Raw genomic sequence first — 144,179 nt, forward strand, 5'->3', positions numbered from 1 at the left:
GGGCAGCAGTGCGATGAATTGGGACATCAGAGTCTAGCGACGACGCGGGGGACGCTTTCATCTAACAGGAGACAGACAAACCGTGACCGCTGACGACGATAACGACGATGATCTGCAGACCGGCATCTGAGATGTGCTGGGATCTTCGCGTCTCGATTGGAAATCGAGATGTGCACAGAACCCAACAAAACACCTCGGGTTCCCCTTTTCCCACCGCTGCGCTCGATTCAGAATCGGAATATTGTATTTACACTCGAGGAATCCGATGAGCTATAAAGCTCTTTTTCGCAGCAGTCCAGTAGGGGCGGGTCAGAACGTTACAACAACAAACATTACGAAAACACGACAGGCGTGCAAAGCCATCGCGAGGGTGGGGAGGGATTCATCTCAGACCGACGACGCTGCGGTGTGAACACCTCCACCGGCATCAACTTGTCCAGTAAAACCCAACCCACCTATCAAGACGAGAGGAGATCGTGGGGTAGGTGGGTGGGTAGGGGGGAGATTCCTATGATGTAAAGAACCAAGAACCTCATCGCCGAGCCAACAGCAGAGGTCCTGGGCTGCTGCTACGACGTCACTCCGACAGCACTCGACCGACTCCACACGACGGGACACGATTGTGGGGGGGGGGGGGGGGGGGTGACGACACAGTGGCCACCTGCGTCACGGGTGTACGATGAGCGACGTGCGGCTGTGGGCCATGGGGACACCACCACGGAGGGCATCGCATCGACCTGCACTGAGATGTAGGTGCGAGACGCGCCTCATTTCTCCTCCGCTTAGCATCTCGAGAAAGCCACCGGGGTGAGCGGATTGCACGAAACGTAGACGTCCCGATGATGCCGGCTCTCTTCCCTCGGCAAACGACAGAAGATGAATAAATAAGCGAAAGCGGCCTGGCGTGCACCGGCCGACTCGTGAGTGCGGAGGTACAAATTCTGCGAGGTCGCGTTTAAGAGAAAAAACCTTGTTCGTGTTTTGCTTTCATTATCACAGAACACGTTTCTCCCATCACCCCCACCACTCCCCGACCCTCCACTGGGTGTCTAAACAACGCAATTTGTGGCCCGAAACAATTTGCCCGCTTGTTTATGGAAAGCAGACTCCGTGTGACTCTCGATGCGCAGGATTTGTCTGAGCACCCGGATTTTCTTGTTCATGTTGATGTTGTTGTTGCCGCACGACGAACGAACGCAATCATCGACTGCGCGCCAGGATGCGGGGAGGGGGGGGCGGAGCCGTTTCATCTCGGACGCTGCCCGCAAATAGAGAAGGAGCGAGATAAATATATACTATGCTGTATAGTATATATTTATGTTTTTATTCCAAGAGCAACGTCTCGCCTTGCATGACCGAGAATAAATTGGTTCCGCTGAACCAAACCGCGTCTCTGAATTAAACGCGCGCTCGCTCAGCGCACGTTGACAAACTCTTCGGCGTGAAGACAAAACCGCTCCCTTGGCTACTTTTTTTTAGCGATCCCAGATAACAAATAAATACGTGCACGGACGCGGAACGGACACGCGGTTCCCCGTTGCGTAACCAAATAAGCAACAGAAAGATAAAGACCCCCCCACCGCTCCCCTTGCATTGCCTTAACAGGCTGTTGGGGCAATGCCGTTAGCGAATAAGCAGCACCCATTACAGCCGGCACAGCAGTGTGGGTGGCCAGCACCACGCCCGATCGATGTTGTCTCCCCAGTGCTGATGTCCGCTACGCAGCGCGCCAGCTACTCATTTGCGGCTGTGTCGACCGAGGGGAGGTCCCACAGCATCGTCCTCACGGCCATTAGATCTACTCGCCCTTACACAATAGAGACGCCCTTCAAGGACCAATCTTAGGGTCCAATCTTACGGTCCAATCAAAGACAAAGATCCCCCGTATAGCATTAACAGACTGTTGGGGCAAGTGCTGCTAGCGAGCACCTATGAAGGCCGACACGCACACGATCGGGTAGGTGGCCAGCACCGCGCCCGCCCGCCTTTGTCTCCCCAGTGGCGATGTTTACACACCGCACCAGGTACTCATTTGAAGATGAGTTGGCCTAGGGGAGGCGCGGGACCGATTTCAGATAATCGTCACTGGTGGTGGTCGTGAGCGAGAATCGAACTCGGGTCGCCGGGATCCGTAGCGCAGCGTAGCGCTAACCGCCCCACACCCGGTCCCATCTCCACCGCCACCACGTGCGCCTGGTTTTTAATGTCTTCTAATCCTGTTGGCCGCTGGCCTCTTGGCCATGCCCGTCTGGGTGACCTCATCACTCACACATTTCGTGTGCACGGAGGCGATGGCGTGGCTTGGCAATAAGATTTGTTTGTCTTTCTAAAAAAAACAACAACGTACGACCCCGAACTGAATATCACATTCCTTGCCCGGAGTCATGGCTTGGCTTCGCGAACGAAGATCTAGGAAGGACATCCACGTCTTCTGCAGGCACGCTGGTGGCTGAAGAGGCCTATGCGGGACAAGCAGGTTCTGCCACAACAGCTGCAAGTATAGGTCTCATCTGGGATGGGTGCTGAGGGATCATGGTTCTTCCTCCTTCTCCTTTTGTCCTCCATACGGGCCCTGCGGGTATCTTCGAAGAAGGAGGTGGCCTGGTGGACTGTGTGCCGCCAGGAGTTGCGATCAGCTGCTTGTGTTGCCCACTGACGGTGATCGATGCAGCAAGCAGTGAGGGACTTCTTCAGGGAGTCTTTGTATCGCTTTCGTGGTGCCCCTATGTCGCGATGGCCAGAGGACAGTTCCCCATACAGCACGATCTTAGGCAAGCGGTGGTTCTCCATCCTGGCGATGTGCCCTGCCCAACGAAGCTGTGTCTTGAGGACCATGGCCTCGATGCTGATGACCTTCGCTGACTTGAGGACTTCAGTGTTGGCGACGAAGTCACTCCAGTGAATATTGAAGATTGTGCGGAGGCAGCGCTGATGGAAACGCTCGAGGAGACTCAGGTGACGACGGTACGTGACCCAGGACTCAGCGCCATACAGGAGAGTGGTCAGCACAACAGCTTTGTAGACGTTGACCTTTGTGGCTCTTTTAAGGTTTCTGTTGTTCCAGACACGTTTGTATAGTCTGCCAAATGCACTGTTTGCCTTGGCCAGCCTGTTGTCGACTTCGTTGTCGATCTTGGCGTCAGACGAGATGACGCACCCCAAGTAGCTGAACTGGTGGACAGCTTTCAGTTCTGTTTGTTCAATGAAGATGCTTGGTGGATGGTGCTCCTCATGGGGTGCGGACTGATGAAGAACTTCAGTCTTCCTCAGGCTGACTTCAAGGCCGAAGATCTGAGCTGTTTTCGCGAAACAGGACGTAATTCGCTGCATAGCTGTCTCTGTATGAGCAAGGAGGGCGGCATCGTCAGCAAAAAGCAGCTCCCTGATCAGTTGCTCCATGGTCTTTGTGTGGGCCTGCAAACGCCTCAGGTTGAACACGCTCCCGTCGAGACGAAAACGGATGTATACGCCATCAGCGTCGTCGAGGTCCTCTGTGACCTGCTGGAGCATCATGCTGAACAAAATGGTGAACAGCGTGGGAGCAAGAACACAGCCCTGTTTCACGCCGTTTGCAATAGGGAAGGGCTGCGAGAGATTGTTGCTATGTCTGACTTGTCCAAGCTGGTCTTCATGAAGCTGGACGATCATGGTGAGGAACTTCGGTGGGCAGCCTAGCTTGTCCAGGATTTTCCAAAGTCCCTGCCTGCTCACGGTGTCAAATGCTTTTGTCAGGTCCACAAAGGTGACGTACAGTGCTTTGTTTTGCTCCCGGCACTTTTCCTGAATCTGCCTCAGGACAAACACCATGTCTGTGGTTCCCCGGTTGGCTCTAAAGCCACACTGGGTCTCTGGGAGGTGATCTTCAGCTATTGCGGGTACCAGTCTATTCAGCAGTACTCTTGCGAGGATTTTGCCGGCGACGGACAGAAGTGTTATGCCACGATAATTGGAACAGTCTGATTTCTCCCCTTTGTTCTTGTACAGGGTGATGATGACTGCATCTTTGAGATCTTGAGGGAGTTTACCCTGCTCCCAGCAGCAGACGAAGAATTCATGGAGTTTGGTGTGCAGTGCTGGGCCTCCGTTCTTCCATACTTCAGGAGGGATGCCATCGACTCCTGCAGCTTTACCACTCTTCAGCTGTTTAATGGCTTCCTCAGTCTCTTGTAATGTTGGTGCCACATCCAGTTCGGTTTTCACTGGTTGTTGTGGGATGCGGTCAATCGCTGGTTCTTGGACTGAGCAGCTAGCATTGAAGAGCGTGTAGAAGTGCTCAGACCAGCGGTTCAGGATTGAGTCCTTTTCAGTGAGCAGTTTTTTCCCGTCTGCACTCCGCAGGGGGCTCAGGATTTGGTACGAGGGGCCATATACCGCTTTTAGGGCTTCGTAGAATCCCCTGTAGTCGCCAGTATCAGCGCAAACCTGAGTTTTTACTGCGAGGTTCGGTCCACCACTCGTTCTGAATCTCTCGAAGCTTGCGCTGGATGGTGCTGCATTCCAGGCGGAAGGCTGCTTTTTTGTGCGGGCAGGATGGTCGGGCCAGGTGGGCCTGGTGTGCTGATCTCTTCTTTGACAGCAGCTCCTGGACTTCTAAGTTGTTCTCATCGAACCAATCTCTGTTTTTCTTCGTGGAGAATCCGAGGGTATCTTCAGATGTTTGCAGAACAACAGTTTTGATGCGGTCCCACAGCACTTCAGGAATCGGAGGCGAGTCTCCTAGGCAGCTCGGTTCCTCTAGCCTAGATCGTAGGCTTTTCTGGAAAGCTGCTTTGACCGCGGCAGACTGAAGGCTGCAGACTTTGAGCTTCTTCCTCGGGGCGCCACCGTTTCTTGGTCTGGGTTTAAAGTGAAAGCTGAGTTTGCAGCGGACAAGACGGTGGTCTGTGTGACACTCGGCGCTGGGCATTACCCTGGTGTGAAAGACATCTTTTAGGTCACGCTGGCGCACAAGGATGTAGTCTATGAGATGCCAATGTTTTGACCGAGGGTGCATCCAGGTTGTTTTCAGACTGTCTTTCTGCTGGAAGATGGTGTTGGTAATGGAAAGCTGCTGTTCCGCACAGAGTTCAAGTAACAAGCGTCCATTGTCGTTGCAGCTGCCCACGCCGTGCCTTCCAAGTACGCCTTTCCAGGTTTCCGAGTCTCTGCCCACTCTGGCGTTGAAGTCGCCAAGGATGACAATCTTGTCGTCAGCTGGGATATCCTGCAGAAGGCTGCGTAGGTCGGAGTAAAACTTGTCTTTATCAGCGGGATCTGCCTGGAGAGTTGGAGCGTACACACTGAGCAGCGTTGCGTGTTGCTGGTCACGAAGTGGTAGACGCATTGAGATGATGCGGTCAGAGTGACCAGTTGGCAGGCTTGCAAGCTTGGTAGCGATAGAGTCCCTGATCATGAAGCCGACACCTGAACGGCGTCTCTCTGTCGCTGGTTTACCTGACCAGTAGAGAGTGTAACCTGCGCCATGCTCCCTCAGACTGCCTTCCTCTGAAAAGCGGATTTCGCTGAGGGCGGCGATGTCAACATCCAGCAGAGCGAGTTCGTGTGCAATTAGAGCAGATCGTCGCTCAGGTCGAGTGCTGTCAGCTGAGTCTAGCATGGTTCTGATGTTCCAGCATGCGAGTTTGAGTCCTTTCCCACCTTTTAAGGCGAGTGGGATGCGCCGTCGATTCTTTGATGTAATTCGACCGCATATGAAGATGCCCGTTGACCGCGGTAAGCCAACTGAGGGAGGAGGAGACGAGCTTTGTTTAGGCCACCTTTTCTAGGCCCCTCTCCGTGTGGAGCAAGCAGTGCTGTCCCTAGAAAAGGCTGCTTGGTCGCTCAGGGTGCTGCCGGGTGATGATGTCGTTTCCAGGTCATCATCAGACGACCACTTGCGCCTGAGCCGCCTGCATGCAGGATTGAGACTGCGGCTGCCAGTGTCATCTTACACCTGCCGAGTTCGCCCCTTTCCCATCGCTACAGGACTTAGTGAGACCGGGGGGGGGGTAGACGTGAAGATTTCCTTCTTGCCTGCGCAAAGGAGCTTTCAAGTGGAGTGCAGTGTGCGCAGAACTGACCCCACCCTTTAAACCCGGGGTTCGTCTGCCATGGCCTAGCAAGCTGGGACGGTGACAGCGAGGTCCTCGGGCCGTAGGTTTTACATCAGAGTTTCCTTCTCCTAGGTAGACAGCCTTCCAAAGCTGAAGAGATCCACCTTCCCTGCTATTTCAAACCATAGCTGGTAGGCCACAGCCGCAGTCCACAGTAACGAAGTAGCGCGCCTTAGTCCCGAACACTTGGCCGTTGGGTCCTAACGAGACCTTTCCGCCCTGGCCGGTGACTCCGTCGTGGGAGTTCATTCGCCCAGTGATGCAGTGTTGACATCACCCCCTCACGTCGTTTAGCCCGCCAGCTGAAGCGGTTTACCGGGGTGTGGCACTAGGAGCCAGACGTCAGAGATTTAGGAGATGGATGAGGACCAGTGTTTCCGTCCACTCAAAAATTGAGTGCAGCTACCAGAAAACAAAGGTACTACCTCTACCCAGAGCTCCCTACACCCCCCTTGCCCGGAGTAACGTTCACGTAAAGTAATAATTACAGATAGCCCCACAGTATCAGCTGCTGCGAAGTGCATTTGCAACGATAAACATCCAGCCTCGCGTGTTATAATCAGTTTGGTGTCCTCCTCCTGTCTATCATCATCATCGTAGCCTCTTTGTCAGTCTCTCTCCACTGCTGGAAGGATGCCTCCCCACGCCGCAACGATCCACAACAGTCGCATCTTGTTTACGCGAAACGCGAGCTCGTGCAGAGAGGGTGACGATGCTCCGCCAATTACAAGCCGAGGCAATTAGGCCAGTGGGCAATTTCACACTTGATGATGTCACTTCCAAACCACTCGTGTCTTCCAGGTAAACGCCACTCTCGCCTCCCACTCGTCCATTCACTCCCTCGGTCGTGACCGAGGTTGCTTACGTACAGAGCCAGGTCGAGTGCTGCTAGCGAGCACCTATTATCAAGGACGGAACAACGCACGCTCGCAGCAGCTTTTGTCTCCCTCGGTGCTGACGTTCGCACACCGCCACAGGTAACCACAGCTATCCCTGTCCTGGCACGGGTCCAGACCAAGTTGATAACCACGTGTCACTGATGTTATCCGTGGCTAGAAATCCAACCCGGGTCGCCGGGTTCACAGCGTCGTGTGCGAAATACCACGCAACGACACGATTGAGATCTTATCTATAGCCTGCACATAGACTGTTGAAATTGATGGTGGGGTTGTTTTTGTGTTTATTTTGTTGTCCTTCCCCCCGCACCCACGACTATAACGGTCGGCTGCGTACGGCGCGAAAGAAGTTCAACATACGTACATTTTTTTGCGGATACGACGAACGATGAGGTTTGTGTTCTAGCGCCATGCCGATCCAATTTTGTCTCCCCCACACTGATGTTTACACACCGCATCAACGGCCGTGCTCGTCTAGGGCCCAGTCGACCGATAGCTCGAGAGGCGGCGAGGCCGGTGCGGATATCACTCAGTTTCAGTTCACTTTTCAGTTGCATTTATTTGGTATAGCCCTGTGAGCCATTCGGTTTCTTGAATCGGGTGCAACCGCAATAAACAAAAAAAACATGAACAAGAAACCATCTTGAAGTGACTATGTGACTATGCGCAAACAGAAAAATGCAGGAAAAAACTGCAGTCTTCCAGAAAAAAAGCACCGTACACCAACTCGGCTCTGATGTTAGCCGTGACCAGGATTATGATTCTTCGTAGGCACACAGACACTGCACAAAGACAAAGATGCCGCCGCCTCCCCGTATATCCTGTGACATACTCCCAGGGCAAGTGCTGTTAGACAGAAGTACGGCACACGTGTGGGTGGGTAGCCACCACCACGCCCGGCCGCCTTTGTCTTCCGAGTGGCGATGTTTATGCATTGCACACGGTGCTCACTTGAGGCTGAGTCGACCTTAGTGGAGTCCCAGGACCCGAGTCAAATATTCGCCACCGCTGTTGGTCGTGAGCGGGAATCGAACTCGGGTCGTCGCGTCCGTAGCGCAGCGCCCCTGTCCGTCGCGCCGCCGTCTACCCCGTGAGACGCGCAGACGAATCAAAGACAAACACCGCGCGCGCGCGCTCGCCCATTATTATCTCGCGCGCGCAGATTCTCCTCCTCGCTACCCGCCCTCCCCCCCTCTCTCTCACATCGCCCGCGCGGCGGGGCCAATGCCACCTCCTCCTCCTCCTCTTCCCGTTATCAGCGGAATAGTTTACGACCGCCGCCGATGATGGCCATTGTTTCCCCTCATTGTTGTTCGCGTTGTTGTGTTGGTTTGTTTGTTTGCTTATTTATTTATTCATCCATTAATCACACGCCCATGTTTTGTGTGTCCGTGTTTCTGTCCGAGTCCGGAGTTTGTAAGAAACAAAAATATGAAGGCGCAGCCCCTGAAAATTCCTCAACACGCCGCTTGCACCCGTTCGAGTTCTGCAGAGGCACACACATACACACGCACTCACTGCCGCAAAGTCAAAGTGAGCTCGTGCGTGATGACGCACGCGTATCCGTACGCGCCGTGCGCTTCACCTGTAAGAAGAGAGAGTACCCACACACCTTTACTCCGCCATACGTGAGCTGCCGATCGACTGCACTGCCCGTGTAGCAATTCGTGCTGCTGTTGTGGACAGAGGCGGGAGGGTGGGGTGGGTGAATCGACGAGAGGGGGTGATGGGGACGGAGGGGGTGGCAGCTTTAAGAAACTCTCCCGCAGTTTCAGATGCCGCACCGGGAGATCGAACCGGTGACCTCTGGATTGCAAGTCCAGGCTGCTAACCCGTGACGCCACAGTATGGGGTTGTTGTCCTTCCCCCGCCCCCCCCACACACACTCCGATTAGCACGGTTGGCTGCGTACGGTGCGAAAAAAGTTCAACTTACATACGTACAAACCTCACAACACCACTGCTAGGATCGAGTCAATCATCCACAGGCCCGTGTTGTCGGCGAATGTTGCTGCTGTGTCCCGTTAGGGTTGGAAGCGTGCCCCACGTCTCCATCGCCAACATTACTGGGCCCCTGATGGACAGTCGCCTCTCTGTTTTACTGCTGCCCGATTGGACGGAACGAAATTTCCACTTGTGATGAAACAAGAAGAATAAGAAGAAGAGGCTTTAAGATGTTTCAAACGCTAAATGGGCACATTGCAAGGGGATCACGTCTGTATGAACCACAAATGCTCGTGGTAAAACATGAAAACAACACGTGCTTTGATAATAATGCATGCGTCGGCTTTGAAACTGATTTGCCTCCACCAGGGACAGCCTCCGTTGTGGCCTCGTCTCATCACCGGTGTTAGACCGGAGAACAACAACAACAACGCCAAAAGGCGAACAGCACAAAGGCGATGCAAATATCACTTCATTAATTAGCTCGGGTTGAGCAGCAATATCTGTATTATTTCAGGAATGGCTAAAGCCTATTGGTTTTTCATCCTTTTCATACCGGGGTCCCATAGAGATATTTACAATTGTCCTTTGAGATGGCGGTGAGAAAACATTTTCTAATTTTAATTCTCTCAAGAGCCTTGTGACCTCTCAATTCGTATGTGACGAAGAAGGACCATGACCCGGAATGTCGCTTATATTGTTTGTTTTTCTTTTAAAGGCAGTGTTATTGCGACAATACGTTGCGTTTTTTTTTTGGTATTTTGAGATGGTGGCCGAGACCAGTGGTTATTCTCAACCATTTTCTTGCTACTGTTACCCCCCCCCCCCCGCCCCGTTGTTGAATTTAGTTTAAACCGAGTACCTCGCGTGCCTGACCCAACATGATTCTGACAATTAAATGTATGAATAATGAACGTCAACATTTTGTCTTCTTGGTTCTTTCGGTAAAGTCACGTAGAAGGGAAATAATAAAATAATAAAAGACAGGACGCTGACTTTCCGATAGCCCTGTTCTTCACCTGAGGACGGCTGCTTGCGTTGTGGCCGAAACGTCGTGAGAATTTTATTATGTTTTATTTTTATTATTTTATTATTTCCCTTCTACGTAACTTTACCGAAATAACCAACAAGATGAATCCCTGCAGTCACGAAAGCTTTAAATCGAAATTCAATCAATATTTGTTATATAAGTTCCAATTGCGCAGCACACTATGATCACCATCAGCAGCAGCAGCAGCAACGACCAATCACAATGCTGGATGAACGATTCTCGTCGCGCCGCGACAAGTCGTGGCTGCTGCTCGCAAGCGCCACGAAGGGCGCGAAACGTCTGCCCGTCCTTGCGGGTCACGTGACCACCACGTTGCGTGTTCGATGCTCTGGGACCAGCCTCGAGCCGTGGTTCTAAAGCCGGGACCACGCGGACCCTTGGGGGGAAGGGGGGGGGTTGGGGGGTACATGTGGCAATGTCCCAGGGGGGTACGTGGGGTGATTTATAAATGCGCGAAATGATATCACACATGAGAGTCGGGAATGATCACGTATGAATCTGCCAATATAAAATCACTACCATCACATTTTAATCCATAGGGTAACCTAAAACGCTATAATAGACCTTTCTAAGCTGAAATGATCGTAAACAATGTTGGTTTCCAAGAGTAACCAGCGAGCACGAACTGATTACGTCACGCAATGCAGAGCTTCCGTTGATTTTTTTTATTCGCTTGCAGTTACTCGCGAGCTAGGATACCTCACGAAATAAACAATTGGTCAAAATGTTGATTTCGATTTAAAGCTTTCGTGACTGCAGGGATTCATCTTCTTGGTTTTTTTCGGTAAAGTCACGTAGAAGGGAAATAATAAAATAATAAAAATAAAATATAATAAAATACAATTCTCACGACGTTCCGGCCACAACGCAAGCAGCCGTCCTCAGGTGAAGAACAGGCCTGTCGGAAAGACAGCGTCTGAATGTGGCTTGCGTTGTGGCCGGAACGTCGTGAGAATTGTATTTTATAATATTTTATTTTTATTATTTTATTATTTCCCTTCTACGTGACTTTACCGAAAGAACCAAGAAGAGAAAACTATTGATTGATAATGATTTGCTTACCTTTCCTATACGTTGCACTCCTACCGTTGTTTTTGTTGCATTGTTAGTTGTTGTAACTTTCTGACCCGCCCCTACTGGACATGTGTGGCAAAAGCGCTTCATAGCTCATCGGATTTCTCCAGGATAAATGAAGATTCTGATTCGCGATGCATCAATGCTTCATATGACTCACTGCAGCCACTACATTTACCGCAATGTTATACGAAGGGAAGGAAGAAAAAAAAATCAATCAACCAATTCCTGAATAGAGGCGCGAGTCTGAAACCGCGACAATTCGTGGAATTGCAGCGTGGGTTGTGCATTGTTCCACGTGTACGTTTCCATCACAGCGCCCCTCCCCCCTCACCCTCGTCCCCCGCCCCACCAACCCCACTCGCCTCCATGCCCCTGACGTCCCTCGCAAAGTCACCGCAGTTAATGCGATCCGTTATTATTTCAGCATGAATATGGCCCCGGTGGTCGTGGAGATGCCCCGTGCCGATGGCGGTTGGCCGCGTGGGAGATGCGCGCGCGGCTCCGCTCAATAACGACCTCAAGGCAACAACTTAAACGAGTTAACAAGCAAACAAGAACAAACATATCAGTGATTCATCTTCTTGGTTCTTTCGGTAAAGTCACGTAGAAGGGAAAAAATAAAATAATAATAAAACATAATAAAATCCAATTCTCACGACGTTTCGGCCACAACGCAAGCAGCTGAAACGTCGTGAGAATTGTATTTTATAATGTTTTATTTTCATTATTTTATAATTTCCCTTCCTACGTGACTTTACCGATAAAACCAAGAAGATGAATCCCTGCAGACACGAAAGCTTTAAATCGAAATTTATATCAGTGATTGTGTAAAAAAGACAAACATCTCCCCCCCCACAGCCTTATCAGACAGCTGGGGAAAGTGCAGTTAGCGAGCACCTATTAAGGGCGCAACGGCACACCCGGGGGTGGGTGGCCAGCACCACGCACGGCCGCCTTTGTCTCCCCAGTGGTGATGTTTACAAACCGTACCAGGTACTCATTTGAGGATGAGTCGCCGCTGATGTTGACCGTGGCCGGGAAATGAACTCAGGTCTCGAGCCACTGCTCCGAATGAATGATCTAACCCATGTGCGTCGTGGCTTCGACTGGAGTTAATGTCTCGTGATTATCTGCGGGAGATTGACAACGACATCTACGTATGTATGTTGAAACTTATTTCCCACCGTACGTAGCCAGCCGTGCTAATCGGAAGTGCGGGGCAAAGACAATAAACTAAACACAAATAGCGATTCTCAAGACACGAGGTTTCAATCCGGATTCAAAAGTGCATAGCTCCTGCGGCTTAATAATATCGGACGGAAGAGCGTTCCAGACGGCCGCAGAGAGTGTTTGGTTGGGGTTAGAGGCTGCATACCAGGTGTTATAGGCTGCGGGGCTATAGGTGGCGGGAAGAAGGGGTCAGTGCAGCACCTTCAACGACCCGCACTGGTGAAGTATAGTCAAATAACACCCACCCCACCACCCCCATTCTCTCGCCACCTCCCCTACACACAACCCGCACGGCGTGCAGAGGAGTTCCAATGCCTCACCACGTGGGTCAGCGTGAGTGGGCGCAGGGGGAGGAAATCCCTAAACGTTTTTATCAATAAAACATTTTATCTGCGCGTGTAAAAAAAGACGAATGATGTTACCCGTGGCTGGGAATCGAACTGAGGTCGCCGGGTTCATAGCGCAGTGCCCGAGCCACTAGGCCACCGTTCCATCATCCCATTACGTGGACGTTAATGTCGATGTACGAGCGGGAGGTGGGGGGGGGAGAGGCAGTTGTGGGAGATGGGGGGGGGGGGCCTTGGGGGAGATGGAGGGGGAGGGTAGGGGCGCGAATCGCCAGCTGTTGCCGATTACGCGAATGAGACCGCTTAGCCCACGCTTACACAAACATTATCCACACAGAATGTGTAATACAGCTCGCGTGCGTGCGTGCGATGTATAATATGGGGAGCGGTAGGGTAGCAGTTAGCGCTACGCTGGCCTACAAACCCGCCGTCCCGAGTTCGAACCCCGCTTACGCCCAACGCGAGTGACGATTATCTGAACCGGTCCTGGGCCTCCCCTAGATCGACTCAGCCTCAAATGAGTAACCTGGTGCGGTGTGTAGAAACATCGGCACCGGGGAGACAAAGGCGTCCAGGCGTGGTGCTGGCCACCCACCCCCTCGTGAGCCGTGCCAGCCTTTATAGGTGCTCGCTAACAGCACTTGCCCCAGCAGTTTGCTAAGGCTACACGGGGGAGGTTTGTCTTTGTTCGTGTGTGAGGTCACTCGTTCTCCTCCGCTCCTCTACCTGCCAATAGTTTGGAGCTCCTCGTCCTCCCGTCATCCGTCCTGTCGGCTCCCTGTTCACCACCAAACTCAATACCTTAAATTAGTTTTGTTCCTCCTCTGCCTATGGCTGACTGCCTAAATCTCTCTCTCGCTAAATAAAAAAATAAACAGGTCACTGTTATCCGCATGGTTTCCTTGAGATAGATCGCATTTATTCGCGATGTAAACTTTATGTCCCATATGATGTTGTGCATTTACACACAGAGACCCATTAGACCCACATACAGACTAAAATACTCACGTAGTGACCCACTCACATAGAGACCCATAGACTCACACAGAGACCCACGTACTCACACAAAGCTCATAGACTCACAGAACGACTCACAGACTCGTACAGAGACCCAGAGACTCACACAGAGACCCATAGACTCACACCGAGATCCAGAGACTCACACAGAGACCCAGAGACTCACACAGAGACCCAGAGACTCACACAGAGACCCATAGACTCACACATTGACCCATAGGCTTACACAACGACCCACAGACTCACACAGAGACTCAGAGACTCACACAAAGACCCAGAGTCTCACGCAGAGACCCAGAGACTCACACAAAGACCAAGAGGCTCACACAGAGACCCAGAGACTCACACAGAGACAAAAAGACTCACACAGAGACCCATAGTCTCGCACAGAGACCCAGATACTCACACAGAGACCCATAGACTCACTCACACAGAGACCCACAGACTCACACAGAGACCCATAGTCTCACACAGAGACCCAGAGACTCACACAGAGACCCATATACTTCCTGCCCCCGTCCAAATTCAGGCTTCAGACCGTTTTCCCCTCTCTTCCTTTGCCTCACTTCGCCCCCCCCCTCCCCTCTCTCTCTATGTATAAAATAAATATTCCCACTTGTATCTATGCAGCAAAGTGAGATGCGGTCGCATTTATACGCGATATAAATCCACGTTGTGTAACACACGTGAACACACACGTGGGGAGGAGCGTGACGGTGATACTTGTATCAGGTATTCCTCTCCGTTCGTGGCCTCGCTTGGCACACCTAGCCACATAGTTAGGCACATGTATATCCACACATAGCCACATTAACCACAAAAATACCACACCTAGCCACAGATTTAGGCACATATATAGTCACGTATAGCCACATTAAACACGAAAATATCCACACCTAGCCACAGATTTAGGCACATATATCGTCACGTATAGCTAGGACCCGCAGTTTGACGCGCACAGGTGCAGGCGGAGGGGTAATTATTGGGGGTGCGTGGGGGGGGGGGGTCCTTCACCTTTGTCCACTGACCTTTATCCGCCACCTTTGTCTTCACGTGCACAAGGTCCTGGACGTGCGAACGCTGCGGAATTTGCTCCTCATACTCGCGCATCAGCACTCACCCTCCCTCCCCACTCTCATGCAGGTCCCACCACCACCTTGAACACCACCACCACCACCACGGCTACTCAAATTCTACCGTTCTACGACGCCACCATCACAACACAAAGATCCCCCGTGTAGCCTGTAACAGACTGTTCGGGCAAGTGCTGTTAGCGAGCACCGATGAAGGCCGTCACGGCACACGGGTGGGAGACCAGCACCACGCCCTGCCGCATTTGTCTCCCCAGTGGTGAAGTTTACACACGGCACTAGGTGCTCATTTGATGCTGAGTCGACCTAGGGAAGGCCCACGACCGGTTCAGATAATCGTCACTGGTGCTGGCCGTGAGCGGGTATCGAACCCGGGTCGCCAGGTTCGCAGCGCAGCGCGCTAACCGCTACACCACCGCTCCCCACCTTCAACACCACCATCGACAGTGCCGCAATACCACTCCAAAAACCAACCCCACCATCACTACTACCACCACCTTCAACGCCACCATTTGCACGATCATCACCGAAATTGTTATCACCACCGCTGGAGTAGCAACATAAAAAAAAAACATGCAGCGTCCGTCTCACCTCGAATCTCTCTAAATCAGCTCAAGCCTACCGTAAACCACGTGACTTCGGCTGGCCACCACCACCACTCTGAATCTCTCCCCTCACCCGCCGATTTTCCCCATTCTTCCTCCGTCTCCCTTCCCTCCGTCGTGTTCTACTTCCCAGGCATTGCATCCTTGACTCGATGCCCCTTCCCGCGGTGGCGTCATCTATTCTCGCGAATGGAAACTGCGACGTGGTTCCCCGAGCTCGATGTCAATGTCGAGGTCTTGCTGCTACTACTGGTCACGACGAAAGGGCTTCAGCAGACACACACACAGAGAGAGAGAGAGTTCGCGAAGTTTTGATATCGCTCTTCCTCCGCCGTAGGAGGAGCGCAAACGACAGAGGTTTCACTGTGTCCGTCCATAGTTGTTTTTGCATATCCACAATCGCACTACTGTACTGTGGCTTGCCTTTAATGTATCTTATATTATTTTCTTTCTATTATTACTTTTATTAATTTTAATTATATTTTTTACCTACGTGACTTTACGAAAAAACCTAAGAGTATAGTTTAATGTATCTCTATGTATTCATATGAGTCTGTACGTATCTCTGTGCATGGGCCTCTACGTACCGCCGATGTATCTCTATCTGTCTCTAAGGGTTTACGATGCGCTCCGTCGTTTGGGTTGCATGGCTACTAATCGCACCGCTGTGGCTGGTGGCTCTAATTTTCCATTCGTGAAGGAGGGGATGTGGTCCAGCGTTGTTGTGCTGCTGTTGATGTTCTGATGATGCGGTCGTTGCCCGGTTCCAATGGTCTCTTCGAGGAGGAGGGGGAGGAGGAGAGGGGGTGGAGTAGAAGGTGGGGGGGGGGGAATGTCAGCGCCAGGACGTGTGCGATATTTAGGTCTCGAATGAGGCGTTCATCCCGCACATCCCATTGGCACGGTTGGCCCTCACGTACGGTTGCGAAAGATGTTCAACCATACACACATACACACAGACACACAGACACACATACACACAGACACACGTACACACATACACACACGTACACACATACACACAGACACACGTACACACATACACACACGTACACACATACACACAGACACACGTACACACATACACACGTACACACAGACACACGTACACACATACACACGTACACACATACACATACACACGTACACACATACACACGCACGCACGTACACACATACACACGTACACACATACACACATACACACAGATACACATACACACACACATACACACGTACACACATTCACATGTACCCACATACACACAGACACACGTACACACATACACACGTGCACACGTACACACGTACACACATACACACATACACACAGACACACGTACACACAGACACACGTACAAACATACACACGTACACACATACGCACGCACGTACACACATACACACGTACACACATACACACATACACACATACACACAGATACACATACACACATACATACACACCTACACACGTACACACATACACACGTACCCACATACACACAGACACACGTACACACATACACACGTGCACACGTGCACACGTACACACAGACACACGTACACACAGACACACGTACAAACATACACACGTACACACATACACACAGACACACGTGCACACATACACACAGACACACGTACACACATACTCACAGACACACGTACACACAGACACACGTACACACATACACACAGACACACAGACACACATACACACGCACGCACGAACACACATACACACAGACACACGTACACACAGACACACGTACACACATATACAACAACAACCGCCATTCGCCACTAAGTGGCGGTGACGTCACCACGACGCTTGTGCCAGGCCAAGTGCACCTTGAGGCCACGTGAAGTGTCGAACGCCCGCTGGCAGGAGGTCACGGGGCAGACCCAGCAGGTGCCACGGGTCGACTGACCGAGATGACCGAGATGACTGGCTGATGCACCACCTGTGCCCCCTACCGTACCAACTTGCTGTGCTTTAGCCACCCGGCGCTCCGCTCGTTGTTGTGAGCGTCGCTCCTCCGCCCTCCGTTGTTGTTGGAGGGCGACTGCCTCCAACTGTCCAGTAGCGTCCTTCACGAGCCTCCTCCACTGAGGCCGATCTTGACACCGCTGGTACCAGTCATCGGCAAGTCCACTCAGCTCCACGTCCTCCCGTACCACATCACTCCATCTCTTCTCCAGCCCGTGCCGCGCCCGTTTAGCCCCCTCGATCCGGCCGAACAAAAGCTGTTTAGGCACGCGGTAGCTGGGCATGCGGGCTACATGACCCAGCCAATGCAGCCTTGCCTGCCGGAGGAGCTCACCGATGGGACTTTGCCCAGATCTTTCAAGGATTTGTGACCTCCTCACACAATCCAGCCTGGTTAAACCCAGGATGGATCTTAGGCAGGCCAGCCTAAATGTTTCCAGCCGGCGGACACATACACACACACGTACACACATACATACAGACACACAGACACACGTACACACAGACACACGTACACATATACACACGTACACACGTACATACATACACACATACACACGCACGCACTAGCCTGTGCGTGCCCCCCCCCTCCTCCCCCGGCTACAAAGAGTCGCTGGTGGACATCGGGGTGGACGTCTCCGTCGTCCCGTGCTGCCCCTTGTCGCAGATGCTGCTGCGGTTTGAGCGGCGCACCACCATTGACTTGACACTCCCTCGGCTCCGCACCATCACTACCACCACCACCGCCGCCGCGTTTAAAATAATCTCGGCGCTTCTGGGTGGGTGTGAGTGGGGGGGTGGTGTGAAAGGAAATTAAACAACAGCAAAAAAAACCCCACCTCTCCTCTAATCTCCCCAATACAAATTGTACCTCTCTCGCTTCAAAGCTCATCGCGGGCCCACGCAACGCGTGGGGTGGTGAGGAAGAATGACAGTGGGGGGCTGGGGGAGTAAAGGGGGGGGGGCAGGGGGGGGGGTAAGGGAGGTGTGGGTTGTACGCTTTTAACTCGCGGCGATTAAACCCGTCGAAGCTTATTAATTACATCGCGATCCTTAACGAGCTGATAAACGTAACGAGCCCCGCTTTAGCGGCGCTCGTTACGTTTCACACGCGACGTCTGCGCCGCGTGGCCGAACGACGCGCGCGCGCGTGCGCGCGAGGATAATGTGTGTGCGCGTGTGTGTCCACCTCGATCGATTCAAATGAGTAGTTGGTGCCGCGTGTAAAAAAACATCGCCGCGGGAGAGACAAAGGCGGCCGGGCGGGGTGTTGGCCACCCACCCCCTCGTGTGACGTGCCGAGCTTCATAGGTGCTGCTTAACGGGACTTGCCCCAACAGTATTTTGAGGCTATACGGGGGATCTTTGGTTGTGTCTGTGTGTGTGTATATCCGGTGCGGTGTGTAGTAAATATTGCCACTGGGGAGGCAAAGGCGGCCGAGCGTGGTGCTGGCCACCCACCCCTCGTGTGCCGTGCTGGCCTTCATAGGTCATCATTTGCCCCGAGATTTCGCTAATGGCTACACAGGAGATCCTCAGCCAAGATTAGTGACGAATGTTTGCAACGGCCCTGAGCCTTCCCGAGGTCGACTCACCCGTAAACGAATATCCTTTGGAAACATCAGCATTGGGGATACAAAGACGACCGGCCGTGGAGTTGGCCATCCATCCCCCTCGTGCCGGCTTTAATAGGTGCTAACAACACTTGCCCCAAGAGCCTATTAAGGCTCTATGGGTGATCGTTGTGTATGTGTATGAGTGCGCAACTTCTTGCGTGCATGTGTGAGGACGTGTATGTCTGTGCGTGCGTTCGCCAGCAGGCTTTTGAGATAGCGTGAGGGGGGCTGTTCGTAGATAAGGCAGACGCGCTGCGTGGCGGATGATAAATCACCTGCAGGTAGAAATAAAACTATAAATGAACACACACAAGAAATAGACAAACATCTCCCGGATAGCCTTCAGAGACTTTTAAGGACAAGTGCTTTTAGCGAGCACTTATGAAGTCCGGAGCGGTAGACGAGGGGGTGATGTGGCCACCACTGCGCCCGGCCGCCTTCGTCTCCCTAGTGGAGATGTCTATACACCGCACCAGGTACTCATTTGAGGCTGAGTCTACCTAGGGGATGCCCATTGCCAGTTCAGATAATCGTCAGTGGTGTTGGCCGTGAATCGGGATCGAATTCCGGTCACCGAGTTCGAAGCGCAACTCGCTAACCACTACATTACCGCTCCCCACACGTTTACACACACACACACACGTGTACACACATACACACGTGTACACACACACACAACAACAACCGCCATTCGCCACTAAGTGGCGGTGACGTCACCACGACGCTTGTGCCAGGCCAAGTGCACCTGGAGGCCACGTGAAGTGTCGAACGCCCGCTGGCAGGAGGTCACGGGGCAGACCCAGGTGCCACGGGTCAACTGATCGAGATGACCGAGATGACCGAGATGACTGGCTGATGCACCACCTGTGCCCCCTACTGTACCAACTTGCTGTGCTTTAGCCACCCGGCGCTCCGCTCGTTGTTATGAGCGTCGCTCCTCCGCCCTCCGTTGTTGTTGGAGGGCGACTGCCTCCAACTGCCCAGTAGCGTCCTTCACGAGCCTCCTCCACAGAGGCCGATCTTGACGCCGCTGGTACCAGTCATCGGGAAGTCTACTCAGCTCCACGTCCTCCTGTACCACATCACTCCATCTCTTCTCTAGCCCGTGCCGCGCCCGTTTAGCCCCCTCGATCCGGCCGAACAAAAGCTGTTTAGGCATGCGGTGGCTGGGCATGCGGGCTACATAACCCAGCCAACGCAGCCTTGCCTGCCGGAGGAGCTCACCGATGGGACTTTGCCCAGATCTTTCAAGGATTTGTGAGCTCCTCACACAATCCAGCCTGGTTAAACCCAGGATGGATCGTAGGCATGCCAGCCTAAATGTTTCCATGCCACACACACACACGTGTACACACACACACGTGCAAACACACACACACGTGTACACACACACACGTGTACACACACACACACGTGTACACACACACACGTGTACACACACACACGTTTACACACACACACACGTGTACACACACACACGTGTACACACACACACGTGTACACACACACGTATACACACACGTTTACACACACACACGTGTACACACACACACACGGGTACACACACACACGTGTACACACACTCACACGTGCACACAAACACACACGTGTACACACACACGTGTACACACACGTGTACACACACACACACACGGGTACACACACACACGTGTACACACACACACGCGTGTACACACACACACGTGTACACACACACATGTGCACACACACGTGTACATACACAAACTCACACAACAGACACGACCTGACCGAATCAGCAGACGAGCAAGCGAAAGAGAACATTGGTCAACGCAAATATAACAACAACAACAAACATCCCCCATCAGCATTCGGCAAAAGGGTCTCAAGATGATGGTGGTGGTGGTGGTGGTGTGTTCTCACCAAATGGAATTTCTCCCTCGCCCCCCCCTGCCCCCCATTAAATGCCAAGGAGAAGCCACGCGGAGCGCGTCTTGGAGTTTGTTCCATGCCGGTAGACGACAGACCAGACAGACGGGCGTCGTCACTCACGATCGTCCCAATCGTGTTCTAGAGAGATATTTGGGAACAAAAATTAGCGGATTTTTACGCTTGCAAATGGGAAAAAAAACCAAAAATGCATTGGTTTCTCACTCTTTTTGGGAACTCAACAGTTGCTTTTGCGCTACGACATCATCCGTCGCTGCTTTGACGCCCGTCATATCAACGTGGAATTCCCATCACCGAGAATGATGAGGATGGTGGTGATGGTGGTGATGATGATCTCAGTCGGACAACGAGTTTGGGTGCGTGTGAGGGGCACGGTCTGCACGCAGCGGTGTCAAAGTGCCCAAAGCCTCGCAAAAACCGCTTACGCTATCGCGTCGCGGCATATGTAGCAACGCTCCCCCAAATAAGGGGACCCTATTCAACGTCCCTAATCTGGCGGCGAGGAGCAAATTATTTATCCGCCCAAAAAAATAAGAAAAGCGAGATCTCGTGGTCCGGCTGCCGCTGGCTCGCCGCGGCGACGATAACGCGCGCGCCGCATTCTTCCATCCCGCGTCTGAATGATGAATGCGCGTGCGCGTGTCTGTGTATCCATCTCCCGTGCGCGTACGCGCGCGTGCGCGTGTGTGGGTATGTGTGTGTGTATGTGTGTGCGTGTGTGTATGTGTGTATGTGTGTGTGTATATGTGTGCGAACGTGGTGCATAGTGTAGCGGTTAGCGCGCTGCGCTATGAACCCGGCGACACGGGTTCGATTCCCGCTCATGGCCAACACCAGTAACGATTATTTAAACCGGTCGACTCAACCTCAAATGAGTACCTGGTGCGGTGTGTAAACATTGCCACTAGGGAGACAAAGGCGGTCGGGCGTGGTGCTGGCCACCCACCCCCTCGTGTACCGTTCCGGCCTTCATAGGTGCTTGCTAACAGCACTTGCCCCTACAGTCTGTTAAGGCTATACGGGGAATCTTTGTCTTTGAACGTGGTGCTGGTGGGGGAGCGGTAGTGTAGCTACGAACCCGGAGAATCGAGTTCGATTCGTGCTCATTGTCAACATCAGTGCCATTTATCTGAATCGATCCTGGGCCTCCCCTAGCCTGGTGAGATGTGTAAACTGGAGAGACAAAGGCGGTTTGGCCACCCACACCCCCGTCCTTCATATGTGCTCGCGAACAGGATTTTCCCCAACAGGCTGTTAAGGCGATACGGGGGATCTCTGTCTGTTGAGAGCGGTGGAGCAGTGGTGTTGGTCGTCAGCAGGAATGGAACTCGAGTCGCCGGGTTCGTAGCGCAGCGCCACCGCTCTGCACACAAAGACAAAGATCCCCCAGTAGAGCCTTCACAGACGGATCGGGTAATTGTTGTTAGCGAGCACCCACGAAGGCCGACACGGCGCACAAAGGGGTAGGTGGCCAGCACCACGCCCGGCCGCCTTTGTCTCCCTCGTGGCAATGTTTTTACACATCGCATTAGGTACTCAGTTGAGGCTGAGTCGACCTAGGAGAAGCCCACTACCGGTTCAGATAATTAATCGTCACTGCACTCACACAGACGCGAGTACACACACACACACGCATACGTACTCACGTACATGTACACGACGTGCATACCCACGCACACCAACGCACTCATGTACACACTCGTAATTAGCATAAGCTGCACGGCGTCTCTTCCATCCTGATTAAACGAAGCGACTCCCCTTTATTAAATCTCGCTATGAATGCATTGATATAGTTAATAATCATTTGAGGATAATTAAAAGCGTGCGGGTTTTGAACCAAAAGGAAATGCCGATGATTACCATCACCACCATCAGCAGCAGCATTATCATCATCAAGAATAGAAGCAGCAACATCATCTGCATCATCGTGCGCGCCGTGTCGTCAGTGTGGACGAGTCAGTGGGCTTGAGCAGGAGACGTTGCCAGACGGGACCATTGCCGATGCGTTGAGACTGGTGATGGAAGAGCAGCCCACGGAGTGAACGCGCCCCCAAAAGATCTCGATGGATCAGCTACCCAGCAGTGGGCAGACATTGACTGACGATGACGGCATGATTGGCTTTCATCAACAGATGGGTACACAATGGATGATGATGATGACGATGCCGTCGTGGGGAGGCCTTCATTCACCAGCAGATAGAAAATGACGACTGATGATAATATTAATTTCTCCGACGTCGATACCATTATCAAACTAGACTAAATGTTCGTACATTTTTCGAGCCCTCCTGTTAAACAAAGGACATTAAGAAATGAATGGGACGGCCGTCGGATAGGGCGCATCAAACGAAGGAGATGGAGCGATGAGATCCATTCACGCGCAGGCGCTCGGTGGATTGTTATTGCGTCGCAAGACCGTGGAGATGTGGCGGCGGCTGCTTGGGGAACGCCTTCATTCAGCAGTGGACTGACCATGGCTGATGGTTACAATGAAAGGACGCCAGCATAACAATTTCTGAAACCCACGCGAGATTCTCACAATGCTGCTGTCCCACCCCCCCATTCCTCTCCCTTCCCGTCTCCCCCCGCTTCCCCTCCGTGCCCCGCCCCCTGACCCCGCTCTCCCATTGTGTACAGCCCATCTCTCGCCGCCGCTTTACAAAGGGGGCTTTGTACGGCCTCGATCGGCGGCGCGTGTCGGCGCCAAGATGAATTCGGAGCAAAAAATTATTTGGTTCGATCAGTGTTTCCACTTTGCCTCCCTTCCATTTCACACGGCAGGGAGCAAACACTCAACAACCCCCACACCCCTCACCCACCCCCAGTCGCAGCCTCCATTCGCCTCTCAGCTATAAGCCAACAATACCTCCCTCACCTCAGCTACGACACTTCAACAACCCATCACCACCACCACCATTCCCTCCCACCCACGATATAAATATTCCACCACCACCACAACAACCTCCCTCCCGAGCTACAGCCCAAAAAATGCAACCCTCCATCACCATCCCCACCATCAACACCACGAACACCACCCATCGCACTCCTTCCTCGCTTCTACCTACAACATCCTCCCGTTGTCCCATCACCACCATTCCCAATACGATCACCAGCAGCAGTAAAATGTCCCCTCCCACACGCAACCTCTAATGTCCCCGAACACCGCCTGCTCCTTCATCCACCACCTCTACCACCTCCATCATCCACCACTTCCATCTCCTTCTTCATCCACCACCACCTCCACCTGCTTCTTCATAAACCATCTCCACCACCACCTCCACCACCTCCACTACCATCTCCACCTCATTCTTCATCTGTCACCTCCTTCTTCATAAACCATCTCCACCACCGCCACCACCTCCTTCATCCACTACTACCTTCACCACCACATCCACCTGCTTCTTTAACCACCACCAACACCAACCTCCACCACCTCCTCCTTCATCCACCACCACTTCTTCTATCCACTGCACTGGATTTGTCATCAAATGGGGGCGACAATGGAGATTCACCCGTGGTATAAATAATTAAGAATATTATAACGGGATTGTTATTGCTGCTAGCGCTTTAGAGTGAACAATATCAGGGCTTCGGTTGAGGTCGTAAGCATGGCTTGCTGTTAGAATTAGAGTTGAGCTTGGAGCTAAAGGATTATAGCCAGGGCTAGGGATTGTGGCTCGGGTTAGAATCCAGGGCAGTGTTCCGGAGCTCGGCTTATGGTCAAGGGTTATGAGTTCGCGGTTGGATTATGATTTGGGTTTCATAGGCAAAGGTTGTGGCTACGATTAAGCACAGTGGTAAGACCAGTGTTAGGGCCAGAGCTCGATTTTTTGGGGTGGGCCAGGCTGCGGGTTAAAGTTGGGGCACTGACCAGGGTCTATTATTTAATAGCTCCATTTCTACTGTCACCTTCCCTCCGCGTCGCTTCATTTATTTTCTCCGTCAAGGCGAGCCCTGGGGCCGATTTGCGGATAATGACTCCCGACTCTCCCCTCCACTCACCTCGCTCTCCGCTCTCTCTCCACTCTCCCTGCTCTCCTCTCTTCACCACCCCCTCGAGTCGCTCGACTGTCCCCTCTCGCAGCTCTCCGCACTCTAAATGCTCTCCATTGCCCATTCTGCCCACTCTCCCCGCACTCTCACTATACTCTCCTCTTTCACCAGGCACCGCGCGTTCTCTCCCACTTCTCCCTGCACTGCACAAGTGTGCGCGTATGCCGATGTTGTTTGCGAATGTCTGCGTGCGTACGTGGCCTCAAAGTGCACCTAGCATGGCACAAGCGCCGTGGTGATGTTACCGCCACTCGGTGGTGAATGGCGGATGTTGATGTTGTACGTGGGAGAGCGGTGGCGCGGCGGTTAGCACGCCGCGCTACCAAACCGGCGACACGAGTTCGATTCCCGCTCGCGGCCAACACGAGTGACGATTATCCGAGTCAGCCTTGGGCCTCCCCTAAGTCGACTCAGCCTCAAATGCGTACCTAGCGGTTTGGGGAGACAAATGCGGCCGGGCGTGGTGCTGAACACCCAACCGCTCGTGTGCCGTTACGGCCTTCATAGGTGCTTTCTAACAACACTTGCCTCTACAGTCGCTTTGGGCTACACGGGGGATCTTTGTCTGTGTGTCTGTGTGTATGTAGGCCAGGCCGTGTGTATGAAGTGAGATGTTGCACCATGGCTCTTCGTGTCTCATGACTCCCTGTCCTGTCACCGTGACGCCTTCCCTGTGACTGCCAACAGGGCTTGTCACCGGGACACGAATTCCTGTCACCTTGTCACCTGTCCTGCCACTAAGCCGGCCTTCATAGGCGATCGACTAAGAAGAGCAACTTGCCCTCGACAATATCGATGTCTATAAGAGGGGATGGTCTTTGCGTTATTTGTATTTGTGTGCGTGTGCTGTTGTGTATATGCGTGTGGAACAAAGCACGTGCGTCTGTAGGTATGCGTGTTTGTTTGTCTGTTAGTGTTTGTTGGTCTGTTGTGTGTGTGTGTTTTCCGGTTGTGTATGCACACATTTTACACACAGGACGTGGAGCCGAGTAGACTTGCCGATGACTGGCCTCTGTGGAGGAGGCCAGTGAAGGACGCTGCTACTGGGCAGTTGGAGGCAGTCGCCCTCCAGCAACAACGGAGGGCAGAGGAGCGACGCTCACAACAACGAGCGGAACGCCGAGTGGATAAAACTCAGCAAGTTGGCACAGTAGAGGGCACAGGTGGTGCATCAGCCAGTCATCTCAGCCAGTCGACCCGTGGCACCTGGGTCTGCCCCGTGACCTCCTGCCAGCGGGCGTTCGACACTTCACGTGGCCTCAACGTGCACATAGCCTGGCACAAGCCACGTGGTGATGTAACCGCCACTTAGGGGCAAATGGCGGTTGTTGCTGTTGTGTGATTTTACACTAAAGCGCTCGAATGGTTTGATGACGAAAATTATTTATCTCCACTGCCGAGTCAAGCAACGGGAACCAGTGGTCGTGATTGGGGGGGGGGGGGGGGTTAGGAGGGCAGTACAGCAACGAGGTTGAGAAGCACTGCGATCGAGGCAATAATTCGCCTGTCCATCCACCCCCTGCCCCCCTCCACTGCCTTCCCTCCCCCGCTGCCGATGCAGGCAAGTTGTTTAATAATGCATCGCGCGCGGCGCTTATCTTGCTTAAGAATCTGAATAATTAGATCGCGTTCTTGAGAGGGAACAAAAACACATATTCCCGTTATCTCTGTAAAGCGGGGCGAGGCGGTGTTGACATTTCCCAATTAACCCGCGATTCATTTCAGCTCAAAGGTCGACAAGGACCCCCCGCGATGTCGGGGGAGCGGGTGGGGGTGATGGAGGGGGGGGGGAGCAGTGCTGGTGAAGAGTTGACTCGTGGAGTTGTGTTGGAGTTCAGTTAATCAGTGCGTGTATTTAAAAATCAACAATCACGTTAGAGCCCTCTTGCGGGGGAGCTCCGTGTTAAACAGACGCACGGTGGGGAAAGAGATCACGAAATGTCGGGGGTGGGTCACCGCTTCCCTCTTTGTCGTCCATCTCTCGCCCCCTCTCTCTCTCTCCCCACAACATCTCAAACTCTTCCTGACGCCTCCATCTGCACATCGTCTCCCGCATCCGCGAGTTCCTTAACCCCCGCCTCCCCCCCCCCAGCCACGGCAGCTACTGCTGATGAGATCCTAGTGGGTGCATTCCCCCAAACATCCCTGAACTTGAACTTCGTTCGCACCGTACGTAGCAAACCGCGCGAATCCCCAGACTTTGGCTATCGCGGCGACTTGCGGGACGCGTGTCAGTCGGGTTGCGTTCGGGTGTCGATGTGGTTTTGTGTGGTACAGTGTGCCCTGTCCATGTGCTTTGGTTGTTGTTGCGGGACTGTGCGGTGAGGTGTGTGCTGTGATGCTGTTGTTTGTGTGTAGAGGTATTACGTACCGGGGTGTAGCAAGCCGTTACGTTGGGCTGTCTACATCAACGTCCGCATACAGCCCCGCCCCTCGGGGGGGGGGCAGTTGGGTATATAAGGCGGTGCGCGAGAGAGCTCGAGGCAGTCGTTGGAGCAGAAGAGCCAGTGAAGATTGAAGCCCAGCTAGCTAGCCCTGGGACTACCCTGTCTCGCTGCTCTTATAAGAGCCGAGCAGGGCAAGCCAGGGGCGACCTCAGAGCAGCGAGGTCTTCTGTGTCCTTGTGAGGCCCAGGCTCGTGTGGCTGAGGGTCGGACCTGAGCCGAAGCTGGGCCAGGTCAGTTAGCCTCCACTAGGATGGTCTGGGTTAGAGGGGTGTAGGAGCTAACGGGGAAACGTTAGCCGAGGGACACTGCCTCAGATAGAACCGGGTGAAGGGGCCGTTACCCCTTCAAGTGTTAGGGTGCGCTACGTACCTATCGTAGCAATTGTTAATAAACACGTGTTGCCTCCGTCGACGTCTAAAACTAGACAACTTTTATTTGGGTCTTTCGGTAAAGCCACGTGGATAGAAAAAATAACCAAAATAAGAACAATATATTGTTATTGTTTTCATTAATTAGAATATCATATTGTTATTATTTTGATTATTTTTCTATCTACGTGGCTTTACCGAAAGACCCGAAGAATATGAATTCCTGCAGTCACGAAAGCTTCAAGTCAAGATTTAAACAACTTTTGTTTATTTCACCAGGTAAGGCCCACTATGCAATACAGCTCTTTTTTCAGAAGCCAACTGGCCAAAGACGATAGCTCAACGAAGTGACTTGTCACGCGGAAATGTACAGCAGCCAAACACTCTGAACGCGTGATGCTGATTCTAAATGTCGGTGGGGAAAACCCGGAGGACCCGGAGAAAAGTCCATGCAAACACGGGCAGAGAGACACGCAAACTCGAAATATGCAGCAGGCGTCAGGGTTGGGGTCGAACTCACGACACCCTGTATACCAGGGGAGTTAGTTAACATATCGCCACCATGCCGCCCATATGTATGTATGTTGAACTTCTTTCGCACCGTACGTCGCTAACCGCGCTTAATCGGCGGTGAGTCACGGTGTGCTCCGGTGCAACCGGTTGGTGTTCCGTAGTTGCCCAACTGTTGTTGTTGTTGTGGTTGAGCTGACGTTAACCATGGTTGCTGTGGATGGTTGTGCGTGCGTGATGCCCCACCACCCACCACCTACCTACCCTTCGTGTGCCATGCCGGCACCTTCATAGGTTGCTGCTACTCGTTAAACGGCACTTGCCCCAAAAAGCCTGTCGGGCTACGCTCAGAGAGGAGGGCGGGGGGTGGAATCTTTGCATTGCTTCGCTGGCGGTGGATGACGCCCAGGTGATATTTGAGAGTAATTAGCAACTCAATTACGCGAAGAACCCCTCCCTGGGTCTCGCCCACCGCCTTACGCGAGCCGAGCCGAGCTTGCGCCAGCTCAGCTTGCCGCGGCGCGGGCTAAACGCTCAAGTCCCGAGCGATTACTTTTCGCTGCTCATTGCGGTGAATTCGTAACGACCATGACGTCATTGGGGTCTGCGGGGGGTGGGAGAGGGGAGGAGGTGGGGGTGGGGGGAAGGGTTCCACGCTGCGAACTTGCTCGTTAATATGACCAATTAACTCGGTGCGCGCGCGCCCGCGAAATTAGGCGAATTGATGAGGGCGCCGTGGGTTCGGCGCTTCTCGCGACCCTTGAGTTGATCTTGGAAGCAGTGCAGATGTGGAATTAGCGAGAAGGGAGGGAGAGAAGGAGGGAGAGAGAGATATACGTGCGGAGATGAGATGAGATGAGACGGAGGTGGAAGCACTACGAGTGGAGGGAGGTGGGGAGCCGTCGCGTACTTATCGAGAGTGCAGGCGGTGAAACTGCACCGGAGTTCCATCAGATGGAGGGGGCTCAGGCGCCGCGCTACGAGGTGGGGGGAGGGAATGTGGGGGGCGAGGGGGGAAATCGGGCAAGCCGCCCCCCCCTCTTAATTCATCCCTTGCACCAGGGTCACGTGCCCAGCACGAGGCGCCACTCTTGGGAATACGGTGGAGAAAAAATCTCGCCATAAATTCTAGATAATAAAGATAGCAGAGGGCTCGAGATACATAGATATGGATATGGAGGGAACGATGTCTAGACATTTTCAGAGAGAAGAATCGTAGGCTATAAGAATCCGATGAGCTATGAAACTTGTTTTTTACAGACATGTCCAGCAGAAGGGGGAGGAAGAGAGGAAAAGATTCGGACGTGAAGAGAGGTCGGACTCTAAGCTGGCCAAACATATCTCTCGCCTCCACGAGGTGGACATTTTGAGGTCAAAATCGATTCTGCTCCCTGGCCAAGCGCGAGGCTTGATGACGCGAGATTGTTAGTTGTAAACAAAGATTGTTATTTTTATTATTATATATTTTGCATTCATGTTATTATCGCCCCGGGTTGTCATTAGCGACACGTGCCCCTTGTAAAGGTCCCCGTTAATTAAAGGCCCCGCGGCGTCATCATCGGCTCCAACGCCGCGCGGCCGCGGCCACGTGAAAAGTTCCACGTGACGAAACTACCAACAGCTTCAATAGTGCCAGCCACGACCACCACCAACGTAACTACACACTCACACTACCACCACCGCCATGTCTACACACTGCCACCACCATCATCACTACACTCACAACACCGCCATTCGCCACTGAATGGCGGTGATGTCACAACGGCGCTTGTGCCAGGCTATGTGCACGTTAAGGCCACGTGAAGTGTCGAACGGCTGCTGGCAGGAGGTCACGGGACAGACCCAGGTGCCACGGGTCGACTGACTGAGATGGCTGGCCGAGACGACTGGCTGAGGCACCACCTGTGCCCCCTACTGTTGCAACTTGTTGTGCTTTAGCCACCCGGTGCTCCACTCGTTGTTGTGAGTGTCGCTCCTCTGCCCTCCGTTGTTGCTGGAGGGAGACTGCCTCCAACTGCCCAGTAGTGATCTTCACGAGCCTCCTCCACAGAGGCCGATCTTGACACCGCTGCTGCCACATCCTCTTGTACCACATCACTCCATCTCTTCTATGGCCCGTGCCACGCCCGTTTAGCCTCTATCCGGCCTAACAAAAGCTGTTTAGGTATGCGGTGGCTGGGCATACGGGCGACATGGCCCAGCCAACGCAGCCTTGCCTGCCAGAGGAGCTCACCGATGGGACTTTGTCCAGATCTTTCAATGATTTGTAAATTCATCACACAATCCAGCCTGGTTAAACCCATGATGGATCGTAGACATGCCGGCGAAGATGTTCCATTAGGGGGGGGGGGGTCCACGTTTCGCAAGCATAGAGAAGGGAGGGCATGACCGTGGCCGAGAAGACCCGAAGGTAACTTTCAAACTTTGTAACGCAGCCGATGAAACAATAATGCCGCTTGACTGATTCGGAGTCAGACCTCTGCTGTCAAACCGGGGCTGGTCATGAGCACACTGGCCAGGTATAAAAAACTCTCCACTCTCTCCACAACTGCCCCATCACCAATTGGGAGTTGGGGTGGAATTTTCTGATGGCACAACATACCCAGTCAGGTGGTTAGTTTCGGTGGGACTGATGGTAAGGCTCCAGATTCAGCAGCAGCTCCTCCAACTCCTCCTCTGAGTGAGCAGCAATCACCAGATCATTAGCATACGTAACATGGTTGACCAATACGGAGCCATCCCTTGACCGCACCTAGGAATCGATCAGCCTCCCATTGTATCTGTACCAGATGGCAATTCCTCCGGTACAGTCATCGAAGGCTTCACAAACTTCTTGGTCGACATAGATGTTAAATAATGTAGGAGCCAGAGAACAACCCTGCCACACCCCAAGGTGAACAGGGAATGGCTCAGACTCCCAGCCACATAGTTTTACCCAGGCCTGCCCACCATCATAAAAGTGCTTAATGATTGTGAGCAAAGAGTCAGGGACTCCGAAAGGACGAAGAACAACCCAGATCCCAGGCATACTGATGGTATCATAGGCCTTGACCAGGTCAATAAAGCAAAGATGTAGGTCCTGTTGAAATTCTATACACATCTGTTGTAGCAGACGAAAAGAAAATATGGCTTCTGTGCAGGACCGCCCTTTGCTAAAACCACATAGTGGTTCTGCAAGCCTCTGCTCAGCGTGCCTAGTCAGGCGATGTTGAATAATCCTTGCCAGAACCTTTCCCAGCACACTGAGGGAGCTTCCCCAGTAGTTGTTACAGTCTGTGTGGTCCCCATTCTTAAAGAGGGGGACCACCAGGACATCCTTAAAATCCTGCGGAACCCATTCGGTGATCTAGACTTATTATGATGTTATTTAGGGCATCACAAACGCCACCCTCCCTCGGCATTTCGCTTGGGAGATCATCTCTGCCCGGTGCTTTTCCTGGTATCAGACTCTGGATCGCCTTCTGTACTTCTCAACAGATGGTACTGCAGCCAGCCACTCACAGGGGGTGACTACTTCTGCCAATATTTGAGGCACAACAGCCTCAGCAGGGTCATCCCCACTTTGCCCCATGATGTTTTCCAGGCTGAGGGAATTCCCCTCCCCCAAGACCTCACAGAAATCATCAGCAAATCTGTAAACCTGTTCCTGGGGGTCGGAGATTAGATCATCTTTCTTTCGCATAATAATGGTGATAGGTGTGGCGCTGCAAGTTACTGTTTTGATAGTGTTAAAGAGTGATTTGTGATCGCGGGCTACTGAGGCAGACTCAATCTCCTCAGCAACCCGCGACCATCATCCATCCGTGCAGTGCTACACGGCTCTCCAAACCTCCAAGAGAAGGCTGCGATAAGCCTTCTCATTCTCTGAAGTGGGATGCTGTAGACGGTGAGAGTGGGCCTGTCGCTTTATTTCAGGCAGCCAGAACACCTCTGTTAACCAGGATCTCTGGTGAGGTTTTCAACATGCACCCCAAGCTGGCCTTGTAGCTGCATGAGCCACAGTCCTAAACTCGCACATTTCCCCTCGGCATAAGGAGGAGTGAGGGATGATGCCAACCCCAGCTGCAAGTGATGATGCAATTCTCGCTTGCAACTTTCATCAGCTAGCTGAGACCAGGCCACCGTGGGTTTGAATGGGGTCCTGGATATACATCCACCACTGGAGTGGAAGAATGGCAGGCGCATCTTACAGATGACAAGGCGATGATCAGTGGGCACATCAGCTCCGCGTTAGGACCTGCTGTTTAGGACATGGGCCCACATCCACTGTTCCGTCACTATATAGTCCAGAAGATGTTCTTGCTTGGACCAGGTGTGCATCCATGATGTTGTGTGAATGTGCCGATGCTGGAACAGCATATTGGTAATTACAAGCCCATGGGCTGCACAAAAGTCTAGCAGCCTCCTAGCTTTATTGTGCTGATCTGGCCCATGCCTTCCAATCAATCCAGACCAGGTGCCAGCATCATGGCCCACTCGGGCATTAAAGTCATGCAACAGGATGACTCTATTCCAAGGGGCCACTTTAGCGAGCACCTGTAACAGGAGGTCATAGAAGGCATCTGGCTCATCGGCCTTGCCTGCATCCCTCCACTGATGTTCATCTTCGGTGGGGACATAAGTAACCACGACCACCACTCCTCGCCTTTGGTTGATGGTAAGGCGAGCCTATAGTAGCCTGGGGCTTACAGGTTCCCACACCTCACTGCCATGCTCCCATATGCCCTTCATTATTTTGTTCAGAAGTAGAGCCACTCCCTGTTGTTTGGCAGTCTCCTTTTCAGAGTAGTAGACTGTCTACCTGTCATGGTGGCAGGAGCCAGAGGTGGTCCACCAGACCCCCTCAATACCGCAGAGATCCAGGCGGTAATGGTCCAGCTCCCGACAGAGGAGTAGCAGTCTTTCCTCCTCAGTGAGCGTTCAGACATTCCACGTGGCCACTCACAATGGCTTTTTGCTGTTTCTGGAGGAACCCTGAGGGTAAGGATTCAGTCTCCTAGCTCTGCCAAATGGGGTTTGGCCAGGAGACATCATAGACGCCTGTCCCCCCAGGGCCTCCGGTACAAGCTTAGTTAGATTTTTAACACGTGTTTTAGTGGTGGCTATGAGCACCATGAGGGGAAAAGCCGAATGGAATTGGCCGTTCCCCTCATGGAATTGCTCGCATCCACCACAGCGCTACCATCCGGCACCACCAAGGAGGTAGGGGGTTGTTTTTGCCGGACCCACAAACCAAGGCCGCAATTATAATATAAATTGGGGGGGACACATCCCCCCCAATATTCAAATATGCTCAAAATATCCCCCCCAATATATTTCTATAAAATAGATTTCTGTTCATATGATTGTGGTTATGGTTGTACTTTATTAATCCCTAATCTCTGCCATTACATACAATGAAACAAGAAAAGATTAAAAAAAGAAAAAACAGAGCAATGCAATACAATACACTATGAGACATTATTGTAAAAAAAATCATCCATCCTATGTGTTAGTGAATTGTTTAATATTTTAGTCAGGAAATTCGTTTTCAAATTTAGATTTTTTTTTCTGGGGGGGGGGACCCCCAGACGCCCTGGAAGATTTGGTCCCCCCCAATGTTGACTCCATGGCTACGGCCTTGCCACAAACACCCAACCACTCACACACACTACCACCAGCAACATAACTACACGCACCCATTCACACATACTACCACCATCAACATAACTACACACACACCCCCACACCCCCACACCGCCAAAGACAAAGATCCGCCTATAGCCTGAACAGGGGCTAGTTTGTTAAGGCCACCACGTTTGATAGCGAGCACGGTACACGAGGGGGTGGGTGGCCAGCACCACGCCCGACTGCCTTTGTCTCCCCAGAGGGGATGTTTACACACCGCACCAGGTACTCATTTGAGGCCGAGTCGACCTAGGGGAGGCCCAGAAGCGGTCACAGATATTAATCACCGGTGTTAACCGTGAGCGGGAATCGAACTCGGGTCGCAGGGTTCGTAGCGCAGTGCGCTAACCGCAACACCACCGCTCCCCACTACCACAACAACTCCCCCTCTCCCGTCCCTATGTCTTGGGGCAGAATTGCTAACGTCTCACGCGAAGGGCTGGATCAAAGCGAACATTGTGTTGTGCGTGTAAACATTGCCACGAGCGTGCGCGTAACAACGGGTTAACGGCGTTTTCTTTCAAATCACCGGTGAGCAGCAACGCCGGCGCGCGCGCGCACACACACAGACACACACACACAGACACACAGACACACACACACACTTGAGTGTATTCGTGTCCTTGTGTGTGTGCGCGGGTCTTTGTCTGTTTGTGTCTTTGTGTCTTTGTATAACGGCTAGTGCGCTGAAATATGAACCCGGCGACATAAGTTATATTCTAGCCAACGCATGTGACTATTATCTGCACCGGTCCTGGGCCTCCCCTAGGTTGACTCAGTCTCAAATGAGTACCTGGTGCGGCGTTTAAACATCGCCACTGGGGAGACAAAGGCAGTCAAGCGTGGTCCTGGCCACCTGCATAAGTGTCGCAAACAGTCCCTGCCCCAACAGTCTGTTAAGGCTATACAGAGGATCGTTCTGTTTGTGCCCGTCTGTAGTGTTGCATTTGTGTACGGTGCCTGCGCGCGCGCGTATGTGTCCCTTCTCTCTGTCTCTTCGTGTGTATTTCAATGCAGTGCTTGTGGCGGGGTGGGTGGGTCGTGGTGATGAATTTGGCGATGCCGAATGCGTTCGTGGTGGTGCTGCTGCCGGTGATAGTGATGCCAGTGTCTGTGGTGGCAGTGGTGAATGCGCTGCTGCTGTTGCTTGTGGAGGTGATCGATATGATTATATTGATTGATGTTCTGTTTCATGCGGTTGACATCGTGAGGATGGTGCTGGTGAGTGGGTGAGTGTGGTGGTGGTGGTGTTGCTGGTGATGATAGGGAGTGAATGCCGAGTGGTGGTGAGTGTGCATTGGTGTTGATGATTGTCGGAGTGAGTGGCTGACATAGGTGCTGATAGTAGTGGGTGAGCGTGTGATATAATTGGGTGGAGGTGATGATGATGTTATGGTGAAATCACGAGTGTGTGGTGGTGGACAGTGCGCAGGAGTGATAGGAGTGGGTACGTGTGGTATTGGTGGTGGTGATGGTGAGACAAAGGCGGCCGGGCACGTGTTCCCGGCCACCCACCCCACGTGTGCCATGCCGTCCTTCATCGGTGCTCGCGAACAGCACTTCCCCCCAAGTCTGTTAAATCCGCATGTAGAGGACCTTCGTCTCTGAGTTTGTGGGAGGTGACGGCTGCCGGCGGTGGCAAGAGAGGAAGTAGTGGAGGTGGAAGGGGAGGAGAAGTAAGAAGAGCCATTCTACCTCGCGCGGAGCTCACATCGGGGCGCGGCTCTTCCCATCCTCCCATCCCCCACAAAGACACGCGCATCGCGGACCCTACGCGTGCGCTCCTCACAATCATCCCCTCCTGCTCCCCCTCCCCGTCTCCCCCACGCCCTCCACCAGCACCACGTCCCCCTGCTCCCTCTCCATCAGACTCCTCCTGCACGAGCGCCATTGGTCGCTAGCTCCTTGGCGCTTCCACGCGTTCGGCGGAGCGGCGTGGGGCGCGCGCGCGAGTCGAGACCGCGCCTGTCACGCGCGTCCCTCTCCGCGCTCTCTCTCTCTCCGCGCTCTCCCCCAGCCTCACTCACTGACACTCACATACACACAGAGCTCTCTCGCTCTCTATCTCTCTTGCTCTTACACATGCGCGCGCGCACATCTCTCTCGCTGAGACTCACACGCGCACATGCACAGAGCTCTATTTTGCTCGCACACACACATGCACCCGACTCGCTCTCTGGCTCTCTGTCTCTCTCTCGGTGCACGAGGCGTGAAGATTTATTCATCGCGAGTCTGCGACTGAACGAGAAGCAAAGCGACTCTGGGAACCAGGCGCATTGGTCGCCCCAGGTAGGTGGCGAGCGTTCGTGCCGTTGTCTGTCTCCCTGACGATCTGTCTGCGTGTCTGTCTACTTTGTCTACCCGTCTGTCTGTGTCGGCTTGTCCGTTTTCTTGTCTATCTCTCTGCCTGCCTGTCCGTCTATGACAGCACGTTACTCACAGGTTTGTTACACGTGACCCATATACACAAAGACACACACGGACCATGCACACAGAGACACACACACGGACCATGCACACAGAGACACACACACGGACCATGCACACAGACACACACGGACCATGCACACAGAGACACACACACGGACCATGCACACAGAGACACACACACGGACCATGCATACAGAGACACGCACACGGACCATGCACACAGAGACACACACACGGACCATGCACACAGAGACACGCACACGGACCATGCACACAGAGACACACACACGGACCATGCACACAGAGACACACACACGGACCATGCACACAGAGACACACACACGGACCATGCACACAGAGACACACACACGGACCATGCACACAGAGACACGGACTGGCTCACGGGGGACAGTCTCCGTCTTAGGATAACGACGACGACGGTGATTAGGTGGATGGTGGTGATGGTCATGATGGTGGTGGTGATGGTGGTGGTGGTGATGGTGGTGATGGTGATAATGGTGGTGGTGGTGATGGTGGTGGTGATGGTAGTGATGGTGATGTTGGTGATGGTGGTTGTGGTAGTGGTGGTGATGGTGATGATGGTGGTGGTGATGGTGGTGGTGATGGTGGTAATGGTGGTGGTGATGTTGGTGATGGTGGTGGTGATGATGGTGGTGATGGTGGTGGTGATGGTAATGTGTTCTCCGCGCCGTCTCGCGATGATAATTCAGACAAATTAACGGACTGCGCTGGCGCGGCGCACATTCAACAATCTCATCACCTTCAGCGACAGCACTGTCGCCTTCTACCAGACGAGCACTAATTATAGAGGCTAGCAAGCCAACGTTTCGGTCAGTGGCTCTTCTACAGAAAAGAAACGCTACCCTGATCATATATTTGTTTGTACTGCACCGGTGCGATCAAGCAGAACCATTGCCCGCAACGTCGCCGATTATTATTTTTTCTTTTCAAGTAGTAGAGGCGAACGTGTTGAGTTTGTTTTTGTTGTGTGCGTGTGCACCACTGCTCACGGGGTATCACACAAAGCAACGTAATATATATACACAGTATACACAGTATATATAGAAAGATAGTCTTCTGTTCCCGGGAAGAGTTGTTGATGGATGTGGTGGCGAGTTGTGTTGTTTCTAAAAATCCGCGTCGAATGGATCGTTTCGCAAACTGAAGACGAAAGCATCGCCACGTGGGGAAGGCGGTCGTGGTCGGACCGCATCTCCCTGGACCGCGATTCGAACCTTGAAGTCGGGAGATCAGGAGAGAGGGGTTGGTGGGTGTGGGTGGGTCACTGCGATGATGAGATACGCGTTGAAAGGACCAACAACAACAACAAAAAGTTTTAACTTTTTAGCGGACGAAGGCAACTTGTCGTGAGCACGCACAGTGGGAATGTGGGATGATCTCCAGCCTGAGAGTTGGAATTGTGAGGGTTCGATTTCGGATGCGGGGGGGGGGGGCACCGTTCAGTGTGATGCCGCGTGGCCGCTTTTGCTGAGCGGACACAATATTCGTGATCGATTAATTACATATTTCCACCGCCATATACGTCGAAAAAGATTGTCACATCTACAGATAGGCACGTAATATTGCGAACGAACAAATATATCGCTAAAATAATGGGCAAAAAAATGCGGAATATATTACATGAAAACGTATCGGTCGACATTCGTTGATTGAACAAGAGCCTGCAGCCGCCGTGGATTCGACTCCATTGGGCTCGATCAGCAGGGATTGTGCCAGCCTCCAACCAGCGCGCCACCGACTCAGCCGATGTCACGGACGGCAATGTGCCGTGCCCGTCCCTTCCCACCCGCAACTGCACGCAGGGCTCGCCCCCTCTCTTCTGCTGCCCCTGCCTGGGTGTCTGCATCGCTCTGCGCCCGCTTGTTCGCACCGTTCGGCGTACAAACGCACCCCGACTGCCATCTCGTCGGATCGCGCAAGCTCAGCAGTTTTTTGTTTTGAGCCTGGGATACTTCTCTGGCTAATGACAGATGGCGAAGGCTTTGCCTGCGAGGTGGCCATGAGGTGGCAGTACATCAATATGCATTCGTGAGCCTACCCGTGCGGAGCTTTGAGCGTTATTCACCTGTACGTGTGGCGTTTCTCCGGGGACCGCCGGTTTCCTCCCACACGCACGGCTGGGTCATCGCTTTAAGCCCTGCAGGCTTGAGACAAGGGGTGGTGGTGGTGTGGGGGGTTGCTGTGTTAATTCTGCCCGAGCGATTTTGTTGTAAACGCAGCGGCCTCTAGTGGCTGGAGGAGCCATGATGAACCCATTGCTCCGTACCACGTGCACGTGTCGCGAGCTTCAGACTCAATCGAGTAGATGGGTGAAAGGCGCGGCCATGGAATTTCTCGCTCACAGCACTGCTGGCGGAAAGGCCTCTACGGAAGGGAGCTCGAGAGGGAGAGAGGGAAGGATAGTGCCTCGAGAGGGTCTTTGGCCCTACGCGTCCACGCTGGCCAGACGACTGGGAAGATGCGGGAGTAGCCACACTATACCCCCACCGCACGCCACGGCATTAGATACGTCGATGCATTGGACGACGCATTTATCGAAGACATTGCCTCCTTCGTCTGCCTTTTACCAGTGACGTCTCCAATCACATCACACCCTCCCATCTCCTGCAGCCATGCAAATCGCCCATTCCTCTAGCATAACGATGTTACTACTATTACTCCCAATAATCATGCATTTGTATCATTCGTCATATTTAGCCGGCACCAAAACAAAAAATTGACGTAGGCTTGGGTAAGAGACGCCGTCGCTGAGAGGAATTGTCGGCCGGCGGTCAAAAACGAAGGTCCGAGTGGCAGCCCCAGGAGAGTGACGCGCCCCAGGGAACGGCCAACGCGGAGATGGAAGGGCCGCGATCAGCTGGCGTGCAGGCACCAGAGCAGCGCTCTTCACTGATTTCCAGAGGGCGGCACTTCGCCGATGAGACATCAGCAGCGTGTGAGGGCCGCCACACATTTGAAACCGTTGGGGTTTGACAGCAGCACGATGATGAAGATGATGATGGGTGGGGAGTCTTTTCACCATTTGCGTTATTGTCGAGGGGGGCGCACGTGTCAGGGGACCGCAGTAAAAGGCCACCGGGGGCCGTCAGTGGCCCGCGGGCCACTGCGCTCAAGGGCTTGTGTCGTCGTGCGGTCGCGAGAGATGACGACGTCCCGATGGGGGAGGGGAGGCCTTTGTCCAGCAGTGGCTGATCACGATCGAAGAAAAAAAAATCTTCGCTGAGTCTCAAGGGCCGGGGCTTTAGGAGGGGTCCCTGCTACGTTCGGGACGTTTGGCGAACGAACGCGAAGTTTGCCTGCGCGTGCCTCCCCCCAATGTACAACAGCGTCCAGGCGCGGCGAGAGAGTGCACGAAGACGTGGACAGAAGCGTGCGCGTGCAGCCGTTTGTCAATGCACTTCGGGTTTAGGGGATTATTTGAGCATACTTCACTACGCCGGTCTGTGCGGGTTCATAGCGGCGCGTTGAGACGAGGGGGCAGAGCGCTAACGCGCAGCGGCGATTTTGCGGCCACTGCCGTTCCGCTGCCCGCAGTGGAACTCGCGCGAATCTCGCTTCTTGTGGCGCACCTCCGATTAGCGTGGTGGCTGCAGACACTGCGATAGAAGTTCAACATACATTACATTGTGTGATGTCACCCCACACTGCGTTCAACCACCACCACGAGCACACTTGCGTGTCACAACATCTCACTCACCACACTGCAGGTCACAACAAGCTGCTCACTCACCCACTATGTCACCCACTCACTCACCTGCCAGTCACCCACTCACCCACGCACTCACTCACTCACCTACCACTCACCCACCCACTTACCCACTCACCACACTGCAGGTCACAGCAAGCTGCTCACTCACCCACTCTGTCACCCACTCACTCACCTGCCAGTCACCCACTCACCCACGCACTCACTCACCTACCACTCACCCTTCCACCCACTCACTTACCACTCACCCAGCCACCCACTCACCACACTGCAGGTCACAGCAGCCTGCTCACTCACCCACTCGGTCACCCACTCACCCACCCACTCGGTCACCCACTCACCCGCCAACGCACTCACTCATCGACTACTCACCCTTCCACCCACTCACCTACCACTCACCCACCCACGCACTCACCACACTGCAGGTCACAGCAAGTTGCTCACTCACCCACTGTCACCCCACTCACCTACAACTCACCCACCCACGCACTCAGCACACTGTATGTCACAACACTTCTCTTTATGCTTACTCCCTCGCACTGCTCCTCTCCCATCATCATCACCACCGTGTCTTACTTCTTTCGTTCGTTTAAAAATAACCTTGCTCAATTCAACAATCGTGGTAACTCTTCATCTATTACAACTTTAATAGTGCTGTTTGTTGCTGGCCGCTTGACGTTTAGGGTGGGTGAAAGTGGGGGCGAGGGGGTGGGGGAGTCTTTTGCTTCTGTGCTCAGCAACCGTGATGATAAAACAAAACCAAGACGTACGCTGCTTATGGGTCCTGGTTGTGACCACGCGGTCCCGTGACCCACAATGTGTTGAGATAAAGCTCACAGGAGGACCCAATGGGGGTCGCAAACCGCCTCCGATCCGGGGGCCCCCCGAACTCCTCCGATCTCGGCCGCGCGCGTGCGTCTCCCGAAGCGAGCGAGCGAGCAGGCGGACGATGCCAGTGGCGTCTCCTGCCCCCGCGCTGGACGAAGCGAAGCGCAGCTTCTTGGCTTTGCCTGTCAGGAGCCGTCACGAAGCGAGGAGCCATTGGGAATCTGACGGCTGCGATTTTTATGTAAAAAAAAAAACCCGGGAGAGAAAGACCTCCGCCTTTTTCTCCTTCCCGGAGGCGAGGCTGCCGTGCGTGCTTCTGTCGGCTCCGCGTGTTCCTGTTTGTCACGTTGCCTGTAGTTGTCAATGTCTCCGCTCCTCCTCCTCCCTCTCTCTTCTCTCTCTCTGCTCTCTCTTCCCTCACTTGAGCGCACACCCTCGTGAGGAATTGAACTTGTTCGCCGCTGCCTCGTGGCTCTCCCTCAATCTCGCGTCGGTAATTTCCCCCTCTCTCTTCATCTTACTCCCCCCTCTCATCTCTCTCCTCTCTCTCATCTCCCTCCTCTCTCTCATCTCCACGATTCAACCTCTCTGTCCTCTCTGCCCCCCTCCCCCCTCTCTCTATTTACCTCTCTCCCCTGCTCTCTCTCTCTCCATCATCTTCACACCGTGAGAGCTACCGTCATCATCATCATTCATTGCATTTACAATTAGAAGCAGGATATATGACTCCACTTATTCAAATACGAAATCACATCGTATCGTTGCTTTCCCCGCATGTTAAATGCATTCATTATAACAAAGTAATAATAATGAATTTGAACAATTAAATCAACTGATGTACAAGTGGATGCTTATAGCACAGAATCGCGAGAAGAGGCCTTTTGTCAGCAGGCGATTGATCATGGCTCATTGATGATGATGATGGTGAATGTGATGATGGAACGCTTTAGAGGCAAAGGGTTGGTGGGTCACGTTGAGATGTGTGAAATTCCACAATCCCACTGGACCGCGAAATGGCCAATAGATGGTGCTCTAAAACGGGGGTTTGTAAACCTGTGTGTGTGGACCCTTGAGCGTTATTATTCATAGTGTGTTCAAATGTTTACGTGTAAGCATGTATGCATGTACGTGCGTGCATAAGTATTTATATGTTTGTATGTATAGCGGGAGTGCAGTGGTTTGCGCACTGTGATACAAACCCAGCGACTCGAATTCGATTCCCGCTCACAACGATATATAACAGTGGTGATTATTTGAACCCGTTCTGGGCCTCCCCTATGTAGACTCAGCCTTAAATCAATACCTGGCGTGGTGTGTAATTAACGTCAGCAACGGGGAAGACAAAGACGGCCGGGCGTGGTGCTGGCCACCCATCCTCGTCGTGTGCCGTGCCCGGCCTCCACAGGTGCGCTCTGCGAACAGCACTTGCCCCAACGGTCCGTTGAAGGCTACACGGGGGATCTTTGTCTGTGTAAGTCCTTACTGCAAGGTCGCCCGCCGTAGCCCGTGATTAAAGCACCGCGAGCCACAATCGCACCCTATTGTTTTGATTAAGTGAAATTGCCTGATCGCTTTCGCTAAGTGGGACATCGCCGCCTGCCAAATATCCACGGTTATCAGCTGCAGTGTAATTGCCCGTTCAAAAACAAACACGCCCGCGAACAGTGGAAACCCGAGTAACGTTACAACGACGTCCACACGACTTGTCGGCGATGTTGTCGATCCACCGCTAGATGAGGGCCTCCCTCACTCCTCCGCATGCCGTGTCGGTCATGGGGGGGGGGGGGTCGGGAGGTTGGTTGGTTGACCATAATCCAGCACGTTGGTGAGTGCAGGTTTGTTGGTGTAAAATTAAGGATGGGGGTTGGGGCAGGGGAGAGGGGGCGAATGCATAAACGGTGCAGATATCGCAGCAGAAGGCCGTGGGTAATATCATAATTTTAAATACACACATTAACACAACATCAATTGAATGTAGATTTAACAACACAATGGGTGCTTCGGGACCAATATATATACATTTTTTTTTCCATCAGCATTATCTTTTTTTAACTGGCCCCAAACTCACCCTGTTGATGAGCCTCGGAAAGTTGAACCCGACCCAGAGCTCGTACAATTCTCAGACCGATTGTCGCTGGTAAACATTTCTCCGGAAGCTCCATTGTACCCAAAGACCCGAACGTAATTGTATTCACGTGGGAGGCCCTGCGCCGGGCTATTTATTACTTAGCCCGGGAGAACTGTGGTCCCGTCCGTGTGAGAGTCCATCGGAGTCACGCTCAGTAGCGTCATCACACGGAGGACGCCGCCACCAACGCCGACACCGGAGTGTGGGAGGGGTCCGCAAAAACCTGCGGCTCGCTGAGTCCGCAACGGCTCTTTAAGGATGCTAAATGACGTTGTTTATTGAAGGGCCGCCGTCTCGTATCCACATGCATTGCGGCTCTTGAGATATTGCGTTTGTTGTTGCTGTTACCCAATTCGTTACTTACGACCTCCGGCCCACACCAACCTGCTTACACGACTCACCGTATAGCTCACCAACCCCAAGAGCTAAACTCACCACACACGCAGTTTACCAGCACTAACGTTCATACAACCACGACGTTCAGCCACTCCAGACCTCAACTTACCACGCAGCTCAACAGCTCCGATGCCCGACTAGGTGTTAATGAGAATTCGTTCATGAAGCTGTTGATATGTTTTAATGAACGTAGCAGCGGCTGCCGAAACGGACTAATTTGCCAGCTTGTATTTTATTTTCTCCTCTCGAACCTTCAATTTCAGTGCGACTGTTGCGTTTCACATTATTAGGAGCACTTTGCCTGTTTGCTCAGGAAAGCCTCGCAAGAGTCTCACGACTTTTTTTCTGCCAAGTGTTTTCTTTTTCTCAGTAGGGAGGGAGGGGGGTGTGTGATGTTGCTGCTACGTGTACAGTATATCATCCCCATTGAGCAATTACGGAAAACTTTCCGGCATTCCCATTGCAAGTTTGTTTGTTTCGTCGCTTATGGGAGGAAGTCGGTGAACGTGGAGGGAACCCACGCAGGAGCAGGTGGATAACGTGCAAACTCCACGCACACACACACACAGCGCGCAGAGTCGAGGAGGCGAACCCAGAGGATAATTGCTGTTAGGTCACAATCGTTACCACTCGCTGCTCCACGCTCCTGCCCGACTTGCACATTGCAGTCTGAGACTGTCGCCACAGCTACAGAGCAGCTGTAGTCCCGATTTCACGCACCCCAGCGAGTCGAGGAATGTCCGCTATTCGAAACTAATCGATTTTATTTGTCCCAGATGCCAATGTATAAGTTGGTATGAAAAATTATAATTGATTTTACCCTTCCTGGCAATAACACAGGAAGCGTTAAGATGTTCAAACACCAAATGGATACCTTTTGCAAGGGATCAAGTCTGAATTAACCACACGTGGTACTTTGTGGTGAACATGAGAACCAACATGCTCTGATAATAGATGATGTATTGTCTCTAAGACTAAGTGGCCTACACCAGAGACAGCCTTCTTTATGGCCTAGTCTCACCAGGGTCAGACCAGAAAACAGCACAAAGACAATGTAGGTATTAGAGCATTTATAGCTCGGGGTGAGCAAATGTGTCATGAAACCTTTTGCCAGTAGCAAAGTATGAAAAGTAAGAAGAGATTTTACCCTTTCCGACAAGAAGCCTGTGTCATCAGGCAACATTAATAAAACAAATTCTCATTACGTCCTAATGTGGTGGCAGGTACAATCTCCAACCCCTACTACCCACTCTGTTGCTCTAGCCTCGCTATTTATGCGCAAAGAAGAAGAGTCATTGCCCGAAACGTCGCCTCTCTATTTTGTTTTTATTTTGTTTCATTTAAGGCCAGGGAAGTTATGGACGAACGTGATAAGTTTGTATTGTTTCTCGTATCGCTCTTCCGTCCCCGTTTTGTGCTGCAGTTCAACTCGCCCTGTCAGTCGAAGCGAAACAGCGAGCAGTGTCGTTTTGCCAAGAATCGACGACGACGACGACGATTACAACAACAACAAAAACAAACTCGCCAACGAACATCGATATATTGTCACTCGATGCTCGCTACCCGTATCGCGAGCCACGTGAATGCACGGGCGATCGATCACCGACTCGGTTGTTGGCGGAGAGTTATGGGGTGAAGGCAAACACAATCACGATTCCATTCTGTGTCTCCCACATGGAGATATAATGATGCTTTAATCCATGGGCCTATTGGCTTTCCACACCAATATTATCCAGCGGCGAGTACCAACTCTGGACCTGGTTTCGACCTTTTGGGCAATCACCAGCAGGGTCAGCCTTGTAAGGCAAATGCTACCGCCGAGACTCATAATGTCAAAGCCGGCATACGGAGTTTATTTGCTCGAGCGCGAGCTCCTTAATAATAATAATAATATCGGTGTGCGACGACCACGGGCCAACGGACGCACACGCTATTTTATTTTCAGCGGAGTTTCTGCTTATTCCGTGCGAATCGATACACGAGGGGGCGTTGGCTGATGCCGCGATGACCGCGCTGCGCGAGCAGCACGTAACCAACACCCAACACAACACATCAGTCAATAGCATTGCGGCCTTGGACAAAAAAAAACTCTGAAAATTATATATAATGGGCGACAATTTAGAATAATGGTCCTTCTTCACAGCGCACGTTGGAGAGCCATTGCCCGGCACGTCGCATATTGCATGTTAATGGGGATTCGTAATGCCCCCTAAACTGTGGAGCTATGCCGTAGAAGCATATGGGGGTCGCGCGCTATGCGAGTCGGGGTAATGGATGGATGCGCGTCCCCACCCCCCCCCGCCCCCCCCCAGATTCGCGGCGCCCGCGGTGTTGTTGCGTACGCGTGGTGGCAGATGCTGGGAGAGACAAGCAGCCGAGGTGGCTCAGAGGTCAGAGGCACCGAGCCAGCACCGACGACAAACCTGGGTTCGAATCCGGCTTTTCGAACACCTGTACTCGTACACTCGTGGGACGATCCCGGACTCCAAGAACGAACTGCCCACCGAGCAGCCGTCGTCACGTTGAGCCACGTGAGCGTGGGTTCTGTAGGCGTGACTGTGGAGTTGAGTGCTCGCCAAGTCGTATGCAGTGCGAGCGAGTTTGTGAGCCGAGGCCGTTTCCATTGTCGGCGTGAGTGGCTTTGGTCAGTGCAAGTCGAGTCTGTGGAGGTGTGCAGGTGAACCAGTGAGTGTAAGTTCATCACAGTCATCTCAGTTAGTCGACCTGTGGCACCTGGGTCTGCCCCGTGACCTGCCAGCGGGCGTTCGACATTTCACGTGGCCTTAACGTGCACATAGCCTGGCACAAGCGTCGTGGTGACGTCACCGCCACTTAGTGGCGAATGGTGGTTGTTGTTGTTGTAAGTTCCATGGAGCGGTAGTGTAGCTGTAAGAGCGCTGCGCTACGAACCTGGCGACCCGGGTTCGATTCCCGCTCACGGCCAACACCGGTGACGATTATTTGAACCGGTCCTGGGCCTCTGTATAAACATCGCCACTGGGGAGACAAATACGACCAGGGGTGGTGCTGCTGGCCACCCACCCCCTCGCGTGCCATGCCGGCTTTCATAGGTGCTCACTAACAGCACTTGCCCCAATAGTCTGTTAAGGTTATACGGGGGTTCTTTGTATTTGTAAGTTCCATGCAGGTGAGCTTAGTAGCATAAGTGTTTGCAATTCCAATGGAGGTGAGTTGATACGTGAATTGTAAGTTCTACAGTGTGGAGGAGAAGTGGTTTGGTGAGTGTAATTGTATCCTGTAAGGATGAGTAGGCTGGTAAGTGTTAGTCAGTCACACCGAAGTGGATCAGTCTTTCAGTACCAACCAGATATGTAGAAATCACTGGATGTGTGAGTCTTAGCTCTATTGAGGTCATTATAACGCGGCCGTTACGGAGCTCAGTACGGCACTTTATATCAAGTGGAACAGTTCCTAACTATGTTGTCCCTGCGCATCCATCTCGCCTTATTTTGTCTATTTAATTGGATTTTAGGAACATCGGGTACAGCAATATATGGTTATTATGGATAGGCGTGCCTTGAACTCTCGTGGTAGTTATTTACAACGATAATTCCCACTCCCAAACCAGCCTCACAGTGTTCCGGAAAATATCGAGTGATAAATTAAGCGCCGAGTACAGGCGGAAGTGCAGGTGAGTCCAAGTGGAAGTGAAAGTGAGTATAGGTGAGTTCATTTCCGTACAGTTGGAAGTGCAATTTGAGCACAGGTGAGTTCAGGTGAGTATATGTCAGGGGTCGGCAACCAAAATAACAAGAAGAGCCATTTCTTTCCAATTCGGTACAAAATTCAGTATTTCAAGAGCCGCAATGCATCTGAGTACATACTGTACATACGTACATATCGTCAAGAAGCAGCCCGTAAAGAGCCGCATGCGGCTCCGGAGCCGTAGGTTGCCGACCCCTGGTATAGGTGGAAGTGCAGGTGAGTGAGGTGCTGCAGGTAGATTTACGCTTTAATCCATCAGGTCTATTCGCTTTCCACGCCATTTTTACCGGGCAGCGAGTCAAAACTGTTGGGCCTGATGAAGGAGGCTCGTGCTCCGCCTGCGGTTTTGGGGTTGGGTTGAGACCACACAGACGCCCCCACTCCCGCCCCCGGGACGCAGAGGGAAGCGGGGTCGTGACCTCGCGGCCTCTCAACTCAAGCGGGGACTCTGGGGAGCTCGGATTTATCGCTGTGCGGATAGAGGTTTTTTTTTTTTTAACACCAGGCGTCTATAAAAGCGTTTATACAAAGAGAGACCGTGCGTATGTGTGCGTGTGTGGGGAGTGGAGGCGCGGCAGTTGGCGCGCTGCGCCACGCACCCAAGCACCTGAGTTTGATTCCTGATCACTTCCAACACCGGTGAGGATTATTTGATCCGGTCCTGGGTCACTCCTACGACGACTCAGCCTCAAATAAGTACCCGGGTGCAATGGGTAAAAGGTGGCTGGGCGTGGTGCTGGCCACCCGCCCCCTCGTGCGCCGTGCCGGCGTTCATAGGTGCTCGCTAACAGCACTACGATTCAGCCTGGGTTTAACCAGACTGAATTATGTAAGTAGCTCACAGATCCTTGAAAGATCTGGACACAGTCCCATCAGTGACCGCCACCAGCATGCGAGGCTGCGTTGACTTGGTCATGTAGCCCGCATGCCCAGCCACTGCCTACCCAATCAGCTTCTGTTTGGTCGGCTAAGCGGGCACGACATGGGTTAGAGAAGAGATGAACTGATGCCGAACAGAAGGAAGGAGCTGATTGGACTTGCACATGACTGGTACGAGCGGTGTCAAGATCGGCCTCTATGGAGGAGTCTCTTGAAGGACGCTCCTGGGCATTTGGGAGGCAGGCACCTTCCCACAACAGCGGAGGGTGGGCGGCTAAAAGGTAGCAAGTTGACACACTGGGGAACACAGGTGGTACATCTGCCAGTCTTCTCAGTCAATCAACCAATAACACTTAGTTCTGTTCCATAACCTGCTGCCAAAAGCGGGCCTTCCAGAATCCACGTGGCCTCAAGGTGCACCTAGTCTGGCACAAGCGCATTAGTGATGCCACCGCCACTTCGTGACAAATGGCGGCTGTTTTATGAAAGATTGCGGCTGGGGCGGAGCGGTTTACGCAATGTGCTACGGACCTTCGTGCTCACCACCTCGGTGTGTGTGGGTATCTGTCCGTGGGGAGCGGTGGCGCAGTGGTCAGCGTGCTGCGCTACGCACCTGGCGACTCAAGTTCGATTTCCACTCATGGCCAACACGAGTGACGATTATTTAAATCTGTCCTGGGCAACCCCTAGGTCAACTCAGCCTCAAACGAGTACCTGGTGTGGCGTGTAAACATCGCCACCAAGGAGACAAAGGCGGCCGGGCGTGGTACTGGCCACCCACCCCCTTGTGCGCCGTGCCGGCCTTCAGAGGTGATCGGTCACAGCACTTGCCCTAAAAGTCCGTTAAGGCTATACGGGGGCTCTTTGCCTTGTGTTTGTCCGTGTGTCTGGTATAATTACCCCCGCGGGCAACCACACGGCAACACTGTAGTGTGGTCTTGAGCAATGCCATGGGGGGGGAGGCTGACGTCAGTCAGCTGGCGTGCTCACGGCCACCAACAGTGGCAGACAGAGGCAATGGAATACAGGAGGCCCGGTGTCACCACGAGGGGTGGACAGTCTTCTACACGGGGGGGGGGGACGATTAACGTCACCGGAACAGGGAGTGGCCATTCCTCTCAATACAAGAATGAAGGGCGCGTGGGAGCGTGGCAGTGAGATGCGGGAAGTTGTGAGTCCCTCGGTTGTTGTGGGCTCGCATCCCCATCAACAACAGGCTAAGGGGTGGTGGTGGCTGTGGTGGTGGCTGCCCTCACCAAAGACGAACATCCGCGGTGGGACGCAGGCTAGGCTGATGAGTCAGATGCCTTCAATGACCTCCTCGTCCAGGTGTTGGCTAAAGTGGGCCCTCGGGATGTAGTCACCTTTATCGGGTGACTTTAATGCCCGAGTGCGAAAAGCTGCCACGTACACACACACTCACTTGAATCAGCGCCCTCGACGGTCACGGCGGATGCGTTTAGCAATCGTCAGTCGCATAGCTTCTACTCTCACTGGTGATGCCACGGGGTCTTTAACGTCGTGCCTGGGTGAGGTTCCATGCGAAGCGCTGCGACTGCTTACTCACGGCCCTGCTGTTCAAGGCGCTTCATGTAGCATGGTACGAGAAAGGTTGATATGGCAGGGGCGCGTAAGAGCTGAGGAGTGGGGTGACCGCGATAGAGGGGTGCGTCGGTGGTTACGAGAGGGTAGGGGAGGGGCCGGAATCAGTGGGAGGTAAGAGGTGCGAGTACTCACACTTGACCCCACCACACGAGGCCTACATTGCTCACTGTTCGGCAAGGCCGTAATTATAATATATATTGGGGGGGGGGGACATCCCCCCCAAATATTCAAATGTGCTAAAAATGTCCCCCCCAATATATTGCTATAAAAATGTTTTAAAATAATTGCTATGCTATGTAAATAAAAATAACAATTCGCTCAACCTTGGCCACAATATATGGACTTGTCTTCATGTAACAATGCATAGATTTATGTTCGTATGATTGTGGTTATGGTTGTACTTTATTCATCCCTAATTTCTGCCATTACATACAATGAAACAAGAAAAGGGAAAAAAATAAAAAAATAAACAGATAAATGTAATACAAAACACTATTAGACATTATTGTAAAAAATAAATAAAAAGTCCATCCCATGTGTTAGTGAATTTTAAAATATTTTAGGCAGGAAATTCGTTTTCTGGGGGGAGGGAACCCCCAGACCCGCTGGAAAATGTGCCCCCCCCCCCAATGTTGACTCCATGGCTACGGCCTTGCTGTTCGGTGACGACAGTGGCGTGGAGAAATTCAGAACTCGATACTCGACAGCACGACACCGGGGGGATGCGGTCGCCTGTCCTCTCGAATGACGCCACAGGGTCCCCAACATCCTGCCGAGATGAAGTTTACTAGCGCTGCCATGCGATTGCTCTCCCGCACACCTGCCCTCCCCTTGTTTCAGCTGCCCCGTCGGGACATGGAGTCGAACCGACGAACTCCGGATTGCAGGTCCACTTGTTGCTGACCATTGCACCGCTGTGGCAGCGTCCGCCAGATATCGTGTCTACCCACGCGCCCTTCACACCCCCACCCCGCATCATCAATCCCCGCGATGTAAAAGCGAAGTTCACAATCCCAGTCACCCATCATTGACCGTTTGCCGGCGAGCGAACTGCGTGTGCGGTATAGACCGGCCTAATGAGCCCTAGGAACCACTCTCTCGGATCGTACAACATGCGTCGGAGTTTGCTTTGCTTCTCCGTAGACGGTGTCCATGGATCTCCGGTGGGGTTGTCGGCTTGTACCGCGTGCTGTTTTGGTCGGCGGATCGCACCCGAATGGCGAAGAAACTCCCCCGCCCGTGGACGTCGAAGGATGAGCCCCGTCCCCTCCCCGCTTCGCTCGGGAGAAGTCGCTGCAGCAATAAGTGGGGAACTCCGCCTCTTGCATCTGTATAGGAGAGAATGTTAGCCCCCGCGCACACGTGGTTTCGTTATCTTTTATCCAGGTGCTCCGGTTTCCTCCCACGTGATACATAGAGGACCGCAGAGCGTGGGCGATTGTTGGTAGCGCCGCGCTCACCGCGTGACTGCTGCCTTCCCGCTCGTCCGTGGTTAGTGCTCGGGCCTCTGAGTCGATCTCTGCTTCTCTCTCTCTCTCTTCGAGACTGATTATCATGTCAGACGATGCTCTGCACTTGCATGGAGATTCTTCTTCTACTTCGGTTCGTGAAGAAGCTCCCTGCACGTGGAGCTACAGAGCACCACCGGCCGAACTCGTGTTCAGTAAAACGAGATGTCAAATCTCGGCGGGTGGCGATGTATCACGACTCACCACGCGAACCCCAAAGGAAAAACTCCCCCCCCCTCCTCCTCCACCCAAAAAACACTGAAAACGCGAACCGTGGAGTGAAAAAAATAATGGTCTGGCGATTTGCTGTAAGTGTGTGGTTAGGGTTATAGCTGGGGTTGGCTTCGTGTGGGAGGAGGCCAGATGACACGGATAAACTTTACCACGCGTGCGAGCAGATACCAACGGTCCGCACACGAGGGTTTGCGAATCCGCTCGCTGAACTTGCATCTCTCTTAGTCACCTCGCAGCCCAGCGAGGTTTTGGAGTTTCATTAAATCTCTGCGTGATCCACCAACCCTGGGCCGGCTGGCGTAACGTAGCCACGCCCGCGCGTGCCGCTTTATTCCACGTCTTCTTTTCCTCGTGCCAGGCTAGGTGCGCCGCCGCGACGCGACTTTCTCGGCGGAGCGCGCGTGCAGCTGGCCGTGATTCAGAGCGAAGGCGCCTGGGTCACGACCTCAGCTGTCTCGGCTGGTTTCAGAAGGAACCGTGAAGGTCAAGGGCTAGTGAGAGAGTCGAGGCGGCGTCAGGGAGTCGCGGGGGAGGGAGTTGTGGTGGGTGGTGGGTGGGGGGGACGAGGGGAGGGTAATCGGAGGGAGGCGAGAGTAGGGGTCGGCACTTATCTGGGCTTTCCGACGGGAGAAAGATTTATTGTATATTGTGGGTTTTGTTTGTGCTCATCTTCACCCAATTTATAATCCAATTGTGCTGCTATCACGTGCACGATATGATGTCATTCGAAGGCCCGTACGGGGCCAGGGTTCGCGAACCCACTTGCTGTACTGCCGTTTTTATGACCACCCCACAACCCAGCGCGTTCAGGGGGTTTGCCAAAAATCGCGATGCCATCCACCACCAATCCAATCGTTGTCACGTTGTTGAGGACGAAATGTCCATTCATGAATTGGATTACCATGTGTGTCGGGGAGCGACCTCTGTAAGAAGGCCTCGCGGAATGTTACTTCGATTGCCTCTCGTGCAACACGAGCGGCAGACGGTTCACCTGCGTTGCTCAAGAGCGCGTGTCGCGTCTCGCGGCGACGACGTGAATTCTCACGGCTGAAATGTAACCCAATTGATTGAAAGCACAAATGTGAATCGACGGTGGGGTTCGTTATTCGGCCATTGGTGACCGGAGTGGGACCATCATCAACTCGCGGAGTGATCGAGATGAGTGGATGTTGATTTGCCCGGCGAGAACTCACAAGCCTGGTGTGCCTGACACGGTGACATCAGCAGCAACTATGACATGTTTTTTTTTATATTTTACCAGATAAGGCCTCACTGAACTATATAGGTCTTTTTTCAGAAGATACCTCGCCGAAGTGGAGTATAATGTGGACATTTATAGCAGTGGCCAAATACTCTGAACGCGTGGGATGTTGATTCCAAATGTGGAGGAAAAACACCGGAGGACCCGGAGAAAAATCCACGCGACCACGGGGAGAGAGAGAGAGACACGCAAACTCCAAATATACAGCAGTAGGCGTCAAGGTAGTGATCGAACCCACGAACTCCTTCATACCAGGGGAAGGAGTTAACATCTCCTAGCCACGGTGGCACCCAACACAGCCATTATGGACCTGCCCATCTCTGAGCCACGATGCAGAGCCACCCCGGGGCCGCCTTTCTCGCGAGAGAGAATTTTAGACGCTCCTACCCGGCCCCCCGCGGTGCAAATCTCTCAAACGAAGCGTTGCGCGAATCCACATTAAATCTACTACCGTGTGTGAGCAAAAATAATGAGCTCGCGGACTTTCGGCGAGCAATCTAGCGGCCGGGGCGGCGCTGGCGGTGGTGGTTGCGGCGGTCGGAGGCGGTGGCGGTGGTGGAGGCGGTGGGGATGGTGGCGGTGGTGGAGGCGGTGGGGATGGTGGGGGGTGGTGGGGGCGGTGGGGGTGGTGGCGGTGGTGGTGATCGTTGCGTGAAATGGAACCATTTCCACGCAGCGTTCCCCACTGACACAGGCTCCGTGCGTGCGCGGCTCGTGTTAAATTTTCGGGCGTCTCTTGATTTATGGAACTCGTCTGTAATTGAATCCGATTCCCCGTGACGGCACCGAATTGGGACAGTGTCTGCGCGTTTGGGGGGGGGGGCAGGGGGCGGCGGGGGGGGGTGAATGTCTGGGGAGAGGAGTACAGATCTGAGAGGTCCCTAAACCCCGCCCCCCACGAGAGGAGGGCAGACCACCACCCGCTCCCAACCCCCCAGACAAACAAAGACAAAGATCCCCCGTATAGCCTTAACAGACTGCTGGGGCGAGTGCAGTTATCTAGCACCTATGAAGGCCGGCACGGCACACGATGGGGTGGGTGGCCAGAACCACGCCAGGCCTTTTTTGTCTCCCAAATGATGACGTTTCCATACTGCACCAAGTACTCATTTGACGCTGAGTCGACCTAGGGGAGGCCCAGTTCAGCTTCAAATAATCGTCCCTGGTGTTGGCCATGAGCGGGAATCGATCTCGGGTTCCCCGGGTTTGTAGCGCAGCGCGCTAACGGCGACATTGCCCCCAAACACACACATGAATGCGCACACACACATACTTACACAAGCCTGTGTGACCAGATCTCCCAGAATGAGCCCCATCTCGTCAGATCTCGCAAGCTAAGCAGGGCTGAGTTTGGAAAGTGCGAAGATGGGCCACCACTCGTAGCGCGTAATAAAAGTCTCCGTTGTCAGCACAAACCTTCGTTGTTCTGCACTAAGCTCGAACGTATACCAACCCTCCCGCTCTCTCTTCAACAGAGCAAGACAACGTTCCCTCGTATAACCGTCAACAGACTGCTGGGGCAAGTGCTGTGAGCGAACACCTATGAAGGTCGGCACGAGGGGATGGGTAGCCAGGCCGCCTTCGTCTCCCAAATGCTGATGTTTCCACACCGCACCAACTACTGATTTAAGGCTGAGCCGACCTAGGGGAGGAGGCCCAGGACCGGTTCAGATAATCGTCACTGGCGGAGGCCGTGAGCGAGAATCGAACTCGCGTCGCCGGGTTCGTAGCGCAGCGCACTAACTACTGCACCACAGCTCCCGACTCTCCACACACTCATTATAACAAACACACTCTAACACACACTTTACACTCTGACAAACACACTTAAACTAACACACTTACACTCGCCGACTTTAATGGCGCATTAGTGGGCCCCTGTTGCATTAAATATCCATGAGCTGCGATGTTGGATGAGGGAGGCTGCGTGCATCCTGTCCGGAAAGATGGGACGGGAGGTGGGGCAGAGGTGGGGAGGGTGCAAGGTTGAGAGCGGAGGAGGGGGGGGGCGAGGTTTGTGGGCGAGGGGGACGGGGGGATGGATTCATCCAGCAGTGGATCGTTACATCTCAGTCTTGCTAAGCTTCCATCCTTTTCCTGTTCCCGCGAGCTAATTTCGCCGCTCCATCTCCGCGTCGGCGGTGGTTACATTCTCTCCTTCGACCGTCACTCCGTCGTTAGTCTCGACAGCGACCGCGCGCGCACGAGGTAGACACGCACGCGCACGCGGCTCCGACACGCACACGCGGTGCACGGCGCGCACACAACGGGCACGCGCGCGTGGCCGCGACAACGACGTCGCTCAGTTGGCCAGCGATGAGAGCCGGCCCGCCTGCCTCTGAGAGCCGCGCCACGCTTCGAGGTGCGCCGCTCCAACGGATGACGACGCGAATGGGGAGCGGGGAGTGGGGGGGGAGGATGTGGGGTCAGGGTAGAGATGTGTGGGGGAGTTAGGAGGGAGGGGTGGGGGTGAGAAGGGAGGGGTCTGGGGTTATGGTGGATGGGTGGGGGGTTATGGTGGAGGGGTGGGGGGTTATGGTGGAGGGGTGGGGGGTTAGGGTGGAGGGGTGGGGGGTTATGGTGGAGGGGTGAGTGTTCAGGAGGGCGGGGTGGGGGCTTCGAAGAGAGGGGCGCTTTTGGGGTTAGAGGGGAGGGGCTATCGCCCCAAGCTTCATTCGCGCTCCGCTCGCTGCTCTGACCTTGGCAGCCACTCACCGTGAATGTAGCGCACGTGGGAGAATGAAGGAACAAATTAATTAATAAAAGCGATTGAATGAATCAATGAGCGACCGAAGAAAGGAAGGAATGTGACGATTAATGAACAGACCAATGCACATGCGAATGAATGGTCGCGCAAATCAGTTATTAATTTATTAATTAATTAAAGGGATTTTATGGAATTACCGAATGAATAAAGACATTAATTAATTGACCAATCGACCACTGAACAAACGAATGCCGAACCGAATGAATAAATGCCCGAATTAATTAACGAATTACAAAAAAAAGTGGCGAATTAAAGTGAGCTGAAATTAATGACCCAATAACCGAGCTAATGAACAAATAAATGAACGAGTGGATAATGAAACGCACGAACAATCCAATGAGGCCATAGCGAGTAAATTAACGCATTCACGAACTCACCGTGAGTCCGTTAATGCGTTAATGCATTTACGGACTCCGAACCGAGTGAATACGATGTCTATCAGTCAATCCGTCCACCCATAACCCATGATACATTAACAACAATTTATCTTTCTCTCTCTGCGCTGAAGCAGGGCCATTGCCCGAAACGTTGTCATTGACAGTAGCCAGTGCGGCCTGCGATGACACCGACACACAACATCAGCGCTACTCCGTGTGCTTTTTCCAGTGCGGTATTGGGGGTACGTGTGTGGGTTGGTGGCGTCGTTCTTGGGTAGCGGTAGTGTAGCGGTTAGCGCGCAGCAATACGAACCCGGCCACCCGAGTTCGATTCCCGCTCACGGCCGACACCAGCGGCGATTATTTGAACCGGTCCTGGGCCTCCACTAGCTCGAGTCAGCCTCAAATGAGTACCTGGTGCGGTGTGTAATTATCGCCACTGGGGAGACAAAGGCGGCCGGGCGTGGCACTGGCCACCCACCCCCATCGTGTGCCGTGCCGGCCTTCATCGGTGCTACTCGCTAACGCAATGGGGGGGGGGGCGGGGGGGGTGTCATTGCGTCTTACTCTAACGCCGCCGTATTGCTGTTGTGCTTGTTTTTGGGGGCCGGTGGAAAGTGGGGGGGGGGGGCTGTGGCGGGAGGAGGGGGGGGGGGCGATGTGTCAGTGGAGCGACGCTGACTGGGCCAGCTCCCGACATCTGTCACGCGGTGGAGTTCTAATGAGACACTCACAGCCCCCCAAGGCCGCCTTGCGACCCGAGTGGCAGCATTATTTTTTCATTGCCAATGTGTTGTCCAAAGCTGTTGTCGTTGGTGTGGAGGGAGTGGGTGGTAGTGGGGGACAGAGTGGTATGGGGGGAGGGGGCGACAATGTGAGCAGTGGGGGGGGGGGGGTCCTACCATCGTTCTACCAGAACAGCAGAGGTTATTTCTCCGCCAGCCTTGGCAGATGCATTGTGTCATCTGTGAGTGTGTGCGCGCGCGCGCGCATGCCCAAGCAGCTTTTGTTCAGCCGGATAGAAGGGATGGAGCGATGTGGTACATGGAGGGTGTGGAGCTGAGTGGACTTGCCGATGACAGGTGCCAGCGGTGTCAAGATCGACCTCCATGGAGGAGGTTCGTGAAGGACGCTACTGGACAGTTGGAGGCAGTCGTCTTCCAGCAACAACCGAGGGCAGAGTGACGACGCTCACAACAACGAGCGGAGCGCTGGGCGGCTAAAACGTAGAGAGTAGGCAGGGTGGGGAGCACAGGTGGTGAATCTGCCACCAATCTCAGTCAGTCAACCCATGCCACCTGCTGGGTCTGTTCCGTGACTTCCTGCCAGTGGGCCCTCGACACTTCACGTGGCCATTGCACCAAGCATTGCACAAGGGCTGTGGTGACGTCACCGTCACTGACAACAACAACAACAACGGTTGTTGTCGTTGTCTCAGGGGAACGATATTGTCGTGGTGAGCGCACAGTGCCGAGTTCCATTAACAATTACTATCACAGATACAAGTGGCGAATTTTTGTATCGGTCCTGGGCCTCCCCTACGTCGACTCAGCATTAGAAATTAGTAGCTGGTGCAGATGTGCAAACGTGGCTACTCGGGAAAAAATGTATGTATTACGTTTAACTTCTTTCGCACCGTACAAAGCTAACCGTGCTAACCGGAAGTGTGGAAAGGTGGACGGCCGTGGTGCTGGCCACCCACCCCGTCGTGTGCCGTGCCGGCCTTCATAGATGCTCGTGAACAGCACTTGCCTCACCAGTCGATTTAGGCTATAGGGTGGATCTTAGTTTGTGTCTTTGTGTTCGGGTGTGTGTGGGTGGGGGGAAGTCTTAAACGTTAAACCCGATCCAGTAGTGCAACGACCAGCGAATTGACTGCGGACTCACGCTGTCACAAGCGCGACAATGCACCCACTTCTAAATGGAGTTTTCATTCCGCCCTCCCTTAGACGTGGATCACTGACGCGGCCTCTGCATTGTGCCCCTTGCGAGGCGTTCCCAGACCGAGTAACGTGGGGTTCCCCTTACATCATGTGAATTGGAACCGTGCCACAAAGCATAAACACGAGCATCTGTGTCGGTTGTTGTCGTGGCGAAAAGGTGTGGGGAGGGGTCACGTGAGGTACACGGTAGGTTTTTGTTTGTGTGTTGGGAGATTTTGTGACCGGGAGTTGAGTGATCAGGGGTGCCACGATCATCGTGGGCGGCAGGGGTGGGGGGTTTGACCACCGGGAGTGAAACGATAGGGGCATCCAAGCGTCGCTCGATATTTTTCCAGAACGCTGATAGGCTGGGATCATCAGCGTAAGGCACTACCACTAGAGTGCAATGTACCTCTATCCATCATAATAACAATCCTGTATTATTGTACCTTCTTCATCGGACATCAATATTATTGGACCACATATTCCTGTTGTTAGGCTTATTTTACGCAGAAAAGCCTCACCGAGTCTCACGACTCGTTTTCAGGAGGGTCCTGCCAAGTGTTCACAGTAGGGGGCGATGTTGCTGCTGTTGTGTGTGTGTAACCACACACAACGAAAAACGGGCGCGGCACGGGCTAGAGAAGAGATGGAGTGATGTGGTACAGGAGGATGTGGAGCTGAGTGGACTTGCCGATGACTGGTACCAGCGGTGTCAAGATCGGCCTCTGTGGAGGAGGCTCGTGAAGGACGCTACTGGGCAGTTGGAGGCAGTCGCCCTCCAACAACAACTGAGGGCGGAGGAGCGACGCTCACAACAACGAGCGGAGCGCCGGGTGGCTAAAGCACAGCGAGTTGGCACAGTAGGGGACACAGGTGGTGCATCAGCCAGTTTTCACGTGGCCTCAAGGTGCACATAGCCTGGAAAAAGCGTCGTGGTGACGTCACCACCAATTATTGGCGAATGGTGGTTGTTGTGTAACCACTCATTGAGTCATTTGCGGGAACAGGGATTCCTCTACTTACGAACACTCGACTCACGAACTTTCAGAGATACGAACAAACCTGTCCATATGTCCAGTTCCCTGTTCGGACCGAGAGTCGTAATTTCGATTGCCGGAAAGAGATGGTGGTGGTGGCATCTACATCTACAGAACATGAAGAACCAGTAGCATCTGCATCTACAGGAGATTATACAACTTTTGAAGCCAATCCCCGTGTTTAGTCTACATGCCGTACAACACGTTTGTAATCGACAGGAGTAAAGTTGGAGTTACGAACAAATCGACTTACGAGCATACCTCTGGAACCTAACTCGTTCGTAAACAGAGAAGTCCCCGTAATTGTGTTTTCCCATCTTTGGTACGTTGTGGCCAATGCCAATTACACTCTGAGTTTTTGTTGTTGTTGTTTACTCTGGGAGGGAACCGGATAACCTGGCTTCTGTTGTTAAGACCTCCCCTGTCCAGTAGCGTAACGAGCGTGGGACCAGAGGGTGCCTTGGCCGCCCACCTGATGGTCAAAGCTGCGAGTCGGGGCCCCCTTTGACAGCTGCTATGAGAACAGTAAAAATAAACGTCTTCAAAGCGGAGCGCCCTTACACGTTAGATGGTGTCCCTTTCAATCTGACATCGGGAAGAGCAACCCATCTGTTTACAGGTCTGAGCCAGTGGTGGGAACTCCACGTTCCTATACATGTGTTGAGGAACCCTTTAGCACAGGGCTGTGTAACACTTTCCTTGTTTAACAGCTGACTATGAATTATGAATATGAATTATGGCGGGCAGTCACCCGTTAGTTTGACGCTAAACTCTTCGAGACCGTGATCGTAATGATGTGATTAGGCCCCTTCCCTTCCTTCCCCTCGCCCCTCCACTCCTTTCCGTCCCTCCCTACCCTTTCGTGACCCCTGAGCAACTCTCTATCACTGTGACTCATTCCTCAGCCCTTGTAGCACGCCCATATCAACTACATCATTCCATTCTGTCATCGTTGTGTAAGCTACAACGAACGCCCTTGAGTCAAGGCGCCCTATATATGTGAATTCGATTAGATTGTGCTTTTTGTGTGTGTCCCTCCAGCAGTGATATTCTCTCGGGGACCTTGTTGTATGTAGAACAGCTGCACCGGAATCAACGGCGGAGCCAGGATTTTCAGGTAGGGGGGGCAACCCCTCCAGCAATGAAAAATGATAGAGGAGTTGTTAGTAAGGACTTGTCCCTTGCTTTTTATTCGACGCGTGTGCGGCGATGGCGCAGCCATCGATCGAGGGTCGATTTCGAACCGTGTGTGATCGGCATCGCGCTCGCAAAAGATATACCTTCAGGGAAGTTGTGTAAGCTGTAGACGCAACTGCGCACAATTCTGTGAGTCACTTAAAACTGCTTTGCCGTTACTTATTGCCAATTATGGACTCAGACGATTGTCATATCATCTCATCGAGTCCCTGGTACATAATAATATGCTACACAGTGGCAGTGGGGGTCGCAAAATGCCGATTTATTTCTAATAAACCCCAATGATCCGATCGAAATTAGAGATTTCGATCGGATCATTGGGGGGGGCACGTGCCACCCCACCCCCGCCCCCCTCCACTGGCTCCGCCAGTGACCGGAATGACACCGAGAAAGAAATAAAGGAACGAAACTACAAATCGAGAGAGGAGATCCACTCCCTCCAATGCGATTCACAAATTATGTGATGACGCTGCTGCGATGGCAATGATGCACAAGCATTCGTCAATAAGAGTTCCCCCCAAAAAATATATATCATGGGCGACGTTTCGGACAATGGACCTTCTTCATAGCAGAGATGTGAAGAAGGCCCATTGGCCAAAAACGTCTTCCTATAGAGTATATACGGTACAGTAATATCCCGGTTTAGGTCGGGGATGTATGTATGTTGAACTTCTTTCGCACCGTACGTAGTCAACCCGCTAATCTGATGTGCGGGGAAGGACAGCAAACTAAACACAAAAAAGTAGTTCTAAAGAAATGAGTTATCAATCGAGATGATTTAAAAGTGCATAGCTCCAGTAGCTTCCTAACAACGGAAGCCAGAGCGTTCCAGGTGGACGCAGAAGCGCATCTGAAAGCGCCGCGCGATGCGGTGCCTGCCTGTGTTAGATGGCCATTAGCTGCTGCTGCGAGGATGGCCGGAGTTGGCGTGACGGTTCATGCTCCTTGACGAGACGCGTTCCTCAAAGGTGCGACGACGCATATCGAAACTACGTCAGTCGAAGCGATTCGAGGGGGTTAGTAGCAGGCGGCGGCGATGGCTGAGACGCGACGTAGAACGAGAAAGGTCCGGACGATGCCGTCAGCGACGCGAGTGCGCGAGGTTGAGGCGACGCACAACGGGTCGTGGTGTTCGAAATGAAGTGACGACGGAATGTGCGTCGATGGGGCTCTTTCTGTGCTGCTATTCACAGCGACACGGGGGGAGGGGGGGGACATCTTATGATAACGCCACTGAAAATTTAGTAAAAAATTCACCCTCTCAGATTCGCTGACATCACAGTCATTTTGCACAACACAATTGGTAATGAACTTACAAGCAAATTATTAAATAACTTCACAAAGAAATCTGCAAAGTGGGGCTCTAGATAACAAATATATTAATCACGAACAAAGCTCTGCCTATATGGCAACGTAACGTGTTAATCAACGTCATTCGCTTCGCAGCCCTGGGTGTAGCTGCTCATATTATTTAGAATATAATTGTATTGGTTAGCTATTGTACCATCCCCTGCACAAAGATCGCCGCGCCCAACAGGACACGTGTTTCACACGTGGAACGAAGGTACGGATTCGAGATTTGGCATTGAGTTCAGGGTTCTGGGGTTCGCACACCACGTGTGCTGTATTCACCGATACGCTCATACAAAGTGACTCAAGTCCCCGCCGTAGAATGTGGAATTTGCACCTCCGGCTCGGGGACAATCACGAGGTGTGCACATAAACAGGCGATGTATTTGTACAAGCACACAACAGCACTCGTCCCCAACAGTCCTGCCGAGGCGAGGGCGTGTAATGTCCGTCTGTCTCTCCGTAGGTGACACGCGTAGCTTGTCTGGCGGTCACGCTCGCGTTTGATCCCTGATGTGAGCGCGCGCTGTTAAGGGTGACCCCGGTTAATCCGCTTTGCGCCTCGCGACCCCCACCCCCCCCCCCAAATTGCTGGTGGCCACGCGGGGGAGGGGTCGATTTCTCAAAGCCAGGAGGTCGCATTCCTTCCTCCCCGTTCGCGCATTCCTCCTCACCCCTTTGAGCGCGACGCAGGTGCAAAAGTAATATCGCCACCGTCTGTGCAAACAGCGAGCAACTCGACACACTGGCCAATCACACTGCGGCCTTCGAGATAAAAGAATAGGCGACGTTTCGGGCATTGGCCCCTTCTGAACAACGCACGTCAAAGAGGCCTCTGTGTGATGCACCCCGCTCACTGACCCACGCACCCAGCCACGTGGGGGCTATGCGACGATGTGGCACGTGGGTTAAGAGATCATGGCCGCAGTCGCACAGAGTGCCTTTGATTTTCCAAAATGTATCGCTGTTAGAATCCTAGCCGCACTAATCGGGTCCTAGAGGGGAATGGTTTTTTTTTCTTTCCACCTTGGAAACACTGCAATTTGTTATTTTCCACGCGGCTCAAGCTGACGTCACTCAAGTAGTTCCAAGCAACACGGTCAGTGCACACACATACGTCACGTGATCAGAGTTTAGCGTCAAACTAACGGGTGGCTGCCTGCCATAATTCATAATTCATATTCATAATTCATAGTCAGATGTAAGCAGGGAAAGTGTTACACAGCCCTGTGCTAAAGGGTTCATCAACACATGTATAGGAACGTGGAGTTCCCACCACCAGCCCAGACCTGTAAACAGATGGGTTGCTCTTCCCGATGTCAGATTGAAAGGGACACCACTAAGTGGTTGATAATTGTAAGTGACTTTCAAGTGCCATCTATAATTTCACCTTCTGGCAGCTCGTCGACACGGTTTACACGTAAGCAGTGGGCGTGATTGAATTTGTTTTTATATTTACCAGCCTTGTGGATTAAACGCTGAGTCAGGCAGCTCAGTGGGTGGGGGGGGGGGGGGGACTCAGCCCCTATCATTCATGTGGGGTCAATAGATAAGTTCAACTCGATAGGGAAGTCCACAGTGGTTGCCCCATGGTTAGATCCGCGCCTACCTGTCATAGGAATGTGGAATTTCCACCGCTCGCTTTGCAGGGATGTAAGCAGGTGATGAGCACCAATGCCTCAATGCTCATTGGACAGGTCATTAGTTTGACTCTACTTGTGGGTAAAAAGGCTCTGTTATGGATATTAAACGAAACGAAAATTACTATTCAACTATTTTTATTTTACCAGGTAGAGCCCACTTAGCTAAATATATCTTTTTCACAAGCGCCCTGGCCACAAATGAAAGCAGAACTTCGTGCCTTATCATGTGGACATGTATAGCAGCCACATACTCGAAAAGCATGTTTCTAAATGTGCAGGGAAAGACCCGGAGGTTCCGGAGAAAAATCCATTTGACCACGAGGAGAACGCGCAAACTCCGAATATACAGGTGTCAGGTCGGGATCGAACCCACAACCTCCTGTATACCAGGCGAGGTTGTTAACACCTTGTCACCGCGGCATTCCAATTGACTCTGTGAATAAATTGAATTACTACTTGGAAATATTAATTTAACCACGCATATACACTGGAAAATAAAATATACAATTCTGCTTTGATTAATACATGCACTCGTGTACAGGTGCGTTCATGAGCATCGAGGTGAGAGGGTTCGTGACACCGCAAGGACTGTGAACGATGACGGGAGGCGTGGGGAGGCCTTCATCCAGCAGTCGACAGATCACAGCTCAAGACGATAATGTCTGCTTGTTTCATTTGGTGGCAATGCTACATAGCTAATGGAGACCGTAATTGAGGGAATTCACTTAAAATAACAATAATTCGAGTCTTAATGTAATGTATCCTGGAAAAGCCTTGCCAAGTGTAACAGACTTTTTTCAAAAGTGTCCAGTTCTATTGAAGTAGTGGCTTGTGTGTGTGTGTAAGGGGGAGGGAGGTACATAACCCAACGTGCGTATTTGGTTACAACCCTAAAGGTCCGCACAGATGTGAGTGTCATTCCTCCCGTCTCTTGACCACCTCGCAGTTCCGGCAGATTCGTAGATTTGTGAGCTCCCAGATCCCCGTGTGACCTTTCAACTCCTTGCCTCCTAAGAGCCACGGGAAGGGCGAGCGTGCGGCACCCGTCAGATCAACTTCTCCGCGCGTGCCGCCGCGGATGAATCAGAGTCAGAATATGTATACTGGAGGAATCCGATGATCTATAAAGTTCTTTTTCACACATGTCCCCCCCCCCCCCCACATCCCACATCTCACCGCTCCCCGTGCCGGGCACAAACATTGAGACGCCCCGTGATTTGCACGCTTCCTGGGTCTCACTCGTATAACTTTTTAATAAAACCTGCCATCTCTCCCACTCTCCTCCTCACTCTTCTTCGCTCTCGGAGAGAATGAGGTCAGGGCGTATAGCACCTGAGCCGCCCAACAAAAGGGCTGTCGTTGGAAAACATCAATTTCCGAGCGCGCAAGGCCTCTCGGGAAACGCTGTCGTCGTAATCCTGTCCCGGAGCGTCAGAACAAATGTCTCGGCAGGCGCGCGGGTTTATTATATATATGGAGAGGTTTCTCAAACTTTATTTCCTGACGACCCAGCAACGTGCGGGTTCCCAAACTCACCGATGCTGTGGATTGTCGTCCTTCCGTAAAAATTGGCTTTTTTTTGGGCGGGAGGGGGAAGAACAGGGGGTGGTGGAGTGGTGGCACAGCTGTTACGGCGCTTCTTGCGCGACGAGCCTGGCGATCCGAGATCGATTTCTCGCCCACCGTTAACCATCGCTCGGCGGAGCGATATATCTGACACTACTCCCAAGGCCCCCTTTTCACTGACCCGTATTGACCAGCGCGGTGAAGTATGGTCAAACAGCCCCAATGACTGACACGGTTGCGGCAGATTTGCTCATTCATTCAGCGGTGGATTATATCATCACCATCATAGGCCGTGGTTAATCCACTGCTAGATGAAGGCATCACCCCCCCCACACACACACACAAGCCGCCGTAAGCTTCCACGCTCATGCGACGTACGTGTATAAATTGAGGGCAGCTGTCATTAAAGCTGCTACCGCCGCGGCAATTAAACTGCGCGCCGTGTTGAACGGGGCCCTGCAGAACGCTCGTGGAGGGTTTCTTGTCTCGAGCAATCAGGCGACGCGGGCAGCAGTTGTTGAAGAGGCCACAGTTGGGGCTCAGGAGACCCAGAAAGTTCAAACCGCTCCAGGGTGTTTTGGTGCTTAAACAACAAATGCTGCTGCTGCTCAAACAAATTCGCTCCAGACGATCTCCCTCGGCCGATGGAACTGCAGTTTTATTTCGTGGGGTTTTCGCTCAATCTCCACGGCGGACGGTTTCTGTCGGACGCAATCCAAAAAAAATCCATCACTTTTGTCGTCCAATCTGCCCTATAACTCAAACCCCACGGGAAAAATCAAAAATAAAATCGACTCGATCCTCCACCTCCTCCCCAGATTGGTCAGAGACGTCGATTTGTCCTCAAGTTCAAGGCGAGCGATCTAAACTAAACTAAACTATTTTCTTTTATTTTATCAGGTAAGGCCCACTGAGCTGTATAGCTATTTTTGAGAAGCGACCTATCACAAATGATAGCTCAACGAAGTGGCTTATCATATGGAGGTGTATAGCAGCCAAATACTTTGAACGCATGTTTCTAAATGTGGAGGGGGAAACCGGAGGACCCGGAGAAAAATCCACGTGGCCGCGGGGAGAGAGACACGCAAACTCCAAATGTACAGCAGCAGGCGTAAGGGTCGGGATCGAACCCACTCTCTCATGCATACCAGACGAGGTAGTTAACATCTCCTAGCCACCGGCTGGTGTGACGCAAGTCACACTTTGACATCGCGATAAGAGTGCACAGCGATGATTACGAGCAGGGACGAGCAGTGGTGAACACCAAGACACATGTAGACGACGGTGTTTTACTCCTCTATATGGGTCCGCTGTTTGAATTGCTCGGCCACAATAATTTTGTGGCTTGTCTTTTTTGCGTCTCCATGGGTCACAATGGGTCTCTATGTATCTCTGTGAGTCTATTGATCTCTATCGCTTTCTATGTATCTCGATGAGTATATTGATCTCTATTGGTATCTATGTATCTCTATGAGTCTATTGATCTCTATGAGTCTCTATGTATGTCTATGAGTCTATGGATCTCTATGAGTCTCTATGTATCTCTATGAGTCTATTGATCTCTATTGTTTTCTACGTATCTCGATTAGTCTATTGATCTCTATGGGTTACTATGTATCTCTATGAGTCTATGTATCTCTATGGGTCTCTGTGTATCTCTGTGTGTCTATGGATCTCTATGAGTCTCTATGTATCTCTATGAGTCTCTTTATCTCTATGAGTCTCTATGTATGTCTATGAGTCTATGGATCTCTATGAGTCTCTATGTATCTCTATGAGTCTTGATCTCTATGAGTCCCTATGTATGTCTATGAGTCTATGTATTTTTATGGGTCCGTATGTATCTATATGAGTCTATGGATCTCTATGAGTCTCTATGTATCTCTATGAGTCTTGATCTTTATGAGTCCCTATGTATGTCTATAAGTCTATGTATTTCTATGCGTCCGTATGTATCTATATGAGTCTATGGATCTCTATGAGTCTCTATGTATCTCTATGAGTCTATGTATCTCTATGGGTCTCTGTGTATCTCTGTGTGTCTATGGATCTCTATGGGTCACTTTTTGCCTCCGCACAAAGTACGCTGAAGATCGGCTTTGTGGTTAAACCGTCACCCACGACCCACTCCCGAAATACCTTGGCGTAGTGCTCGATCGAAGTCTCACTTTCAGGCACACACATTGAGCAGTTGAGCAGCAAGATGAAAACCCGCACGAACATTATTCACAAACTGTCGGGAACTAGTTGGGGCTGTGATGCGCAAACACTCCGGGACCGCCACACTCGCCCTCGTGTATCCGACGGGAGAGCGTTGCTCACCTATGTGGGGGGGACGCAGCGCTCACACTCGCGTTATCGACTCACAACTGAACATCGCGATGCGTGGCCATCTCAGGCACGCTGAAGTCGACGCCGACCGCGTGGCTCGCGGTTCTCACCGCGGCCGTCCGGGAGTTCCAAAACATTCTCGTTCACTCCCCGCACCTTCCGACACATCGGGACATGAACCCAGCGCCGCCTGTTCGCCTAACATCACGCAACCCTTTCTGGATCACAGCAGCCTCACTCCACGCCACGAATACAAATGAAATCGAGAGATGGAAGCAAGTGTGGACTGTTGTCAACGTCAAAAATAAACATCTCGTACAGCGGACCCGACCGTCGACCCTCCCGGTTTCAACCTTCCCCGTCGCCAATGGTCGACCGTTAACTAAATCAGGACCGGGCAGTGCCGGTTTATCCCAGTAGCACAAGTGTAGTAGCTACATATACTACGGGCCCCGCGCTTTCAAGGGCCCCGCGATAAATGCTTTCAAGCTAGACTTGAAGCTTTCGTGACTGCAAGGAATCATATTCTTAGGTGTTTTCGGTAAAGTCACGTAGGTAAAACATCAAAATTAATAAAATAATAAAATAAAATAAAGATCACGACGTTTCGGAGGCAACACAAGTCTCCGTCATCAGATTAGCTGCATCAAGTGATGCATCAAGTGATGCAGCTAATCTGGCTGTGACTGTCCCACCTGATGACAGAGACTTGTGTTGCCTCCGAAACGTCGTGATCTTTATTTTATTTTATTATTTTATTAATTTTGATGTTTTACCTACGTGACTTTACCGAAAACACCTAAGAATATGCTTTCAAGCTATCAATTCCGGTTCAGTGATTCTGCACTTGCTCTATTACCATAGTACTATACCGCCTTCAACTTTTGTGAACGACTGGGTGATTAAAGTTAGCGATTTGTCGTATTATCTGGCTGTATAGCAGATGAAAAAATACAATTACTTTACTATGCAAGTAAAAAAATAGTGTTTTAATATTTACGTGGTTTTTTTCAATTTAGGGCCCCTTTATAACAACATATGCTACAGGCCCGCACGAGCTTAATCCGTAAGTGGGACCGGGCATGGCCGATGTGGCCACCTGATGCACAAATGGCATATCAAAGATTCGGCGGACTGCGATTGCGGCCACCAAACCCAAACGATCGACCGCGCATCGTAAACAGCTGCTGCTGCCTTCAGCAGCTGTTTACGATGCCGATATCCACTCTGAACAGACAATTGAGTGGATAACACATCTAAAATTGCATCTTTAATCTGCTGCTGTGAATCCATACGAAAGAAGAAGAAGTTTGGGTCACTGTTGGCTTACTCTGTGGTTCATAGTTCGGGCCGTATGGCCCACAGTCACACTACTGTGGCTTGTGTCTTTTAAATTTACATTCATGAAGGAGATATGTGGATCTTCCTGTTGGTGGATGTTCTGATGATGCCGTTGGCGGTTCCACCAGCGTCTTCGATGAGGAGGAGCAATGTCAAAGCAAGGAGGTGCGATGTCTGAGTTTGTACATATGCTGAACTTCTTTCGCACCATACGTGGGCCAACCATGCTAATCGGAGGTGCGGGGGAAGGACAACAAACTCAACACAAATTTATTTCTAAAAAAAATTAGTTTTTTCTGTCTAGATTTAAAAGTGCATTGCTCCAGAGGCTTCCTAATATTGGCAGGAAGAGCGTTCCAGACGGCCGCAGAAAGCGCATCTGAAAGCGCGCGATGCGGTGACCGTCGAGCGCTTTCAGATGCGCTTCCTGCTGCCGTCTGGAACCTGCACAGATTTAAATAACTCATTCAAACTGAGAAGGAAATTAAGTGGTGCTTTGGTGGCAACGCGCGGCTGGAAGGGATGACGATGCGAGACTAACGACGGCGTGGGCAAGGCTCAGGGACGGAAGGAGTCCGCTGGCGAGCGGGTGGAGCGGTGGATTGCAGCGTCGCAGGATCGTGAGAGATGTCGACGACTTGGGGGGAAGGTTTTGACATCGGGCGGTGGATTGACCGCGACTGGCGATGACGCCGAGTAGTCCTGCACGCTGCTCGCGTTCCGTTGGACGCTCCCCGCTCGTTGCTGCCTCGTGCAGGCGGACGAGCGGGCGGGCGGGCGGGTGCCTTGAGCTATGATAAATATTTGCGTTTTTCACAGATGGTGAGTATCCTGAGCGCGGAGGGCGGGGGGCGCGCATGGTGGGTGGGTGAGGGGGGCAGGAGTGCGTCTCTTGTGGCTGCCCTCCTCCCCCCCGCAACCACCACAACTACAACCCCATCAACACCCGCCCACCGTGCCCCCTCCCTCACCCCTTACCCCCCGCCTGAAGCCTGAACAGGGGCTCCTGCCAAGCACGTGACCGTCATTAAAGTGCTCCCTTAATTAGGGCATAGGGCTCACACGAACGCAGACAAAGATCACCCTGGGGGCCTCCACGGGCTGTTGGGGCAAGTGCCGTTAGCGAGCATCTTTGAAGGCCAACGTAGTGCAGGATGGAGTGGTGCGGCTCGTACCGTGCCCGGCCGCCTTTGTATCCCCAGGGGTGATGTTTACTCATCGCTGCAGGTGCTCGTTTGAGGCCGAGTCGACCGAGAGGAGGCCCAGGACCGGTTCAGATTTTTCTTCTTTCATATCGCATTGTGAAAATCAACAGTTTTTTTTCTCTTAATGATCGTCGTAAATTCATGCAAAGGTTCCTCATCCAGTCCAATGATGTGGTTGATGCAGCGTGGAGTTCAGCGACACCGCCAGGATGTGCATGGATGAAGCATTCATCGGCGATGCGCTCGACGGTTTGGACTTCTCCACAGTCGCAGTCGGGCGATTCCTGTGATCTTCCATTCATGGAATGTGCACGGCACATCTGCCGTGTCGTGTTCGAGCGCGGTTCAGCGTGGTCCACAGCCGTCGCCGAAGAGAGAATCTCGGTACTTCCACCGTCGGATCGCGAACGATGCTGTTGTTTGCCACGTCCATCGCCGCCCACGATGGAGACCACCGAGTGGCGGTGTTTTTAATTTCGGCTGCTAGAGCGGAGGCGATTATCCCGAACGGTTTCCTGGATGTTAGCCTTGGGCGTTGGGGGTTCCTTTAGATCTTGATGAGTGAAGTTCGTCATTATCTTGTTGTTGTAATCCCGTGTCGTCGCATCATCGCGTCGGATGTTGGGTGGAACGATATTCGCCAGCACAGGAAGCCACGGGAGTGGAGTAGAACGTAGAGAACCGCTGATGATACGAAGCGCCTTGTTCATTTCGGCGTCGACAAGATTCGTGTGAGAGCTTGCACCCCACACCAGGGCACAGTGTACTCCGCAGTGGAGTTCAGATAATGGTCAGTGATGGTGGTGGCCGTGAATGGGAATGGAACTCGGGTTATGGGGTTCGTAGCGTAGGGCGCTAAACACCACACTACCGCTCCCCACACGCAATTACGATGCTTCCGTATAGCCTCAACAGCCTGGTGGGGCAGGCGGTGTCAGCGAGCGCCTATTAAGGCCGGCAGCGAATTTCGGAAAACACATTCCCACTTTTGTTTAACCTTTGTGATAGAAGCGATGGATGGCGCAAGGGCACCTCGACCCAGCGATAGCGTGATGATCAAAGTGTGGCGGATGGAAGGGGTGGGTTGTCCCCCCACCCCCACTCACCACAACTCCCCAATTCCCCCGACAAACAAAGGGCGCTTTGTCCACACGGCAGCCGCATCAGCCGGACGGCCACTGAGAATTTACTCATCGCCACTCGCTCCTTTCGTGATGGGAATATGGGCTCGTGACGTGGAGGGACGAGACTGCGCGCGTCTCTGCGTGTGGTCCTGGGCCTCCCCTAGGTCTAATCGGCATCGAATGAGTACCTGGTGCAGCGTGTTCACATCGCCGCTTCGGAGTCTAAAGTGGCCGGGCGTGGTGCTGCCTGCTCGCCCTCTTCGTGCGCCTCACCGGACTTCATAGGCCGCCGCTCGCTAACACCACTTGCCCCAACAGTCTGAGGATGTACGGGGCTTCTTTGTCTTTTGGAGTGGCGGTGAGACGTGAGCGATGTTCCCCAAAGGCACAGGGACGGGAGGGAGAGAGGCGGTGTTGTTGTCGTGGTGGTGATAGAGAAGAGCGGTGGCGCAGTGATCAGCGAACTGCGCTACGAACCCGGCGGCCCGAGTTTAATTCCCGCTCAAGGCAGTATCGGTGATGGATATCTAAACCGGTCCTGGGCCTCCCCTAGGTTGACTCAGCCTTAAATGAATACCTTGTGCGTTGTGCGAAGTGTAAATAACGGCACTGGGGAGACATGTTCGACGTTTCATTCCACGTGCTGGAATTGTCTTGTAGAGATGTTGGTGTTGGGGTCGGGGGGGGGGGAATACCGCCCTCTCCCCGCCTTCCCCTCTTCACCTGAGAACTTGGTTCCATCCTTTCCACACCTGCTCACCCCTGCTCGTGTCCCTGGGTGGTTTCACCCGGGGTCCCTGAGTCCCTGAGTGACGGGAGCCTCTGCCTATCGGGGGCCCTGGGGGTGGGGTGAGGGGCGGTGTGGGGGGGGGGTAGTGGCGACGCAACGGATGTGCGCGTCTAATTGGTCACTTGCGCCACTGTGACGTCATCGCGCGATGGTCCGAGGCATCATTTAACGAAATAACTCGGACGGGTAATTACGATTGAGAAATAATAATAATAATTATGATGATGTCGCCTAGCAGTGGAGTGGCAGTACATCCTGTGAGATAAAATGAGACCAGCCACATGAGTTCGATTCCCGGCCGCTACTAACAACGGCGGCGAGTGATGTTTTTCGTTGCCGTTCCATCACGAGTCTCATCCATCAGCCGTCGTGATGCGACCTGACCCCCCCCCTTCCCTCCTCCCCCCTCCACCTTGATTATTTTAACGGTCAACATGTAATATTCAATGGATTACCGTCACTACTGTTATTATGTCACAATTATTCAGAATTCAAACGACATTCATGAGCATTTTTTTTTACTCGTGGCGTTAAATGAATTCCATAGCACATGAATCGTGACTGTGCACCATTGCAGCAGCAGGAGCAGCTCCAGATATATACTCTGTTGGTGAAACGGCTGCAAGATCGCTGGGCGCGCGGTGTGAGTGAGACCAGGACCTCCGAGTCACTTTTCGTCCTATTTATTTTTTGCTATAAAACCGCACCGATGTCTCGATCACCGTGAAATCGCGGTGTTGGTGGTAGCCCAGCGATGAATTCGTTTCACCGGCTCGCGACGGTGAACTAAATTATCAAAATATATTTTTTTATTTTACCAGGTAAGGCCCACTGAGCAATGCAGCTCTATTTCGGAAGCGAACCTGGCGATCACAAATGAAATCTCAACGAAGTCGCTTGTCACGTGGACATTCATAGCAGCAGCCAAATACTCTAAACCAGCGGTTCTTCACGTGGGGCAAACGCACCCCCCCTCCCCTGGGGGTACCAGATTCCATTTCTGAGAACCAAAGCGATGCAGGCTGCAGTCAATGTTAAGAGCCGCTGCTCTCAACGTGTGGCGTTGATTCTAAATGTGGAGGGGAAAATCGGAGAACCCGGAAAAAAATCCACGCGACCACGGGGAGAGAGACACGCAAACTCAAAATATACAGCAGCAGGCGTCAGGGTCGGTATCGAAGCCACGACCTCCTTCGGCTCCCTACAGCGGACGTCGCTCTTGAAAGAAGATCGTTTATTTATTTTTTGCCACAAGATTTTATTTTTGTTTTGCTACAACTCAACGCGAGCTCGGTGTAAGGCGCCCATCACAAATCGGAGGGGAGGGAAGATTTTCCCTTTCAAAAAAAATCTATGTTTTGGTTTGTTTATTGGCACGTGGGATTCGTTTTCATAGCTTGTTTTCTCGCTCTAATTAAAACAACATTTTTATTAAATACACCGAGGCTGCTTGCGGGATTTGCGGACCATCTTAAATAAATAAGTAATTTGCGATCGTCTGTTTGCCAATTACTTTGATTTATATAATTTTAAAAATGTTCGGCCAATGTCAATCAGCCTCGAAGTCTTCTGGCGCAATTGTTTCCTCGCCACCATTTGTTGAACCAGCAGCAGAAAAAAACTCTGGACGGGTTTCAACTTTCTCGGTCTGCATCAGCAAAAGGTGACACATTCAACACGTGTTGTTCGGGAAGGTTCGTTAACTAATAGACCAATCATGTCGCGCCTCCCATTAGCACGGTTGGCCACGTATGGTGCGAAAGAAGTTCAACATACATACATGCATGCCATTTCAATTCATTGTTGTTTGAGCCAGGCCCCATTGGTTAAAGGACACAGGTCAATTTGACCTTTAGTTTGATTCCTATGGCACGGCTAACATCAGTGGCGAGTGACATCTGAAACCGCTGCTGCCCCCCTCCACCACCATTTCACCGGCGTGGTGAAGTTTGGGCAATGACCCCCACGACTCGCACCGATTGGGGAGGCCCTCATCCAGCAGTGGATTGACAAAGGACTGCACGTGTGGACTGTGCACTGCTATTGCTGGTGATGCTGGTGCTGATGGTGATGATGCTGCCTCTGTTGGTGATGATGCTGATGGTGCTCATGATAATGATGGTGCTGCTGTTGCTGCTGATGATGATGCTGGTGATAATGCTGCCTCTGCTGGTGATGATGCTGATGCTGCTCATGATAATGATGGTGCTGCTGCTGCCGGTGATGCTGGTGATGATGCTGATGCTGCTCATGATGGTACTGCCACTGTTGCTGCCACTGCCCGTGACGATGCTGGTGCTGATGCTACTGATGATGATGGTGGTGCACTCGCTGCTGGTGTTGCTGCCGCTGCTGATGATTCTGCTGATGATGCTGATGCTTGCACGCTCCAACACGCCGCCTCCAGGGCCTTGGGGAAAAGCGTGACGCGTCCGTTCTCCAGAAAGAAAAAATATATATATATAATAATAATAAAATAATTGCAATTACATATTTAATTAAATAAAATCCTGGACGTCTGGAGCGGCTCGGCCCCTTGATTGGTCTCCCTGGGAGCCCCGGTGACGCAAAACGTGTGAGGGAGGGGTTGGGGGAGGTTGGATGATGGTGGTGAGGATGGTGATGCAGGTGAGGTTACTCCCTGCCTAGGGTAGCGGTGATGCCAGATATGGGGTTTGAGGGCTGTGTGTCACCTGTACCTGGCCCAGTGGACAGCGTTCAGAGCCTGTGCCCCCCCCCCCCTTCACCCTCTCCACCTGATGAGCTCTCCCTTCACCCTCTCCTCCTCGTCATCTTCTCCCCACATCCCCCCTCTCCCACCTGCTCCCACTTCCTTATCCCCCCTCTCCACCGCTCTCCTCCCCCCACTCGCCCTTCTGGCGACGCGTCGTTAACGGTTTCCAGTCCATTAGAGTTGTGACTGCGAACAGCAAATAGAATTATTATTATTACACGTGCGCGCCGAATTATCGCGCGTGCAGCAGCGATCTGCATTCGCTCCCTCCGTATCTCAAAACCTCTCTTACTCCCCTCTCTACTCTCCCTCTCCTCCCTTCTCCATTCCTCTCTCTCTTTTTTTACGATCAGTGGAAACAAGAAGATGCTCGGTGTAGTCGGCACTTTGCTTCGTTCATCATTTCGGTTTTTTTAAAATAACTTTGCTTTATGTAAACTCCCCTATCTCGCTCTCTCGTTCTGCACGCAGCCCTTCTCGCAGTCCAACGACCTCCGGCGGGTAGCTCATAACTGCATGCTCTCTCTTCCTGACCCCCTGTCTCTCGATTCTTCTGTCGTACTCTCCCCACATCTTCTTGGTTCTTTCGGTAAAGTCACGGAAATAATAACATTATCTTATTTTTATTATTTTATTATTTCCATTCTACGTGACTTTACCGAAAGAACCAAGACGATGAATCCCTCAAGTCACGAACGCTTTAAATTGAAATCTCCCCACATCCTTCTCTTTACTGCTTCATCTCGCTCTCTCGCCGTGCGCTCTCTAACTCTCTCTCTCTCATCTCGCTTCGCTACGCTCTCTTTTGTCTCTCCTCACCCATTCCCGATCTCCCATTGTCTGTCTCTCACCTCCCTACCTCCCTCCCTCTCTCCCCTCTACCTCCCGCACTGCAAACCAATTAACGTCGCCACCGCTTCGTCGGCGCCCGTCTCTGCCGTGGCTGCAAAACGCCATCCCTGAGCAATGATCGGGCTTCCGCGATAATAAAAAAAAAACCCACAAGCGGCCTAGCAGCGGATAGAGAATTCCCGCCGCGTACGCACAGCAGCGATGCCTGCGTTCGCTACGTGCCACGCTCCGATGGCCTTCCACACGGCGAGTTGTCGCGAGCGTTTGGGGCTTTGGGCTGACAGGGGGTGGGCAAGCCCGCGAGGCCGGGCGTGGAGCAGCCGCTCCTCCGTCGATACCGACTCCCGTGGAACAAGCCCAGCACACACGTTCCTGCTCGGTTTGGGAGACCAGCCTGGGCCTTGCTTAGCTTGCGAGACAAGCCTGGGCCTTGCTTAGCTTGCGAGACCAGCCTGGGTCTTGCTTAGCTTGCGAGACCAGCCTGGGCCTTGCTTAGCTTGCGAGACCAGCCTGGGCCTTGCTTAGCTTGCGAGACCAGCCTGGGTTTTGCTTAGCTTGCTAGACCAGCCTGGGTCTTGCTTAGCTTGCGAGACAAGCCTGGGTCTTGCTTAGCTTGCTAGACAAGCATGGGCCTTGCTTAGCTTGCGAGACCAGCCTGGGCTTTGCTTAGCTTGCTAGACCAGCCTGGGACTTGCTTAGCTTGCGAGACCAGCCTGGGTCTTGCTTAGCTTGCGAGACAAGCCTGGGCCTTGCTTAGCTTGCGAGACCAGCCTGGGCCTTGCTTAGCTTGCGAGACAAGCCTGGGCCTTGCTTAGCTTGCGAGACCAGCCTGGGCCTTGCTTAGCTTGCGAGACAAGCCTGGGCCTTGCTTAGCTTGCGAGACAAGCCTGGGACTTGCTTAGCTTGCGAGACCAGCCTGGGACTTGCTTAGCTTGCGAGACCAGCCTGGGACTTGCTTAGCTTGCGAGACCAGCCTGGGCCTTGCTTAGCTTGCGAGACAAGCCTGGGACTTGCTTAGCTTGCGAGACCAGCCTGGGACTTGCTTAGCTTGCAAGACAAGCCTGGGCCTTGCTTAGCTTGCGAGACAAGCCTGGGCCTTGCTTAGCTTGCGAGACAAGCCTGGGCCTTGCTTAGCTTGCGAGACCAGCCTGGGCCTTGCTTAGCTTGCGAGACCAGCCTGGGCCTTGCTTAGCTTGCGAGACAAGCCTGGGCCTTGCTTAGCTTGCGAGACCAGCCTGGGCCTTGCTTAGCTTGCAAGACAAGCCTGGGCCTTGCTTAGCTTGCGAGACAAGCCTGGGCCTTGCTTAGCTTGCGAGACCAGCCTGGGCCTTGCTTAGCTTGCGAGACCAGCCTGGGCCTTGCTTAGCTTGCGAGACAAGCCTGGGCCTTGCATAGCTTGCGAGACCAGCCTGGGCCTTGCTTAGCTTGCGAGACAAGCCTGGGCCTTGCTTAGCTTGCGAGACCAGCCTGGGACTTGCTTAGCTTGCGAGACCAGCCTGGGCCTTGCTTAGCTTGCGAGACAAGCCTGGGACTTGCTTAGCTTGCGAGACAAGCCTGGGACTTGCTTAGCTTGCGAGACAAGCCTGGGACTTGCTTAGCTTGCTAGACAAGCCTGGGACTTGCTTAGCTTGCGAGACAAGCCTGGGCCTTGCTTAGCTTGCGAGACAAGCCTGGGACTTGCTTAGCTTGCGAGACAAGCCTGGGACTTGCTTAGCTTGCGAGACCAGCCTGGGACTTGCTTAGCTTGCGAGACAAGCCTGGGACTTGCTTAGCTTGCGAGACCAGCCTGGGACTTGCTTAGCTTGCTAGACAAGCCTGGGACTTGCTTAGCTTGCGAGACCAGCCTGGGACTTGCTTAGCTTGCGAGACAAGCCTGGGACTTGCTTAGCTTGCTAGACAAGCCTGGGACTTGCTTAGCTTGCGAGACCAGAGGAGATCGGCGGCTGAAGGGCGTACGGGCTCATCTGTCTTTACGCGCCTAAATGTGCCCTCGATCTCGTCGAGTCTCGCAAGCCTAGCAAGGACCGAGGCTCGTGACGAGCGCTTGCTTCGCTCGCAGTGGCGACTGCTTCCGAGTGCCAGGTGCCGTCTGCTTGAGCCGATGGGTGGCCAGGAGATGGCGGTGTTGAGCGTTAACCCCTCGTGTGCGTGAGAGGAAGACCTCAGAGAATGGCGTGACGACGCCCTTAGGGATCGGTGCCAGAGAGAGGCACGACTAGTCAGTGCCGGATGACCCCAGTAGCGCAAGTAGCTACATATGCTACGGGCCCCGCACTTTCAAGGGCCCCGCGCTAAATGCTTTCAAGCTATAGTATATGGTTCTTTCGGTAAAGTCACGTAGATAGAAGAAGAAAAATAATAATAATAATGAAGTGAATACAAATAAAAATACTACAATTCGGGTTCAGTGATACTTCACTTGCTTTATTACTATAGTACTAGACTGCCTTCAATGTTTATGAAGGACTGAGTGTTTAAGGTTAGCGATTTGTCATAGTATCTGGCTGTATGGAAAATTAAAAAATACAATTACTTTACTTTGCAAGTTAAAAATGTGCGTTGTAATATTTACGTGTTTATTTATTTATTTAGGGCCCCTTCATAACATGCTCCAGGCCCCCCACTAGCTTAATCCGGCACTGCACTGAGTGTGTTGGGCACGAGACAGAGGAAAGTGAAAACTAACGACGAAATGTGCAGCGGACACTTACGGGGCTATCCTCCCACATGGATCGTGATGATGATGATGATGGCTGGTGGCTGGTGGTGGGGGGGGGGGGTTCGTCTTCTCTCGATGCCACCGCCTCCCGCACTCGTGGAACGCAGGGGCCAAACCAAGCCGACGCAAGACTCGGCGACTCTCCTGCCCCATGCATAGTTTGCATTATTAAATAATGACCAATCTCCTCCGCTCAGTGTATTGTAAACAAAGAAGAAGGAAAAAAACGAAGACGAAAATAAAGCTATGGATTCTTGCAACACATCCCTATGGGTGGATTCAAGAATCCATGGCTTCACTGCCATCTCCTGACCACCTGTCAGCCTTGGTAATTATCACGGCGATGTCCTCAGTGCATTGCGCGCGGCTTCTCGTACGTCAATTAACGATGATTTGCAAATCTGACTTCCGAGTGACGGATTTAAGCGGCGCCTTTTAAATTAAGAGCCCAAGCAATTACGGGCGGGTCTTTTCTTCCCCCCCCCCCCCCACCTTCTCCCTGTTGTCAGAGTGACTGCCTCTCGGCATTATGAGAGGTGGCAGTCTCAGAGCCCTCGTAACGACGCCTCCCCCAGCGAGCCGCCGGGGCCACGCGGAGCGGTTGGGGGGGGGGGCAGTGCGATGGGACGGGCGGTTTGGCGGCGGCGGCGGTGGGGGTGGTGGTGGTTGTGGTGGTGGCGGCGGCGGTAGCGGTGGTGGTGGTGGGGGTGGTGGCGGTGGGGGTGGTGGTGGGGGGGGTGGTGACGGTTGTGGTGGTGGTGGTGGGGGTAGGAGGGAGGGGAAAAAACCGTGGCTTTTTTAATGTCACGGAGGATAATTTGCGCGTAAATGGGGGCTATAAAAATGCAGATGACTTCGCGAGCTCGCGCCTTGGAAACGCGCAGAGCCCCCCGCTGCACGAAGGGCGCTGCGCGCGTGCCGACGGCTCCCGTCGGTGAACTTTTCATCGTCGCGACTTCGGCTGCTGCGGCCGCTGCCGCCGCTGGTGGTGGTCGCGGTGGTGGTGGTCGCGGCGGCGAGCGAGTGCCAAATTGTGTGTGTGCGCACGCGCGCGTGTCGTGGGGGGAGGGAGCGGTGGAGCAGTGGTGAGCGCGCTGCGCTGCGAATCCGGTGACCCGAGTTCGATTGTCGCTCGCAGCCAACACCAGCGACGATTATTTGAACCGGACCTGGGACGCCCCTAGGTCGACTCAGCCTCAAATGAGTACCTGGTGCGGTGTGTGAACATCGCCACTCGCGGGACGAAACCGGCCGGGCGTGGTGCTGGCTAACCACCCCCTCGTGTGCCGTGCCGGCCTTCATAGGTATTCGCTCACAGAATTTGCCCCAAAAGTCTGTTAGGGCTGCACAGGTGATCCTTGTCTTTGTGTGTGGTTGGTGGTCCAAACGGCTGAGTGAGTTTATTGCTGAGCACAGACCCAAAGGCCCCATAATGCCAAACAATCTATGCGTTGAAATTGAGCATGGTCATAAGAACTTGGGGGGGGGAGGGGATACGATCATATGAGGATGAAATTTGCATCCATACTGGAGTGGAAACTAGTGACGAGGAAAGTAACAACAAGATAAGTGTTCTGACCTGCAGTTTGGTGAGTGAGTGGATGAATGAGTGGATGTGTGAGTCGATGGATGAGTGGGTGAGTAGATATTTCAGTTAATGGGTGAGTGAGTGGATGGTTGAGCGAATGAGTGGATGAGTGAGTGGATTGTTGAGTTTGTAGGCGAGAAAGTGAGCTCTTGTCCCCTGCGGTGCGGTGGTTGAACACCGTGTGGATGAGACGAGGCAGTCTGGTAAATCGAGAATGAATGAATGAGGTTGGTGGAAACAGTAACCACAGTGATAGGGATGCGCGCGTGTGTGTATCTGTAAATGTGTCTTTTTATTCGCCCAGTGGGGAGGTCAGGTGGCCCATCTCTCTCCCGTACACCGCAATCAGTTAGCCCATAACACCTGGGTCTGTCCCTTGTCACTCCTGCCAGCAGCGAGTCTTCCGACACTTTGCGCGGCCTCAGAGGTCACCCAGCCTGGCACATGCGCCGTGGGTGAAACCGCCGCCACTTAGTGGCAACTGGCGTCTGTTTGTGCCGTTTGTGTGTGTGTGCTTGTCTGTGTCATGATGACGAACACATCGTTCTGAAGAAGAGACGATAAGCAGGTGGTCGAGACTAACCATGGAGTGCCAGCCAAAGGATGGGGACACGGCAGCCGAGAGCTGCGTCCATCACGTACAGGATTTAGATGAATTGTTCCGTTGTGAAAACTGAGACATGCGGTGTTGACGTTGGGAGACATTCATTCAGCAGTGGATAGCTCGTGGCTCACGATGACGACGACGATGATTGATGACGGGGAAGCCTTTATCAAGCAGTGGATAAACCATGGCTTATGATGATGATGGGGATGCCTTAATATCAGCAGTGAATAGTCCATGCCTCGATGATGATGATGATGATGATCCTTAATCCAGCAGTGCATAGACCATGGCTGATAACGATAACGGTAACGATGTCCCCATCGTAGTAGTAGGTTTTTACCCTTTAAACTGGTACAAAACTGACACCTTTATACAAGGCATCATGTTTGCAATAACCGCAACACAAGCAGTCAAAATACAAGCAAAAAGAAACAACTCTGATAATGGTAATGATGATGTCGCCATCTATGTGAATACGGGCAGCCTGGGTCCTTCCAAGTTACAGTGCATTGAGTGCGCTTCCGGAGGTGAGCGATTTTAATTAGAACGCGGGGGGACTCTCACAGCAGTCGGCGCAGCGCGACGCGATCGTCATTTGGCACGGCCACTCGTGAACACGCAATGTAAGAATTGTCACGTGATAATTATGATAATTAATATTAAATTATAGATACATTTATAGAAATGTAAAATCGAAGAGCAGTGAGTAACGGGCGGCGCCGCTGCGAGACTGAGATTTGCGGGTTTTAGTTTTTTTTAATTTCTCCCACGAGGCTCCGGACGCCAACGCGCGACTCGCGGTTTCCAATGAAGCCACTGCGATGACATCACAGCCACTGCGATGACATCACAACCACTGTGATGACATCACACTCACTGCGATGACATCACAGCCACTGCGATGACATCACAACCACTGCGATGACATCACAGCCACTGCGATGACATCACAGCCACTGCGATGACATCACAGCCACTGCGATGACATCACAACCACTGCGATGACATCACAGCCACTGCGATGACATCACAGCCACTGTGATGACATCACAGCCACTGCGATGACATCACAACCACTGCGATGACATCACAGCCACTGCGATGACATCACAGCCACTCCGATGAAATCACAGCCACTACGATGACATCACAGCCACTGCGATGACATCACAACCACTGCGAAGACATCACAGCCACTGCGATGACATCACAGCCACTGCGATGACATCACAAGCCACTGCGATGACATCACAGCCACTGCGATGACATCACAGCCACTGCGATGACATCACAGCCACTGCGATGACATCACAGCCACTCCGATGAAATCACAGCCACTGCGATGACATCACAACCACTGCGATGACATCACAACCACTGCGAAGACATCACAGCCACTGCGATGACATCACAGCCACTGCGATGACATCACAGCCACTGCGATGACATCACAACCACTGCGATGACATCACAGCCACTGCGATGACATCACAGCCACTGCGATGACATCACCCTAGGATTGTTGAAAGTTACTCTGAAGTTGATTTTACTCCTGGCCTGTCGCCCCCCCAAATGTTCAACAGAGCTAAAAACTCGTGACGCACAGCCCCATCGGAGCCAAACATGGGACGGTTAGGATCACTGGGTACCGATTGAGATTCCCTAAACTCAGTGAGCTAAACGAAGGCCGGTGGCGGCGGCGGGGGGAGGGGAAGGGGCCAGCTGGTAGTTACTACCTCCTACCAGGGAGCCATCCACACGTCACATGGTCTCGAGGTACACCCAGCCTGGCACAAAGCGCTCTGGTGACGTCACTGCGCGTCTCAGTTGCGTGCGCGTGCGGCTCGTCTGTAGCGGAGCGGTCGAGTAGCCGCGCTGTGCTACGAACCCCGTGACCCGAGTTCGATTCCAGCTCATGGCCAATAGCGTTGATGAATTTCTCTGCACCAGGAGGGAGGGAAGAATGGATGAGGGGTAAAGAGGGGAGGCGCTCACGGGAGGAACGGACAGCAGATGCCAAACGAGCAAAGAACGGAGTGGAGAAATGGTCAAGGGAGGGAGAATAGAGAGGGAGGAATGGAGAGGGGGGGGGGGCTAGTCGCCGGGACGGGGGCGGTTGCCGCCAGGCGTCTCTCTAATCGCCGGGGTCACCGCGGAAGGGCAGAGGTCACGGTCGCTCTGAATGCGGCGACGGTGACTGCGGCGTTCGCTCGTGAGAGAGAGGCGGGGGGGGGGACGCTGGGGGGTATTTCCCTCCCCTCCTCTCCCCCCCTCCTCCTCTCTCCTCTTCTCCCCTCTTAAATTCGTCGAGGTTCTTTGCTTCTATAGTTTGTGTTGTTTGAAAGCTTCATTGTATTGCAATCCTGGAGCGGTTTTGTGGAATGCGCGCGTGTGTGGGTTGCATCGTGTAGTTGTATGTGCGTGGTGCGTGCGTGTGTGTCAAATAGGAGTGGTGGCGCATTGGTTAGCGCACTGCGGTAAGAACCTTGCGAACTGAGTTCAATTCCTGCTCATAGCCAATTCCAGTGACAATTATCTGAACCGGTGATGGGGGCCTCCCCTAGGTGTGTAAACATCACCACCAGCACCACGGCGGGCGTGGTACTGGCCTTCATTGGTGCTCGCTAACAACACTTGCCCCAAAAGTCTGTGAAGGATATACAGGGGATCTTTGTCACCGCCGCTTCGTGGCGAACGGCGGTCCTTGTTATATGTGGTGAGCGTTGACCCGAGTTCGATTCCCGCTTATGGCCAACACCAGTGCCGATTTTGTGAACTGGTCTTAAATGAGTACCTGGTGCGGTGTGTTAAACACGAGCACTGGGGAGACAAAGGTAGCCGTGTATAGTGGGACCACACCACTCCTTCGTGTGCCGTGTCGGCCTTCGAGTGTGCTCGCTAACAGCACTTGCCCAACATAGGCTACACGTGGATCTTTGTCCGTGTGTGTGTGTGCTTGCGTGTTCGCTGCGTTCGTAGCCCCGTGTCGAGGAGGCTAATTGAGGTGGCCTGGGTTAAGGGAGGGAGCCTTACGGGCTCTCCGGGTCCCCTTGAACCCTCACCCCGGATCCCCTTCCTCCCCACGTCCTACTCAGCACAGGGTCTCCCTAACTCGGAACATTAGGTTGCACGCCACCCTCGTTTGCAGCACACAGTGTGTTGACGTCTGCTGCGCGGCAGTGCTGCAAAACCAGCGAGATTCTCGTGGTAGAAAACTCAGACTAAACTACTGGACATCTGTGAAAAAAAATTGATTTTTATAGCTCATCGGATTCATCCAGCATGAATAAAGATTCTGATTTTAATAAAATAAACACGATAACAAAACAAAAATAGGTGTTTCCCAGCATTCACCAAATAAACCTTTCCCACAGCTTTATTGATGATCATGTAGGAAACGCTGCAGTTCATCCTTTGAGTTAAATATTTATCTTTGATTTTCCGTCTCACCGTCTCTTGAAGTTGCAACACAGAGGGAGAGAGACCTGTTTTAAGCGATTGAAACACGAGTCTCAATCTCTCTGTTTTGCAATTAAAATGGCCTGTTTGCTAAGAAATTGCAACAAAGACCGCTCGCTGTGTTGCCTACACTGTAAGCTGCACAGGAGGTCTTCATTTTACCAAATTCGAGTAAGTATGCAAATTTAAACCTGTTCAAACCGCGTATCACAAACGGTTGACCGGAACGTAATCTTCAAACCCAACTTTTTTTCCTCTAAAAACGAACCATCAATCAGTTCAAACGGCTTCGGTGCACTCTAGCCGCACCCGAAAACAAATCTGTTCGATCCCCTGCGTCTCTAAATCCTCTCTCAGTCCCCCTCTGTGCTTCCCCCCTCTCCAACCGTCACATCGCCCCCCCGCCCCCAACGCTCCCAATCTCTACCCCGGCCCCCCAGACCCTTCCCACCCCCTCGTCCACGCGCATCGCCCGAATAAATGAAACCATTTTGCGCGCGGCGCACAGAGCCGAGCTTTGTGCGCCCGCCGCGACCGGCGGCGACTCGAGCCGGACGCCAGCGGAGGCCGGCAACCGGCCCGTCGGAGCGGCACCCGGCCCGGCGGAGCCCGGCACCGGCGCTCGATCGGACACGGAGTCGGCGCTTTGAAAGCCGCTCTCGCAAATCCGCGCACCCCCCCGCACCCCCGCGAACTTCCCCCACGAGCGATCTTGGCAGCTGCTCCCCGCGGAAAACACCCCGAGCACTTAGCAATTAACCTCGTCCTCCTCCGTATATACATCGTGTACGGGCGTGCGAGTGCGTGCGCGCGCTGCATTGGATTCCCGGCGAGGGTCACGCGCGGGGTCGTGGGCCGCAGCTGTTTGCGCGAGGGACGCGGTGATGCGGCGTGTGGCGCCCCGAGACCGTGAGGGCGATCTGAGGAGCGGAGGGTTGAGTAGAAGCTCACCTCGGCTAATAAACCTAATCACTACACGGCCACGCGCGCGTGTGTGGCAGTCTGTGCGTGTGCGCGACTGTGGGGAGCGTTAGTGTAGTGGTTAGCGCGCTGCGCTACGCACCTGCAGACCTGCGTTCGATTGCCGCTCACGGCCAACATTCAGTGACGAGTGTATGAACCATTCCTGGGCCTCCCTTAGGTCGACTCAACCTCGAATGAGTACCTGGTGCGGTCTGGAATCATCAGCACTGAGGATACAAAGGCAGCCAGGTAGGCGTGGTGTTGGCCACCATGTGTCCTGCCGGCCTTTATGGGTGCTCGCGAACAGCACTTACCCCAATGGTCTGTTAAGGTTATTCGATGGATCGTCTTAATTAAGGGCGTGGACATAATCTATCTTGTGTGCGGCAGAGTCGATATGGATGTGCGTGCTCTACGCGGAAGCAGATATCACAGAACTGCTGCTGGGATCCCTTCATCATGTGACCTCTCATCCACACTCGGGGCGCGAAAAGTCCCCTCATACCTTTGACGATGTTCGTCACATGGTAGTCAAATATAATATTTATTTAATTTTCATTCATCAAAGTTTAATGTTTGCCCAATTTAGTACACAAAAAAAACCCGACAACGTTATATAAATTGCTTTTGTAAAAGTTCATTATGAAAAAACATATATCACTGCACAAAGCGGAGCCTTTGTAGAAACGTAAGCAGCCTGGTGATGGCGCAGTGGCAGAGCGGCTCCTCGTAATGGGAAGGTCGCTGGTTTAACCCTGGCTGTGGAGGGTTGGCTCAGTCCATCATCCCTCCCTCTGAGGTCGATAAAATAGGTAGTCAACAGCAGTTGTCCGATGGATGAACCCACCCCCGCCAGAGCGATGTGGATTGTTTTTACTCACCGACTCAGGGCTGTAAACATGCGCTGGGCACCACCCCTCAATGCTCGTTTGAGCAGCGACTCACTTTGACTTGGTTGTTGCTGTTGCAAAACACACAAAATACACAGCAACACGAAAGCCCGTGCACAGACCCGGCATCTCACTCCTTCTGTCACGTGCCAGGGGCCGGCGTCACGCGGCCTCAACGGGAAGCGAGGGGATTGGGGTGGGGGGGGGGCTTTCACTCCCCGGGTCGTGACCCCTCTCCGGCGGGAGAGGGGGGGCAGAGGTGGGGGCGTATGGCGAGTGGGGTGTTTGGTGGGGGGGGGCCTCGCTCTTGGCCTTGGCGACGCAGCGCGTCGTTGAGGAAGGGCCGCGTGTTCGCAAGTCGCCCCGATCTCGCGGCCGGGCGACCCCCCTCACCCCGCCCCCCCGACCCCCCCCCCCCCCGACCCCCATGCCGCCCCCAGGGTTCTTGGGTAACTTCCTGCACGCGTACCGAGAAATCGGCGCTTCTGTCGCAAGGTTTTCCGAAAAATTTGATTCCTCGTGTTTTTTTCCCCTCCCAGATTCATTTCTTTATTTTTAGACTTTCGCCTCCTCCATATTGTGATTTCTGGTCCATCACTCTTTCCCAATTCCATTTCACTCTCCCTTCTCTCTCCCTTCTCTCTCCCTTCTCTCTCCCTTCTCTCTCCTATTGTTCTCTTTCGCTGCTCCCGAGACCACAACCAGGGGCCTCGATTGTCACATGCACACGAGTCGAACTGGTCCCGCTCTCCGTCGACAATGGTATTTGTGGCAGCAACGTCGCCATCGTATTTCGCGAGAATCATCAGCATTAGCATCGTCTGTCATCTGCCCATCATCGTCGTTGTCTTCCTCATCAGCATAATCATCAGTAGTAGGAGTAGCAGCAGCAATGTCGGCACCATCAGTTTCATCATTATCAGCAGCAGGTGTTTATTGTCATCATCAGCAGCAGCATCAACATCGTCATCCACAGCACAGTCATCATCATCAAAGTTTCCGCCGACAGTTCCTCGTGCTGGCAGGTGGAGAACTTGTCAATAGGTTACCCCCCCCCCCCCCACTTTGCGGTGGACAGTGCCCACGTGTGCACAACAACTGCTGGTTCTGGAATCATGTCAGCAAAGACACGGGTCAGGTCAAGAGTCAAAACCTCCCCCTGCGCAAAAACGAGCGTGACACCCTGCCGATCTCCGTTCACAGCCCCAAGTCAGTTGGGCGGAAATTCCACATTCCTATGGCAGGATGTAGTTATTCCGATGGGAGAACCGCTGTGTGACTTGAGATTCACAAAGTGGTTCTCCTTTTTCTTCTTGGTTCTTTCGGTAAAGTCACGTAGAAGGGAAGTAATAAAATAATAAAATAAAACAGAATTAAACAATTCTCACGACGTTTCGGCCACAACGCAAGCAGCCGTCCTCAGGTGACGGCTGCTTGCGTTGTGGCCGAAACGTCGTGAGAATTGTTTTATTATGTTTTATTTTATTATTTTATTACTTCCCTTCTACGTGACTTTACCGAAAGAACCAAGAAGATGAATCCCTGCAGTCACGAAAGCTTTAAATCGAAAAATGGTTCTCCTTTTACCCGCCGTCCCTCCAACCCCCACCCCCACCCAGAGAAATGCAGAGCTAAGTGGGCTCGAGTATTTTCAAAATAAAATATGAATTAACCATCGCAACAGCTCAACTCTTTCCATCTTCGCGGCTCGAATTGCCTGCCGGCGGAAAACGGATTTCCGGGAGCAGAGGGGAGAGGGGAGCCGAGGAGGAGAGCGATGGAGAGAGGGTGGGGGGAAATGTGGCGACGAGAGAAAGATGGAGAGGAAAGAGAGATTAGAGAGAGAGAGGGTGGAAGGTGGAGAGAGATTGAGAGGTGAAAAGGAGAGGAAATTGTGAGAGGTGCAGTCGAGAGAGAGAGAGAGAAGGGAGGGGTGGAGATGAGGAAGAGGTGGACAGAGAGAGATGGAGCGAGAGAGGTGGACATCAGAGGTGAGTTGGAGAGGTGACTCGCAAAGAGAGAGGGGGAGGTCGAGAGTAGAGAGAGATGGGGATGAGAGGGGTGAGGAACAGAGGGAGAGGCGAAGAGGGGAGAGGAAAATAGAGGAGATGGAGAGGAGGCGGATGTGGACAGCAGAGAGAGCGAGCGAGATAGGGAGATGAAGAGCAGACGGGCAGGAGAGAGAGTGGGGGAGAGATGGAAAGAGAGATGTAGAGGCAAAGAGAGAGAGCGGTGGGAGGAGAGAGCGTGGCACACACGCACGCGCGCGCGCGCGAGGGGCAGGGCGAGCGAGGCGGTGCAGGGATCGAGTGCGGAATATGCCCTGGGCAGCTCCTACCCGCCACGATTGGGGCAGAGGGAGTGAGGAGGTGCTGGGGGAGAGCGGCAATTGTGAGCGACGTCGCGGGCGGCCAGAGATGAATCCGCGACATGTGGTGAGTTTGTCGCTGCTGTCGTCGTTGTCGTCGTCGCTGTTGTTGTTGTTGTTTTGTCACTAAAACCAACACAAGTCAAAGAACCGGAGTAACCAATTGGCACCTTGCTGGCGAGGTTGTTAATTTCTTTACTTCAGATTTTTGTTGTTTATAAATCCACGTCTTTTATTTCAGCGATGGAGGAAATCACCCAGAGCGTCTAACGCGTGTCGGGCATTCCATCATGATGGATGATGTGTGTGTGTGTGAAGGTAGACACACACACATGTGTGTAGATAAACATACACACACACATCTTGATATGTGAGAAGCGGTAGTGTAGCGGTTAGAGCTCTGCGCTACAAACCCGGCGACCCGAGTTCGATTCCCGCTAACGGCCAACACCTGTGACGATTATCTAAACCGGTCCTGGGCCTCCACTATGTCGACTCAGCCTTCATAAGTGCTCGCTAACAGCACCTATGAAGGCCGTTACAAACTCTAGATTTGAAGCTTTCGTGACTGCAAGGATTCATATTTTAGGTTTTTCGGTAAAGTCACGTAGGTACAAATTTTTAAGTAAAATAAAATATTTTACTTTTATTAATTGTAATTTTTTACCTACGTGACTTTACCGAAAAAACCTAAGAATACTGTTACAAACTATACGGAGTATCTTTGTCTTTGGAGACAATCTTTGTCTTTGTGGACACACGAGCTTTGTTTGCGATCTTGTGAAAACCATTGGGGCGGGTGGAAGCGGTTCGATTCACCGCCGCGGCTACTCGTCGACGACGACGGCGACCGAACATCAAGAAGGACCCCGTGCGCCGCGGCGTCTAACCAGCACGGTGAAGTGTGGTCAGACAACCCCGCATGACCGACCAGACACGGTCTGGGGAGGGGAGAGAGTGGGGATGGGGGGTCATCTTCCAGCAGTGGATCAGCAAAACGGCCGCAAAAAATATGTATGTATCATTTAGACTATCCCTGCGCCATAAATATTTGTCATCGTATATTTTATCCTGTAGAATAATAATAATAATGATATTGATTTCGTGAGATTGATTTGAGGGGCGCTGCGGTGCCATGATCACGAATGAGGGCCGAGCCGATCGCTTCAGCAGCCGCGGCAGCAGCCACCACGCAACCACCACGCAGCCACCACGCAACCACCACGCAACCAAGCGTGCGATTCCATAACTTTACTCAATTCCTCACGACCGCCGCGTTACATAACGTCGACTAAAAGAGCCACCCTAAGCATCTGCTCATTCTCGAGGCAATTCCCTCGCATCGTACTTTTTCCACTTTTGTTGTGCTCGTGGAAATGAGCAACATTCTTTCCGCCCCTTCCCACTGGATGTGTTTTCCATGTTGTTTTTTACTTACACGTTTCGTAAAAGCAAACCTGTATCACGGCCCTGCTCGCAACGTGTCGCGGCCCCGTTACTCCGCGCGTTGCGTTGAACGGCATTTTAGGAAGTGTCGTCACGAACTGAATGTGCGATGAAGAGGGGAGCGGTCGCTCGGAGCGATTTGTCCACGCGCGACGCCTGCCGTGTCCCCCATCTCGCGCCGGGGATGGAGACCCCCGCGGGCCGATGCGCTCCTCCAATTGTCATTAGGAGCGCCGCTTGCCCCGTTAGACAGCGAGCTCAGGGCCGCGGCGGGTGCTGTTTTGCGAGCTCCTTTCAAGGTCCCTTCCTGTGCGTTGTACCCGGAGAGGCTGCTGGTGTGGTCAGTGCCCACGACCGCTTTCTCCGGTGACAATGTCGCGTAGGGAGTCTTCTCCGAGTCCTCCGGTTTTTTTCCCTGCCACGTCTAGAATCAACATGGATTTTTTTCTTAAAGAGTATTTGGCTGCAGTCAATTTGAACGTGATGAGACACTTTGTTGAGCTGTCATCTGCGGCGAGGTCGCTTCTGAAACAAGGGTTACATAGTTCAGTGGGCCTTACCTGGTAAAAGAAAAAAAATAGTTTCATTTTAGGCTGAATCAACTCAGGAGAGGGGTAGGCCAAGTTCCAAATGCAATTGCCGCAGATGTTGTGGCAGGGATCGAGCCCATGTGAAAAGTGCATCTCTACTTAAAGGAGCTGCTGCTCATCTTCGTTGACTGAACTCATTCAGCGGTGGAAATGCCACATTGTCATGGGTCAATTCAGTCCGCTCGCAATCAGAAAGTTGCGACTTCGAATCCTTATCTCTGGGATTGACTCAACTCATCATCCCTGCGGGGTAGATCAAGTTTGTATCACGTTGTGGGGTAGTCAACGGCGGTTGTCCTATGGATAGACTCTGCCATATAAATGTGTAATTTTCACCACTGGCTCTGTAGGGCTGTAAAATGGAGATGCGCACCATTGCCTCGGTGCTAATGTGAGCAGCAAGAAACTGTCTCTTCCTTGACAGAGCTTTGGCAGTGCACTTGACAACATTTTTCTTGATCCTGTTATTTGTCATCAAAGTAATGAATGTAGCTTCAAACCGGTGCGTGCTACAGCCCCGTGATGCCCAGCCCGCCCCGAGGCGCGTAGCGACAAGCGAATGAGCTGTCCGCTTCATAGGGGCCGCGTGTCCACCCCCTCCACCCCCATGCCGCGGACACCGTGGGGGCGCCACGGTGTTCGAGATGTGAACGTCTTCTCTCTTTTTCGATTTAAAGCTTTCGTGACTGCAGGGATTCATCTTCTTGGTTCTTTCGGTAAAGTCACGTAGAAGGGAAATAATAAAATAATAAAAATAAAACATAATCAAATAATTCTCACGACGTTTCGGCCACAACGCAAGCAGCCGTCCTCAGGTGGAGAACAGGTCCGTCAAGTAGACAGAGTCTGAATGGCACGCTCCAGGCTTGGGATCCCAGCATAAATAGTCGCTCCAAGCCTGGAGCGTGCCATTCAGACTCTGTCTACTCGACGGACCTTTTCTCCACCTGAGGACGGCTGCTTGCGTTGTGGCCGAAACGTCGTGAGAATTATTTTATTATGTTTTATTTGTATTATTTTATTACTTCCCTTCTACGTGACTTTACCGAAAGAACCAAGAAGAGGGGTCTTCTTTCTTCTTTCGTACGGCTGCTGATGTCGTTGCCAGAGCAGCGACGACAATCTCACATGCTGGGTGGTCAAGCCAGACGACCGCGTCAGGAGTCGCGGAGTGCAGCGCTGCGATGTCCCCTTCGTATTCGTGGATCGGGCACTGCATCGTTTTATGGTGAATGTTAACTACCTCGCCTGGTATGCAGGAGGTTGTGGGTTCGATCCCAACCCTGACGCCTGCTGCTGTATATTTGGAGTTTGCGTGTCTCTCTTCCCGTGGTCGCGTGGATATTTACCTGGGTCCTCCGGTTTTTCTCTCCACATTCAGAATCAACATGCGTTTAGTATATTTGGCTGCTATAAATTTCCACATACGCCAATTCGTTAAGCTATCATCTGTGGCCAGTTCGCTTCTGAAACAAATACAAAGTTGGTTCGTTTGTTACTTTTAATCGTGGCCCTCCATTGCCTCCGAGGGTTTGTGGTCAAATCTGTGTGAATGAACGAAAGCTGCGGTGGTTTTAAGGTACAAAACGTCCTTTATATTCCCCCCCCCCCCTCAAATCAACAACCCAGACGTTGTGTCAGCTCGGAGAATGATACTTCCTCCAGGGGAAATGTCATAACGGATATCGCATCGCTGCCGTGCCAGACCGCATTTGTTTTCCTTTTTGGCAAAGAGGAGAGGGAGGGAGGGAGGGAGGGAGGGAGGGGGGGAGGGAGGGAGGGGGGGAGGGAGGGGGGGGAAAGTGCGAATGGAGAACATTCACCCGGGCTGCGCGCGGAGCGGAACCCACGTCTCTCACCAGCGGTGGAGCGGTTACAGCCCTTGGTGCGTGTGTGGGTGGGTGACTGAGTGACCGAGTGAGTGTGTGGATGGGTGGGTGACTGAGTGACCGAGTGTGTGGATGGATGACCGAGTGACCGAGTGAGTGTGTGGGTGGGTGACTGAGTGACCGAGTGTGTAGGTGGGCGATTGAGTGAGTGTATGTGTGTCTGTGTATGTGTGGGTATGTGACTGAAATAGTGTGTGGGTCGGTGACCGAGTGAGTGTGTGGTTGGGTGACCGAGTGACTGAATCAGTGTGTGTGTGGGTGGGTGATTGAGTAACTGAGTGAGTGTGTGTGTGGGTGATTGAGTTAGTAAGTGCATGTGTGGGTAAGTGACTGAGCGAGTGTGTGGGTTGTTGACTGTGTGAGTGTGTGGATGAATGACTGAGTGAGTGAGTGTGTGAATACGTGGCTTTGTGAGTGGATGACTGAGTTTGAGTGGGTGTGTGAATGAGGTAGTGAATGAGGTAGGGAGCAGTGGCGCAGTGGTGAGCGCACTGCGTGACGAACCTGGAGACCCGAGTTCAATTTTCGCTCATGGTCAATACCGTTGACAGTTATCTGAACTGGTCTTGGGACGACTCACCCTGAAATGAGTACCTGGTGTGGTGTGTAGAAAACAATTAGCACTGGGAAGACAAAGGCGCTCGGGCGTGGTGTTGGCCACCCACCACCTTGCGTGCCGTATCGGCCTTCATCGGTGCTCGATCACAGCACTTGGCCTACAAGTCTGGTAAGGCTATATTGGGTGGGGGATCTTTGTCTTTGTGTTGGTGTGGGTGTAGGTGTGGGTGGCTTACGTGCGTGCGTCTGTGGGTATGTGTGATGAACCATATTCTGAAAAGGAGTTGGAGACAGTGCTGCTGAACCTGTGCCACGAAGAGGTGGTGGGGGTGTGGGGGGAGGTTTACGTTCAGCCGTACCACAACTATGCACCTGCCTGGGTACACTGAGTCATCAAACACTCCCCCCCCTCACCTTCCCATTCATCATGATGAGGGTGGTTGTAGAGAGGGTGGAGGAGTTCCCACACCTGGGCAGTGTACTCATCAGCACTCTCCTCTCTGACAGCAGAAGCTCTCACTCCGATTCAGTCTAGCGGCATTATCTTTTCATAGGCTGCGTAACGACGTGCGGAAACTGCCTGGCCTGTCGCTCCGCATGAAGCCCCGGGTCTTCTTGGCCACGGTTATTCCGTCAGATCCAGATCCTTGCAAAATCTGGACACACGCTCCCCCTTAGTCAGCTCCTCCGGTGGGCGGGTGAGGATATCTCTCTCTCTGTCTTTTTCTCTCTCTCTCTGTCTTTCTCTCGCTTTCTCTCTCTGAACAACTCTGTTAAATTGACGTCGCTCATTCTCGCTGCCCGAGTGGGGGGGGCGAAAGCTGTTGCGGTTTCCGCTGAATTGGGCGTTTGAGTCGCGGAGTATTTAAACGGATTACGCGCTAAGGGGGACGGGATTGTGCTGATGGTGGCGCGCTTCAGAATGCAGCTGTGGGATTTTAGTTGCGGCTGTGCTGCTGGAAGGCGGTCGGGCGGGTGGTGGAGGGAAGAGGGAGGGGTGGGGTGGGTGGGAAGAGGGAGGGGTGGGGTGGGTGGGAAGAGGGAGGGGTGGGGGTGCTGTTCGGTGGTGGAGGTGGGCGGGGGTGGGGGAGAAATGTGGGCAGGTGTTGGGAGTAGAACAACGGGATAACGACGCTGCAAGCTGGCAAGCCGACACACTCCTTGGCGAGCCTCGATTGTGGTTAAGGGGCAGCGATGGGCCAAGTCGCACTTTCACGAACCGTTGGCGGGCAAAACGGCGCAGGGGAGCGCGCTCCACTTTTCGCGTTGGCCGAGGAGCACGGCAGACGAGCGCGAGGCCTCTTCTCACTCGCGTTGGCGTGGGGGTCGCGGGTTCCGTGGCATTGCGCGAGGCCACGGTGAATCGCGGTGGCCGACTCCGTGCCGTTCGCGCAGCGAGGCCGCGGGGCCGCGTGAGATGAGGTCGCGGGTCGCCGGTTTCTCGCCTCCGCTTATAGAGGGCAGCGATAGCCCGCGATTGGTGCTGTAGCTGAAGAAAATAGCTGTTTTATTGTGTGTTTATATACATATATATAATACTTGTACTTTGGTTCTTTAGGTAAAGTCACGTAGATAGAAAATACAATTAAAATAATAATAAAAACATTTAAAATATACAAAAATATAAAACTAACTATTTTTAATTTTTGTTATTTTTTTCTACGTGACTTTACCGAAAGAACCAAATAATATTAACTCCTGCAGTCACGAAAGTTTTAAGTAACAATACATACTGCTTCGCTATTGCGACATCACCGCCCTTCACCGCCTCCCACGCCGCGACACCGCCGCCGCCGTCATCATCATCATCAGCACCCTCCAGCCCCCACGTATCCACCCCTTCCTCCCAGCCTGCTCCTCCACCTCCCCGCAGTCTCTTCCCAGGACTGCGCGACCCGCAGCCCTCCGTGGGCCGTTGTAAGAAGGCGGCCCGAATTGATGCGAGAGCGATCCGGTTGAGAATGTTCGTCACCGGTATGAACCGTGAGCGGGAAGTCAGCTCGGTTCGCCGGGTTTGTTACGCGGTGCACTGACAACGACACTGCCGCTCACCGCCGATGTGGACAGCGCGCGCAGAGCCCCCCACAGCGCGCGCAGAGCCCCCCCACAGCGCGTGCAGAGCCCCCTACAGCGCGTGCAGAGCCCCCCACAGCAAGCGCAGAGCCCCCCACAGTGTGCGCCTGATGAGGCAGCGCGGCTGCTGCTGCTGCAGAAGCTCGCGCTGTGTTTATTTTTGGGGCCGAAACCCCAGGGACGCGGGCAGGCGACTCTAATGAGGGGGCCGCGAGGCGGCGGTGGGCGGGGGCCGGGGGGACTGCCCCAGCCTGTGTGGTTGAGGGGCGGGGGGATGAGCGGGGTGTTGGATAACGGGGGGGGGGGAGTTTAAATTAAGACGTCGGCTCCCCGGGCGGAGCGCCTTGTTTGTCATCCCTGAGATATAACGAGGACTCCGACCGCTAAATTTAGACCGATTCCACGGCGCCGATCCCCGAGGTATCGGCGCGCGCACCGCCGTGGGGCGAGTTCGCGTGGCTCCAGGTGAGGGGCCCGGGGCGCTAAGGGCCGTGTATTTATACCCGGAGTTTAAATAAAGACCTCGAGTATTCTTGTCCAACCCCCCACCCCCCACGGAGGGTTGGTTGAGTTTTGATGAAATGATTGACGGCTTCAATGATTGTATGTATAAGCAAGATGTGCACCATCACGCCACCGAACAGAGACGATCACCGCCTCCACGCGCTGTCAGACGCGCGATGCGGCCGTCTGGAACGCTCCTCCTTACGATATTCGGAAGCCACTGGAGCTATGCACTTTTAAATCATCGACATTGAAAACTAATTTCATAAGAACGGCTTTATAATCAACGTTTTTGGGTTAGATGGAGTTACTTATAAATGTGTCGTAACCCTCCACCAAAAAAAAAAATGTAAATGTTGTGGTTTCACGCTTCAACACACCGGTGGGCTAAAGCAGTGAACTATTTGTCTTTTGTCAACGTGACACTTTTTTGCTGATTGGCCGTGTCGGGTGGTGGAGGGTTACGACACATTTATAAGTAACGCGATCTAACCCAAAAATGTTGATTATGAATAATATTGGTCGCGAAAGCCTCCGTGTTAAATAAGAACTGCTGTTGGTGTTTAGTCTGTTGTCCTTCCCCCGCACCTCCGATTAGCACGGTTGGCTAGGGAGGCACATACATCAATGTCCATCTGTATTGCCCTCTCCAGCACGCTTCAGTCGTTTCGCGTTCAATCGAACATTGAGGCCCTCGTGCTCGTCCCCTCTTTACAACCCTCGAGCCGGTGGTGGAAATTCCACATTCCTATGGTAGGGGTGAGGCTAACCATTGGACGAAACCACTGATGACGCCGCCACAAAGCGCTACCGATGTTACTGACCCCCGTTGGAGTTGAATGATGGGTTGGAATCAAGCCCCTGCCAGGATATTGGTCTACATAGTTACTCGCTAACAGCACTGACTTGCCGTCACAGTCCGTTAAGGCTATGGGGAGGATCGTTGTCTGAAGAATACTTTCGTGTGAATGCGTGTGCGTATATAACTGTGTAAGGCATTTAACTATTTACATCTCTCTGTGCGTGTGTGGGGGGGAGCGTCGTGGTTAGCGCGCTGCACTACGAATCCGGCGAAGCGAGTTCGATTCCCGCTCACGGCCAACGCGGGTGACGATTATCTGTACCAGTCCTCGGCTTCGCCTAGGTCGACTCAGCCTCCAATGAGTGTCTCGTGCGGTGTGTAAACTTCATCACTGGGGAGACAAAGGCGGCCATGTGGAGGGCTGCCCCCCCCCCCCACTCGTGTGCCGTGCCAGCCTTCCTAGGCGCTCGCTAACAGCACTTGCCCCAACAGTCGTTTAAGGCTATACGGGTGGAACCTTTGTCTTTTTTGTTTGTTTGTGCGTCTGTGCCGTTCACATAATTACGCCTTAACTTTTTAAAGCGCATTATTGCGTATTTCATTATCATTCTCACTGCCGTTTCACGGGGGTCACTCACACGCTGCCTCTATCGCGGGCGGGCAGGCGCTCCGCGTCTGTTCCGCTTCGAGCCACGACGCTCGCGTCTTGGCCTTGGGGGGAAGGGGAGTTGGGGGGGTAGTGGGGGGGGAGTGGGGGGGAGTGGGGGGGGCCGTTAAAACTCAATTCGCGGGGCGCGCGCACGGAGCGGCAAAGACGCTGGTGGCTTTTAATTAAGTCGCGTTTAGCCGAGGACGACAAAGGCGCACGCGAGAGAAACAAACATCTGTCCGGCCCGCTCCGCCGCGAAGCCCACCGAGAGTGGCCGCGTTAATCGTCGGTCGTGATCTATCCACTGCTGTATCAAGGTCTCACCCGAGCCTCCGTGTATTTGTGTGTGTGGGGTTTTTTTTCTCTATCCGGGGTTATCCTGGTTTCCTGCCGAGACGTTCTGGTCAGCGTGGAAAAGCTCTGCTCGAGTGTCTCTTCCGAGCTCCCTCTGGTGGACGACCTCCTGCCAGTGGTGGCCTGAGCGAGCACTTTCAGGGCTGCACCTTTATATATGTATGTTGAACTTCTTTCGCACTCGCACGTAGCCAACCGTGCCTTCTACTCTGGTGTCGTCCCACACGCAACTGACCCGCAGGACCCTCGTGAATCAGTGCCTTGAGACGTCATAATCATCAGCATAATCATCATCATAAGCATCAGCATAATCATCAGCATAATCATCATCGTAATCATCATCATAATAATCATCATAATCATCATCATAATCATCATCTTAATCATCATCATAATCATCAGCATAATCATAATCATCATAATCATCATTATCATAATCATCATCATAATCATCATCATGATCATAATCATCATAATAATCATCATAATCATCATCATAATCACCATCATCAAAAGCAGCAGTCGCGATCCACCCACTGCTGGATGAAGGCCTCCCCAATGCGTCGTCATCTCTCGCAAGTCCTGCGATGGAATGATCCGTCTAGCACGTGCAGACCAGCTGATATCGATCGCTCCATCTGCACAATGGAACGTTCTCTTGGACGCGTTCCCATCTTTTGGCTGCCGCTCCGTCGCTAGTCTCCACCCACTGGACCTCGTCCCGTCTGGTCGTGACGACGCGTCGTGCCCAGGACCCACTTACTTTTCTTAACGGTCCTCGGCACGATGTCCCCCACGAGCTCATGTTCTCAAATACGTGCGTTTCTGCTTCCGAGCGCAATCCCAAGCGTCCACTTCTCTTCCTACTACCGGACATTTAGAAACACGCCTTCAGATTATTTAGCTGCTGTGCATTCCCACATGATAAGCCACTTTGTTGAGCTATCGCTTCTGAAAAATCAGTTAATAATTCAGTGGGCTTTACCTGGTCAAATAGAACTAGTTTCTTTCACATTTCATCTGTATATATATATATATATTTTAAGTGGTTTGTTTACCTTTACTATACTCTGCCATGTTTTTGTATTGTTTGTTGTTGTAACGTTCGAACCCACCCTTACGGGACATCTGTGAAAACGATCTTTATAGCTCATCGGATTCCTCCAGTATAAATATTCCAATTATTCCGGATGATATATTTTTTTCTATTATAAGGAGGAAATCTCCAAAAGTACCCAAAAATATAGCTTTATAAAATAGACACGTATATACCAAGTTCACGTTTTGAACAAAGGCACTTCTTCAGAGCAGAAAGGCTGTCTGGCTTGTAGTCGAGGGTCACACTTTACACAGCACAGTTTTTTTTATTAAACCTCGTCGAGTTTTTAAAATAGACACGTTTTAAATATTTTAGTCAAACTTTTCGTTATATTGAAACATCAAATATAAAGCGCACATTAAACATCAAATGCGCCGAGTCATACTCTGTACGAGTAGGCAACTATTATAATTCACCATAGCTGAAGACAGTTTAAAAGCTTTGGTATTTTAATGCGTTTGACAAATGAGCGCCTCTGTATGTGACGCGTTTACAGATTTCTGCTCTCAGACGATGAGTAGCAATTTGTCAGCACGTTTACCCATCCGTTTAAAGCTTTTATTCGACGAGACAAACATTGCTCACTAATTGTAAAATCGTCCTTGTCAAGATATCCTAAAACTGCATCCAGCATTCATTTGGCAGCCTCTCGAGAAAGGTAGATAAAACACGGATTCGAACCAAGGAGTTCACGGGTGCCTTGTCAGCGTCTCTCCCTCTTTCTCTGCGTGTCTCTGATCTGGCCACTGCGACCGATAAGAATGGTGCGTGGGCTCTGGGCAGGACGCGTCGTCCCGAGACGGGATGATTTGGCTGTCCTTCCCCCGCACCTCCGATTAGCACGGTTTGTTCCAGTTCATTCAAGTTCATTTATTAGGTATAGCCCTGTGAGCCATTCGGCTCTTGAATCGGGTGCAACCGCAACAAACAAAAACATGAACAAAAAAATATCTTAAAGTGAATATGTGACTAAGTGCAAACAGAAAATCCAAGAAAAGACAGCAAAATATTTCAGAATTTATTTCGCACGGTGCGAAAGAGGTTCAGCATACATACATACATACCAACGTCGAAGGTGACAGCTAAGGAGTTACAACGCGTAACGGGGGCACGTCCACGGCGGAGATGGAGCGATGACATCAGCTCATTCGCAGACAGACATCAGATGGGTTGCTACATCGCAGAACCATGAGAGGTGGCGGGTGGCTTCGCTCGCCATTCACCCAGCTGTAGATAGATCATGGCTGCTTATGACGATGATGATGATGATGATGATAAGCTATCATAACATTGTCTTTTTGAGCAGCACACTGGGATACACTACCCCGTGAATTATTTTATTTGACTGGTGAAATGAAAAAAAAATTGTTTAGCTTAGAATGTTAGAGGGGGAGGGAGGGGTGGTCAGAGGACGATGTGGGGGAGGCGGGGAGGAGGGAGAAGGGGTGAAACTGCTTCTCCCGTGGGAAGGGATGAAACAGGACCTTTGGGTTCCACGGGGACCCCTGATCAAAGACAACGCGATGTGGAGCCTGGCTCCCCGCGGGTTTGCCCGCGCGCGGTGTGACCTCGCGACTGTCGCGTGCGACCTGGGGGGGGGGGGGGCAGCTGTGATGTCGCGATTAACACGAGTCGTCCAGCAGCCTCCAGCAACCGGGAGGTTTCATCGAGAAATAACGAGCCGGCAAGCCAGCCTGGTAAGGGAGCCTGACGTTTTGTTGTTGTTGTTGTTGTTATGGGGACTCGTTAGTTCTGTCTTCGTGCGCGCTCCAGCGCCCATGAGCTCGCGTTCTAACGTAGGAGTGTGCGCTTGAACACGTGTGCGTACATGTGTGTGTGTGTGTGTTTGTTTGAGCGGTAGTGCAGTGGTTAGCGCACTGCGCTGCGAACCTGGCGACCTTAGTTCGATTCCAGCTTACGGCCAACACCAGTGATGATTATCTGAACTGGTCCTGGACCTCCCCTAGGTCGACACAGCCTCAAATGAGTATCTGGTGCGGTGTGTAAACATCGCCACGAGGGAGAAAGACGCCCTAGCGTGGTGCTGGTCATCCAGGTCTTAGTGTGCAGTGCCGGCCTTCTTCAGTGCTCGCTAACAGCGCTTGTCCCAATCGGTTGTTCAATCTCTAAGGGGGATCGTTGTCTTTTTATAATTGTGTGTATCTGGATGCACGATGTGTGTGTAGTTGGGGGCACGCCTCGTTCCTGTGAATTTATCCCCCCCTCCTCCACCTCTCCCTCCTCCTCGCGCGTCGCTCTCACGCTCTCAATGACGCGAACTTGCAGCAAACTTGAAACGAACCTACAGCGACCGTGAGGAACGTTCGGCAAACGTTCCCCCCCCCCGAATCAAACGCCTCGTGGCAGGAGGCGAACATGCGAGAGGGAGTCAATGTCGCAGCGGGCCACGCACACAGGGTCCGTCGGGGATCGTGCGATCCAACGGGTCCGTCACACGCAGTGTCAGCACGGGGCCACGTGGGCACTAGAAGAGTTCGGATTCATCCGCACTGGCTCTGCTGCTGCTGATGATGATGATGCTGCTGCTGCCGCTGATGATGCGGCTGCTGATGATGATGCTGCTGCTGCTGATGATGCTGCTGCTGTTGTTGATGATGATGATCGCTCACCGGGAGTTAAACGGCGTGATCGCCCGCGGGAGTAAAATGCGAGGTTACCCCCTGAACGTCTCACACCGAGTCTCAGCGCTGGGATGTTCGACCCCCAATCCTTGTTCGCGATTGGTTCCGCTTGTAGTTGGGAGTCAGGGAAGCGGGGAACCCGGAGATAACCCGCCGCACGCGCGAGGAACTAACACGCGCGAGGAACTAACACGCGCGAGGAACTAACACGCGCGAGGAACTAACACGCGCGAGGAACTAACACGCGCGAGGAACTAACACGCGCGAGGAACTAACACGCGCGAGGAACTAACACGCGCGAGGAACTAACACGCGCGAGGAACTAACACGCGCGAGGAACTAACACGCGCGAGGAACTAACACGCGCGAGGAACTAACACGCGCGAGGAACTAACACGCGCGAGGAACTAACACGCGCGAGGAACTAACACGCGCGAGCTCCACGCGGATGCGATCGTGAGCACCGCGCGCCGTGCCGCCTTCTCTCCTGGCCACCTCGCAGCTGCATCGCGCTTGGGAATAGCGGAGAGAGCGGCTTGGAATCGGTGGGTGGCGAATTCGCATCCTCGTTGGCGGTTAACTGAGCCCATCTTCCCTCGGGGGTCGATAAAGTGAATATACACGCTCCAAGATTGGCAGTGTTTCATTCTTCACCTGAAGACGGCTGCTTGCGTTGTAGCCGAAACGTCGTGAGAATTATTTTATTATGTTTTATTTTTATTATTTTGTTACTTCCCTTCTACGTGACCTTACCGAAAGAACCAAAAAGATGGAAGTGAATACCACTTTGTAGATAGGTCAAAAGTGGTTATTGTTTGGTTGTTTTTTGTTCACCCGGCGTTTGGCCCATTGAGCTGCAAATGTCTCTTTCTCAAGGTTCACCCGGGGGTGGAGGGTGGGGGGGAGGAGGCTAACAGCGGTATAATACAGAACAATTGAAACGTTGGAAACATAACAGCGAAACAATTCGAAGAGGACAATCCACCTCAACAGCAGCAACAATCGGCAGCTTCAACCTTCCAGGCAGCCGTTCAGATGGTATTGAACAGTGTTGTATATGTTGGGTTAAGAAAATTTGTTATGTTGTATGCGTGCGTGGGTGAAATTATTATGTTGTACCTGTGTGTTATGAATATTCAGTGAAAATAATAATTATTAAATGAAATCTGGCCAAATGTGTAATTATCCGGAAATATGTTAATTTATGTAATTACGCACATTTTAATTATGCCAATTCGAGAGGTAATCGGATTAATTATGCGAGTGGGTGTAATTATGATAATACAAGTCGTTATGATAACCAGACCCCGCCTCGGTGACGAGGGTGGGTTATCGATCGGAAGAAGGCAATTAATCGTATGCAGTTATGCAGGTGTGGTGTAAGTATGCAAGATTAACTTAGATTAACTCGGCATCGTTGTCTGGGTTCGTCTCATTCTCGCTTTAACATTCCCAGAGTTTTATTCGTGGTTATAATTTTAGGTCCCCGGTTCACCCCGTTATCGCTTTAACATTTACTGAGTATGTATTAGTGTGTTTATTAAGGTCACCAAGTTCAAATCTCAACGCAGAAGCAGATCTTATGCATAGATTTCAGGAAAGAATCACACAACCACTTCTGTATTGATCAATTTATTACTAATTCAACCTTAACTATGATATAATATGCGAACTCTCAATCCCGGAACGTCAACACGGCATCAATACAGTATCATCAACGATTGTCTGATTTCACTTTGACAACTGCACATGGATCCCGCATAACGCGATGGTTGTTAGTGAGAGAGAGAGTCGTTAAAACACGCAAATACTATGCTAAGAAAACCTTAATGTTAATGAATGATTATACTCAATATTGTTCATAACGCGATGGTTGTTAGTGCGGGAGAGAGTCGTTGAAATATGCAAATACTATGCTAAGAAAACCTTAACGCTAATGAATGATTATACTCAATATTGTTCATGCAGTACCACACTCCTTATTGACCATACGCAACCCTTATCACGTTGTAAACACCTTGGGTCACGGGACAGTTGAATATTCTGTAGAGGATGCGAGTACGTGCGGCGATTATGACTGAAAGATACTTGAAAGATTATACGGCGATAAAACACAATCAAAAACAGTTATTATTCTTAAAGGCACCAATCTCAACAGATACATCGGCAGGTTATCTGACAACAGAACGGCCCGGAGTAAGGGCCTGCGACGGTGCTCCTTTTCCGAAGCTCGTTATCTTATACCAAGTTTACTAATTGGGGACCAGATCACCTGATAAGGATCCGGTGGGCCACCACTCCCCACGTGAGCGTGGCTCGGCGGAAGGAGGTGCCAAGAATCAGTTTGCGATGCTTTCCAGCCACGGATGGCTTATGGGTTCGAGTGTTTTTGAGTGGTAAGAGTTGTCTCGAATAGTCAGTGTTCGGAGTCGATTCTTTAGGTCAAACAGACGCCTGGTGGTCGTGTGGTGAGGGGGCGGTGCGCGTCATACGTATCAGTCGATCCCCTGTCACCGTGGCGAACTGGTTCGGATGGCTGTTGATACGCTGTCGCAGTTCGGAACCCGGTCGGTAGGTGGCGCCCACAACTCGCTCGCAGCGTGCAGCTCTGGGTTGTCGTCGAACAGCGATGCTCACCACTCCGGTGGCAGCAGAGACCCCCGGTTCGGCAGAGGTTGACGAGCTAAAGATGAGTCGAGCCGACCCGCTGGTCGCAGCTCGCTCCTGAGTCGACCCTCCCGGTCGAGCTCGCTCCTGGGTCGACCCGCTGGTCGCCCTCGCTCCTGAGTCGACCCTCTGGTCGCACTCCTGAGTGGACCCGCTGGTCGCACTCCTGAGTGGACCCACTCTGGTCGCACTCGTTCCTGAGTCGACCCTCCCGTCGCACTCATTTCCAATGCTCAGGATCCTTTACTTTATGCCGAAAATTCCCCCTGGATCCCGCCCACAAGGCGGGGCTTCTTCCGATTTTTGCTGTGTCAGGATCTGTCCGTAGGCAGGTGTGTCCATGTGTCTGTCCGTATGTCCGTGTGTCCTTGTGTGCATCACTGACGGTATATTCGTTGTCACACTCCCTCCATAAACCCACGAGCAAACAATCAGATGTTACAAATTGCCTCGAGGTCGTCTCTCTGTCTGGGTGCAATATTATCTCTTGTCTGGCCTTCTTCATGAACCCAAAACACAGACGTTACAAATGTCTCATAGGCGTCTTTGTTCGTGTTGCACAACCTGGAGGGAGGGGCAACACTCTCTCCGACCCGGCGCACAAAGAAATGGTTAAAAAGTTTTAAGTTAACATTTGTCCCTTACTATTTCACAGTTATGATTCTGTATGTAACCTAAGGTCTGTCGTTTCCCATCGTGGTGCTTGACTCAAGTGTAGGTGTTTCCCCGAGCGTATACACACTCCTATCCCGCGCTGCGGGGATACAAAGACGGCCGGGATCTCCCTTTCTCTCCGACCCTGGGTTTAACATCGTTTTTTTTTTATTATGTATTATATTCGACCTGGTTGTGATTCATCCCGTTATCCTGGCTTTTCCATAAGTTTTACTTTGTCTTTTCATGCATATACTTATTACTATTAATTTATTTCCGATATCTTAGGTTAAGGGGTAAGTTTCTTGATCCTAGGAATTCGTATTCCTTGGTGCCTGGATGGTTATATAAGCGGAATATAGTTTACGGTGAATAGCGTTAACATTGATGTTATGTGCGATATTATGTATTGTGATGTCTTTAACTTAACTTGTTTGTCAGGGCTTTACTGACACGAAGTTGCATTCCATAGCCCCGCAGTCTTTGCCCCACCCTATCTCTGCTCGCCGTGGTTGTTGCAGTCCAGCTGACGTCGTTAACTCAAGGCCTCATTAATTTCCGTCACTCCTTGTGTGTGAGGGCGGTTGAACCTTGGAGTCAGTTCTGGTTTTTGTCTGCCTGCTTCTTCTTGTGTCCCCTGACCCCGGGAGTTATTATTCTTAATTTATGGCCTGTTGAAGCCCGACTCGCTGTTGCTGGGCTGGTCGTTCCCGGCTTTTTGCTTACGTTTGCAGTTCGCCGTGCTCTTAATTTCCTTCCCTCTTCAACCTTATATCGACTATTCGCTCCTGTCTGGGTGCGATTCAATTTTAACTTAGGAAGGTTCTGATTGTCATATGCTTCGGGTCGAGTTGTATAGAAAGTATTAAAGTATGGAAATAACATTTCATATTGACTTAATGATGGTGATGGTTCAGTAGGCGTAACTTGTGACCTGGTTTAATTGGAGTGGGTGTGAATATCAAACTTTAGCCTACCCTGTTGTTAAATTCCGACTTTAACGTTACTTTAATAGCAATACAGAATAATTGAGCTTTTTGTCTTAACTAGGCGAACGCGAACTTCTGGTGACCCCCGCAGCCTTGTTGTTCAGCTGGGTCTGCCTCCTTGAGAGATATACACCACTCTTATTCTCGTCTCACTGTGGTCATCCAACCTTCTGCTCTGGGAGTGTTATTCTTAATCTCAGGTCAAAGGCCCCCTCACGTTCAGACGTGCAGGGTTGTTTAAATCAGCTCCCTCCCCTGTGCACACAGCCTTGAGCTGACCCACTTATTTTCGTTCCCTCAGCTGCAGGAGGACAAGGCGTATTTCTACCTCCCCCCTGTGTGCACGTGTTCCAACTAGCTCGGAATCCCTAAACACACAATCAGTGATGATTCCTGGCTTTCTGTGGTTGTGATTTAGACAAAGGCGCCTCTGTTTCTTCCATTGCCTTTGAGTCGACACTGCCCTATTATTTGCCCATGTGCTGAGGTCATAGAATTCGTTTTGACTTCAGTAATATTAACATTCAGTATTGGATTAGCAAATGGCAATGGTTCATTGATGTAGCTCGCAGCCTGGTCTCCAATTTGAGCGAGCGCGAGGATCGATACTTTAGCCTACTCTGTTGTTGAATTTCGAATTTTGACGTTACTTTAAAACCATGCAGGATGGTTGGGCTTTTTGCCTTAACTATGTCTGGCTGACACTCCCACTGTCTCTGCCGCCTGCACGGGTGACATGTGCCCGTTCATCAGGCCTTATCTTTCCTTGAAGCAAGGTTGCAAATTCTGCCATCCTAGCCCTCCTCCAGTTCATTACTTAACAACACCTGGTGTTTTGCAGTTTGCTGCGCTTTTGGTGTGTTTCATTCATTAAAAAAACAAGTAAAAAGATAATATATAAAAATCATCAAATATTATTAATCTCAATTTTGGAAGAAGGGTTAGTATACAACAACAGCGAATCACAAAAGATTATGGGCAACATCGTCATCATCATCCTCATCACGATCCACGGGAAAGATTGCCCCGGACGTGTCCGCTGCACGTTCCGTCGTCTGTTTCCGCTTTCCTCTGTCTTGTGGCAATCTGCTCCAGTAGTGGCTACATCTTTCCGGCACCGATCGTCAACATCAAGCCTGCACTAAAAGCTAGAGCACCATACACGCATCAATGTAGAGGGGGGGGGGGTGTTCCCACCACTGGCTATGGCGCCTTCGACAGGAGAAGAGGGCCGATGCTTTCGACGCTGGTGTGATCAAGAAATCACTCCGGAGGATTGGTTTTGTCAGACACCGTCCAGTTGCCTTCCCCCCAAACCCGCACCTCCCCACCTCCCCATCTATATATTTTTTTCCCATCCACACCGCTTCCACTTTTACAGCCAAAAGGCTCCCTGGGGTCGCCCGAAACCTTTCGGAGTGCGGAGCTCCGGCGAGTCCGGGCGGAGGGGCCGAGCGATGGGAGCGAGCGGTCGGCTCCCATCGCCGCCAACGGCAGGAGGAGGAGGAAGGGGCAGGTTTAGTTATTGACGGGCTCCCCTTGGTTTGTTTACATTGTGAAAGTGAGCGAGCTTGTTAAGAAAAAAACCGACAGCCGTCCGTTGGGACGATGAAACGAGCATCAAAAACACACGACGTAAATAGCAATCATAATAACAACAACAGCCGCCCGAACCAGGAAACGTGACCCACATCGTGAGCGCGCGAGCGTGGGGGGGGGGTCGTTCTTCGGGTGTCTCCGGTTACCTTGCCACGCGCAGCCAAACCCCCCCCCCCCCGCTCCTCCCCGTTCCTCCCCGCCCCCGTTAATGGGATTTGGCCAAAACGTCCCAGTGTGGCAGCACTTATTGGATGAATGAACGGCATCGTCGTCGTTGTCGATTTAAAATGTCACGTTTGGTTTTAGATTATTCGGAAAAAAAATGTCTCGTTGTGGATGGCTACTATCACAGATGCAGTCCCGTGTAATGATTTACCTGCAGCCCCGCCGGTTGACGAATTTGTCACAATCCAGGATCGCAACTTGTTACAGATCCAATTCGTATTTGTCTCGTGTGCACCATCTCATTTGTGTTGTTTCATTAGTTTCAATCTCGTTCGTAGTCTTTTTTTCGCTCCATTAGCATACACGTAACGTCAATCGCATATCGTTTGCATCAACAATAAATAATGCATCATTGCGCGCGCAGGATGCGATGATGCGTGTACATTGAGTTTAAGAATTGATGTCAATCGGCCTCAATCGACGAACCTATTCATTGTCCTGCGCTGTCCGTCTGTCCGTCGCGTGCAGGCTTGCGTCACGGAGCAGGAAGGGATGAGGTGACCGCATCTTTGCCTCCTTCAGGCTCATCAGCACCGTGAGGCCGTGGGCCGCTAGCGACGGGGAGCAGCCTCCACCATGCGCCTGGAGACATCAATCTCAGACTCCGTCGACCACTGGACCCTTCAGGACCAATGCGTCCCAGCCGCGTTCGCTTGAGCAAGGAAATCCCTGCACCGGCATCGACTTCGCCGAGCCTCATCAGCAGGGCGCGGCCCGCGAGACGAATCGCCCGCGCGTGACGGCGATTCCGAGATGACGCCTCCGCCATCCCCGCTGCTGCTGCTGCCCGTGCTGCTGCCCTTCCTGTCACTGTGGCTGCCCGCGTCCGCGCCCGCCTGCTCCCCCGACTGCCCCGGCGGCTCTGCCCCAACGCTGTCGGCGCAGCGGCCCTCGTTATCGTCCACATCGTCGTCGTCGACGGCATCGTCGTCATCGCCGGCGGCACAAGTAGCAGTCGGCTCGACAGGAGAGCAGCAGCATCAGCTCCTCGACGATCTCCAATATTTCCAGCACCACCACCACGACGACGACCGCTACCGCCAGCGCGATGAGACCTCAGCGGACACGGGGCTGGCTCAGCAGCAACAGCAACAGGATTCGGCTGCGATCAAGCCGCGTCGCGGCCACGGCAAGGGCTCGCGCAGAAGGAGGAAACGTCTGGAAGACGACCCGAGCCTCAGCCGCCGCCTGCCGCAAACCATCATCATCGGCGTCCGCAAGGGTACACGCGCTACGCACGCGGACACACACTACACACTCGTCGCAGGTCGATCCACTGCTGGACGACGGCCTAGCGGGTTGTGGAGGTTATTTTCCCGGGTGCTCCGCGTTTTCCTCCGGGCGCTCCGGTTCCCTCTCGCACGTATTAACACTCTCCTTCATTTGCTGAGAACATCTTAGTGTATGGAGGGCCGCAGAGCTTGGGCAGTTGTTGGTTCTTTAGCGTCGGCTCCTCAACGCCGGGCTGCTGCTCTCCGGCTTTGTCTGTGGGTCCTCGGCGATCGTGGGAGATGCCGACCACGACGACGCGATCTACAATCTGAACAGATTAGTTGGCGGTGCTGCTACTGCTTCGGCTGCAGTCCCATTGGTGCACACGCACAAGTAACAGACACTCAGCACCTTCGTCAATAAGACTTAAGATGAAAAAAATGGCCATTATTCATAACTCGTGTGCTAAGGGCACAGTGTTATTGACGAATGCGTTGGGGTTTTCTATAAAAACGAAACGTTTACACCGCCCTTGAGCATCAGAGACTGCCTCTCTGCGGCCACATTGCGTGGGCGGGCGGACGCCTCAGTCGACCGCACCAGAGCCCTGGGCCCCAGAAGACAAAGATCTCCCGTATAGCCTCAACAGACTGTTGGGGCAAGTGCTGTTAGCGAGTAGCAGGCCGGCACAGCAGACGAGGGGGTGGGTGGGTGGCACACTGGAGAGTTGTACATTTTCCATTAGTGCATCAGGTATCTGCATCTGCCATAGATTGAACGGATACGTTTACGGGTGGACCACGACCACGATTGCAGCCTGTTACGGCTATCTTCGCTGGCGATGTTAGTATCATTACCGTGTCATAATCATGATAATCTTTATTTGACGCTGCAGGCGGGACGCGCGCGCTGCTCGAGATGCTGAGCCTCAACCCGGCGGTCGTGACGGCGGAGACGGAGCTCCACTTCTTCAACCGCGACGAGAACTTCGCCCGCGGCCTCGAGTGGTACCGCCAGCAGATGCCGCCCTCGCGGCCCGACCAGGTCACCGTGGAGAAGACGCCCGCCTACTTCACCGCGCCGCAGGTGCTGCCCCCCCCCCGCCCCATCCCTCCTCGCCCCCCCTCCCTTCTCGACGGGCATCGGGACGAGATCGATTCCCTGGCCTGGTGGACCGAGTTTGACTCTACTAGGGAGAGGCGTTGGGGGGGGGGGGGGGGTTTGGCGGGGACTCTCGTGAAGCAGAGACATGGAGCCTCAAATGCCAGTCGTATGGTCTGAGTGCAATTGTCTGTGTATCCATCTGTGTACCTCTCAGTCTCCATCTGTATGTCTCTTTCTGATCATCTCTGTCTCTCTCTGACCATCGCTGTCTCTCTGCGCAACTCTGTCTCTCTGTCCATCTCTCTGTTGATCTGTCTCCATCTGTATGTGTCTCTCTCTCTCCATCTCTGTTTCTGACTCGTCTCCGTCCGTCTCTCTGTGTCCAACTCCCATCTCTGTCCATCTATCTCGCTGTCCAACTCTGTCTCTCTTCCCCGTCCTCCGTCTCCCACCGCGCTTGAAGGTGGCGGCGCGCATGGCGGGCTACCACGCGCCGTCCGGGGGGAACGTCTCCGCCCTGCGCCTCCTGCTCATCCTGCGCGACCCCGTCGAGCGAATCCTCTCCGACTACACGCAGGTCGGCTCCTCGCTCCCTCGCTCGCTCGCTCGCTCGCACGGTGCCGGCAGCCACTCACCCAGCACACACCACGCCCAATATACTCGCTCCTCGCATCGCCTCCGTTTACGGAGTTCTAAAATGCGTTCGCGCTTACCTCTTACACCTTCAACGGTGCTGGCCACTTGCCACTTTGGGCTTTCGCGTCTCTGCTCGGACAACAATCATTGATATATTTCTTATTTTTGAACATACTTATTCACCCCACACACCGCATGCAGCATAGCATTGGGTACGAGTCGCATGCCACCTATATCCGATGTGTGTGTATACCTGCGACGTTCAGTGCGACAGAAGTTCAACATACGGGACATACATACTGAGCGAGAGAACTCAAGCCCCATGGTGTCCACCGCACGCAGAAGCATTGTGCCAATTGACCAGGGCGCGTGCGTGCGTTGTGCCGGGTGCGTGCGTTGCGCAGGTTTTCTACAATCGCGCCGAGCGGGGGCGCGAGTGCCCCCCACTCCGGGACTTCCTGCTGAGCCGCAGCACGGGGCGGCTGCGGCCCGACTACAAGGCGGTGAACCGCAGCCTCTACGCAGGTGAGAGGCCGTCACAGCCTCCACCACCACCACCATCGTGACGGCAACCATGACGACGCTGATGATAGTCACAATGATGAGACGTGGATATTGGTGGTGGTAGTGGTGGTGACAATGCCAGTGATAATACATGTATGTTGAACTTATTTCGCACCGTACGTAGCCAACCGTGCTAATCAGGTGCGGGACGATGACACATTTTATACACTGCTTTGGTCGGTTTAAACAAATGATGACGATGATGAGCAAAGATGACACATGATGATGACACTGTTGATGATGACACTGATGATGACGAAGACGACGATGATGATGACGACAATCACATCCGTTACCCTGCGACCCCCCTCCCCTCCAACCCCCACGGCATCCACCGGCCCCGCCACCGCTCAGACCACATGGAGAACTGGCTGCGCCACTTCCCGCGCGAGCGCCTGCACGTGGTGGACGGCGACCGGCTGATCCGCGAGCCGCTCGCCGAGCTGGGCCGCGTCGAGCGCTTCCTGGGCCTCGAGCCGCGCATCTCGGCTGGCAACTTCTACTTCAACGCGACGCGCGGCTTCTTCTGCCTGCGCGACGCGCGCCGCCGCCGCTGCCTCGACGACTCCAAGGGGCGGCCGCACCCCCGCGTCGACGGCGCCCTCCTCGAGCGACTGCGCCGATTCTTCCGCGAGCCAAACCGCCGCCTCTTCCGCCTGCTCGGGCGCACCTTCGACTGGCCCTGAGCCCCTCCCCCCCCCGCACTCCCTTACCCCGGCCGCCGCCCCCATCCCTGTCCCGCAGCGCCCCCCCAAGAAGGATCGGTGGCGACCGTTCGCCCGACCGCTCGCTCGCTCGCTCGCTCGCCCGCCCCCCCTCCCGTCCGCACGGGAACGGGACGACGATCGGCGTGTGAGAGGGAACTGCCGAGCGGTGCGGATGTTTTGCCCGCGGGTGAAACTGGTTGGGCGGGAAGCGAGGACACCGTCGGGTTGGTTATCCAGAATGGAACTTTTGTTGGCGGAAGGGAAACCATCGTTGCTCAGTTAAGACGCCAGCCCGGCCCCCCCACCAGCCCCCTTACCCCCATTGCCGAATCCTGGATCGGTGCCAGAAACCAGCGGAACGTTCGCTCACCGCCGCTGAGCATGCGGCTGTGATGGTCGTGATGGTCGTGATGGGCGTGAAGGCCGTGACGGCGGCCGGTGTTAATTTCAGCGGCCGCCCCGGAGCGGCGTTCTATCCCCCAGAGCGGCACTCTCTCGACACCAGCTTACTTATTTTTCTTTACACGAACAGAACAACATTTTCATCGGTAGAGTTTTAGTGGAGGCCACTGCCTTGTTAATCGTCCACGTCACTTACCCCCCGGCACCGCGATGAAGACAGGAGCCGGAGAGAATCGAAACAAAAAAAAGATCTTCTCCGCGTGGACTTTGAGTGGTGGGCGGACGGTGTTGTTGTCTTTATATATAAGTGACAAACGCGATCGATCGACGGGCCACGCCTCTCCCGGCTTCTCCTGGAGTCTGTGGGCCACCGCGCCTGAGGGCACGCCCAGCGCTCCTGCTCGATCGCTCGCTTCTTGTGAGCGTCACAGAACAGCAATAAACTAAGCGAGCCCATTCAAACGGAGGGAGTGAAAAATAAACATATGAATAACGGGATACGTTTAATAAACAAGATAATTAATTCGTCGATAGAGGGACGGGGCCCCCAGGTAGTAAAATGGGTTGCGGAAGAGAGATGAAAAGCCAGTGAAATGCGGCGCGCGATGGAAGCGCCGTGGCCTTATTGAGTGAGAGCAATAAGAGCGTGCGGTGCGGGACAATTCTCAAAGTGTCACCACAGCGCCCAGCGTCGCCAACCTTAACACCCCCCCCCCAACCCACCCCACAAGCAACTCTCACGTGAAATGATAAAATTGGTTTTGCCTTACGCGCCCGCGCTACCGGCGGCGCAGGAAGGTTAAGCCGGTGAGATAATGAATGGAGTGATGATTTTGCCTGCGAGATGTTCTCTGGTGGCAGATCGGAGAGGGGACAGGGGGACTTGTGGCGATGGGAAGAGCCGCTACCTCCCCCCTCCCCCTTTCCACGGGAGTGCGAGGGGGGCGTCTCTCTTCTGTTGTGAGAGGACGGGTTCGCCCGATGAACTCAGGGGGACACTTTTGAGCAATATTCCTCCTCCTCTCCTCTTCCTCCCTTGTCTTCTTTGCGCAGCTTTCCTTGATTGTTCGGGAAAAGTGGGGGGGGGGAGGTCGTACGTATGGGTGTGTTGGCAGTGTGGATACTCTGAGGGGGCAGCCTGACTTGCCAGGCTGAGTGACGGATGGGTGGTTAACTTGCTGGCCGGTGGGTGCCTGGCAGAGAGGACGGCTGGCTGGCTGAGTGGTTGTCTGGCTGGGTGGCTGACTGGCTGGGTATCTGGTTGGATGTTTGGCTGGGTGGCTATCTGGCTAGGCAGCTGGCTTTATGTCTGGCTGGTAGAATGACTAGCTGCCTGCCTGCCTGCCTGGATGGTTGGCTGGGCTGCACAGTTCCAGTCCGTAGCAGTGGCGATGTTCGTTCAACACCGTCCCCAGCTCCTCCGTGCGAATTCAACTTTCCTAGGAGCAGATTCTCCCGCAATCCCCCTCCACCCCCGTCTACCCACCCACCATGGTGAATAATGCATCACCGTCCATGCAGCGAGACCCTCATTAGATGGGAGCCTTGTTGGAGGTGGGGGGAGGGGAGCTGCGAGAAGGAGCCACACTCCCCTCCGAGATTTTTGGTTAAGTAGCTGGCGGGCGCATTAAAAAATTATGCAAGCAAACAAATTACACTGACTCCACAATTGACTCGAGCAGGCTAATAGATCTCGGAGGTTAGCCGGCCGAATGTACGGTGGGTTTTTTTTCTTTCTCTCTCTCTCCCCTCCCCATGAAATACGTGACATTTCGTTTTAATGAAATTTTTAAGTCAAATGCGCGCTATTTTTTTAAATGCTTAGCTCGAAATTGATGTAGCGGGTATTCTTAAATTCCGACATGCCTGGAAGAAAAAAACCTCTGCGTAAATTGCCACAAAGGAGAGGGGGGGCGGAGGGTGTGGGGGGTGGGGGGTTGATGTGGGGGGGTGGGGGGCATGGTGGTGGGGGCCCGGCCGGCGGGCGGGGGGGGGAGATTCTGCCAAGGAGAGAGAAGCGCCCGTTAATCATTCCAGCAAACCGCGGACTGGCGTCTCGTGAGCGAGCGAGCGCCTTTGTCGCGCGCGTGGTTTTCTTGAGAACGAGGAGGAGGAGGAGCAGGAGGAGCGCTTTAGCGCTCGTGACGGTGCCAGGTTGTCTGTTTGCCGACCTCCCAACGCCCGAGTCACGCCGAGATGGCAGCTGGATTTCTAGGGGCGTCGGCGGCGGCGGGCACGTTGAATCGGCAAACAAAAATCGACGGTTTGGCGATTTTTGTTTTCCCCCTTCGGGCTACTTTAGCGGAAAACGCCGCGGCACCGACATCCGAGTTAGGCTCCCCGGTCCGGCTCGAACGCCGCGCGCCCAACGATCCACCACGTGGCTCGTCGTGAAGAGAGCACCAAGAGACACATCGCAGTGCAGTGCATTATTCACAATGCAGTAATCATAGTGATTCAGCGAGTAATAACGAGTCATTCTGTACCATTGTGTGCGCGCGTGTAAACATGTACGTGTGCATCTTTCTCAGTCTCTCTTTCACAGGTGTTCGCTAACAGCACTTGTCCCAAAAGCCTGTTAAGGCTATAAGTGGGATCTTTGTCTTTGTGTGTCTCTGTGGGGAGGAGTGGCGGAGTGGTTAGCGCAACTTTCGCAATCTGCGCCTGGCCCCCTGAGTGTAAATTCCCGGCCATGGCTAACGTCAGGGGCGATTGATATCAGAACTCGGCCACTCTGAGGTCGATTCGGCATTAAATGAGTGTCGCGTCGTGACATCGTTGTTATTTTGTACTCGGTGAACCTCCCTCGCTAACCCTCGCTCCTTAACGCCTTGCATCGCCGACACTGACACTGCCGAGTCTCATGAGAAACCCCACAACTCGCGATGGACATTACCGATGTCACCGAAATTCCGCTTCTCAGCTCGTCTTCTTCTTCTTAAAAAAAAATACTCTAATAAATATGGGTCCAATTCATCGCGAGGCATTTGAACAAAGTGCAATGCCACGCTGGACGATGCTTCACGCACACGTTTCCCCTCGCTGCATGCATATGCGGCTGGCCGATCTCTACTCAAAATTCGTGACATTGCGCGGTTTGAATTCAACTCGGGTAGGCAGCTGGTCCCTCGTGCGGTTTCACTTTATGCGCCCACTTTTTTGGAACAAATCTACTTCTACCACCACTACTAGTACTACTACCAGTACTAGGACCGCGTAACCTAATGAGGGAAACCAGTCATCTCCAGTGAATCGTCGGTTATAAAAGTGTAAAAATGTCACCCGCGTTTCAACATTCCTCCGCGATAAACCCAATCAATTGGCATATTTGCCCTCGTGAAAATATTCTCAGTCGGTTGGGGGAGGTGTATGTATGTATGTTGAACTTCTTTCGCACCGTAAGTAGCCAACCATGCTAATCGGAGGTGCGGGGGAAGATTACATTGAACACACAAAGCAGTTCGAAAGAAGTGAGTTTTAAACGTAGATTTAAAAGTGCATAGCTCCAGCGGATTCCTGATATCGGAAGAGCGTTCCAGACGGCAGCAGAAGCAGCGCGTCTCAAAGCGCCGTGCGATGCGGTGACCGACGTTTTTGTTCGATGGCCGAGCCAGAAGCTGCTGCTGCCGCTGCTCCTGCTCCTGCTGCTGCTGCTGCTGCTGCGAGAGTGGCCGCGGTTTGCGTGACAGTTCGTGAGAAAACAGCTGGACGTCGATATTTATACCTCGACGGTCCAACCCGAGAGGAGCTCGTTGTGAACCAAAGTGGCGTGCGGGTCCATCGACCTGAGGGGCTTTGGGGATGAGTGTTCTCCCAGCAGTGCCGCCTTAACCCTCTCATGCATGAATTACGATTCGAAGCAAACCCCGATTAGTTTTTTTGGGAGTTTAAAGTTAATTTATGATTCAAAGGGATTTCCCCGCCCCTCCCCCGCCCTCCAACAGACATGTGTTGAAAACCATTAATGATAATAATGATAACGATGTCAACTTGTAGCGCGCCGCGCAGGGCTCACTCACGCTCGAATGCAGACAACGATTTGGAAGGCGCGTGGAGCAACCGCGGACACGCGGTGAGCCGGCGCCAACAATCCGCCCAAGCTCTGCGGTCCCTGATGCGTAAAGATGATTGCAAGCCTATCATACTGCGCGTGTACGCGTGGGGGAGGAGCCCGGAGCATCCGGAGAAAACAAAACCCACCACACGTGCGCCTGGGACAGGTGGGGTCCTTGTATTTGCTGCGCGGCCTTCAACTGGCGAGACGCAATATGGCAACTCAATTGCAAAGCGGTCACATAAATCAAAGCCGGTCCACCACAGAGGACGTGGTGCATGAGAGGGTCAAGTATATAGAGATATACAGAGATATACAAAAACTTTGAAGCAGTTTTAAAATGCCCCAAAAATGGCACTTTCCTTAAATATCGTCTCGGGTGTGTGTAGCTTTTTATTTCGTTGTTCTAACTCTTGTCGCCGAGGATGTGTTGTTATACGGACACGTTTTTTTTGTATTAGAATATTTCACCTGGATATTCCCTTGCAGATGGATCGTCTCGATTGCAAGGGTTTCCAGGACAGCAGTTGGCACACGCATAGCAAACGCGTAATGCGCACGCAACACGCTCACGCACATACAAGACAAAGAACCCCCGTATAGCCTGAACGGAATGTTGGGGCAAGTGCTGTTAGCGAAGGCCGGCAGGGCAAATGAGTGGGTTGGTGGCCAGCACAACGCCCGGCTGCCTTTGTCTCCCGCGTGGCGATGTTTACTACACACCGCACCACCCGGTGTTTATTTTGAGGCTGAATCGACCTAGGGGAGGCTCAGGACCGGCTTCGGTAATCGTCACTGGTGTTGTCCGTGAGCGGGAGTCAAACTCAGGTCGCCTGAGTGCAGTGCGCCGACTGCTACACTACCGCTCCCCACGCGCGCATACATCGCAAGACACGTGTTGTTGTTCATATCTCAATGAGGAGAAGTTGATTGTCGTAAAATGTAATTGTACAGCGAACGCCAGGATATGACCCTGATCGATTAATTCATTTTTCCTATATTATTGGCATTTGCTTTTTATACATGACGCGTGTATATAGTAGTGTACGATGTGTACATAGCCGTACATACACGTGTACAGTTTAAAATAATAATTGCTCTCGTTTGTTTTTCGGGGATCCGTGCCACGTATCCGCATCTTCTGTGCTGCTCATGATTTGTTTTTATATGCAAAGAAGTTATGTTTGATGTTCACACTTATATTTTGCTCGTAATAATATTGTTGTTATTTGAATGTCCACCCCTATGCATGCATTTCTCTGCGAAGTAAACTGCCCTCGTCGACAGCTCCGGTCCACAAACCCTTGGCGTGACACACAGACACTCGGTGGCTAAACATCCCAATGTATCAGGACTCTCCCGAAAGTCTTGAGTCCAAGTGAGGCTTTCCTGGGCAATGATCGGCATTGTTTGTCATCGAGGGCTTCCTCCTCCCTTGTTGTCCACACGGATCCCATGTCCCTCTTCAAAAGTCCAGGCTCATTACCCCCCCCCCTGCCCACCATCCAGTTCCGGATTCTCCTCTTCACCAAAAACTCCCCTCTGCCCACCTCCTGTGAAAACAGACGCCGCTCCGTGTCGCTTAATTCTGCTCGCTCCTTCCGTCTCGCTTCTCTCTCTCTCTGTCCTTCCCTCTCATCATCGCCATCATCACCTTCTTCATCCGTGACATCGCGTCCACCCGGTCATTCCTTCTCCTCCTCCCCTTCCTGCACCGCCGCTCCTATTCTCTCTCTCCCTGCTGCTCCTCGTCATGAGCCGTGGCCTCCTCTTTGTCCGTCTTGGAGAAATCCACCCCCGGCATCTTCCATTCCTCCCACCCTCTTGTCTCACCTCGCCAGGCAATGCTACATCCTCGACTCTACTTCCCCTGCCTGCGGTGGTGCCGTTCACGGCTTACAACGTTTGAGATCCGACGGATGTTCATTGATGCCTCGATGCGTCGCTACGATCAGCGCGCGTGTTGCGAACGTGACGGCCGCTGCCTGTTTGGACACGAGGTTGGGTGATGCGTCGAAGGCTCGTATCTACCCACCCGGAGTGGCTCCCGCGAGGTCGATGCTTCGTTCATGATTTATTTTTTTAAAAGCAGAGACTTTCAAGTGACTTTCAGGAGCAAATATACATGTTTAATGACGTCGCTGCAGTGTGGCGCTCATGCTTTAAACTATCTTAATGTTACCAGGTAAGGCCCACTGAGTTGTGTAGCGCTTTTTCAGAAACGACCTGGCCACAAATGATAGCTCAACGAAGTGGCTTACCACGTGGGAATTCATAGCAGCCAAATTACTCTAAACAAACATTTCATAAATGTTGAGCGAAATGAAATGGGATGACCGGGAGAAAAAATGCACGCCACCACGGTGAGTCAGACACCGCAAACTCCAAATACAGCAGCATGCGTCCGGGTCGGGATCGAACCCACGCGCTCCTGTATACCAGGAGAGGTAGTTAACATCTTGCCACCGCGGCGTCTCGCGAGAGTGCAGTGTCGTCACGAGATGTCGTCACGAGATGTCGTCAGCGGCGCGCCCGCAGTGAATTGGCTTAAGCAGGTGGCAATAGAAACGTGTATTCTTGAATCCATCTGTGCGGAACTTACGTGGTGGATTTTCTCCTGGTTTTCCAATTCCTTCGCACGTGAAGTCAACACATGACACACACACATTAAAGAATTGGTTAAACATGCTAAGGTAGCAGGACCCCCTTGGACAACAGCCTTGAGACTCGGCGAGACTCGCCTGAATAAACGAAGGACATTGTTATGAATACGATTGTCGATAACATTAAACAATAATCTGCAAACTTTTCCCAATCCACTGCTGGATGAAGGCCTCTCCATGCTGTGTAGCTAATGTGGGTTGTTTTGACCGTTCTTTACCATACTGATGGTCAGCGCAGGTGTGAAGGGGAGAGGCCCAGGACCGTTCGCAACTGACATTGATCCGTGGCAATGCATTGAACTCATAGGCCTTAGGTCGCCGGTCGATTTCAAACTTCATAGCTAAGTGCGCTAACCGCTGCCGTCCCCCGCCACCTCCAACCTCTCGGCGTGAGCGAAGTTTCAGCGACAGCTAGCGACGCGGCGCCTCTCCGTGCGTCGCGAGCCGCGAGCTTGGAGCTGCCACGCGCGTACGGTGTCTGTCACTCGTGGGTGTCGCGCGGATGAGTCTTCTCGTGCGCGATCCCGCATCACGCACGCGATCGGACGATGGGGGCTACGCTACGCCAGCCTGGGGTGTTTTTATTTTATTTCTCTCTCTCTCTTTGTAAAGCTTAGTGAACTCCTGTCTCATTAAAGTAGTAGATCTTATGAAAGCCGCCTTTTGATCTTTGTGTTTTGCACTGAGCAGCAGCAGCGTGATGCAGAATTCATATTGCTCTGTGTGTGTGTAGCAGTTCGCGCGCCGAGCTATGAACCCGGCGACCCGAGTTCTGGGCCTCCCCTCGGTCGACTCAGCCTCAAATGAGTACCTGGTGTAGCAGTGTGTAGTAAACATCTCCACTGGGGAGACAAAGGCGACCGGACGCGGTGGCTGGCCACTCACCCACTCCATATGCCGTGCCGGCCTTCGTAGGTGCTCGCTAACAGCACTTGCCCCAACAGTCTGTTAAAGTTCCACGGGGGATATCTGTGTGTTTGTATGGGGAGCGGTGGCGTCTTGCTTCTTAGGGCACACCGCGCTCACAACCCCTGGCCACCCGAGTTCGATTCTCGCAGCCACGGCTTGCGCGAGTGATTCCTGAACCGATGATTGGCCCTTGACTCGGCTCACTCAGCCTTGAATGAGCACCTGGTGCGTCGTTTAAAAAAAACCGACAGCATTGGGTATAGAGAGGGGATAGTGCGCGGGCTCTGACCACAGCACCACACGTGCACATTTGCGGCCTTAATAGGTGCTCGCTAACAGCACGTGTCGGGGATATTTGTCTTTGTCCGGATTCGTGTGCTCACATGGGAACTTAGAAGACGGACATTATGATGCCCGGTGTAACTTGGCTCAACAGCCGTAGTTGTCCGCCCGCAGAAAATGTTGAGACATGGTGAGGCAAGATGAGACACGGCGAGTCAAGATGAGACGCGGTGAGACACGGTGAGACGCGGTGAGTCAAGATGAGACGTGGTGAAACGAGGTGAGACGTGGTGAGACGTGGTGAGACGTGATGAGACGTGATGAGACGCGGTGAGACGCGGTGAGACACGATGAGACACGGTGAGACGCGTGCCTCCATGCCTCGGGACCCTCTTCGCCTTTATTGGTCCCAAAGAGACGGGCGGCTCGTGCTGGAGCCGTGATGGATCGACTTGTGAGGATCCCGCGCGTCTAATGGATATAAATAGGATGCGGGCGGCCGGGTTAGTGGGTGAGTGAGTGAAATGTCGCGGTGATCGAGCGACCGAGTGGGTGATGTAGCGGATGGGTCAATGAGCGAGTGAGCGGGAGAGCGAGTGAGCGAGTGGATCATCCGGCGAGTGGTATGCTTTGGTGGATGAGTGGGTAGCAGATCGGCTGATATGGCGAACGGCGCGGCAATGACGATGATGAAAACTCCACGATGGTAAGGATGATGATGATGATTATGTTAATGAAGATATTATTGCAAATGATGATGATGATCAAGATGCTGATCGTGATGATAGTGGTGGCGCTGATGACGATTGCTAAGTTGATGACGATGCTGATTACGATATCGCCGTGAGTGCGATGATCACGACCATGACATGGTAATGTGGTGTTCATGATGATGATTATGACGCAATGATGAGAATGACGTCCGTGGAGGAGATGGAGCGGTGAAATCCGCTCGTGTGAAGGTGCTGGGAGGACCATTACATCTCAGGATTCGGCGAAGTAGCGGCATGTGTAGCCCTTCATCCAGCAGTGGATTGACCACGGCTACTTGTGATGAAGATGTATGCACTGCATGTTGAACTTCTTTCGCGCCGTACGTAAGCCAGCCGTGCCAATCGGAGGTGCGGATGATGTCGCTACGATGATTGCGATGAAGGCACCTTCATTGTGGTGGTCATGATGGGTAAAAAATTACGATGATAATTGATGACGGAGACGATAACCGGTCTAGGTAAATCGCGATCGCATTGGTAACGCGTTGCGCTAATTGTGACGGTGTAAGTGGTCATGGCGACGCTGACGGTAATGGCCGTGGCGATGGGCACGCGATGATGAGTAATTGGCGCCGGGCGCGTGCGCTCTCCGCTCGGCGTACGCGTGCACAGATCGGAGAACAGATGGCGACGATTGCGCTGTCCGTGGTCTCAACCCGGCACCGCTACAGCAAAGATGGGGGGGGGGCAGGTGTGTGGAACAAACCATTAGCCAAAGATGGTGGGGGGCAGGTGTGTGGAACAAACCATTAGTCAAAGATGGGGGGGGGGGGGCAGGTGTGTGGAACAAACCATTAGTCAAAGATGGTGGGGGGCAGGTGTGTGGAACAAACCATTAGTCAAAGATGGGGGGGGGCAGGTGTGTGGAACAAACCATTAGTCAAAGATGTGGGGGGGGGGCAGGTGTGTGGAACAAACCATTAGTCAAAGATGGGGGGGGGGCAGGTGTGTGGAACAAACCATTAGTCAAAGATGGGGGGGGGCAGGTGTGTGGAACAAACCATTAGTCAAAGATGGGGGGGGGGGGCAGGTGTGTGGAACAAACCATTAGTCAAAGATGGGGGGGGGCAGGTGTGTGGAACAAACCATTAGTCAAAGATGGGGGGGGCAGGTGTGTGGAACAAACCATTAGTCAAAGATGGGGGGGGCAGGTGTGTGGAACAAACCATTAGTCAAAGATGGGGGGGGGCAGGTGTGTGGAACAAACCATTAGCCAAAGATGGTGGGGGGCAGGTGTGTGGAACAAACCATTAGTCAAAGATGGTGGGGGGGGGGCAGGTGTGTGGAACAAACCATTAGTCAAAGATGGTGGGGGGGGGGGCAGGTGTGTGGAACAAACCATTAGTCAAAGATGGGGGGGGGCAGGTGTGTGGAACAAACCATTAGTCAAAGATGGGGGGGGGGCAGGTGTGTGGAACAAACCATTAGTCAAAGATGGTGGGGGGGGGGCAGGTGTGTGGAACAAACCATTAGTCAAAGATGGTGGGGGGGGGCAGGTGTGTGGAACAAACCATTAGTCAAGTCAGGTTGGAACCATTAGTCAAAGATGGGGGGGGGGGGGGCAGGTGTGTGGAACAAACCATTAGTCAAAGATGGGGGGGGGGCAGGTGTGTGGAACAAACCATTAGTCAAAGATGGTGGGGGGCAGGTGTGTGGAACAAACCATTAGTCAAAGATGGTGGGGGGGGCAGGTGTGTGGAACAAACCATTAGTCAAAGATGGGGGGGGGGCAGGTGTGTGAAACAAACCATTAGTCAAAGATGGGGGGGGGCAGGTGTGTGGAACAAACCATTAGTCAAAGATGTGGGGGGGGCAGGTGTGTAGAACAAACCATTAGTCAAAGATGGGGGGGGCAGGTGTGTGGAACAAACCATTAGTCAAAGATGGGGGGGGGGCAGGTGTGTAGAACAAACCATTAGTCAAAGATGGGAAGGGGGCAGGTGTGTAGAACAAACCATTAGTCAAAGATGTGGGGGGGGGGACAGGTGTGTAGAACAAACCATTAGTCAAAGATGGGAGGGGCAGGTGTGTGGAACAAACCATTAGTCAAAGATGGGGGGGGCAGGTGTGTGGAACAAACCATTAGTCAAAGATAGTGGGGGGGGCAGGTGTGTCGAACAACCCATTAGTCAAAGATGGGGGGGGGGCAGGTGTGTGGAACAAACCATTAGTCAAAGATGGGAAGGGGGCAGGTGTGTAGAACAAACCATTAGTCAAAGATGTGGGGGGGGGACAGGTGTGTAGAACAAACCATTAGTCAAAGATGGGGGGGGCAGGTGTGTGGAACAAACCATTAGTCAAAGATGGGGGGGGCAGGTGTGTGGAACAAACCATTTGTCAAAGATAGTGGGGGGGGGGCAGGTGTGTCGAACAACCCATTAGTCAAAGATGGGGGGGGGGCAGGTGTGTGGAACAAACCATTAGTCAAAGATGGGGGGGGGGCAGGTGTGTGGAACAAACCATTAGTCAAAGATGGGGGGGGCAGGTGTGTCGAACAACCCATTAGTCAAAGATGGGGGGGGCAGGTGTGTGGAACAAACCATTAGTCAAAGATGGGGGGGGCAGGTGTGTGGAACAAACCATTAGTCAAAGATGGTGGGGGGCAGGTGTGTGGAACAAACCATTAGTCAAAGATGGGGGGGGGCAGGTGTGTGGAACAAACCATTAGTCAAAGATGGGGGGGGCAGGTGTGTGGAACAAACCATTAGTCAAAGATGGTGGGGGGGGGGCAGGTGTGTGGAACAAACCATTAGTCAAAGATGGTGGGGGGCAGGTGTGTGGAACAAACCATTAGTCAAAGATGGTGGGGGGGGGGGGCAGGTGTGTGGAACAAACCATTAGTCAAAGATGGGGGGGGGCAGGTGTGTGGAACAAACCATAGTCAAAGATGGGGGGGGGCAGGTGTGTGGAACAAACCATTAGTTAAAGATGTGGGGGGGGCAGGTGTGTAGAACAAACCATTAGTCAAAGATGGGGGGGGCAGGTGTGTGGAACAAACCATTAGTCAAAGATGGGGGGGGCAGGTGTGTGGAACAAACCATTAGTCAAAGATGAGGGGGGGGGCAGGTGTGTCGAACAACCCATTAGTCAAAGATGGGGGGGCAGGTGTGTGGAACAAACCATTAGTCAAAGATGGGGGGGCAGGTGTGTGGAACAAACCATTAGTCAAAGATGGTGGGGGGCAGGTGTGTGGAACAAACCATTAGTCAAAGATGGGGGGGGGCAGGTGTGTGGAACAAACCATTAGTCAAAGATGGTGGGGGGCAGGTGTGTGGAACAAACCATTAGTCAAGGATGATGGGGGGGGGCAGGTGTGTGGAACAAACCATTAGTCAAAGATGGTGGGGGGGCAGGTGTGTAGAACAAACCATTAGTCAAAGATGGTGGGGGGCAGGTGTGTGGAACAAACCATTAGTCAAAGATGGTGGGGGGGGGAGGTGTGTCGAACAAACCATTAGTCAAAGATGGGGGGGGGCAGGTGTGTGGAACAAACCATTAGTCAAAGATGGGGGGGGGGCAGGTGTGTTGAACAAACCATTAGTCAAAGATGTGGGGGGGGGACAGGTGTGTAGAACAAACCATTAGTCAAAGATGGGGGGGGGGGCAGGTGTGTGTAACAAACCATTAGTCAAAGATGAGGGGGGGCAGGTGTGTAGAACAAACCATTAGTCAAAGATAGGGGGGGGGGCAGGTGTGTGGAACAAACCATTAGTCAAAGATGGGGGGGGGGCAGGTGTGTCGAACAACCCATTAGTCAAAGATGGGGGGGCAGGTGTGTGGAACAAACCATTAGTCAAAGATGGGGGGGGGCAGGTGTGTGGAACAAACCATTAGTCAAAGATGGTGGGGGGCAGGTGTGTGGAACAAACCCTTAGTCAAAGATGGGGGGGGGGCAGGTGTGTGGAACAAACCATTAGTCAAAGATGGGGGGGGGGCAGGTGGGTGGAACAAACCATTAGTCAAAGATGGTGGGGGGGGGCAGGTGTGTGGAACAAACCATTAGTCAAAGATGGTGGGGGGTAGGTGTGTGGAACAAACCATTAGTCAAAGATGGTGGGGGGGGCAGGTGTGTGGAACAAACCATTAGTCAAAGATGGGGGGGGGCAGGTGTGTGGAACAAACCATTAGTCAAAGATGGGGGGGGCAGGTGTGTGGAACAAACCATTAGTCAAAGATGTGAGGGGGGCAGGTGTGTAGAACAAACCATTAGTCAAAGATGGGGGGGGCAGGTGTGTGGAACAAACCATTAGTCAAAGATGGGGGGGGGCAGGTGTGTGGAACAAACCATTAGTCAAAGATGAGGGGGGGGGCAGGTGTGTCGAACAACCCATTAGTCAAAGATGGGGGGGCAGGTGTGTGGAACAAACCATTAGTCAAAGATGGGGGGGGGCAGGTGTGTGGAACAAACCATTAGTCAAAGATGGTGGGGGGCAGGTGTGTGGAACAAACCATTAGTCAAAGATGGGGGGGGGCAGGTGTGTGGAACAAACCATTAGTCAAAGATGGTGGGGGGCAGGTGTGTGGAACAAACCATTAGTCAAGGATGATGGGGGGGGGGGCAGGTGTGTGGAACAAACCATTAGTCAAAGAAGGGGGGGGCAGGTGTGTGGAACAAACCATTAGTCAAAGATGGTGGGGGGCAGGTGTGTGGAACAAACCATTAGTCAAAGATGGTGGGGGGCAGGTGTGTAGAACAAACCATTAGTCAAAGAAGGGGGGGGCTGGTGTGTGGAACAAACCATTAGTCAAAGATGGTGGGGGGCAGGTGTGTGGAACAAACCATTAGTCAAAGATGGTGGGGGGGGGGAGGTGTGTCGAACAAACCATTAGTCAAAGATGGGGGGGGGCAGGTGTGTGGAACAAACCATTAGTCAAAGATGGGGGGGGCAGGTGTGTTGAACAAACCATTAGTCAAAGATGTGGGGGGGGGGGACAGGTGTGTAGAACAAACCATTAGTCAAAGATGGGGGGGGGGCAGGTGTGTGTAACAAACCATTAGTCAAAGATGGGGGGGGGGCAGGTGTGTAGAACAAACCATTAGTCAAAGATGGGAAGGGGGCAGGTGTGTAGAACAAACCATTAGTCAAAGATGTGGGGGGGGGACAGGTGAGTCAAAGATGTGGGGGGGGGGGACAGGTGTGTAGAACAAACCATTAGTCAAAGATGGGGGGGGCAGGTGTGTGGAACAAACCATTAGTCAAAGATGGGGGGGGCAGGTGTGTGGAACAAACCATTAGTCAAAGATAGTGGGGGGGGCAGGTGTGTCGAACAAACCATTAGTCAAAGATGGGGGGGGCAGGTGTGTGGAACAAACCATTAGTCAAAGATGTGGGGGGGGGACAGGTGAGTCAAAGATGTGGGGGGGGGGGACAGGTGTGTAGAACAAACCATTAGTCAAAGATGGGGGGGGGGGCAGGTGTGTAGAACAAACCATTAGTCAAAGATGAGGGGGCAGGTGTGTGCAACAAACCATTAGTCAAAGATGGGGGGGGGCAGGTGTGTGGAACAAACCATTAGTCAAAGATGATGGGGGGGCAGGTGTGTGGAACAAACCATTAGTCAAAGATGGTGGGGGGCAGGTGTGTGGAACAAACCATTAGTCAAATATGGTGGGGGGGGCAGGTGTGTGGAACAAACCATTAGTCAAAGATGGTGGGGGGCAGGTGTGTGGAACAAACCATTAGTCAAAGATGGGGGGGGGGGCAGGTGTGTGGAACAAACCATTAGTCAAAGATGATGGGGGGGGGCAGGTGTGTGGAACAAACCATTAGTCAAAGATGGGGGGGGGGACAGGTGTGTGGAACAAACCATTAGTCAAATATGGGGGGGGGGCAGGTGTGTGGAACAAACCATTAGTCAAAGATGATGGGGGGGGGCAGGTGTGTGGAACAAACCATTAGTCATTAGTCAAGTATGGGGGGGGGGGCAGGTGTGTGGAACAAACCATTAGTCAAAGATGGGGGGGCAGGTGTGTGGAACAAACCATTAGTCAAAGATGGGGGGGGGCAGGTGTGTGGAACAAACCATTAGTCAAAGATGGGGGGGGGCAGGTGTGTGGAACAAACCATTAGTCAAGTATGGGGGGGGGCAGGTGTGTGGAACAAACCATTAGTCAAAGATGGGGGGGGGGGGCAGGTGTGTGGAACAAACCATGACTCAAAGATGGGGGGTGGCAGGTGCGTGGAACAAACCATTAGTCAAAGATGGTGGGGGGGCAGGTGTGTGGAACAAACCATTAGTCAAAGATGATGGGGGGGGGCAGGTGTGTGGAACAAACCATTAGCCAAAGATGGGGGGGGGGGCAGGTGTGTGGAACAAACCATTAGTCAAAGATGGTGGGGGGGGGGGGCAGGTGTGTAGGACAAACCATTAGTCAATGATGGGAGGAGGGTGCAGGTGTGTGGAACAAACCATTAGTCAAAGATGGGGGGGGGGGGACAGGTGTGTGGAATAAACCATTAGTCAAAGATGGGGGGGGGGGTGTCACGACTCCTAGGTTCAGTTGTTCATGTTTATTAATCGTGTACCTTGTTCATGTTCAGTGTGTCGAATTCAGCCGTTCAGTGTGTTGCGTCATTCAGTGTGTTGCGTCATTCAGTGCGTTGGTGATGGGAGAGGCTCTGCGCATAGCCTCCAGCAAACCTCCTGACGGTACCGCGTGCCTGGGGGCCTCGCCAGAGCCACCTCGAACGTCACCCGCAGCGTGACGCCGTAGCTGGCCTGCATCCTCCTCCCTCTTGCAATGCAGTCGCATCGCGTCACCGGTGTATCGACCCTCCGACAATCCCACAGTATCGATACGTGCCTCCAGCGTGCCGCCTCTTGCTTGTGCCACGTTTGTGCGCCTTCCCCCGCACCTCGGAGGTGCGAGTGGAGGAGACTTGAAGGCGCCCTTGCCTGTTTAGTCATCAGCTGGAGGCGAAAGCTCTGGGCAATGGTTTGACAGGCAAAAGAGGGCAGGCAGAGGGGAGACCTATGATTAGCACGGTTGGCTACGTACGGTGCGAAAGAAGTTCAACACGTGTACATACTTACAATCCCAACGCTATGGGAACCTCATTTGCCAGTAAAAATATGATAATTGGTTGTTTACCCTTCTATCTGGCAACAAAACTGACACCTTTTTACAAGGAGTCATGTTTGCATAGACCGCAATACCTGCAGTCATAATACAAACAAAAGACATAACTGTGATAATGTGCACTGTCCTTGAAGTTGATTGGTCCACACCCAAGACAGCTTTCCTTGAGCCTAGTCTCACATGGGTTGGACCAGATGACGCCAAAAGGCGCTGTCTCGGGTGTGGACCAATCAACTTCAAGGACAGTGCACATTATCAGAGTTATGTCTTTTGTTTGTATTATGACTGCAGGTATTGCGGTCTATGCAAACATGACTCCTTGTAAAAAGGTGTCAGTTTTGTTGCCAGATAGAAGGGTAAACAACCGATTATCAATCCCAACGCTGTTATCAACAAGGCATGCGTCCCTTCTACAATCCAGCCGCATCACATCCAACCCGATGTGCAATCTCTCCACACTCAACAACTCCCTTACGCATTCCGCAGTCACCCCCCTCACTTCCCCCACACCTCCCTCCCACCTCACTCCCCCCCCATCCCCCCCCACACCGCCCCCCGCACCCCAAACTACCTAAAACTCCCAAACTATCTTGGCTGCGAGGTGGGCAGGCGATGGCGGTGCGGCAAGAAGGTTGTCAACTCATCCGCGCGGACCTCTGAGCGGCGCTCATCCTCTTAGCAAGAGTGGCGATGATTTTAGGGGTTTTTTGTTTTGTTGTTGTTATCCGCGTCGCTGCCACGTGGAGCCATTGGCCAAACCGCTTCGCCAAATGTGGCAGCAACCTCCTTGAGAAAGAGCCACTGGACTCTGCGAGGCGACCCCGAGTGATTACTCCTCTCTCCCACCAAGCCCCCTCCGCAAACTACACACCTCGTGTTCCATATCCGCCTCCACCCTCCACCCCCCCCCCCCCCCCCCAGCGCAGTGAAGTGCAGTGATATTTGACAAACTCCGAAATGAGATCTCTGGGGGCCGAGGGGTACAGGGGATGGGGGAGGGGGAGAGGGAGGTAATGGTAAGGGAGGGGGAAGGGGGGAGTGGGAGGGTGGGGGAGCACCCAGTGGGGCGCAAAAGTTGTGGCTTAAGTAGCAGGAATCGGTGACCTCGGAGATGCAATGAGCCTCGGGGTGAATTGTGTGCGTTTGTGGAGGGGCGCGAGAGCGGATGATGCCAGCCGTGGTCGGCAGGCAGCGGGAGGGGCGGCGTGGGGGAGGGGGAGGGAGGGAGCGAGGTGGGGCGAGGAGGGAGGGCGGTTTGGGCAGGGGAGGGCAAGGGGAAACAAGAATTAGTTACATATAAATATCACATTAACACATTCAACACATTATTCATTTTTTTCACGCTGTGAATTTCAAATGCGGCGCATTAATTACTTACGGGAAGACGCGGCCTTCTCCTCGAGCTACAAACAGAGAGGCTGCGCTGTTATTGAAGCTTGCGCTCGTGGCCCGGGGAACAAGATACTTTCAATTGACTGTCAGGAGCGACGTCGTGACGTGACTGAAGTGACGTTCGTATATGATTAGCACGGTTGGCTACGTACGGTGCGAAAGAAGTTCAACGCACATACATAAATGACCTCAACACATTCGTCAATAACAGTGTGTGTGAGATGCCTTCAATAGGAAATGTATTTCATAGGCGACGTTTCGGGCAATGGGCCTTCTTCACAGGACAGAGAGGCTCTACCTGTCTGTTCCTTGCACGAAACGTCGCCCACTGCTTTCTCCTGAAGGCCACGGTGTTATTGATGAACGTGTTGGGTGTTTATTATATTTATTATTTGTTCTTGAGCACCACTGCCAACGCAGCAGCAACATCATTTGTTTGTATTCAAAGTTTGGGAATGGACGCTGCAGTGACGTCAATAAGACAGCCCACGTGATTGAGGCACGGCGCTCGCCTCCTTTGCACGTCTATGCATTGGATTAAGGTGGATATTCCACATTCCCGTGGCGGGGGCAAGTCCATCAATTGCGCAACCACTGGCGACCTCTTCCAAAGTGGTACTCATTTTCAACCGATCCTTGGGGGGGGGGAGGTGAAGGATGATGGGCTGAGTTGACCTCTGACCCAGGTATTTGTGCCAGAGACATTCAGGATGGTGATGCCTTCACCCGACTCGTTATTCCTCAAGCACATTTTCAGAGGGGTGCCACTTTCGCCGATAAGACATCCTCATTGTGAGGGCCACCACACATTTGAAGCCACTGGCATTTGGCAGCAGCATGATGAGGTGTGGGGAGGGGGGGCTGCACGTCAGGGGCCGCGCTGAAGGCCGTCAGGGGCCGCCAGCGCTCCACAGGCCTTGCAATGAAGCACGCCGCTCTGACCCGAGCGCCACCCGGGAAATAAACTACAGCCAGGAACCAAGGGACGGTGATAACGGTTCGTCACGGTGGCGAGATGTTCATTACTTCGCCTGGTATGCAGGAGGCCGTGGGCTCGATCCCGACTCTGACGTTTGCATATTTGGAGTTTGCGTGTCTCTCCCGCCGTGGTCGCGTGGATATTTCTCCGAGTTTTCCCTCCACAGTCAGTATCATGCGTTTAGAGTATATGGCTACTATACATGTCCACATGATAAGCCACTTCGTTGAGTTTATTATTTGTGATAGTCGGGTCGCTTCTGAAAAAAGGCCACATAGCTCAATGGGCCTTAAGCGATTAAATAAAAATTGTACAAATGTTTTTTAAATATATTTGAGCTTCAAGCAGAACCACAAGCCCGCGATCGGGCTGTTCATTAGCAAGAGGGGAGGAAGCAGTCACAAGAGACGGTGGCCACGTGGCTTCGATGTCAAGAGCTGAGCCGGCACCGATGAGGACCTAGGTTGGAACCCGGGCTCCACAGCCGATTAAAACTTGGCTCTCGCTCACGCCTGCACGAGCACGAGAACGATCGTGCTCAATAGTTTTGGGTTCGCGATTAATTTGTTTAAACTCCAGATCGGGATACGAAGAGCAAAAGGGCTGACTGTCATGCCCCACACCACTTGGAGCGGAACAGAGGTCAGTCGCTTCAGATTGCCGAAGTAGTTCTATGATATTCGCTTCCGCGTGCCATGCTCTGACACGGATAGGGGTCGGCACGGTTTGAACCGACTCAAACTGGTTTCAAATTGAGCAAACCAAACCGAACCAAACCAGCGACGACTGAACCAAACCTAACCAAAACCAAACCAAACTAAGCTAAACCAAACCTCTTGAGTTGGCTTGAACCGAAAAGATGCTGCGGCAAACAATATTCGCATTCAATACAAATATCAAGTGTATTAATCGCTAATTTCTACGCAGGCTTTCTTCATATTGAGATTCACTAGCAAGTACTGGACGACGATGTCGTCCACAGCCATCTCCTCAAGCTCGGCACGCCCAATGTCCTTGAACGCAGTGTGGTAGTTCAATGGCAGTGAAACCCCAACACTAGGCAACATCCGCGCCCACGAGCGCACACACATCTCGGCCTTGAACGTGCACTTGTGCAGGTTTGGTCGGTCGAGAAAGGAGCGCTTGGCGGCCGAGTTTGCTCTCTCGGAGGGCACGGACGACGCCGGGATAGGCAAATAGTCGAGGGCCACGCGTCGTAGGCGTGGGTACTTGCGATACCTTGTGATGCTGGAGCCGCCGGGGATGGCGCCGTCTTGAGCCGCTCGAGCCATGGAGATGCAATTGCAAAGTGAATTCGCAGGCAAAGGCAACTACAGCATGTCCTTTCGTGTCGCCTTTACAACCAACCAAACTAGTTTGAGCCGGTTCCACCCTGTCCGAGCCAAACCGAGTCGGTTTTCGTAGCCCCAAACCAAACCGAACCAGTTCAAACAGAGCCAAACCAAACCGATTTGGTTCGGTTCAAACCGCGGTTTGGTGGTTTGAGCCAAACCGTGCCGACCCCTAGACACGGAGTGGACGCCCTGGTCTGAAGAAGAGTTCGAAATGCTTCCGCCATCTCATGACACCCACGGCACCGTTGGGATAGAACTGGACGACTAATTGAAACATTATAACTCGCGTGTTGGTGTTATTGTCATTAGAATTGCGACAAAACGCACGTGATGTAATACACTCAACGAGGCCGAGATCTCCTCTGAAGCCAGATGCTGGGACGAGGGTGAAGTGAGTGGAGTGGTCAGAGATCACGCCGGGCCGACTTTGTCTCCCCAGCGCTGATGTTCACACACACACCCCACCAGCTAGTCATATTAAGGCTGAGTTGATCTAGAGGAGGGTCCTGCACCGCTTCAAGAATCACCCCCTACTAATGTTATCCGTGGCCGGAAATCGAACTCTGTTCGTCGGGACTCATAGCGGAGCGCGATAATCACTGCCCCACCGCTCCCCCCAACACAAAAACACAAAGGCAATGATCGCCCGTATAGCCTGAAACAGACGGATGGGGCAAGTGCTGTTAGCCAGCACTTATTAAGGCCAGCACGGCACACGAGGGGGTGGGTGACCAGTACCACGCCCGGCCGCCTGTCTCCCCAATGCTGATGCTTACATACAACACCAGGTACTCATTTAAGGCTGAGTAGATCTTGGGGTGGCCCAGCACGGGGGTTCAGATATTCGTCACTTGTGTCGGTGGCCGTTTGCAGAAATTTGACTCTTGGGGTCGCCGAGTTTGTAGCGCAGCGCGCCAACTGATTACACTATCGCTCCCCACTCTCAACACACACACGCACCCACACACAGACACGCACACACACAGACACGCACAAACACACAGACACGCACACACACAGTAATGTGCTCTAATGCCGAATTCTGGACTAGCGAGAGCAAACTCAGCCGGCGTGAAGTCATCACGACCGCTGTTGATCATATCCCTTTCCTCTCGTGATGAGGGTCATTTTTCCTCGGGGGAGAGAGAGAGAGGGCGGGGGGAGGGAGGAGGGCGGGGATAGCAATAGAGTAGTTGGAAGGGGGTGGTGGTGTGGGGGTGGGAGTATGAGAAGGCAATATCTGAAAGTCATTTAAGGAGTTGACAACACGGATTATGGAAAATAAATCAAGACAGATCGGGGCCGCGACGCGGGAAGCCCCGTGGCGCGGCCGAGGGCACCGCGAATCTGCGTCCAGCTCAGCCGGGGAGAGTGGCTCTCTCTCTCTCTTTTTGAGTGATACCACAGCGAGAGATCGTTGTCATCCATCTCACGATAGCCATCAACCTGTTTGTTCATTCAAAGATTGTAGGCAGTAACAAAGGGTGTACGGATTAATAGAGGAGTGTTGTGGATAAGCGTAGTGGTAGTGCCTTACCCCGATAATCCCCACACTAAGCCAGCCGAGAGCAGCGCTCTGGGCGATATCGAGATTGAAGTCGAGCCCTTGCTTGTTCCACGTTCAAATTGTCGAAACAATCATGGTTCACGGATGTATGCGTGTGTTTTGAACTTCTTCTGCACTGCACATAGCCAACCGTTCTAATCGGAGGTGGGGAGGGAAGGAAGGCCGGGCAATGCACAGTTCCACCGCAAGTTACTCGACTGGGCATCACACAGCAGCAGTAGCAGCAGTAGTAGCAGCAGTAGCAGCAGCAGTAGCAGCAGCAGTGGCATCACCGCGCGCCATCACTTCGACAAACACTTGGCAGGACCCTCCTGAAAAATAAAAGAGTATTGAGACTCCGTGAGGCTTTCCTGGACAAAGAAGCAGAACGATAACAACAAGAACAATAATAATCTCTGTTTTATAAACACGCCTTCATATTGAAGTATCTCAGAGCGCTGTACACACAAGTACAACTATACTCACAACTATAGATACAATCTAAGCGAAATTGAATGCTGATTTATAAAAACATATCAATGACTACTCTTCGAAATTTCAATAAAATGAAGAACTGCGATACAAGCAAATAATAATAACAATGACAGAGTAACCAAATCAGACAGTAACACTGCTTTTAAATGTTAAGTTACGGCGGAATCCTGCTGTATAAATAGGCGGAGTTGTAAGGCAGTGATTAAAAAGTGACGTCGACTCAGAATCCCTCATGGACCGAGGAAAAGGATTGCACAATAGCCATCATGCTACAGTGCTGGCGATTGAATTAGAAAAAATATAGTTTTTTCATGATTACTCAACTAAGCACGGACTGATGGATCATTGTAATTGTGCTTATAACCCTAATTATTTTGACCCATTAATTAACGAATATCATTGGATAATCGCGCTCGCACCCAACGGCACCCGCCACCCAACTTAAATAACAATATTCCCACGCTCCTGGAATTTAAAAGAAATCACTGTGACGACAAAACAGTGGAACGGTGGTTGAGGGTGCAAACGCTCGTGACATTTTTCACGATGTCAAAGTCGCGTGAAGAGGAAGATGATTCCCACCACGTCGAGAGACAAAATCGGTCTGGTTGGCCGGGCGCAGTGTGCGGTGGTGGTGTGGTGTGGGCGGTGGTGTGGTGTGGGCGGTGGTGTGGTGTGAGCAGTGGTGTGGTGTGGGTGGTGGTGTGGTGTGGTGTGGGTGGTGGTGTGTGCGGTGGTGTGGAGTGGGCGGTGGCGCAGCGGTGTGAACTGTAGCGTTAGTGGCGGTGTTGGTGTGAGTGGTGGTTTTTAGTGATTTTAAATTGTGGTGTGAGTGGTCGTGTTGGTTTAGTGGTGATTGATGGTGATGGTGTGGTGGTGTAACGCTTAGCGCGCTGTAGTGTAGCGGTTAGCGCGCTGCGCTACGAACCCGGCGTCCTGAGTTCGATTCCCGCTCACAGCCAACACCGCCGGTGACAATTATTTGAACCGGTTTCGGGCCTCCTCTAGGTCGACTCAGCCTCGAATAAGTACCTGGTGCGGTGTGTAAACATCGTCACTGGGGAGACAAAGGCACCCACCCCCTCGTGTGCTGTGCCGGTCGTCGTAGGTGCTCGCTAACAGCCCTTGCCCCAACAGTCTGTTGAGGCTATACGGTGGTGTTGGTGGTGTAAATTATTGTGTGATTGACAGCGTTGGTGCGAGCGGGGGTGAGTTGTGGTGAGTCGTGGTGTGGCGTGTGAGTGGTGGTGCAACGGTGTGAATAATGTGCAGGGTGGTATAAGCGATGGTGTTGTTGATATGGACAGTGTCGGCAGTGGGGTGGTATAAGCGTCACTACTGCTCCCACCACCCCGCTCACCCCCACCACCTCCCACTACATCACCTCCCACCCACCACCATCAATTGTCCTTTCTTGCTAATGAGTTTATCTTGGTCTCTTGAGTCCTCACCTGGTTAAACAAAACAAGATAAAGCCACTAACCACCACCCGCCACCTCCCACCACCTTCCACCACACCACCATCTACTATCTCCCACGTCTCCACTCCTCACCACACCATCACCTCCCACACAACCACCTCCACTTCACCACCAACCACCCCACAACTCACCAACCGCCACCACCACCCCACCACCATCAACCCCACAACTCACCAACTGCCACCGCCTCCCACCACCACCCACCCCACAACTCACCAACCGCCACTGCCTCCCACCACCACCCCACCACCATCCACCCCACAACTCACCAACCACCACCGCCTCCCACCTCCACCCCACCACCATCCACCCCACAACTCACCAACCACCACCGCCTCGCACCTCCACCCCACCACCATCCACCCCACAACTCACCAACCGCCACCGCCTCCCACCACCACCCCACCACCATCCACTCCACAACTCACCAACCACCACCTCCACCCCCACCACCATCCACCCCACAACTCACCAACCGCCACCGCCTCCCACCTCCACCCCACCACCATCCACCCCACAACTCACCAACCGCCACCGCCTCCCACCACCACCCCACCACCATCCACCCCACAACTCACCAACCACCACCGCCTCCCACCTCCACCCCACCACCATCCACCCCACAACTCACCAACCGCCACCGCCTCCCACCACCACCCCACCACCATCCACCCCACAACTCACCAACCACCACCGCCTCCCACCTCCACCCCACCACCATCCACCCCACAACTCACCAACCGCCACCGCCTCCCACCACCACCCCACCACCATCCACCCCACAACTCACCAACCACCACCGCCTCCCACCTCCACCCCACCACCATCCACCCCACAACTCACCAACCGCCACCGCCTCCCACCACCACCCACCCCACCATCCACCCCACAACTCACCAACTGCCACCGCCTCCCACCACCACCCCACCACCATCCACCCCACAACTCACCAACCACCACCGCCTCCCACCTCCACCCCACCACCATCCACCCCACAACTCACCAACCGCCTCCCACCCCACCCCACCACCCACCCCACCACCATTCACCCCACACCACCCCACCAACTCCCACTCCTACCACCGCACGCAGCACAGCAATGACACTCGCCGCTTTGATCTAGCATGTTTTTGAAGTCTCGTTGCCCCAGATTTGAGCTGTCAGCGCTCCCATAAATAATTAACTCACGCTACCTGTTTTTATTATTATTTTATTTACGTATCGGCGGTAATTTTTTTCAGGCGCCTAATTGCCCGCAGACAGCGAGGACAGTCCCGAGACGACACTGCCCCTGCGCCACGTGGCCCGGGTTATGTGTGTTCCAGGTTTATTGTTCAATGCACTTCTGGCCAAATCGTTCTTAATTGCAGAGGGAGTAAACATCTCATTAAAAGCGCCGAACAACACGAGTCGATGTATATATGTAGCCAGTAAAGTTTATGGCTGCAAATTCCTTTCTCCTTCATCTTCTGCTTCTGCTTCTTCAGAGCAGAGAGCCCGCGGCTGGACGGCGTCCACTGATTGATTTTGAGCAGTTTGATGGCACCCAACAAGCGGTACTGGTCTAATGAGTCTCAATCAACTGATCAAGCCCAGAAAGGTAGAAATCTATTGCATGATATTTGTTGCTGTGTTTCATCCTCAACGTTTATAGAAATCGGTTGAGACTCTGCGTTGTGTAAGCACATGCTGCTGGGATGCGTAAGTCGATGTGGAGCGGTGGCACAGTGGTTAGCGCACTGAACTCCGGCATTCTTAAGTTAGATTCCTTTCCACGGCTAACATCGGTAATGGATGATATTTGAACCGGTCCTGGGCTCCCTTCTTCACCAACAAGCACTAACCAGGGTGGTGAAGTATGGCCAACACCCCCGGTCCCCCCCCCCTCCCATCCCCCCTCATTGCTAACACTGCGTGGGAAGGCGTTCATCCAGGAGTGGATTGACAAAGTGTTGCGAACACAGGTCTGCAAATCTAATAGACAGATGAACCAACAATGCATCTGCTTAAAGCGGCGTGACGTTGCGTCGGCAGTTTGTGCCCAAGCATGTGCTATGAATGAGGGTCATTGCCCGAAACATCGTACATTGTGTTTTTATTTTTGAAGGCCACACAGTGTTATTGATGAATGCCTTTTTCTCTCTTGATGAAACGCTTGACTCATTAAAAAGGAATGTCGGTCTTGAGCTTTAGTCTCTGTCGGTGGGCGGGTTAACACAATCCATCATCGCGTCTCTGTGCGGCGATAAAATCGGTATCCAAATAACTAGGTCGCGCGTGAACACATGAGTAATGGATAAACGAAGTAGCCGTGAATCAGAGTGACTAAATAAATGATCGGCCGGTGGTTTGATTCACTACAACACATACAATTAAATGAATGCGCGGTCCATCAGCCTACGAAACTTCCAAACCGATGATTTTCTGCGGAATGTGTTCAAACAGAAAATCCCTGCAGCGGTTTCGTTTTCTTTGAGTGTCATCAGCGCGGTGCGAACCATTTCGACTGATATAACCTCCATGATATTCAATTTGCTTGGCAAAGGACCCCAGATAATTCAACGTTGTATAATCTACAGTCCACCAACCCCCAACACTGTATCATGCATCGGCGTTTTGATAATGCCCGCAAATGACGGGAAGGTTTTGTTTGACCTTCATGGTCTCAATAGGCTCTAAGCTGCTCATAATCAATACTAATTAATAACTTACCGGCTTGCAGCAGCCCACAGCAGTATGAAGAACCTCCCCAATAAGGGCATTGGCATTGTAGGTTTGTTTGACCATACTTCACCGCGCTGGTCAATATCACTCGTCGAGGCTGATGACAACGAGGGGCCCAGGAAAAATCGTTCGGATATCACTCGCCACCGATGTGAGCCGTGGCCGGCCATTGAACTCAGGTGGGTCATTGTTCTAGTATTCTGAACAGTTTAGCGGATTGCGCTCACCGCTGCCCCACAACTCCCCCCCCCCCCCCGCCCTTCCCCTCCCACACTCTCACGATGCCAATGCAGCCTAATTCGAGTGTCTTTGCCTAATGTTGTGAAAATACGGCGCTGCGTTCCAACGTAATAATACGCTTCATTGACTCGGCGGAATCAAGGTGCCGGATCTGCGCTCGGTGGTAAATCTGCGTGGAGGCCGCTCGCTGCTGCTGTTGCTGCTGTTGCTGCAGCAGCGGCGGCGGCGGCGTGGGTAATGACCGAGTGCCGGGACGGGCATAAATCCGCGCTATTTACGCGTCGCGTTAACACGAGGTGCTGAGATCTTGCGATTTGTGGGGATGTTGGAGGTGGTAGAAAGTGGAGGATGGAGGGTGGATGGGTGGGTGAGTGAGTGGGTGGGTGCGTGTGTGGATTTGGCTGGAGGGGGCATGTGTGGGTTATGAAGAAATACCTGCCATTGCCTCTACTTATGCCCTCCCTCCCCACCACTTCCATCTCCAATGCCAACCACCATCACCCCCTCCCCCCCAATGTATTCCTCCCCCCGCCCGCCCTCTTCGTCTTTAATAGGTTGTGATGAATTGAAGGATTTTATGATCGTGGCGGATAAAGCCCATCAATTCTACTTTGCGCCAGAGTCACACGTGCGGACACCTGTTTTTAAGTGGCCAGTGTTTTACACTCACACTTATACACAAAGATCCCCCCCCCCCGTGTGCCTTTATGAGCTTGTTGGGGCCAGTGCCGTGAGCGGGTACCTATTAGACGCAGCGACTGCGCTCCTGGTGCGTAGTGTGGTAAGCACCACACCCAGCCGCCTGTATTTATTTGTACATATTGCAACAGATACTCATATTTAAGGCTGAGTCGACCTAGAGTTAGGGTAGTGGCCCCAGGAGCGGTTCTGACATCACTCGCCACGGATGTTAGCCGTGACCTGGTTCGTAGTGGACTTCGGTACCCACAACGCCACCGCTCCCCACACACTTACCAAGAACCTCAACTGCTATGTGTGCCAGGATAGGTGCACTTTAAGGCCACGTGAAGTGTTGAACGCCCCCTGGCAGGAGGTCACGGGACAGACCCACGTGCCATGAGCTGACATGTGCTCCCCACTGCGCCAACTTGCTGTTTTAATCGCCCGGCGCTCCGTTCGTTGTTGTGAGCGTCCCTCCTCCGCCCTCCGCTGTTGCGGGAGGGCGACTGCCACCAGCTGCCCAGTAGCAGCGTCCTTCACGAGCCTCCTCCACAGAGGCCGATCTTGACACCGCTGGTACCGGTCATCGGCAAAGTCCACTCAGCTCCACATCCTCTCGTACCGCATCATTCCATCTCTTCTCTATCCCGTGCACGTGTATGTGTGTGCGCACGTGCACGTGTATGTGTGTACGCACGTGCACGCGCTTGAACCTGCAAACGTGCACGTGGCCTATGCTGGTCTAGTTGCCCGTGCTGTTTGTACCTGACCGTCGGCACGTGCTCGCGTTGTGTTGGTTTTCAGTTTGGCTCCTAAACCAACCTATAAAACCTTCCCCCGCACCTCCGATGAACACGGTTGGCTACATATAGCAGTAATGGACCATCACGGCTGATGATGATGGCTGTTGCTGCTGATGATGATGGATGCTGATGATGATAGACAAGGCAGCACTTTGGAGTTTGACCACGCGCGTTCTCGATACCACAGCGAGGCATTAATTAATTTTAAATCATCACTTGTGGGTTTTTTTATTTTATTTAAAAAAAAATAACAGTTGTGTGGTGGCTCGGCGCAGATTTGGAGCGAGACGAGCGAGGCGCACAGTGAGATATCAAAGGCAATTAGATTCCCGTGAATTAATCCGCATGAGTCTAATTAAATATAAAACCATTTTAATAAATTCCCAAATTCTAATCGTCCACGGGCAATTATTCTGAAAGATTTCCTCCGCCCCATTGTATGGTCTCTCTTGCTGTGAGTGCTGCTCACACATAGTCTCATTGTTCGCTCTTAAATCTATTTGGGGGGAGTTAGAGGGGTGGCTTTGATCCTCGCGATCGGCACAAGTTAAAATGTTCCGTGCACGGTGAACATCAGTGGCACGCGAATTCCCTGGACCCCCTCGTTTTCACCAAACCAGCTTCGTCTTCTTCTCCTCCGTATGAATGATGGGCGCCGCGGTGGCGAGATGTTAACTACCTCGCCTGGTATACAGGAGGTCGTGGGTTCGATCATCATCCCTGACGTCTGTATATATGGAGTTGGCGGTGCTTTTCTCCCCGTGGTCCTGCGGATTTTTCTCACGGTTCTCCAAGTTTTCCCTCCACATTTAGAATCAACATCACGCGTTTAGAGTATTGGGCTGCTATACATTTCCACGTGATAAACCACTTCACTGGACTACCATTTGTGGCCAGGTCGCTTCTGAAAAAGAACTGTATACCGCCACCTGGTTAAATAAAAACACAATGCGTTTAGTTTGGTTTGATGAAGAGGGTAACAGCTGTGATGTTACATCCACGTGGTCAGCCAGATGGCTGCGCCAGGAGCAACGGAGTGGCGCGTCGCTGTGGTGATGCCTCCTCCTCCTTCTTATTTGTCACTCGGGGCACTGAGTCGTCGTCCTACGGTCCACGGTCTATTTTGGGTGACCACAATTACCGCACACTGCCGGAGCGTTTTTAATGTCCCATTTGTGCAGCATCATCATCATCAAGTTTAACCGCATCTGCTACTGCTATTGTTCGTGTGCGTATGCGGTTTCGTTAGGGGTTGTGACCCCAAATGTTCCGCGGAAGATCGATGGCGTGTCCGTCACCCGGCGTTTGTTGGTGGCCTAGGTCGACTCAGCATCAAATTGGTACCTGGTACGGTGTGTAAACATCGCCACTGGGGGAGACAAAGGGATCTTTGTCCTGGTGACTTCTTACTCTTTGGTTCTTTCGGTAAAGTGACGTAGGTATAAAATAAAATAAATGTTATCACGACGTTTCGGGCGCAACACAAGCGTCCCTCATCAGGTGGGACAACCACGCAATCATCAGATGACGGACGCTTGCTTGTGTTGCGCCCGAAAAGTCGTGTTTAAATTTATTTTATTTTATACCTACGTGACTTTACGAAAACTTCAAATCTAGATTGGCGACTTCTTGTTTGCGTATGTACGTCGACCTTCTATCGCACCGTATGAAGCCAACCGCGCTAATCGGAGGTGTTCTTGTGAACCCCATTCGGCTTTCCAAGCGTCATCATCGTCATCATCAGGGTTGAAGTGTGGGTCAAACAATCTCCACACAACCGAACGGTATAGAGCAGGAGTGGTGAACCTGTAACAGACCAAGAGCCCAAAAAGTACCCATGAGTTCTACAAAGAGCCAAATCTCCACATTACTACTATCATGAGCCAAGAATGTCTGCTTGTGTGTAACGCGCGTGACGTCACTCCACATGTCGCACCCCCCACGTCATTAATATTCATGAGCGGGTGGATTTTTACACTCACGCAGAAGAATGTCGAGCGGGAATTTTTTTTTTCGCAAATTCGCTTTAAGTTTGATGTTTCTTTATTGAAAGTGGAATCAAATAAATAATTTTACGCAGCAACAAAGTGGATTTGGTATCTTTATCTATTACTTCAGCACTTGAGACAAAAGGTAAGTCTAATGTATGCTTCTACATTATGGTAAAATAGGCATTTCTCGGTGATTTTCCAGATATTGTTTCGAATTTAAATTTATTTCAACCCCAGCGACCGAAAGCAGAAGAGAATAAAGTATCAGAGCAGTGAATTTGAACAAATTGAAGGTCAGTTATATATAGTGCTACAGTGATATTAAGTAAGGTGTTTAATGACATAGTTTGTGCCAGATTCACTGCCACTAATACAGTGCTACAGTGAAATGCAGTGAAGTGTCTCATGACATTATTTAGTGCAATATTCACTTGCCATAAATTTACACAAGATACAATTATACTCTGGTATTTTTTTTCATAAATATTACAGCTTCCGTCCTAGGACGGGCAAAGAAGCTAGTATATATATAAAAGTATATACATTGACAGTTTGGGGAAGTCTGCACGGGAGATATGTATTACACTGGTCAACAACAACAACAAAAAATTCTGGCCTGGACTTTTGCAGCTGTTTTAGACTAATTTCAGGGTGCTGATTGCAAATTTGATCTCAGATTTGCTCTATCACATCATTTTTATGCTATCGGCATACCCCATTTTCATTGATTTTACCCGAAATTAACTCTGTCACTTATGATTGCAAGTTGTTGCGAGTCAGTGACTGCTTTAGTGTTAAAATATGGTGCTTTATTTTTAGTATAGTTTGTTTATAATATCATTTTATGTAGATATCCACATTTATTTAATATTTTTCTTCCGCAGTTTTTATTGAAAATGCAATATTTGATATCTCAAAAACCTGATGTGATAGACAAAAACTGATGCCATATTTGGAATCAGCACCCCAAAATTACCTTCAAATCGTTGGAATACCTTATGCCAGAAAAAGTGTGTTGGCCAGTGTTATTCTTTGCTACCGTCAATGCACGTTCTACGTTATGCCCCTTCGATTTGAGCCGCGTGTGGTCGATTCAAGAGCCGCATGCGGCTCAGGAGACGCCAGTTGGGCCAGCGCTGGTACCGAGAGGGCATTAGTCCAGCAAGTAGCTTTACACGTAGTTACAAACGATTGTTCATTAAAATTATTATTGTGATGTCGCCTCCATTGGTTTTCTGTAAGTAGGGGTTTTTTTTCTCCCCGCGCACGAAACGAGAGTTTTATTTTGCTTCTTTATTTGCACAGCGCGGTCAATAATTCAAGTGCCATGATTTATTCACCGATATTTACGAGGGGGGGGGGCGGGGTGGGGGCAGCGGTTCTCGAATGCCACGTGGAGGGAGGTCAGCAAGAGAGGTTACGGATGGGGGTTGCGGTCACCTGCCGCATAGATTTACAATTCTGGAAGTGCAATTTTTTTTTTACTCGATTGAATCATCGAACTGGTTGCTCGTGATTTTATTGCTTGGGGGAAACACCCACTGACAAGTGTGTACTTTTGTCTGCGTGTACTTTTGTTCGTGTCGTTGTTGTGGGGGTGGTGGCAAAGATTTTTTCGGGCTTGATCGGCAGTTCGCGCCAGCATCGATTCAAGCGAACCTGACTCTGTCGATGATACACTGAGTGTCGAAACCGGTCCGGAGTTGTTGCTTGTCTTGAAACAATGCTGCTAATGTTATGCGATTCCAGAAAGGCAAGGGTGGCTGATGGGTGGTGGAATAGATTAATTTAATTTTGTTTTGTTTTCATGAGAATCGGAATATTTATTTGTACTGGAGGAAATCCGATGAGCTATGAAGCTCGTTTTCACAGATATTCAGTCGGGGAGGGTAAGAACGTTACAGCAACAAACAATACAAACACACGATTGTAGTGCAACACATATGAAAGGTACGCAAATCACTAAAAAATATACAAATACAACTAAACTATTTTTATGTTACCTGGTGAGATGCTAATTACCTTGCCTAGTATGCAGGAGGTCGTGGGTTCGATCCCGACCCTGACGCCTGCTGCTGTGTATTTGGAGTGTCAACATTCTCCCCGTGGTCGCGTGGAGGTTTCTCCGTCTCCTCCGGTTTTTCCCTCCACATTTAGAAACGTGCGTTTAGAGTATTCGGCCGCTATAAATGTCCACATGATAAGCCACTTCATTGGGATATCATTTGTGGCCAGGTCGCTTCTGAAAAAAATCTTAGCTGATAAAAACAAAAAATAGTTTATAGTTTAGTTTATGTGTGTTGAACTTCTGCTTTCGCACCGTTCTTAGCTAACCGTGATCATCAGAGGCGCGGGGGGAGGACAACAAACTAAACACAAAAAGCAGTTCGAAAGCAATCAGTTTACAATCTAGACGATTTCTAAGTGCATCGATTTCGAGTGGCTTCCAGACGGCCGCAGAAATGCACCTGAAAGCGCGGGATGGAGTGACCGTTTTTGTTCGATGGCCAGCCAAACGCGGGTGCTATTAAGTGCTGTGGTGAGCGCTGTGTTCAGTGTCCTGTGTTTACTGAGAAGTGCTCAGCCGAGAGCCACGTGGGAGATGTGAATGACAGCTGCGAAAGAGCTCTTCATTAATTTCCAAACTCTACTCCGCGGGCGTCTGTAACCTTTATTTAATTTTCGTCTATTTTTATTTTCATGAATTAGAAAAAAAAAATATTTCCAATTATATTCCAATTGAGCTGCTTATTAGCGTTGTGCCGTCACGAGGCGAAGGAAAGTCAATTCGGATCTCTCGTGGCGAGCGGTGGAGCACCAACGCCGCCTCGGAAGATTACGTCACAGAGCTTACTCATACTGGTAGGAACCTCCTGGTTACACCAGCCCACAGGGATTATTGTGTCCGTCCGTCGTACAGGGACGGGCTGGGTGGGGAGGGAGGGGCTGGGTGGGGAGGGTGGGGAGGGGCTGGGTGGGGAGGGTGGGGCTGGGTGGGGAGAAGAGGGTGGGGAGGGGCTGAGTGGAGAGGGTGGGGAGGGGCTGGGTTGGGAGGGTGGGGACGGGCTGGGTGGGGAGGGAGGGTGGGGCTGGGTGGGGGGTGGGAGGGGTGGGGCTGGGTGGGGAGGGGCTGGTCACCCCGTGGTGCCCTTATAAAACTCAACGTTTAACCTACTCACGCCGGCTTGTGCCCGCCCTCACAGTCGGGCATATTTGCGGAATACACCACGCCGCCGTTGACCCTGGCCATTGACCGAGCAACCCAACGTTCCTACCAGCTCCCTCCGCAGCAGGAATGTTTTAGTGACGTGCTGCACGGAGTGTGGTAGTCGCGTAACTAACGTTGGTGTTTTTAACTGGCAGAGACGGACTTGTAGCCACGTTAAGCGCCGCGGTGGCTCGGAGATGTTAACTACCTCGCATGGTATGGAGGAGGTGGTGAGTTCGATCCCGACCTTGACTCCTGCTGCTGTATATTTGGAGTTTGCGTGTCACTCTCCCCGTGGTCGCGTGGATTTTTCTCCGGGTCCTTCGGTTTTTTCCTCCACATTTATAATCAACATCACGCGTTTAGAGCATTTGGCTGCTATAAACTTACACGTGATAAGCCACTTCGTTGAGCTATCATTTGTGGGCAGGTCGCTTCTGATAAAGACCTATTTCGTTGCGTGGACCTTACTTGGTAAAAAAAAGTTAAAAACCAATATTTTATAGCTGAATTGAAAACCCAAACTTAATGGGACAGGGGTTTTTATTGCAGTCATTGGTGACGAGGCTGATACCATCAACTCGCTGCACTAGAGATCCCTGATAAATCACGAACGGATAAAACCTGTATTCGAACTCAGGTTTTCAGA

At 52.5% G+C, this 144,179-nt stretch overlaps 1 protein-coding gene across 4 annotated transcripts; it reads left to right on the forward strand.

Annotated features, from left to right (window-relative positions):
• Positions 1-35,210: 35,210 nt before the first annotated feature.
• Positions 35,211-118,225, forward strand: LOC133343504 (heparan sulfate glucosamine 3-O-sulfotransferase 1-like). Of its 4 annotated transcripts, XM_061553165.1 has the most exons (7): positions 35,211-36,221; positions 45,775-45,993; positions 106,717-107,470; positions 108,356-108,546; positions 109,028-109,141; positions 109,605-109,725; positions 110,119-118,225. In XM_061553165.1, the coding sequence occupies exons 3-7, from the start codon at positions 107,002-107,004 to the stop codon at positions 110,448-110,450; spliced, it is 1,227 nt and encodes a 408-aa protein (XP_061409149.1). In that variant the 5' UTR covers positions 35,211-36,221; positions 45,775-45,993; positions 106,717-107,001; the 3' UTR covers positions 110,451-118,225. The 4 variants fall into 4 exon arrangements, with proteins under 4 accessions (XP_061409149.1, XP_061409148.1, XP_061409151.1 ...); XM_061553164.1 differs by lacking the exon at positions 45,775-45,993; XM_061553167.1 differs by lacking the exons at positions 35,211-36,221; positions 45,775-45,993 and adding an exon at positions 59,877-59,898.
• Positions 118,226-144,179: the final 25,954 nt, after the last annotated feature.

Source organism: Lethenteron reissneri, chromosome 17, assembly GCF_015708825.2.
Source record: "Lethenteron reissneri isolate LAM-NWPU_2019-01 chromosome 17, ASM1570882v1, whole genome shotgun sequence".
Lineage (NCBI taxonomy): Eukaryota > Metazoa > Chordata > Hyperoartia > Petromyzontiformes > Petromyzontidae > Lethenteron > Lethenteron reissneri.

Coding starts and splice junctions, on each gene's coding strand:
- LOC133343504 (XM_061553165.1), top strand. CDS start 107,002: ATGACGCCTCCGCCATCCCCGCTGCTGCTGCTGCCCGTGCTGCTGCCC. Junction 108,547..109,027: donor CCTACTTCACCGCGCCGCAG/GTGCTGCCCCCC, acceptor CCGCGCTTGAAG/GTGGCGGCGCGCATGGCGGG. Junction 109,726..110,118: donor GAACCGCAGCCTCTACGCAG/GTGAGAGGCCGT, acceptor GCCACCGCTCAG/ACCACATGGAGAACTGGCTG.